Source organism: Schistocerca serialis, chromosome 4 (assembly GCF_023864345.2).
Source record: "Schistocerca serialis cubense isolate TAMUIC-IGC-003099 chromosome 4, iqSchSeri2.2, whole genome shotgun sequence".
Lineage (NCBI taxonomy): Eukaryota > Metazoa > Arthropoda > Insecta > Orthoptera > Acrididae > Schistocerca > Schistocerca serialis.
The window spans coordinates 249128906-249273084 of NC_064641.1; positions in this window are offsets into that span (position 1 = coordinate 249128906).

The window sequence follows — 144179 nt, forward strand, 5'->3', positions numbered from 1 at the left end:
TGTTTGACAGCCTTGCATTAATTTATTCTAACTATAATTGCTTGACATAGCTGTTTTCAAACTCGACTTATTTAGTTCTATCACTGATTGTTGAAATTAGCCTGTACGAAAGGCAAACAGAGGAGGAAAACGTAAGTCGATCAGCTACATCCCATTGATACGTGTTTCTTCATCTTTTCCATTTTTAATGTCTGAATATTTTATTTAGCTCACTGACAATAGTTCCGAAGATATGGGTTCATTCCATCTTACTCACCTTTCATTTTTTATTTCTCATCATTATCTTTAAATGTAATGGAAGCTGAGTAAAGATGTAATGATTATTCCGTACACTGCCATTATTTTAATCAGTCCTGAACCATGCGCCATTTCAGTGTAAACTTGAAAGTGTGGTATGATCTCTTAGCATGTGTAGCTAATCAGTGCCCCGCCTAGGTGCACCCGCGCTCTACACCGCGCCGCCTTAACGGCGTTCCACATAAGCTCGTTCTCAATCGTTTGCTATCGATAACTGCAAGATGGAAACCCAAGGAGAAGTGGTGTCAGTCATATAGCGCGGAGATCCTGTGATCTTTTTTCAGAGTTGAATATAACATAGAGTGCGTGTTTGATTCTCTTTACTATCAGTTTACGAGCCCGAAGAGTGCGCCGCCCAGATATGCAGGAAGACAACTTTGTAACTTTGTCTGCTACTTGTACTTACAGAATTCACGGGTAAAGTGGGCTTAGTGAGCCACAATCATCGGCAGTTGTTTCACTTATCTGCTAAGCGCCTTTGTGTGTGCCATAGGGTTCTTTAAGCTACACATTATATTGCTTTAGGTTTGAGTTAATTTTGATTTTGCTTAAAGAGTTTGCATCTTCCAACCTGGCTAACGTTCTGCGGGGTAGACTGTCTACTTCCTATCGGATTTCAGCCCTGTTGGTAGTTTATGAATATTATTTGCGCTTGCTATATGTAATGTATGTGGGACTCAGGATATATGGAAGTTCTGTTTTACTACCTACTGTTTTAATTACTTGCTTAGTTATTTTAACTAAATGTGTCGTAAATCTACACCTACACCTACATGGTTACTCTGCAATCCACATTTATGTGCCTGGAAGAGGGTTCATCGAACCATTTTCATACTACTTCTCTACCATTCCACTCTCGAATGGCGCGTGGGAAAAAGGAACAGCTAAATCTTTCCGTTCGAGCTCTGATTTCTCTTATTTTATTATGATGATCATTACTCCCTACATAGGTGGGTGTCAACAAAATATTTTCGCATTCGGAAGAGAACGTCGGTGATTGAAATTTCGTAAATAATCTCGCCGCAAAGAAAACCGCCTTTGTTTCAGTCAATGCCACCCCAACTCGAGTATCATATCAGTGACACTCTCATCCCTATTGTGCAATGACACGAAACGAGCTGCCCTTCTTTGCACTTTTTCGATGTCCTCCGTCAATTCTACCTGGTAAGGATCCCATACTGCGCAGCAGTATTCCAGCAGAGGACGGACAAGTGTAGCGTAGGCTTTCTCTTCAGTGGGTTTGTCGCATCTTCCAAGTGTTCTGCCAACAAAGTGCAGTCTTTGTTTCGCCTTCACCACAATATTATCTATGTGGTCTTTCCAATTTAAGTTGCTCGTAATTGTAATTTCTAGGTATTTAGTCGAATTGATAGCCCTTAGATTTGTACGATTTATCGTATGTCCAAAACCGATCGGATTTCTTTTAGTACCCATGTGGATGACCTCGCACTTTTCTTTCTTTGATGTCCCTTGCACCTCTTCTCGACTGTTATAAATGTTTGCCCCACGTACGACATGCCATATCTACATAGAATGCAGTAACACACTCGGCTTTCGGAGACTTTTGCCATTTTTAACATCAAAACTGAGATTTTTTATCTTTCTTGCAAGGAGTGGAATACACTGGATCTCGTGTTGTCGTACCGGTCTACGGATTTTTCCGGAGATTCTGCCCTTGTAAAACAAATAAGCGATTCTTACTTCTCGAAATGATGAGGCCAGTACGGTGGTGCAGACGACAAGCTTCTGGGTCAGCGTAATTAAAGCATCTATAGAAATAACGATGTCGGGTAATCCAATGCAACGGAACGGAGGTTTCAATTTCAACAGTGCTTTGGGTTCTGCGATCAATTTATTAAATTCTCAATTGCCATCTCATCCACCAGAGATGGAAAATAGTTAGAGAACGTGCGTTTCACGCATTTACAATGCGAGGTCTGAAAAACAAATGAACATCACGTCCACGAGATCCGGAAAGCAGTAAATACCAGCACCCATATGAATTTCAGTTTCCTTGACTTTCAGAAGGCGTTCAAAATGGTTAAAATGGCTCTGAGCACTATGGGACTTAACATCTGACATCATCAGCCCCCTAGAACTTAGAACTACTTAAACCTAGCTAACCTACGGACATCACACACAACTATGCCAGAGGCAGGATTCGAACCTGCGTCCGTAGCGGTCCAGACTGAAGAGCCCGGTCACAACGGCCGGCCACAGAAGGCGTAGAACAAATTTCTGCACTCCTGCCTAATGAATAAAATATGATAGTGACTGGATTGAAGAGTTACCAGCAGTCAGAACAGATCATGTCGTTCTTCAGACGTAAAAGTTATCATTAATTTTCGCAGTACATATAAATAAACTAGTGGACACAGTCGGAAGTGTCGCGAGGCTTTTCACAGATTACGCTATTGTATACGGAGAAGTGGCAACTGCAAAAAATTGTACCTAAATGCAGGAAAATCTGCAGGAGATCGACGCTTAATGCAGGCATTTTCAGTTGATCCTCAACATAAACAAATCTAACATATTGCAGGTAAATAGGCAGAAAGCCCCGATGTTATGTGATTGAACATTTGCACAACAGTTACTGGTAGCAGTCATATCCATCAGATATCTAGAAGCGTGCATGTGGAGCGATTGAAAATGGTGCGACCACATACACGTAAGCGCAGGTAACACTGATGTCTGTGTGAGATTCATCGGAAGGACCCTCAAAAAGTGTAGTCCATCCACAGAAGAGGTAGGTTAGAAAACCCTCGTTGTTCCAACGTTTCAAAATTGTTCTTTAGTCTGAGATCCGTTCTGTATAGGATTGATAGAGGGAACAGAGGAGATATAACGAAGAATAGCGTGTTTCGTTGCAGTTTCATATAGTAAGCGTGAAACCGTCACGGGACCGGTAAGTGGGCCGCGCCGGGTAGCCACGCGGCCTAAGGGCGCCTTACCACGGTTCGCGCTACTACCCCCGTCGGAGGTTCGAGTCCTCCCTCGGGCTTGGGTGTAAGCGTTGTCCTTAGCGTAAGTTAGTTTAAGGTATATTAGGTAGTGTGTAAGCCAAGAGACAGATAATCTCAGCAGTTTGGTCCCCTAGGAAATTACCACAAAAATGTTAAGTGAACTACAATGGCAGACGCTTCAAGAAAGGCGTTCTTTGTCACAGTGTGATTCACTGTTAAAAGTCAGAGAGCGTACGCTCCTAATGGAGACAGGTAGTAAATTTCATCCGTCTACTTATGTCTCATGAAAGGACCGTGTTATGAAATTCGAGTTCACACGGAGGCTTAGCAAAAATCGTTCTTTCCGGGGACCATTCGCGACTGGAACGGGAAACGGGGGAAGTGACAGTGGTACACAATTTACCCTCCGCCACATACCATAACATGGCATGTGGAAAACAGATGTAGATCTATATATAGAAATGGTGTAGGAGGTACTGGGAGGCGTACTGGGGTATCAACAGCCGCACGCCACCAACAATATTTCACATTCTCGTTGGAGTTCAGGTGGCGAGTACGCTTAACAAATGCAGCTATCACAACTTCAACAACCACATCTACATACATACTCCGTAAGTTACCGTATGGTGTATGGCGGATTGTACCCTGTATCATCACTGTTCATTTCGATTCCTGTTCCACTAGGAAAAAGGGTGTGGGAAAACCGCCTGTGTGTAAGCCTCTATACGAGGCCTCATTTCTCTTATCTCATTAGTCGTTACGAGAAATGTACACTGATGTGACAAAAGTCATGGGATACCTCCTAATACCGCGCCGGACCTCTTTTTGACCGCGTAGTACAGCAACTCAGCTTAGTATGCACTCAGCAAGTTGTTTGAAATCCCCTGAAGGAATAGCGAGTCATTCTACCTCTGTAGAGGTCCATAATTGCCGAAGTGTTGCCCGTGCAGGATTTTATGCACGAAATGACTTCTCAATAATGTCTCATAAATATTCGATGGGATTCATGTGGGGCGATCTGGGTGGACAAATTATTAGCTCGAACTGTCCAAAAAGTTCTTCAAACTAATCACGAGCAACTGAGGACCGGTGACATGACGCATTGTCATCCATTAAAATTCCATCGTTGTTTCGCAACATGAAGGCCGCGAATGGCTGTAAATGGCCTTCTAATAGCCGAATATAGCCATTTCCAGTGAATTATCGGTTCAGTTGGACCAGGGGACCCAGTCTATTCCATGTAAACACAGCCCACACCATAGTGGAGCCACCACCAGCTAGCACAGTACCTTGTTGACAACTTTGGTCCATTGCTTCGTGCATCAGTGCCACATTCGAACCCTATCATCAGCTCTTTCCTACTTCAATCCAGACTCATCTGACCATGCCAGGGTTTTTCAGTCATCTAGTGTCCAAGCCATATGGTCTCGATACCAGGAGAGGCCCTGAATACCGTGCTTTTAGCAGACGCACTCGTGTCGATGGTCTGTTACAACAGCCAATTAACTCCAAATTTCGCCGGACTGTTCTAAGGATACGTTCGTCGCACGTCCCACCATTGATTTACGCAGTTATTTCACTCAGTGTTGCTTGTCTCTCATCATTAACAACTCTACGCAGTCGCCGCTGCTCTGGGACGTTAAGTGAAGGCCATCAGCCACTGCGTTGTCCGTGGTGAGACATAATGCCTGGAATCTGGCATTCTTTGCATACTCTTGACACTGTGTATCTTGGAATATTGAATTCCTTAACGATTCTCGAAATGGAATGCCCCATGCGTATAGCTCCCACTACCAATCCGGGTTAAAAGTGTATTAATTGCCGGAGTGCGCTCGTAATCACGTCGGAAATCTTTTCACACGAATCACTCGAGTACAAAAGACAATTCCACAAATGCACCGCCGTTTTATACTTTATATAAGCGACACTACTCCATCCATATATGTGCACATCGCTATCCCATGACTTCTTTCATCCAAGTGTACGTTGGCGGCTGCAAATTCGTTCCTCCTTCAACTTCCCTTAACTTTCTCAATAGTATTACGCGAAAAGAACGTCGTCTTTTTTCTCGGGATTCCTATTTGAGATCACCAAGCATCTGAATTTGCTTCGACGTGTTCCTTTAATCCGACCTGATGGAGATCCCAAAAATTCGAGCAGTACTCAAGAATGCGTCGCACTAGTGTTATGTATGCGATTTCCTTTATAGATTAACGCTTTCTTAAAACTCTCCCAATAAACCGAAGTCAATCATTCGGCTTTCCTGCCATCATCCGTGTGTGATTGTTCCATTTCATATCGCTTTGCAACGTCACGCTAGATATGTAATCAACGTAATGTGTCAAGCGATACACTATTAATGCTCTATTCGAACTTGCGGGACTATTTCTCCTATTCACCCATATTAACTTACATTTTTCTACATTTAATGCAAATTGCCTTGAGGAAGACTTCCAGGTCGATCGTCGAAATACGAGGGTTGTCCAGAAAGTAAGTACCGATCGGTCGCGAAATGGAAACCACTGGGAAAATCCGGTAAAGGTTTGCACAGATGTGTTGGGCAGTGTCTCTAGTATGCCCGTCGATCGTGTCGCGTCGCACTTTCCAGTTTTGAGTGAACAGTGAACACTTAAAGATGCGTAGGGAATAGCGTCTCACGCCAAGTATGAGGGCCTGGTTAGAGATTTCGCCTGTGTCATGCAACCCACATAACACAACTATCGAGCAGTTCCTTCTGCATGCCAATTCTCGGCCACACACTGCAGGGGCAATGAAGACGTTCCTGCAGCGTTTCCGATGAGAAGTGTTTGATCACCCACAATACAGTCCGTTATTGGTTCCCCCTGAGTCTTATCTCTGCTCACAAGAACCTATATCTACATATATACTCCGCCAGCCACCAAGCGGCGTGTGGCGGAGGGCACAATTCGCGCCAAAGTCATATTACCCCCCCCCCCCCCCCCCCCTGTTCCACTCGCGGATCACGCGAGGGAATAACGACTGTCTGAACGCCTTAGTACGAGCTCTTATTTCCCTTATCTTTGAATGATGATCATTACGCGATTTGAAAGTTGGTGGTAATAATATATGCTCTAAATCCTCGGTGAAGATTGGATTTCGTTATTTAGTGAGCAGCCCCTTCTGTTTAGCGCGTCGTCTATCTGCAAGTGTGTCCAATTTCAAACTTTCTATGATATTTGTAACGCTCTCGCGACGGCTAAGTGCACCTGTCACGAATCTTGCCGCTCTTCTTTGGACTTTCTCAATCACTTGAATCAGACTCAACTGGTAAGGGTCCCATACAGACGAACAATACTCTAAGACTGGACGAACTAACGTATTGTAAACTATTTCCTTTGTTGAAGGACTGCATCGCTTCAGAATTCTACCAATAAACCGCATCTAGAGTTCGCCTTACCCGTTACTTGTGTAATCTGATCATTCCATTTGAGATCATTTCGAATAGTCACACCCAGATACTTGACTGATGTTGCTACTTCCAAAGACTGATCATTTATTTTGTACTCATACATTAATGGCGATTTTCGCCTTGTTATACGCAGTAGGTTACACTTACTAATATTGAGAGGTAACTGCCAGTCATTACGCCACGCATTTATTTTCTGCAAATCCTCATTGATTTGTTCACAACTTTCGTGTGATATTACTTTTCTGTAGACTATAACATCATCGGCAAACAGTCTAAGGCCGCTGTCAATACCATCAACCAGATCGTTCATGTAAATCGTAAAAAACAGAGGACCTATTACGCTGCCCTGGGGCACTCCTGAAGTTACTCTTGTTTCTGTTGAAGTTACCCCGTTCAGGACGACATACTGCTACCTGTCTGTTATAAAACTTTCTGTCCAACCGCATATGCAATTGGATAGACCGTAAGCGCGAACTTTTTGTAGCAAGCGACAGTGCGGAACTGAGTCGAACGCCTTTCGAAAGTAGGGAAATATGGCATCAAGCTGGGAGCCGGTTTCTAGAGCCTGTTGTATATCATGCACAAAGAGGGCCAGCTGTGTCTCGCATGACCGCTGTTTCCTAAAACCGTGCTGGTTTCTGTAGATGAGCTTTCAGAGTCTAGAAAGGTCATTATGTCTGAATGATTCTACAGCAAATCGATGTCAGTGAAATTGGCCAGTAATTATGTGCATCCGATTTTCTACCCTTTTTATATATTGCTATGACCTGGGCCTTCTTTCAGTCCCGTAGAACTTTCCACCGTTCCAATGTTCTCTGATAGATGATGGATAAGAATGGCGCTATATTTGTAGAATAGCCAACATAAAATCTTACCGCGATACCGTCTGGGCCAGATGCCTTTCTGGCGTCCAAGGATCTTAACTGTTTTACAATCCCAGATACACTAAACACTAAGTCAGCCATCCTTTCGTTTGTTCGATAATTGAAAGGGGGAATAGTGCTGCAGTCCTCTATCGTAAACGAGTTTTTGAAAGCTAGGTTTAGAATTTCGGCCTTCAGTTTATCATCATCAGTTACATTACCCGTACTGTCAGCAAGAGAAGGTATTGAATTATTTGTATCGTTCATAGATTTTACGTACGACCAAAATATTTTGGGATTATTTTTAGAATCAGCAGATAAAATATTGCTTTCAAATTCGTTAAAAGAGTCTCTCATTGTCCTTCAGACAGCTGCTTTCATATCGCATAATTTCTGTTTGTCAGCGGGGCAGTGACTACGTTTAAAACGACTGTGCAAAATTCTCTGCTTTCTCAGCAACTTACTAATATGTTGGTTGTACCAAGGTGGATCCTTTCCCTCCCCTATACTTTTGCTAGGCACATACTTCTCTAGCACATGGTGTACAATACCGCTGGGTATGAAGACAAAATTTTTCTACAGACAACGGGCTGCAGACCAGTGCAGATAACTGGCCGAAAGCACAATGGTTCCAATGGCTCTGAGGACAATGGGATTTAACTTCTGAGGTCATCAGTCCCCTAGAACTTAGAACTACTTAAACCTATCTAACCTAAGGACATCACACACATCCATGCCCGAGGCAGGATTCGAACCTGCGACCGTAGCCGAAAGCACAGGCGGCTGCTTTCTATGAAGAGGGTATTGGAAAGTTGATTCAACACTACGACAACACTCCAAGTTGGAGCGGCGACTATGTAGAGTAGTAGATGGAAGGTGTACCTAACTGTTGCAAGTAAAACGTTTCTGGTTTTCAGTGTGGTTTCCATTTCGCGATCGATCGGAACTTACTTTCTGGACAACCCTCCTATTGTGCACGAAAGTGGAGTCTGCAATTGGACCGAACATCGGAAAGCACACCATTAATAAATTACTCTAAGGTAATCGGCGGATAAGAAATGGAGGACCGCAGCAGTAGGTTAGGATCCTGCAGGGGTGAACGGGAGCCGTGTTTCACACTACGCACGCGGTGACGCAGAAGCTCGCACACACCTCCGTGGCGGCACTTTGCCAACGGCGTAGCGGGCAGCGGCGCCCGAGAACGCCCACCGCGAGTGGCAGCGTGAGCTCGCGCGTCCAGTCTGGAAGGACTGCTGTGGCGTGGGAGAGCGGGGCGGCGTGTCCTTGACTCTGAGGACTTTCCTGCCCCGCTCTGCGTTACGGCCGCCGCGCCGGCTTGTTACCGCCAAATTATAGGTCGGGCGACGTAATGGAGAGGCGTGCAGTCACAGGCCGTGCCGCTAATGAAAATGATAAGGCGCTTTCTGGACGAAACAGCGACGCCGTTTCCTAATCTGTGGTTGTAACAAAGTAATCTTGCTCCTGCTTTATGTCTCTGCTGCTCGTTCAAGGAAATTAACGTATCTTGCTCGTTCATTTATAGCTAGCTTCTGAAATTGTTACATTTTTTAGGGTCATTGCAAGCGGTTCACATTATTAACCAGATTGCAATCTTACCTACATCGTAGCTCCCTTGTGTAAGCATAATTCTATCTTTCACTGTCAATTTTTCACCTCTTACTTCAAGAATCTCTCTCGTAGCTTCCCCATTCTCTGAATCAATCTTACAGACTACTACGTATTCACCTTGGTAACTGAACTGCACTGCCGGTCATTACAACTGCAACACCATGTAGGAAAGACTACGCAGGGGGTTCCTTATTCAGAAATCGAATTTGAATTTTGTTCTATAATTCTATGGCCATTGTGCCGCAGCCGTGGTACACTTTTTCAGTAGGGGGAAACTCATTGTATATGATGGCCCTTTGGACGATATATGTTTGGTGAGAGACGACTTTCACATTTTGCATTCTAAAATGTCTTTTTCTTATAAAGTAATGGGAGCCGACAAGTGCTGAGTTATTTGGACGTAAAACTTCACTCGCCAATAATGCAATAAATTTCGATACTTTTCGTAAGCCAACCACCAGTGCGTCATACCGTCCCCATCAGATCACAATGAGCCATGAGAGACCACCTATGTGAGCTTCCTTCAACCCCAGCCGCTGTTGATCATGAACCACCCAATTTACAGTTCATTGCTAGTATTAATGCATATAATCCGAACACTGCTGAAAAGTAGTAAAAACAAAAAAACAGGGGAAAGTGGTACTTTAACTGACGTTAATTTTGTAGTTCCAAATGCAAAGTTCGTTATCCTGCCGATCTTGCGCTAGGCTGTTCAGGAGCTGTATTGTTAAAGTAGCTTACACCACTCTTGGCAAGATCAGTATGACTTTATACATAATGAGCACTCATGTAAAGACAAATTCTTTCATTCCGGTATTTATAAATTAATATGCGCTCAGTGTCCTATATTTTACGTAGGACAGACTGGTCATACATTCAGAACAAGGTTTCAGAAAAACATGATCACTAAAAGAGATGCAATTAAAAGAATTCTTGGTTCGCTGAGCAATTAAAAGCTAGCGTACACACAGAACCAATGCTAAAATCACTCCAGATTTTGCATCGTGAACCCAAGAGCAAAAAAATTAATTTGCTGGAGAAATTGGAGATTGTGGGGGTTGGGTTGTTTGGGGAAGGAGACCAGACAGCGAGGTCATCGGTCTCATCGGACGAGGGAAGGACGGGGAAGGAAGTCGGCCGTGCCCTTTGAAAGGAACCATCCCAGCATTTGCCTGGAGCGACGGAAAACCTAAATCAGGATGGCCGGACGCGGGATTAACCGTAGTCCTCCCGAATGCGAGTCCAGTGTCTAACCACTGCGCCACCTCGCTCGGTGGAGATTGTGAAACACTCTCATGAAGCTGAAGATGTTAGTCTTAATGATCAACCGATTACGAAGAATCAGACATTTTATGGTTCAATGATGAGAATTTTTCAAAGAGTGTAAGTGAGAAAGGACATAATTATCCTAATAAAGATGTCTGTTTATTTTTATATCCTACATTTCATCTTTGACTTATCTATCTTTTATATAGCTTGACTGTTTTGTAAAGAAGGCGTTATCGCAATCAATTCGTTACGGACTTCTTGTCCTTACTTCCGACCGTTAAGTCGTCAGAATCCTGCCTGCCAGTTTCACGTAGCGTGCGCACTTGCGGTCATGTATTCACTGCCACGGAATCTTACATACGAACATTCGTGTGGCCCTCTCTAAACACAACTATGTGCCTTAGCGGCGAGTAAGGATCGGCGCCTCTTCCACGTATCCACTACCAATTTGCAATTTGGCTCTTCGTTGCTAGTCTAGGACAACGTTTATTTTTTTTTAAATTCTTTTACTTGTGTACTCTAGATACACACCAAAACTTCTACTGTTTACGACTAATGCATTACCCGCGGTTCCTACACTCTGATGTTGCTTAGTACAGCATTAAAAAAAAAAAAAGATTTTACCTCCTCATTATGCTTGATATGACCGTACCCCTATTATGCCTTTATGTATTTTCCTCGTGTAGGATTTCTGAAGATGATGAAAAAGGCGAAGTGCGTTAACAAAACATACGGTATTTTTGCAGCCTAGACTGTTTTTACCAGCAAGTGTCGGCATTCGACAGTGACAGGGTCGTGGCCCATCGAGATTGTATTATGTCGTTGCGCAACATTGCTGCTCGCGTTGATCAGTCTCCCACTACTGCCATGCAAATATAGACTCTATGGGTTCAGCAGCGCCATACAAAACGGCATCCACGATCCCAACGGTCTCACCGACTAGCGCCGGAGAACGCAGACGTATTATTCGTTTCCCCGCGCAGGGTCGTCCTGCTGCGTCACGTACCTTCAGTCAGAAAATGGATTTGTTTGCAACTCACGAATATGTGACGACGTCTGGAGCACCATTATAGCGGCTTCCCCTGACGCAGCAGCAGAAACAACCGCACCAAAGTTTATGCTCTCAGCGACAACACTTGTCACCACCTTTTCAGAACAGACCCAGCCTCTGTGCACAGCATAACGAGGGACGGATCCGTGGGTGGAGGCTCTGAGGAAAAAGACCGTTGCTAGACTGCTTTCATCATCGTCATTCGGTCCAACTCCGGGCATGATGGAAATGGGTGCCCTTGGGGGTACACAGCATGATATCTGACAGTTCGTTTAAAATGCCTTTGACGCACGTTTCGATCTTATGCTTCTGGAATATTAAAGTTTTATTCTGCTAAACCTCCAACGTCTGAAGAGCAGTTTTAAAAGAAATAATATTTTTTCTGGATTTAGAAAACAGACCACTGGTATATGCCTGAGCTAAAACCTGTGCCAAAATAGACTTGAGGTGACATGCTCCCTCTTGCTCAAAGGTGAAGCTAAAATCTCTTTCAAGATGGATTTAGTGGTCTTCCGCTTCTTTACATCACATATCAGTCTCTCGGTTTTTGCATCCCAACGAACAACACTGCCACTGAGACACTTATGCAGACAATAATATCTGAAATACATAAACCGTGTCTTATTATGATACTTCTTGGCGGATTAAAACGTTGTGCTGGACCGGGACTCGAACCCGGAACCTTTTCCTTTCAAAGGCGAGTGCTTTACCAACTCTTTTACTCACCCCACTCCCAACCTCATATTTTTGCCTTCACCGCTTTTTTTCTTTTATAATAATCAAAATCATTTGATTCACTTTGGAAAAAATGCTACATTTGACGAGAATTTTTTTCAGTAGAAGAGTCCTACTGAGCAAGCCAAGCACGACTCATGATCCGTCTTCACAGCTTTACTTCCACCAGTACCTCATCTCCTGCTTTCCAAACTTCACAGAAGCTCACCTACGAAACTTGCGGGACTAGCACTTTCGGAAGAAAGGATATTGCGGAGACATGGCGTAGTCACAGCATGGGAGGTGTTTCCACAACGAATTCTTCACTTTGCAGCGGAGTGTGCGCTAATATGAAACTCCCTCCCAGGAAGTCTCCGCAGTATGCTTTCTTTCGGGAATGGTAATGTCGCAGGGCTCGCAGGAGAACTTCTGTGAAGTTTGGGAAGGTTGGAGATGAGGTACTGATGGAAGTAAAGCTGTGAAGACGGTTCCCGAGTCGTGCTTGGGTAGCTCGGCTGGTAAAGAATTTGCCCCCGTAAGTCAAAGGTCCCAGACCAGCACATTGTTTTAATCTGCCAGGAAGTTTCATAGCTGTAGAGTGAAAAATTAATTCTGGCATCTTTATTATGTTCACTAATCGTGTTATTTATCTTTAAGCAAATATCATTCTGCTGGGTTTATAGTGCATACTTTATACAGGAAGCCCTATGACTTGATACACGTTCCAAGACGTCACAATGCCATATTGTCATATTTTGATGATCCTGTAAGTAAATGACACTTTCTTACTTTATGTATCTCTTTTTTTCTACTTTATATTTTATTTCGTATTTTTTTCTAGCGTGAGCTACATTTTATTCCAATTAGATATTCATTTACTTCACTATAGTACAGTAGGTACTGTCTATTTTAGTTGCTCCAAGTTTTTGCCTAAAATTGATAAAAATGTTAAAAAATAATCTTCTCAGTAATCCTGGGCACAGTACTGTTTAATAATCCCTCCAAAATATTTCTCTCCTGTGTCCCTTTCTATCCTGCCATTCCTAATGTTCCAAAGCGGATCAGATATGTGTCAGCAACCATTCACCACCAACACTATATCACAAGTCTTCGTTTCGTACTCAATCTACTCATACAGTATTGGACAGCCTAGTTATTTATTCCACACAGTTTCAACAGTCACTGCTTCTTCTTCACCAGTAGCCAAGCTGCCAGCAATTATTTGCTAACAACGCTTTACTTCGAATATAGTGTGCAAAAATGCCATTATTAATTCAAGTACTTTCACATGAACTCTGCTGAAACAACCTTCCGTTGCCTTCACCACATCGCAACCTGGAAACTGGAAATTACGTTTCCCGTTTCATTAGTCTTCTGCACTATAATGAAGAATAATACAATTCCATAACATTCTGTTGCACTGAAGACTGGAGATATCAGGACATTGCTAACGGCGGCAGTGCCGTTTTAGCTCTGTACGTGTCACATCGAATACTTCTGATTTCATAACTTCCATCTTTATTATGTTCCACTTTCGTTCCTCTGTATTACGCTCAATTTAGCAGTCTCAACCAGAGTGAGTTTCACACGGTAACTGGTGACCGTTATTTCAGGGCTCGGAATGAACGTCTCAGCCTAAGACATAAACGTGGGATTCACACGTGGTTGCTGACGTCAGCAGACTGACCCACTCGGGTAGGTTTCCTCAGAACGCTCGTATGGCCGGCTGACTCAGCGTTTCGTTTCCACCTTGGCGCGACCTCATTTCGATCACGCGTCAGGTACTGCGTCATCTCGCGAAAATTGCACTTACTGCTGCCCCAATGGCGTCATGCCAATGTAGGCAGCGCAGAAGCATCCAAAATAGAGCGTCGAGTTGACAGAACTATTCAGTCAGGGGCAAGAAAATAAATGCATTATGACGATTGACGTAGAAAGTTTGTATCTGTAAAAACAATATCTACATCCATTATCCGCAAACTGCTGTTTCCGTTGTATCACGTATTAAGGTTGCTTGCCATTTCATTGGCATATAGAACGCGGGTAGAATGATTGCTTAAATGCCTCTCTGCGCGCCGTTGTCTTTTTCCTGTCTTCGCGGCCTCTACGAGAGCAAAACATTGGATGTTGTAATGAATTCCTAGACCCCTCACTTAAAATTTGTTCTAGAAACTTTGCAAGTAGCCTATCACGGGACAGCTAGCTGGCTTCTGCCTTCGAGTCTCAGTTAAGGTTTTCCTGACCGTGCGTCAAACAAACGTGCTTCTCCTGCTTTGTATACGTTGAACATCCCATTTTATATTATTCGCTATGGATCCCACACATTTGAGCAATATTTATTAAGCTTCGCCTTTGTAGAGGCATTGGATATCCCTAGTGTACTGTCAATTACTTGTCTGCCAACTGTATCTTTCTTCATTTGTGGTAAGATCCTATGGGATCAAACTGCTGAGGTCACCGGTCCCTAAGCTTACACACTAGTTAATCTAACTTAAACTAACTTAGTCTAAGGACAACACACACACCCATGCCCGAGGGAGGACTCGAACCTACGACGGGGTGAACCGCGCGGACCGTGACAAGGCGCCTCACACCGCGCAGCTACCCCGTGCGGCGGCTGTATGTGATCATTCGAATTCATATCGCTAAAAATGGTTACATTCAGGTATTTGTTTGTGTTGACTGAGTCCAGTTACAACAGTGACACTGTAGTCACAGGATACTATCCTTTGCGTCTTGTGAAGTCTACAATTTTACGTTATTGAACAATTAAAGCAAATACGGGGTGAACTAGAACTTCGTCGACAATCTTTCTGATGTAGTAGTACAGACCAAAACAAAAGAGGAGATGTGTTTCACAGTAGCGAAGATGAACAAGTGCTCATAGCTCTTAAGGTACGCACTTTAGAATTATGTTTACTGGTCTTTGTTGTTGTCTCACCTGTGAAAGTTCGTCGGTGAGGTTCTGGCTCATCCTGTATGTTGTTATTATCCTGTTCTTCCTCAATAACTTTAAACCCCCCCCCCCCCCCCCCCACACACACACTTCCCTCCAGTAATAAACTGCTGATACCTTAATGTCTCAGCGTCCGGCCATCCTGATTTAGGTTTTCCATGATTTCCCTAATTCGCTCCAGGCAAATGTCGGGATGGTTCCTTTGAAAGGGCACGGCCGACTTCCTTCCCCGTCCTTCCCTAATCCGATGAGACCGATGACCTTGCAGTTTCGTCTCTTCCCCCAAGCAACCAAACCCAACCCTTAATGTCTCAGAATGAGTACTACCAAGTGATCCCTTCTTTTAGTCAAGTTGTGCCATAAATTTATTGCCTCCTCAGTTCTATGCAGTACCTACTCATTAGTTACGAGAACTTGCCACCAATTTTCAGCATTCTTCTGTAGACTCACATTCCAAAAACCTCTATTCTCTTCTCGTCTAAACTGTTTAGCGTCCATGTTTCACTACCATACATGGCTACACTCTAGGCAAATAACTTCAGAAAATACTTCCTAACACTTAAATTTATATTCGATGTTAACAAATTTCCCTTCTTCAGAAACACTTTTCTTGTCCTTGGCAGTCAACATTTTATATCCTCGCTACTTCGGCCATCATCACTTAGTTTTCTATCCAAATAGCACAACTCAAGTACTACATTTAGGGTCTCGTTTCCTGATCTAAAACCCTCAGCATCACCTGATTTAATTCAAATACATTCCATTAACTTTGGTTTACTTTTGTTGATGTTCATCTTATATCTTCCTTTCGAGACGCTGTCAGTTCTCCTCAGTTGCTCTCCCAGTCCTTTGCTGCCTCTGACAGAACTGTAATGACATTGAAAAACCTCAAAGTTTTTGTTTCTTCTCCCTGAACTTTAACTCCTACTCCAAATTTTTCTTTGAGTCCTCAGTCTTCTGATTGGTTTGATGCGGCTCGCCACGAATTCCTCTCCTGAGCCAACATCCTCATCTCTAAGTAGCACTTGCAACCAACGTCCTCAGTTATCTGCTGGATGTATTCCAATCTCTGTCCTCCTTTACAGTGTTTACCCTCTACAGCTCCCTCTAGTGCCATGGAAGTTATTCCCTGATGTCTTAACAGATATCCCACAATCTTGTTGCTTCTTCTTGTCAGTGTTTTCCACACTCCTTAGCTTATCAGTCCACCTAATTTTCAACATTCTTCTGTAGCACCACATCTTAAATGCTTCGATTATCTTTTTTTCGGTTTTCCCACAGTTCACGTTTCACTGCCATATAATGCTGTGTTCCAGACGCCCATTGTCAGAATTTTTTTTCCACACATAAAGAACTATGTTTGGTATTAGTACACTTCTCTTTGCCAGGAATGCCCTTTTTGTCTGTGCTAGTCTGCTTTTGATGCCCTTCTTGCTCTGTCCGTCATGAGTTATTTTGCTGCCTAGGTAGAAGAATTCCTTAACTTTATGTACTTCGTGATCGCCAATTCTTATGTTAAGCTTCTCGCTGTTCTCTTTTCTGCTACTTCTAATGACTTTCGACTTTGGTAGATTTACTCTCAACCCATATCCCGTACTGTTTATACGAAACCAATAGCCAAAGCCGGCCGCTGTGACCGAGCGGTTCGACGCTCTTCAGTATGGAACCGCGCCGCAGGTTCGAATCCTGCCTCGGGCATGGATGTGTGTGATGTCCTTAGGTTAGTTAGGTTTAAGCAGTTCTAAGTCTATGGGACTGATGACCTCAGATGTTAAGTCCCATAGTGCTCAGAGCCATTTGAATCATTTGAACCAATAGCCAAAGGGGCGCTATACTGAGTTTTAGCTAATATGAGAGGAACCTTAGGGGAATGGATAGAGGAATTAACAAAAAGCGAAAAAGTTCAATAAATATATGGCCAGTTTTTTATTTTCTTGGTTAAAAACACTTTCTTGTCGTTACAGGTATGGTTCGTTTCTGTCATTTTGTTTTCAAATTTCCATGCTAGTTTTACAGGCGTTCTATATTTTCAAACGCTGCCTTTTGATGGCTAAATAAAATGCTCAAAATATCTGTCACTAGCTCTAAAACAAGCTTCTAAACGCCAAATCATGGGTTTTAGTACTCATTCTCATATTTCAGGAATGTAAACATTCGCAACAATTCTTGAAGACAATATGGCCTTTAAATGGTCCCAAATAGAAAAATACAATGGACTGAGATCAGGAGGTCGAGCAGGCCAAGGTGTTGAAGCCCCGCGACCTACAAATTTATTTTGGAAACGCCTATTTAAAATTGTTCTTACCTGTGGGGCAAAATTTTGTTGCGAGTGTTGAACTCTTCGCTAGAGTGTTTAATAAGGTTTCAGGAGATACAACAGACACCTGGATATGGCAGCGAATAACACAATGCGTGATGCAACGATTAAAAGTTCGTGTTAGAGATGATGGTAGACATTCTGAGCGTTTTCATTAAGCCATCAGAAGGCAATATTTGAAAAGAAAAGATACCTGTAAAGAAAGATGCCAATTTGGAAGCAAAAAGAATGAGGCAAAGTAAACATTTAATAAAAAAAATCTCTGTAACCAGGAAAATAAAAAATGGCCATATAGACATACAAATTTGGAGCTTCTTTTTAAGTCCTTTACCCATTCCCTAGAGGTTTCCTACATGTTAGTTCACCCTATACATCTCTCTGTAGGTTAAGGTGACGTTGTAGTGCGAGCAGGAGTCGTGTCCTAAGAAGAAGCGCCTCATGCATGATAAGGAAAAAACGCACGAGATGTGTACCTGCCACAGTGCTAGGGAAAGAGAAAAATAGGAAGTGTTACTATCAATAGTATATCAACTAATGTCATTACATAAATAAATGCTTCAAAGAGTAAGTGACGCCCGTGTTTTAGAGAGGGAACTGCGGGAAGACACAGCAGTGAATGAGCCGCAGCCGAACGACCTTTCCCACGTCCAGTCACCGGCTGGGTCCCAGCGGAACACGGCGCTTACCGGCGGATGCGCCTCGGGTGAGAGTGATTTCCCGGCAGTCCGCGTTCTAGCGTCGGTGATTCACTGTCAAAGCACCCTCATCGCCGCTGGTTGCTGGGTCCAAGGACGCTTGGACAGCCGTTTCAGGAAGTGAGCCACTGTCATGATTACCCACACAGGTTCGGAGAACGAAGTCGTCATGTCACACTGATCTTTCTTCAAAAGGAATTCGCCGCAAAGTCTGTTCTCTGTCTGCAGCCGAGAACGAATGTCTACATCTCGTTCTGAGACACCACAACGTGTAAAAGTAACTGTTTCTACGCGTGGTTCAAAATACGAATCATTGATGAAGTGATTAAGTGCGGTGTTCGAAACTGTTGACGGACTGTGCTCTTTAGTTTGCCATTAATCAGAGTCAGTAATTCCTACATCTAGCTGTCAGATGCTTGGTTCAAGCGTAAGACAGCATAGTGACTTCAGCACAGTAATCCATTACTGACAGCTAACTCAGTAGTTTTCTGCAAACGAAGCTCGGAGTCCACAGATATGTTTCAATTGCTAACAAAACAACATTTATGCATGTGCGCTATGCATATTGTAAAAATTTCTGTTTCATCGATAATACCTGAACACAACAGAAATTTACTAATTACGGAACCGAGCGAGGTGGCGCAGTGGTTAGACACTGGACTAATATTCAGGAGGACGACGGTTCAATCCCGCGTCCGGCCATCCTGATTTAGGTTTTCCGTGATTTCCCTAAATCGCTCCAGGCAAATGCCGGGATGGTTCCTTTGAAAGGTCACGGCCGACTTCCTTCCCTATCCTTCCCTAATCCGATGAGACCGATGACCTCGCTGTCTGGTCTCCTTCCCCAAACAACCCAACCAACTAATTACGGAAGGGAGGTTTCGCCTTTCGAGACGTGCTACAGTATAAATTTTTAGCACTGAAATATTAAATTATGTACAAACATTACGAACACAACCATGGACCATGGACGTTGCCTTGATGGGGCGGCTTGCATACCTCAGGGATACAGACAGCCGTACCTTAGGTCAACTACAACGAAAGGGTATCTGTTCAGAGGCCAGACATACGTGGGGTTCCTGAAGAAGGGCAGCAGCCTTTTTCAGTAGTTGCAGGGGCAACATTCTGGATGATTGACTAATCTGGCCTTTTAAAATCAGCCAAAACGGCCTTGCTGTGCTGGTCCTGCGAACGGCTGAAAGCAAGGGGAAACTACAGCCGTAATTTTTCCCGAAGGCATGCAGTTCTACTGTATGGTTAAAAGATGCTGGCATCCTCTTGAGTAAAATATTCCGGATGTACAATAGCCCCCATTCGCATCGCAGGGTGGGGACTACTCAGTAGGACGTCATTATCGGGAGAAAAAAAAACCGGTGTTCTATGGACCAGAGGATGGAATGTCAGATCCCTTAATCGGGCAGGTAGGTTAGAAAATGTAAAAAGGGAAATGGATAGGTTAAAGTTAGATATAGTGGGAATAAGTGAAGTTCAGTGGCAGGAGGAACAAGATTTCAGGTCAAATGAATACAGGAATATAAGCACAGAATCAAATAGAGGTAACGCAGGAGTGGGTTTAATAATCAGTAAGAAAATAGGTATGCAGGTACGCTACTGCGAACAGCATAGTTTACGCATTATTGTAGTTGCAGCCCAAACCCACCACAGTAGTACAAGTTTATAGGCCCATCAACTCTGCAGATGATGAAGAGATTCAAGAAACATATGACGAGATAATGGAAATTATTGAGATGTTAAGAGAGACGAAAATTTAAATGTGGTGGGGACTGGTATGGGACAGCAGGAAAAGGAAGAGAGGGAAAAATATTTGGTGAATATGGACTGGGGGAAAAGGAATGAATGAGGAACTTCCCTGGTAGAAGTTCGCACAGAGCAAAATTGAATCATCCCTAACGGTTTAAGAATTATGGAAGAAGGTTGTACACATGGAAGAGACCTTGGGAGACCGTAAGCTTTCAGATTTATTATATAATGGTAAAAGAGAGATTTCGAAACCTTATTTTATATTGCAAGACATTTCCAGGGGCAGATATGGCCTGACCATAATTTATTGGTTATGAAATGTAAATTACAACTGAATAAATTGCGAAAAGGAAGGAAATTAAGAAGATGGGAGCTAGATAAGACGAAAGAACCAGATGTTGTTGAAAATTTCAGACGGGGTTTTATGCAAAGATTGGCTGGAACATGGGAAAGAAATACTACGGTAGAAGAATGGTTACCTCTGAGAGATGAGATAGTGAAGGTAGCTGAGGATCAAATAGGTAAAAAGACAAGGGGTAGCAGAAATGCATGGGTAGTGCATTAGATACTGAATTTAACTGATGAAAGGAAAAAAATATAAAAATGCAATAAACGAAGCCGGTGAAAATGAGACTAACAGGAAGTGCAAAATGGCTAAGCAGGGACGACTAAAGAACAAATATCAGGATTTAGAAGTGTACATCACTAGGAGGAAGATAAAGAGGCCTTTGGAAGTAAGAGAAGCAGGTATATGACTGTCAAGAGCTCGGATGGAAAGCCAGTCCTAAGCAGAGAAGGAATCACTGAAATGTGGGTGGAGTATATAGAGGGTCAATACAGGGAGATGTACTTGATAGCAATACTATAGAAACGGAAGAGAACGTAGGTGAACGTGAGATGGAAGATACGAACTACGAGAAGAATTTGATAGAATGCTGAACGAGCTAAGTCGAAACAAGACAAGGGCCAGGGAGTAGACGACATTCCGTCAGAACTACTGATACCCTTGGGAGAGCCAGTCATGATAAAACTCTTCCATCTGGTGTGCAAGATGTATGAAACATGTGAAATACCTTCAAACTTCGAGAAGAATATAGTAATTCCAAGTCCGAAGAAAGCATGTGCTAATAGACAGTAATATTACCGAACTATCAGTTTAATAAGTCATGGCTGCAAAATGCTAAGACAAATTCTTTACAGAAGAATGGAAAAACTGACAGAGGCCGACCTTGGGGAAGATCAGTTTGGTTTCCGGAGAAATATATGAACACGCTAGGCAATACTGACCCTACGATTTCTCTTAACGATAGGTTAAGGAAATGCAAACCTGTTTTATAACATCTGTAGACCTAAAGAAAGCTCTTGTCAATGTCGACTGGAATACTCTCTTCGAAATTCTGAAGGCAGCAGGGGTAATATACAGGGACCGAAAGGCTTTTGCAGCTTGTACAGAAATTAGACAGCAGTTACAAAGAGTCGAGAGGACATGAAAGAAAAGCAGTGTTTGAGAAGGGAGTGAGACAGGGTAGTAGCCTAACGACGATTTTATTCAGTCTGTACATTGAGCAAGCATTAAAGGAAACCACAGAAAAAATTGAAGTCCAGAGAGAGGAAATAAAACCTTTGAGGTTTGCCGATGACGTAATTCCTTCACAGAGAGCAAAGGACTTGGAAGAGCAGTTGAACGAAATACACGTTGTCTTGAAAAGAAGATAGAAGATTCATCAACAAAATCAGAACAAGAATAATGGAATGTAGTCGAAATGAAAACCAGGTGATGCTGAGAGAATTAGATCAGGAAACGAGAATCTTAAAGTACTACATGAAGTTTGGTATTTGGGCAGCAAAGTAACTGGTGAAGGCCGAAGTAGAAAGTGTGTAAAGTGTAGACTGGCAATATCAAGAAAAGTATTTGAGAAGAAGGGAAATTTCATAACATGGAATGTAGATTTGTCAGAAAGACTTTTCTGAAAGTATTTGTATGGAGTATAGTCATGTATGGAAGTGTAACATGGATGACAAACAGTTAAGACAAGAAGAGAATGGACGCTAATGGAATGTGGTGCTACAGAAGAACGCTGAAAGTTAGAGGGGTAGATCGTGTAACGAAGATGGGATACTGAATAGAATTGGGGAGAAAAGAAATTTGAGGCACAAACTGACTAGAAGACAGGATCGATTGATATGACACTTTCTGAGACAGCAAGTACAGGAACAGCAACAGTAACAACATTGGAGACAAAATTATTCGCCCTCGGGAGACATCACGCTGATTCCGTGATACACCGCCTCAAGCTTTGACAGTGGCCTTAATTCGGAGAGGATGGGAGCCTAATAATTTCTTCAGGTGTGGTACGTTGTCTGAAGCCACTGATTGAGGATTAGATCCTATTGAGCCACCAAATTGCGGCTATGCTGATAGATGTTCGAAGTAGTAAAAGACTTTTTCTATGGGACAAAGATCGGATGATTTAGTGGGTTGGTGGAGGTGTGATAGGGTAGCTAAATCTTCGTAATACCAGGAACGTATGCGTGGAGCCCATCGAACACGGCTTTTGTCAGCTTGGGAAGCGCCCACAGCATATTTGTCATGCAGATGTAGAAGGAAGTAAAGGCAGTTTACTAGATTTTATTTCAAGTAATCCTGGGAGGTACCGGTCGCTGAAAACAGCTTATTTCTTTTTCGGACAACAGAGGTTGGTCAGAAACAGTCTCAGAAGCATGTAAAGTTGTGCTGAAAAGAATTATTAAGAAAAACATTCGAAACATTGCCTCGCTTTCAGGTTATTTAGCATCGAACTTAGGCAATGAGATAGTCGCGCCCGCAAATTCAAGCAGCCTGACAGAGACAGTGTCGCCAAACTTGTTCTTCGTTTGGTTTCCTCAAACCGAACGAACGTAACTTTTGCTCATGAAGCTTAAATTTATGAATTCTGAAAAATGTACATTTTAACTGTAGTGAGTATTAGAACAGGTGACAAATCACGGAGCCACTAATGACAGCAGTACCGCATTTTAGCGCGTGCAAATTCTCGAATTTTCACTATCAACATAATGCTAAATAACTCGGAAACGGCGCAACGTATCGAAGTTTCTTCTTAACACTTATTTCCCAGCACACCCTCCCGTGCAACAGCTTTACGAGCTTTTCAGACTGTTTCCAATCATCCTGTGTACTGCACCAGCTGCAATTGTCTAACTTGCCGTTACTTTTATAGACCCACCTTTTGCCCGATAACCGAGGACTTTTGGTTTTCCTGGACTCGAAAGGGTGGATGCTGGTAATTTATTTATTTCTTGCGTATCACTCTCGTCTACCGCGTGTGCCATGTCGTCCGTTCCAGGTAGCGTGCATTCTTTATTAAGCTCGGAATTTAGATTGTGCAATGGAGGAATGCTAAGGATATAGTGCGAACACACGGAAACGAATTACACATCTAGTAATCTGTTTTATTAACGGTAAGAAACATCTGATAATCTATTACTTTATCTCTTCAAAAGCTGTAGGTATTGGTCATTGCCGGCCGGTGTGGCCGTACGGTTCTAGGCGCTACAGACTGGAACCGCGCGACCGCTACGGTCGCAGGTTCGAATCCTGCCTCGGGCATGGATGTGTGTGATGTCCTTAGGTTAGTTAGGTTTAAGTAGTTCTAAGTTCTAGGGTACTGATGACCTTAGAAGTTAAGTCCCATAGTGCTTAGAGCCATTTGAATCATTTTTGAGAACGAACTCATACACGCAGCTCGGCAGCGGATCCTAGAGTAAATACGTTCATATGTGTGAATTCCGGAGGGACCAAAGTGCTGAGGTCATCGGTTATAAGTCTTACACATTACTTAAACTAACTTACGCTAAGGACAACAGACACACACCCATGCCCGAGGGAAGAGTTGAACCTCTGGCGAGAGGGGCCGCTCAATTCGTGACATGGCAACTCTAACCGCGGGGCCACTCCGCGCGGCGATCCTAGAGAAGTTATGGAAGTACCGACTAACAGCCGCGCTACAAGGAGCAGGATCTTTCAGCAGCGTGGGAGCTGTCCTCTAGCAAGTCGTATCGACGAAAAGAAAGGATAAACTCGGGATCGGTGGGTAATGACTTTGCCGGACATCTACAAAGTAGGAACAATTGTGCATGAGACCGAGCGAGGTGGCACAGTGGTTAGCACACTGGACTCGCATTCGGGAGGACGATGGTTCAATCCCGCGTCCGGCCATCCTGATTTAGGTTTTCCGTGATTTCCATAAATCACTCCAGGCAGGCAAATGTTGGGATGGTTCCTTTGAAAGGGCACGACCGACTTCCTTCCCCGTCCTTTCCTAATCCGATGAGACCGATGACCTCGCTGTTTGGTCTCTTTCCCCCCCAAACAATCCAATCCAAACTGTGCATGAGAGAAAACATACTCCCTGTTTCACAACCGACCTATTTCAAAGTCATTCACTCTCACGTTCACATTTACAGATGCTATTCAGTGACGAGGAGAGAATGCAAACAGTTTGCTGGTTATCAAAGTGAAAATTAATCTTGCTTGCTCCATAGGTATTCCCTTTCCAAGAACTTCATCAAGTAGCACAGAAGTTATTTATGGAACTCATAAACAAGGAAACATAAATGGAGACAAATAAACGACGGCTAAAATAGATCCCTTCCAGAACAACAATGCTTGGTCACCTATAATGTTGAAATAGAAATCCTAGTTGAAATTCACGTTAGTGTGAGTGTGGGGTAAAATCCTGACTTATTGGACTACAAAACGAGACTCCAGCTGCCACTGTCCAATTTCTGTGTTGTTTGACCCCATTGGAGACACGTTACTCCAAGTGCCGCTGTGAATAATGGCCTTTTGCGTAGTATCTGACTCCCAATGGCCGCTGCTTGCAGTTCCTTTCGTAATATTCGCTCGGAAACTGGTTGAGATGGGTCAGAATTTACTGACAGCAGCAGTTCCTATAGAGATTGAAACAGACGGTGAGTAACTGTGACAATTGTATCCAGTCGCTGTCAGTTATTATCTTTTTAGGACCACCGTTGTAATGCTGTGTTACATGGCTGCGAGTCGTACATCATTTTCTACAGACACGTTAGACCAGTGGTAGTCAACCAGGTCCCAACGGCCTACTAGCTTGCGTTCCATTTTTCGTTGTGGGCATTAGGCGGTTGGGGTTCTAAAATCAGTTTCATTCTACAGAACGACGCCTTGACTCCGATGATAAACCGATAAGTCTACATCATCAGTTTCATTAGTTTTCCATAAAATTTTGATGTAAAGTATATATTAAGTAATTATTATTATATGCCACAATTTTAAACTTGGCTGTCGCAGCAACAGCAAATAAATTATCAATAAATATGCAGCCAACAATTTGTATAAATTTACTCTAAAAATCCTTAACCAAGTTTCAATACTAAAATTAAATGGTCAAAATTGAAAAACGTATGTAATGAGCTAAGAAGCTCAAGTCAAACAGCAGAAAATATGAAATGAAGTCCTCCATGGAGGTCTTTTTTCGACATTGTCTGCTGTTTGACTTAAGCTTCTTAGCCCATCATGTATGTTTACGCTTTTAACGTCACGCAATTTATGTGACTCCCTTCTGAAGAAGATACATTTATTGGTTTTGAAACCTGTTTAAGGTTTTTACGATGAACTTATGCAACCGCTAGATCAGATACTTCCTTTATTGAGAATATTATTATACGTTTTAACGGTCTATAACTCTGATTTATAAATTTTATAAAAGTAGAGTTACTTCCCTATTTCATAAATTAGGATTAGTGTGGTACCGATGGACGGTTAGAAAATTTTACTTGTATCGGAGATTCACTGCCATCCCGTTGGCTATCAGCGCTGGTAAACCAACAAATCGCATAACTTCATTCATGGGCACTTACAAATACGATAACTCCGTCCTGCATTCTGCCAAGTCTTAACGTAGACCCATCTTACTGTGGTGATTCTGTACACGTGACACACGCACAACATTTCAGTGCCTTGATATCAGCAGTGGACGGTCACATGAGTCCCGTTATCAGTTTTAGATCATCTAAAGTGTCCCATAGCGAGTAGTGTGCTCTTTCAAAGGGGTGACTAATATCTTCCACGGTGAGCCATTTGCCATCAACTGTTAAGTAAAGGCGTTCTCCTTGAACCATCGTATCCAGCCGTACACATCCTCAATCATCCCGCAATTTTTCTTATTTCGTCTGTTCACTTTCTCTCGATGTTCCCTCACAATAATTACACATTCCTCTGCAGAACATGCCAGATAAACTTTTTTCATCTTTTTTTTATTTTCCGTTGTTAACGTCTCTCGTACTAAATACCCGCAGTATCTGCAAGGTTTTTAGAATATCCTCTGTTTCCACCGTAGGGATCCGAAACGACGCATTAAACTGCTGACAGTTTTTGTAGAGCACTATACCGGTTGGGTGTGGGTGGTGGGGGGGGGGGGGGGGGCTTGGAAGGGGTGCCAATATGCGGTTTCTCTGGAGAAGCGGTGCGGTAAGTGGCCGAGACGACAACTGCTACACACATCCGAAAGGACACACCGAAAGGAAGTCAACATGAAGTCAGAAGAGTCATCAATGGAGTACGACCAAAACTTGAACAACTGCGAGAATAACCTGGAACAAACGCCTCACTCAGTGCGAACAATAACGTCGGCGAGTGGAAAGCTTCAGGTACATAAACAGGTACATAAACCATGTGTCCAGAGAGTCCTGCCAGCAAATGTGTCGTCCACAGGCCTCGCTATAGGACGTGGAGCCCTCCAGCGCTGGTGTCTTCATCTCTCTATCGATGTCTGAATCCGGCGACGATGCTAAAAGAGTAACCAGGCATCTTTTATTAATCAAGCACTCAAAATTGTTTCTCACGTGACATTACTCTTCCTGAACAAATGATTCAAATGGCTCTGAGCACCAAGGGACTTAACATCTGAGGTCATCAGTCCCCTAGAACTTAGAACTACTTAAACCTAACTAACCTAAGAACAGCACATACACCTATGCCCGAGGCAGGATTCGAACCTGCCACCGTAGCGGTAGCGTGGTTCCAGGCTGAAGCGTCTAGAACCGCTCGGCCACATCAGCCGGCTCTTCCTGAATACAAAATGATCATTGTAGAGCAATGTTTCCATTTTTCTCCCTGCTAGTCTACTCCTGTGTATGGAAGAGCCGTTTTGGATATTCATATGCCCCAGTCTGAAGGTCGGAGGAAAGCTACGGAAACCCTCTAATAGGACCATGCCTACTAAAGCACTGGAAACCCTGTAATAGGACAATGCCTACTACAGCACTGAGATGCTCAAACGAACCTTCTGTCGATGGCACCTTTATCTTTAGATGACCGTTTGCTGGTATGTATCATTTTGGTTGGAATTTTTCGTAATTCTGTTCATTGCTGGATATTGCTGTACGGTGCTACAATTATTGCAGACATAAATTAATGTAACTGCTACAAGCTGTTATTATTTTCTTGGCTTATTTTGTTCTTCAGACCCTGGTAAATAATAACGTCGCAACGGTCGTTGAAATCATTATCATTAAGCACAAGAGACGCACGGAGTAGGCTGCCTGCGTCGAATGACGTCGCTTTTAAAGAGCTCTGTCCGAGATATCTTCTAGACACGGGACAATGCGGCCCACGGCCGGCGTGGCGCTGCAGTCCATTAAGTCGTGACCAGTCGGACTTGTTCCCTCGCGGCGCCGAGAGGCGTCGGCTCGGCTGATGCCATCTGCGCGCCTCGAATTTTCTCTTCCATTTAGCTCCGCATGTTTCTCGCCTTTGGTGGGCAGAGACAATAGATGCAAATAATAGATACTGGCTGTGTTCCCTGTGCTGTTTTGATTAAACTACCGTGAAACCTGTTCCACAGACTCTGAACGCCCAGTGCGGGTGGGAAAGGGCCTACCAGATGCCTCCCTTTGCAACTCCGCAGATCGTTTCAACGGCACCCGAATGATACACGTCCTTGCATTGTGAAGTACGCTACTGGTTAGCTATATTGCAACACCAAGAAGGATAAGTAGCGAAATTCTACGTATTGTGCATATACAGTACAGTAGGAAGATCACGTGATTAAATTTGATGGTGACTGGGCAGTTAAAAGATTAGGAAGGTATATGCCTATGACAGTGACAATGGCTCAAATCCGGTTGGCTATCGAGTCGAACTGAGCTTGTATGACAGATACGGTGCGTCGTTCCGTGCTGCTACTACTACGCAGAGTTCAGCAGTGGAAGTGCCTGGTGGAGGGCTAGTCTCTCAATGCATGGCCAGATGTTTTCAGTGTGTCAATGATCTGAAGAAAGTGCTGGCCAGGGCAACAGTCCAACACCCTCTATATCGAGGCAGGACAGCATGGGAAACATGGGGTCTTGCATTATCTTGCTGGACGACAATGTCACTGAGACTTCGGAAACAGCACATAGCCACTGGCCTTAACCGAAAAGTAACGGCTTTTTTCAGTGTAAAATGTAGTTGTTAGTTGCAATTTTTTTTTATTCTGCTACACCGGTTTCCAGAAATTAATTTGTCATCGTCAGAAGCCCACAAAATTCGAGATATTATAAGGCTTTAGACCTTGGCTAAACATTTATGTGAAGTAAAGAAGTATATTACAGAAACTTATTTTGCATTAGTTTAGTAGATGTCGATATCTTCTTAATACAAGCATAATGCCATGGCATGTCCAGAATTGTACACATTGTATGTGGTTGTTGTAAACACACATTGGCAATTTATAGTAACTGAATCACATCTACGTATATGTCAAGCTGTTGTGGTAGCAACAAGGAACATATATAAAAGCAAATAAAAAATATAAGGAAGCATATGAAGAAGTTAATGCAGTAGTGGAAACCAGTATAAAGGCAGGGATCCTATGACAGTAATGGTGCTTTTCAGTTCACATACTGCCTAAAATTGCCTTCCATTGTGATTAACACGCCTTGCAAGCATTCCTCGAGGGTTTTCCACGGGATTCAAATACGGCCTATGTGCAGGCAAGCGGAAGACGTCAAAGTCTTTATCTTCAGACCACTTTTTGGCTGTAGTAGAGACATACACAGATGCATTGTCATGTTGAAACATTAGTATTTTGTTCCCTATGTCTTCATATAAGCAATCACTTCTGTCTCTAGCACCTCAGTGTACATCTGAGAGGTCATTTTAGATTTCAGCCAAGCAATGTCTGACTGACGTTTAGTGCAGAAGGCTGCCCAAGTCATACAAATTCCACCATCAAAATTTATGCTCGATGTTACATGCTGCTCTGTTCTCAGATCTTGAAAATAATACTGAGTTCTATCCTGCCCATTTAAATTAAACTTCTTCTCATCACTGAAAATCACATTATTCCATTCTGGAGTCCATGACACATTTTTTTTCAGAAAATTCCAGTCTAGCATGTTTTATGTTAAGCTGTTAGGGCGGGTTTGTGCAGTCGTTATTTAAAGCAACAAGTCTGTCATGTGACAAAATTTGTCGCACATGCATGGCAGTTACTGGCAACTGTAAATAAGCAACAAGATGAGAAGAACAACGGCTTGTGGCCCTTCCTTTGATCGAAAGTAACCCTTCCTATGCCTCAGATAATTTTCTAATTTGATAATAATTTTCCGTTCTGTCCATATCGTGCACCCAGCGTGACAAAATTATCAATAACTGTACTTGAACACTTCAACTTCTTGACAATCTGACGATTAGAGTTATCCATTTCCTTGTACTTGTCCATTATTGCTTGTTCATCATATGATAACTGTTTTCCGTGTGGCATTCGCACAACCGTGATTGACGTACATAACACGCACTGTGACTAATGGTGTACCTGTCCTATCTGCAGTAAAGGCACCTACGCACGCACTAACCGACTGCCTTTATACAGAGTTCCACTCTCTAGCACGTGAACCGCTGAAGCCTTGTTATGTACTGTATTAGTCACATCAAATGCGATACCATTTGACTGCATTTGTCAGTATACTCAAGACCACCTACAATAAGTCGAACCTTAAGGCAGATATCGACAGTTGACAATATGGCGGCAATCGTGGGGGAAACAAACCAGCGTGCTTGTGTTTCCATAACATGTGTGTGTAACATTGTATACATGACGTTCAAGAGATTATTAAAAAATGGTTCAAATGGCTCTAAGCTCTATGGGACTTAACATCTGAGGTCATCAGTCCCCTAGAACTTAGAACTACTTAAATCTAACTAACCTAAGGACATCACACACATCCATGACCGAGGCACGATTCGAACCTGCGACCGCAGCAGGTGCGCTGTTCCAGACTGAAGCGCCAGTAACCGCTCGGCCATATCAGCCAGCAAGAGAGAGATTATTAGCGATAGCATTTATTACTGTCTATTATTTATGTTATATGCTGTGAATGTCGTCACAAGAGCTACGCTAATATTTATTTTCTAGATTCCCTAGTAGGTTCGTCTTAATTTAAAGTGTAAACTGTTCTTGCGATGGGTCGTAGCTGTTGTGTACCAGGATGTAAATACAATCACGGCAAAACATACGATACTTCAACATTTAAGTCTCCCAAAGAAACAGCGTTGAGGAACAAATGGATTAAAACTGTGGTACGCATTAAGCATTTTGAACCTAAGTTTGTGGTTTGGGAACACATTTTTCCTGTGGAAAATAGTGAACCATATGTGTGCCACGAAAAATACCAAAACTAACAAATGATGCAATTCCAACTATCTTTCCAAATCAACCTTCTTATCACACAGTACCAGTTCCTAAGGAAAGGAAGAATCCTGAAGATCGTGTTCAACAACTACTGGAACGTGAAGAATGTAGTTTCTGTAACTGGTGCGAAAATGACAATATACCTGACTTTCAGCATTTTAAAAGCGAAGTGCAGAAACGGAATGTGACTACGTGTCTTTTATTAAATTGAAGGATGATTCAGTCAGTGTGTGTCATTAGTTTCAGTGTGCTTCAAAATATCGAGTTCCTTGGGAGTAAAAGTCTTTAACAAAAATGTGTGTTTGCCTACAGAAATCTTGAAATGGATATTACAGTCAGGGGAGCAAAAGAACTTGAAATGTGACAAATGGACGAAATTTGACAATCTGTTGAGTCACCTAAATGGTTTCACGTATAGCTCTATTGGTACCATTGACAAGATGATAATTTTAGCCAATATTCTCAAACAAGCACTGAAAGCTGGTAGTGGTTTTGATGATGAAATAGCCCCTAAAATAGAATTTGTTTTGGAGCAATTACAACTTGTAATAACAAAGAAAAGTAAATATTCTCTAGAGCTTTTGATGTGGGCGGCAACCATTTGATTTTCATTTCCTGGTGCCTACCATCACTTGAGAAAAAGAAATGTGTTAACATCACCTCATCCTGTCTATTTAAGGCAGTTTCTATGCAAAATGGGTCCAAATAAACCGTGTACCACTGAAATACATGGCCTAAGACAGCCGCCATTTTGGTTTCTGCGTTGTGGTCTGATATATTGTTGGTGGTCTTGGTGTACTGGATCTCATACTACTGCGTATACACTGTGCACAACTATTCCAACGGACAACGTTAATTTTCCCGCAAGTGCCCATGTACCAATGTCTTTATACATATTTCCACTACCGTATAATATACTTGGAAAAACAAGGCACGTAGTTTTAATACGTACAAGGAATGGACTAATTTTCACGTTTTATAAGAACATTACAGTCATGAATAAAATAAAGTAACGGCTGTCCAAATTATCGGCTATGCAAATCACAGGTTAGCGTGCTGTGTACCCAACAGCACTACATGCCGCCAAGCCAAGTGCTAGGCCCGTATCACAGACGACCGCAGTTTGGCAAGGTTCGTCTCTACCTCTGGATACATTCATTTTGATCCTATACGCTGAGCGAGGAGTCGTCTGAAAAGACGGCGTGCCAGCAGTCTTATTTCCAGAACAGTCGTTGGGCGCACCGCTGTACCTCTCTCTGGTGCCGATTAAGAAACGACTGTGGAACACCAGCTGCCAATTCTCCACAAAGATTTAGAGGCCACGACAGGAAAATCTGGAACCAGGAGTAGCAGGAATCTAGAAGTAGGAGAAAGGCAGTTTTACAGATACGCTGTTTGCCGACGGAGTGTTACCGACATGATCTCTCAAGTTTTCTCGGTTTTAGATTAACAGTGTGCTTCTGGATGTTCTACCGAGTTGTTGTTCTCATTTTATGTAGTAACTCGACAGAGCACCCGCAAGCACACTAGTAATATTATCGACACGATAACGATAGGTTTCCACAATTATCGTCCTACATATGGGCAAAACCCACGGCTCTTCCTAATTCACAAGTACATAAAGTGACGGTAAATCAAAGAACGAACTCTAAGAGAATGTTCGGAATCGTTTTCCTGTTGTTGCAGTAGAAGAGACCCATAGTCTCCATTGGCACGTAATAAGACAATAATAAAAATTATGACTTATTACTCTGCTTTTGTGAAAATATCTTCACAGTGAAAAAAACGGTAACACGTAAACAACAAAGCCTACTTTGTAGAGCAAACACTGATGCAGCAACCTCCAGAGTGAAGTGGTTGCCGTCGCTGACGTAACAGCTGAGCGTAGGTCGTCGTGCAGCTCAACTATGCATTTTGTGAACTTACACACGAGGCGTATATCGGACAATTCTCCGTCAGTAAACCTATCCCCAGTGTTGTGTAAAACTGTTAACACTGCTAGGAAAGGAAAAAAAGAAAGAAAAGGACAGAACTGAGCAGTAAGGCTGTAAGCTTGAGGGCAAAATGTAAACTGCTGTTAACAGCAAAACCCGTGTGTGAATGGAATAATTTTGTAGCAAACCAGACACACAGCACATAACCTCGACATTCCCACTATTGTGCTGATATTTGCAGTGCAATCCAGACACAAAGGTAAGTGGGGGTAAGAACTCAACAAAAATAAATACTCTGTAAGGAGGCATCGAAGGCCACGGGTTCCTTACACCAAACGCTCAGGAAATGTGCCCAAACAGCCACCGAAATTATGTCGGTGGAGATCGGTTTCAGCCCACATAGGTCTTAAAGAGTACCCTCTGCATGTACGTGTTGAAAACATGAGCATCAATCGTACTTTAGTTTGGTATACAAACTGCTATGATTACCCAATCTTTAAAAGTAAGACCTAAAGTGTGTAACTGCATCTAGCTGACATCACTAACGTAGTTTTTGCAGGAGAAAATTACAAAAGGAATGGAAGTCTTTCTTTAACGTCTAAATGTCACTGATGTTTTTACAGGAGGAGTGTAGTCCGCCCCCGGTAGCTGAGTGGTCAGCGAGACAGATTGTCAATCCTAAGGGCCCGGGTTCGATTTCCGGCTGAGTCGGAGATTTTCTCCGCTCAGGGACTGGGTGTTGTGTTGTCCTCATCATCATCATTTCATCCCCATCGACGTGCAAGTCGCCGAAGTGACGTCAACTCGGAAGACTTGCACCCGGCGAACGGTCTACCCGACGGGAGGCCCTAGTCACACGATATTATTATTTAGGAGGAGTATAAACTTAGTTGGACAAGGAAAGAAATCGATTATGGCCCTAAATGAAACAACAAGTTTACTGTTATCACTCACTGTTTATTTATCTCCACGACGCGTTTCAAAGTTTAAACATCCATCATTAGGTGTATTTACATTTGTTAATATGACATTTGTGTCCCCTAGAACTTAGAACTACTTAAACCTAACTAACCTAAGAACAGCACATACACCTATGCCCGAGGCAGGATTCGAACCTGCCACCGTAGCGGTAGCGTGGTTCCAGGCTGAAGCGTCTAGAACCGCTCGGCCACATCAGCCGGCTCTTCCTGAATACAAAATGATCATTGTAGAGCAATGTTTCCATTTTTCTCCCTGCTAGTCTACTCCTGTGTATGGAAGAGCCGTTTTGGATATTCATATGCCCCAGTCTGAAGGTCGGAGGAAAGCTACGGAAACCCTCTAATAGGACCATGCCTACTAAAGCACTGGAAACCCTGTAATAGGACCATGCCTACTACAGCACTGAGATGCTCAAACGAACCTTCTGTCGATGGCACCTTTATCTTTAGATGACCGTTTGCTGGTATGTATCATTTTGGTTGGAATTTTTCGTAATTCTGTTCATTGCTGGATATTGCTGTACGGTGCTACAATTATTGCAGACATAAATTAATGTAACTGCTACAAGCTGTTATTATTTTCTTGGCTTATTTTGTTCTTCAGACCCTGGTAAATAATAACGTCGCAACGGTCGTTGAAATCATTATCATTAAGCACAAGAGACGCACGGAGTAGGCTGCCTGCGTCGAATGACGTCGCTTTTAAAGAGCTCTGTCCGAGATATCTTCTAGACACGGGACAATGCGGCCCACGGCCGGCGTGGCGCTGCAGTCCATTAAGTCGTGACCAGTCGGACTTGTTCCCTCGCGGCGCCGAGAGGCGTCGGCTCGGCTGATGCCATCTGCGCGCCTCGAATTTTCTCTTCCATTTAGCTCCGCATGTTTCTCGCCTTTGGTGGGCAGAGACAATAGATGCAAATAATAGATACTGGCTGTGTTCCCTGTGCTGTTTTGATTAAACTACCGTGAAACCTGTTCCACAGACTCTGAACGCCCAGTGCGGGTGGGAAAGGGCCTACCAGATGCCTCCCTTTGCAACTCCGCAGATCGTTTCAACGGCACCCGAATGATACACGTCCTTGCATTGTGAAGTACGCTACTGGTTAGCTATATTGCAACACCAAGAAGGATAAGTAGCGAAATTCTACGTATTGTGCATATACAGTACAGTAGGAAGATCACGTGATTAAATTTGATGGTGACTGGGCAGTTAAAAGATTAGGAAGGTATATGCCTATGACAGTGACAATGGCTCAAATCCGGTTGGCTATCGAGTCGAACTGAGCTTGTATGACAGATACGGTGCGTCGTTCCGTGCTGCTACTACTACGCAGAGTTCAGCAGTGGAAGTGCCTGGTGGAGGGCTAGTCTCTCAATGCATGGCCAGATGTTTTCAGTGTGTCAATGATCTGAAGAAAGTGCTGGCCAGGGCAACAGTCCAACACCCTCTATATCGAGGCAGGACAGCATGGGAAACATGGGGTCTTGCATTATCTTGCTGGACGACAATGTCACTGAGACTTCGGAAACAGCACATAGCCACTGGCCTTAACCGAAAAGTAACGGCTTTTTTCAGTGTAAAATGTAGTTGTTAGTTGCAATTTTTTTTTATTCTGCTACACCGGTTTCCAGAAATTAATTTGTCATCGTCAGAAGCCCACAAAATTCGAGATATTATAAGGCTTTAGACCTTGGCTAAACATTTATGTGAAGTAAAGAAGTATATTACAGAAACTTATTTTGCATTAGTTTAGTAGATGTCGATATCTTCTTAATACAAGCATAATGCCATGGCATGTCCAGAATTGTACACATTGTATGTGGTTGTTGTAAACACACATTGGCAATTTATAGTAACTGAATCACATCTACGTATATGTCAAGCTGTTGTGGTAGCAACAAGGAACATATATAAAAGCAAATAAAAAATATAAGGAAGCATATGAAGAAGTTAATGCAGTAGTGGAAACCAGTATAAAGGCAGGGATCCTATGACAGTAATGGTGCTTTTCAGTTCACATACTGCCTAAAATTGCCTTCCATTGTGATTAACACGCCTTGCAAGCATTCCTCGAGGGTTTTCCACGGGATTCAAATACGGCCTATGTGCAGGCAAGCGGAAGACGTCAAAGTCTTTATCTTCAGACCACTTTTTGGCTGTAGTAGAGACATACACAGATGCATTGTCATGTTGAAACATTAGTATTTTGTTCCCTATGTCTTCATATAAGCAATCACTTCTGTCTCTAGCACCTCAGTGTACATCTGAGAGGTCATTTTAGATTTCAGCCAAGCAATGTCTGACTGACGTTTAGTGCAGAAGGCTGCCCAAGTCATACAAATTCCACCATCAAAATTTATGCTCGATGTTACATGCTGCTCTGTTCTCAGATCTTGAAAATAATACTGAGTTCTATCCTGCCCATTTAAATTAAACTTCTTCTCATCACTGAAAATCACATTATTCCATTCTGGAGTCCATGACACATTTTTTTTCAGAAAATTCCAGTCTAGCATGTTTTATGTTAAGCTGTTAGGGCGGGTTTGTGCAGTCGTTATTTAAAGCAACAAGTCTGTCATGTGACAAAATTTGTCGCACATGCATGGCAGTTACTGGCAACTGTAAATAAGCAACAAGATGAGAAGAACAACGGCTTGTGGCCCTTCCTTTGATCGAAAGTAACCCTTCCTATGCCTCAGATAATTTTCTAATTTGATAATAATTTTCCGTTCTGTCCATATCGTGCACCCAGCGTGACAAAATTATCAATAACTGTACTTGAACACTTCAACTTCTTGACAATCTGACGATTAGAGTTATCCATTTCCTTGTACTTGTCCATTATTGCTTGTTCATCATATGATAACTGTTTTCCGTGTGGCATTCGCACAACCGTGATTGACGTACATAACACGCACTGTGACTAATGGTGTACCTGTCCTATCTGCAGTAAAGGCACCTACGCACGCACTAACCGACTGCCTTTATACAGAGTTCCACTCTCTAGCACGTGAACCGCTGAAGCCTTGTTATGTACTGTATTAGTCACATCAAATGCGATACCATTTGACTGCATTTGTCAGTATACTCAAGACCACCTACAATAAGTCGAACCTTAAGGCAGATATCGACAGTTGACAATATGGCGGCAATCGTGGGGGAAACAAACCAGCGTGCTTGTGTTTCCATAACATGTGTGTGTAACATTGTATACATGACGTTCAAGAGATTATTAAAAAATGGTTCAAATGGCTCTAAGCTCTATGGGACTTAACATCTGAGGTCATCAGTCCCCTAGACTTAGAACTACTTAAATCTAACTAACCTAAGGACATCACACACATCCATGACCGAGGCACGATTCGAACCTGCGACCGCAGCAGGTGCGCTGTTCCAGACTGAAGCGCCAGTAACCGCTCGGCCATATCAGCCAGCAAGAGAGAGATTATTAGCGATAGCATTTATTACTGTCTATTATTTATGTTATATGCTGTGAATGTCGTCACAAGAGCTACGCTAATATTTATTTTCTAGATTCCCTAGTAGGTTCGTCTTAATTTAAAGTGTAAACTGTTCTTGCGATGGGTCGTAGCTGTTGTGTACCAGGATGTAAATACAATCACGGCAAAACATACGATACTTCAACATTTAAGTCTCCCAAAGAAACAGCGTTGAGGAACAAATGGATTAAAACTGTGGTACGCATTAAGCATTTTGAACCTAAGTTTGTGGTTTGGGAACACATTTTTCCTGTGGAAAATAGTGAACCATATGTGTGCCACGAAAAATACCAAAACTAACAAATGATGCAATTCCAACTATCTTTCCAAATCAACCTTCTTATCACACAGTACCAGTTCCTAAGGAAAGGAAGAATCCTGAAGATCGTGTTCAACAACTACTGGAACGTGAAGAATGTAGTTTCTGTAACTGGTGCGAAAATGACAATATACCTGACTTTCAGCATTTTAAAAGCGAAGTGCAGAAACGGAATGTGACTACGTGTCTTTTATTAAATTGAAGGATGATTCAGTCAGTGTGTGTCATTAGTTTCAGTGTGCTTCAAAATATCGAGTTCCTTGGGAGTAAAAGTCTTTAACAAAAATGTGTGTTTGCCTACAGAAATCTTGAAATGGATATTACAGTCAGGGGAGCAAAAGAACTTGAAATGTGACAAATGGACGAAATTTGACAATCTGTTGAGTCACCTAAATGGTTTCACGTATAGCTCTATTGGTACCATTGACAAGATGATAATTTTAGCCAATATTCTCAAACAAGCACTGAAAGCTGGTAGTGGTTTTGATGATGAAATAGCCCCTAAAATAGAATTTGTTTTGGAGCAATTACAACTTGTAATAACAAAGAAAAGTAAATATTCTCTAGAGCTTTTGATGTGGGCGGCAACCATTTGATTTTCATTTCCTGGTGCCTACCATCACTTGAGAAAAAGAAATGTGTTAACATCACCTCATCCTGTCTATTTAAGGCAGTTTCTATGCAAAATGGGTCCAAATAAACCGTGTACCACTGAAATACATGGCCTAAGACAGCCGCCATTTTGGTTTCTGCGTTGTGGTCTGATATATTGTTGGTGGTCTTGGTGTACTGGATCTCATACTACTGCGTATACACTGTGCACAACTATTCCAACGGACAACGTTAATTTTCCCGCAAGTGCCCATGTACCAATGTCTTTATACATATTTCCACTACCGTATAATATACTTGGAAAAACAAGGCACGTAGTTTTAATACGTACAAGGAATGGACTAATTTTCACGTTTTATAAGAACATTACAGTCATGAATAAAATAAAGTAACGGCTGTCCAAATTATCGGCTATGCAAATCACAGGTTAGCGTGCTGTGTACCCAACAGCACTACATGCCGCCAAGCCAAGTGCTAGGCCCGTATCACAGACGACCGCAGTTTGGCAAGGTTCGTCTCTACCTCTGGATACATTCATTTTGATCCTATACGCTGAGCGAGGAGTCGTCTGAAAAGACGGCGTGCCAGCAGTCTTATTTCCAGAACAGTCGTTGGGCGCACCGCTGTACCTCTCTCTGGTGCCGATTAAGAAACGACTGTGGAACACCAGCTGCCAATTCTCCACAAAGATTTAGAGGCCACGACAGGAAAATCTGGAACCAGGAGTAGCAGGAATCTAGAAGTAGGAGAAAGGCAGTTTTACAGATACGCTGTTTGCCGATGGAGTGTTACCGACATGATCTCTCAAGTTTTCTCGGTTTTAGATTAACAGTGTGCTTCTGGATGTTCTACCGAGTTGTTGTTCTCATTTTATGTAGTAACTCGACAGAGCACCCGCAAGCACACTAGTAATATTATCGACACGATAACGATAGGTTTCCACAATTATCGTCCTACATATGGGCAAAACCCACGGCTCTTCCTAATTCACAAGTACATAAAGTGACGGTAAATCAAAGAACGAACTCTAAGAGAATGTTCGGAATCGTTTTCCTGTTGTTGCAGTAGAAGAGACCCATAGTCTCCATTGGCACGTAATAAGACAATAATAAAAATTATGACTTATTACTCTGCTTTTGTGAAAATATCTTCACAGTGAAAAAAACGGTAACACGTAAACAACAAAGCCTACTTTGTAGAGCAAACACTGATGCAGCAACCTCCAGAGTGAAGTGGTTGCCGTCGCTGACGTAACAGCTGAGCGTAGGTCGTCGTGCAGCTCAACTATGCATTTTGTGAACTTACACACGAGGCGTATATCGGACAATTCTCCGTCAGTAAACCTATCCCCAGTGTTGTGTAAAACTGTTAACACTGCTAGGAAAGGAAAAAAAGAAAGAAAAGGACAGAACTGAGCAGTAAGGCTGTAAGCTTGAGGGCAAAATGTAAACTGCTGTTAACAGCAAAACCCGTGTGTGAATGGAATAATTTTGTAGCAAACCAGACACACAGCACATAACCTCGACATTCCCACTATTGTGCTGATATTTGCAGTGCAATCCAGACACAAAGGTAAGTGGGGGTAAGAACTCAACAAAAATAAATACTCTGTAAGGAGGCATCGAAGGCCACGGGTTCCTTACACCAAACGCTCAGGAAATGTGCCCAAACAGCCACCGAAATTATGTCGGTGGAGATCGGTTTCAGCCCACATAGGTCTTAAAGAGTACCCTCTGCATGTACGTGTTGAAAACATGAGCATCAATCGTACTTTAGTTTGGTATACAAACTGCTATGATTACCCAATCTTTAAAAGTAAGACCTAAAGTGTGTAACTGCATCTAGCTGACATCACTAACGTAGTTTTTGCAGGAGAAAATTACAAAAGGAATGGAAGTCTTTCTTTAACGTCTAAATGTCACTGATGTTTTTACAGGAGGAGTGTAGTCCGCCCCCGGTAGCTGAGTGGTCAGCGAGACAGATTGTCAATCCTAAGGGCCCGGGTTCGAGTTCCGGCTGAGTCGGAGATTTTCTCCGCTCAGGGACTGGGTGTTGTGTTGTCCTCATCATCATCATTTCATCCCCATCGACGTGCAAGTCGCCGAAGTGACGTCAACTCGGAAGACTTGCACCCGGCGAACGGTCTACCCGACGGGAGGCCCTAGTCACACGATATTATTATTTAGGAGGAGTATAAACTTAGTTGGACAAGGAAAGAAATCGATTATGGCCCTAAATGAAACAACAAGTTTACTGTTATCACTCACTGTTTATTTATCTCCACGACGCGTTTCAAAGTTTAAACATCCATCATTAGGTGTATTTACATTTGTTAATATGACATTTGTGTGTGTGTTGCGTTACGATGTTTTGGAGGAACTTGTGGCACTGCCTAGTGTAGAAACAAGACACTATTTCAGAACACGGTTCTGGGTTTCTCCACTAGACAGTGCCACAAGTTCCTCCAAAAAATCGTAACACAACACACACACAAATGTCATGTTAACAAATGTATATCCACCTAATGACGGAGATTTAAACCTTAAACGCGTCGTGGAGATAAATAAACAATGACTGGTAACAGTAAATTTGTTTTTTTGGGGGGGGGGTTTAGGGTGCAAAACATCTAAGGTCATTAGCGCCCAGTATAGGACCATATGTCCATAGAATGCTGGGACCGCGAGGGTAAAAAACCGTTGCGAGTTCCAATAAAAAAAGGAGGAAAAAACAAACCTAAAACATCAAGACGTTACGGAAGAGTATCTAAAAGACGTCGACAAGACACCGGAGTCAGCAGGTAGAAATCAAATCTCCTTTGTCATCTTACTGCTTTTTAAAAAAAACTTAAAACGCGAGTCACAGGTCGCACGTCATCCGCTAAAATGTCCGGCAAAGCGGGCGGCAGCCCGACCCTGAGACGTAAGTAGCTAAAATAGGGGCAGAGGATCAGGAAATGTCTGACTGTTAATGGCTGGCTACAGAAAGGAGAGCTGGGTGCAGGGCCGCCACTCAACAAGTAGCGGTGACTAAAGCTGCAGTGCCCTATTCGCAACCGAGCTAACATTACTTCCTCACGGCGAAACGGCCGGAAGGAAGTCGACCAGGCTGTTGGGATAGGTTTGACGTCTCTGAGTTTGTTCCCATGAAGGGAGCACCAATGGTCATGCCAAAGTGACGTGTTAAGCCGATAGAGAAAGGTACAAATATCTTGCGAGAGAACAGAGTAAGAGGCGGGCCGACGGAGATGGACTGTGGCCTTGGCTGCAGCATCAGCAGCATCTTTCCCGGGCACACCAACATGGCCAGGAACCCACATGAACATCACTTGGGCTCCCCCATCCGGGAACAAATGGAGGTAGTCCTGGATGTTTCATTTAATGTCAATAACAGTCACGGTAAAGCCTAACCTAAAATGTACGCATTTAAGGAGTATGGCCTTCTCAGAGGAACTCACCCATCTAGAAATATTCCCGGAGACATACAGGGTGATTCAAAAAGAATACCACAACTTTACGAATTTAAAACTCTGCAACGACAAAAGGCAGAGCTAAGCACTATCTGTCGGCGAATTAAGTGAGCTATAAAGTTTCATTTAGTTGTACATTTGTTCGCTTGAGGCGCTGTTGACTAGACGTCAGCGTCAGTTGATGTTAAGATGGCGACCGCTCAACAGAAAGCTTTTTGTGTTATTGAGTATGGCAGAAGTGAATCGACTACAGTTGTTCAGCGTGCACTGAGAATCCGCGGGAAACAGTATGAACGTGACTCGCCTAAGGTGAACGTTTTCTGTGCCATTTCAGCCAATAAAGTTTTTGGTCCCTTTTTCTTCGAAGGTGCTACTGTAACCGGACTACAGTATCTGGAGATGTTAGAGAATTGGCTGTTCCCTCAGCTCGAACAAGAAGCACAACAATTCATACTTCAGCAGGATGGAGCGCCACCACATTGGCACTTATCTGTCCGTAACTACCTGAACGTCAACTACCCGAGGCGATGGATCGGCCGTCAGGCAGCCCGTGACAGAGCACTTCATCACTGGCCTCCAAGAAGCCCTGATCTTACCCCCTGCAATTTTTTCTTATGGGGGTATGTTAAGGATATGGTGTTTCGGCCACCTCTCCCAGCCACCATTGATGTTTTGAAACGAGAAATAACAGCAGCTATCCAAACTGTTACGCCTGATATGCTACAGAGAGTGTGGAACGAGTTGGAGTATCGGGTTGATATTGCTCGAGTGTCTGGAGGGGGCCATATTGAACATCTCTGAACTTGTTTTTGAGTGAAAAAAAACCTTTTTAAATACTCTTTGTAATGATGTATAACAGAAGGTTATATTATGTTTCTTTCATTAAATACACATTTTTAAAGTTGTGGTATTCTTTTTGAATCACCCTGTATATCTAGACGGGCTAATGTGGTTTTAATAGGAGGTTCTAGGGACAAGTTCTGCTCTTAAACAAAATTACGCCTTCTAGATCGGTGAAAGCCATAAGATGTACGAAGCTGTTACCCGTTCGTAGTGGAGGAGCAGCATTTGTCTTAATAGGGCAGTTATTTGAGAGAAGTTATGCATGATATTGTGATCTGTTTGAGATTTGTTCTAAGGGTAGAATGTACTAGTGACTGTATGTGATTACGGGTTTAAGATAGGACGAAGGTGACTGCTTATGTGAATCGTTGACTTTGTCACTTATTGCAACATATCATCGCCTGAATGTCCGCCCCCGATAACTGAATGGTCAGCGTGAGGGATTCTCAATCCTCTGGGCCCGGGTTCGATACCCGGCTGGGTCGGAGAATTTTCTCCACCCAGGGACTGGGTGTTGCGCTGTCTTCATCATCATCCTATCATCCTCATAGACTGCAGGTCGCCCACGTGCCGTCAGATTGAAAGACCGGCACCCGGCGAACGGTCTGCCCGACGGGGGGCCCTAGCCATACGATTAAATAAATCACCTCAATGTAAAAGACTTGATAAATTTAAAAAAATCCAGAACGGTTACAGATCTTGTTCCACACTGACTCAGATCTACATCTACGTAGTGCAGAGTACATACTGCAACTACATTCTATCAATACCATTAATATTCTTTCCTATTCCGTACGTGAAGTGAGCGACAGGAAAATGTCTCCTGTACATCTCTGCACGCCCCTTAATCTCTCTTATCTCATTCTCGCGATCCTTTCGCGATATGTACAATGCAGGCAGACAATAATAGTAGCAAGGTATTTTTTGGGTATAGATTCTCTAAGTTTATCCAAAAGGATTTCGCCTACGTTATCTTTCTTCCAGGGACTCCTACTTTAGTTCCAAGAGCATTATTTTCGCGTGGATTACTCCGACCTGTCGCGATCCTGGCGGCAAGTCTCTGAATTCGTGCGATGTCTGTTGCCTTCTTGATAAGGATTCCAAATGCTGCAACAGTACTCTAGAACTGTCCACACTAGCGTCTTTCATGCGATTTCCTTTATGCTTGCACACGGTTCTCGCAGTACGCTTCCAATAAATCTGTCTTCCAGTCACTTTCCCTGATACTAGTATTAAGTGATAATTCAATTTCTTTCGCTTCATGGTATTCACCCTAAATGCTTACACAAGGCGAAGTGCTCAAGATGTTCACCAATAGTCTTGTTATGAGATACTGTCGAGTTCGTTCTCTTCGTTATAATCACTGTGTTAGATTTATCGACATTTAAATAGAGCGGCCACACATTACATCAAGTTTAAATATTCTCCACATCTTTCTGCAATGTTTCTCGCGGTCGTGAAACTGTGATACTTTGCAACACAAAGTCTTGCACAACGCCATAAAGTGCACCCAGTTGCTGATGTTATTATCTGTTTGACAACTGCTGGCGCTGTGACAGTTTATGTTATTACAGTTGCCTCCCAATAGCCAGTGTTCTCGTTTCTGCTGCTAATTTTAAATTGTTTTTGTATAAATTGTACGCATTACTACTTCTCATAGCTTTTTGTATGCCCCCGATATGCCGGAGGCTGGACAGCTCGCTGGCTCATCCTCATGCACTACTACACTACTGGCGATTAAAATTGCTACACCAAGAAGAAATGCAAATGATAAACGGGTATTCATTGGACAAATATATTATACTATAATTGACATGTGATTACATTTTCACACAATTTGGGTGCATAGATCCTGAGAAATCAATACCCAGAACAACCACATCTGGCCGTTCAAATGGTTCAAATGGCTCTGAGCACTATGCGACTTAACTTCTGAGGTTATCAGTCGCCTAGAACTTAGAACTAATTAAACCTAACTAACCTAAGGACATCACACACATCCATGCCCGAGGCAGGATTCGAACCTGCGACCGTAGCGGTCATGCGGTTCCAGACTGAAGCGCCTTTAACCGCACGGCCACACCGGCCGGCCCTCTGGCCGTAATAACGCCCTTGATACGCCTGGGCATTGAGTCAAGCAGAGCTTGGATGGCGTGTACAGCTGTAACATGCGGTCGTGCATTATCCTGCTGAAATGTAGGGTTTTGCAGGGATCGAATGAAGGGCAGAGCCACGGGTCGTAAGACATCTGAGATGTAATGTCCACTGTTCAAAGTGCCATCAATGCGAACAAGAGATGACCGAGATGTGTAACCAATGGCACCCCATACCATCACGCTGAGTGATACGCCAGTATGGCGATGACGAATACACGCTTCCAATGTGCGTTCACCAAGATGTCGCCAAACACGGATGCGCCCATCATGATGCTGTAAACAGAACCTGGATTCATTCGAAAAAATGACGTTTTGCCATTCGTGCAACCAGGTTCGTCGTGGAGTACACCATCGCAGGCGCTCCTGTCTGTGATGCAGCGTCAAGGGTAACCGCAGCCATGGTCTCCGAGCTGATAGTCCCAGCTGCTGCAAACGTTGTCGAACTGTTCGTGCAGATGGTTGTTGTCTTGCAAACGTCCCCATCTGTTGACTCAGGCATCGAGACGTGGCTGCACGATCCGTTACATCCATGCGGATAAGATGCCTGTCACCTCGACTGCTAGTGATACGAGGCCGTTGGGATCCAGCACGGCGTTCCGTATTACCCTCCTGAACCCACCGATTTCATATTCTGCTAACAGTCATTGGATCTCGACTAACGCGGCAGCAATGTCGCGATACGATAAACCGCAATCGCGATGGGCTACAATCCGACCTTTATCAAAGTCGGAAACGTGATGGTACGCATTTCTCCTCCTTACACGAGGCATCACAACAACGTTTTACCAGGCAACGCCGGTCAACTGCTGTTTGTGTATGAGAAATCGGTTGAAAACTTTTCTCATGTCAGTACGTTGTAGGTGTCGCCACCGGCGCCAACCTTGTGTCAATGCTCTGAAAAGATAATCACTTGCATATCACAGCATCTTCTTCCTGTCGGTAAAATTTCGCGTCTGTAGTACGTCATCTTCGTGTTGTAGCAATTTTAATGGCCAGTAGTGTATATGAAACTGAGGACTCGATTTACGTCTGAGATGTGGCAGAGAAACGGCCTACTTCGCATACGTCTTCGTTCGTCTATGTGAGGGTACCGAAAAGGGTTTTCCATCGATGTACATGGTTCGTCACACATGAGTCGGAAGTCCTCTGATGACTGTGGTTTGGAGAGGTACGGTAGTACTACTGTCAGGACTCTGATCCGCTGACTGCGCTTACGCAGTGAATCATGATGGAAGCTGGTGGTAACCCCAGGGTGTGGCCGTCGGCTGCCGCTTGGCAGGCAGTGTCAGGCAGCTCCCGGAGCACGCGGTGTGTTTACAGCGACGCGACGCCTCACGGTGCGACGCAGTGCGCCAGCTGGGCTGCGCGCCTTTGCAACGTCAGCTGCCAGAAATGCGGACGCGGCCGACGCGGAAGCGGCGCCGCCGCCCACGCCGCCCTCGGCAGCGATTCTCGGAAGTAGCCGCGAAGGGCAGCGCGCATGCGCCGGCCGGGCAGGCTGTTGTGCAACCGGGTGGAGGCACGGGGCCACTGGGCCGGCGCGTGGCCCGGCTGGTATCTGGAGTCTCCTCTAGACCAGAGGACAGCCATGGGGTGGGGCAGGGTCAACGGCGGACACCGGCCGACCTCTGGCTCAGATGGCCCGATAAGCACGTGATGCAGTGCTGCAGATGCGAATCTCGGCCCACGTTGACACTGCCCCCGTGCAGCCCTGCTCCACATCTCTACACGCACGAGGACAATATCATTAACAATCTCGTCTCACTCTGGCGCAATGTCTCATTCGCAAGAATATTTAGTCACAGGGGCCAGTTCCGCTGCGTTAAACCGCACAGATATGAAAGCAACCTTGTAATCTACATAATTAAATTTTTTTAAAGACAACCGATAAAAATATACCTAAATGAAAATTACTTCCAGTGGTGCCACATACGTGGAGGCACCATCAACATCCGTACTCACAGCATCCAATACCGTGAAGAGGGAAAGTAGTCAAGAGACAATAACCTCCAGAACGCTGGGTTGAATAGTTCAGGGGATGAGCCAATATAGCGATAAGAGCCGTAGCTAACTGTAATAAATATGATTAAATCGTAATACAAGAAGCATAAAATAAGATACGATCAGTACAGCCGGCCGCGGTGGTCTAGCGGTTCAGGCGCTCAGTCCGGAACCGCGCGACTACTGCGTCTCAGGTTCGAATCCTGCCTCGGGCATGGATGTGTGTGATGTCCTTAGGTTAGTTAGGTTTAAGTAGTTCTAAGTTCTAGGGGACTGATGACCACACATGTTAAGTCCCATAGTGCTCAGAGCCATTTGAACCATCAGTACAGCGTCTGTCTGAGAAACGTAACCCATTAACAAGCCCTGTTGCTACAAGACAAATACCCTTACAAGAAAAAAGTTGCTGTGTGTTGTATGTTAACTGGGGTCCTAGAAACGACGGAGAGGCTCCGTCCCCTTTGCAGCCGCAGTGGTCCACAACCCCACGACGACTACCGCCGCCCCACACCGAACCCAGGGTTATTGTGCGGTTCGGCCCCCGGTGGACCCCCCAGGGAACGTCTGACACCAGACGAGTGTAACCCCTATGTTTGCGTGGTAGAGTATGGTGGTATACGCGTACGTGGAGAACTTGTTTGGGCAGCAATCGCCGACATAGTGTAGCTGAGGCAGAATAAGGGGAACCAGCCCGCATTCGCCGAGGTTGATGGAAAACCGCCTAAAAACCATCCACAGACTGGCCGGCTCACCGGACCTCGACACCAGTCCGCCGGGGACCAGGCGCTCCTTCCCACTCCAGAAACCCGTGCGTTAGACCGCACGGCTAACCAGGCGGGAGAAAAAAGTTACTTAAGATTAAGCTGGGTGTTCTTTCCGTGATGCTGCAGAAAGACTCAGCAGGACTGTAGCCGTTGTACATAATTGCGGGCAGCGGTCGTCACGAGACGTACAGTCGTAAGAAGACCGGACTCCGAACTGCCACGGGCCACTGCCGAGAGGATAGACCATCGTGTTCAGCGTATGGCTCTGGCGCATCCGCAGCAGTAATCTGAGCAGCAGTTGGCGCCACAGTGACACAACGAACTGTTGCAAATGCGTTATTTCAAAGTCAGCTCCGAGCCAGACGCCCTGTAGTGTGCCTTCCACTGACCCCAAACCACCACCATTTGCGACTTCAGAGGTGTCAAGCGAGACCTCATTGGACGGTACGACGGTGGTATGTTGTGCTTTTTGATGAAACCTTCGTTAGAAGGAAGCCAGTTGAGGGCGTGCAACCAAACTTGACCTACAGCTGGTGTTATGGCCTTTCGTATGTCAGCAGGAGCACTCTCGTGGTTATCCCACGCACTCTGACAGCTAATTGTACGTCAGTTTTGTGATCCGTATTGTTATGCTGTCATTCATGAACAATATTCCACGGGGTGTTGTCAAACTGGATAAAGGTCGCCAACATACGTCTGTTATAGGCCAGCATTCTCTACAGAGAACAGGTTGCCTTGGCATACCCGATCACCAGATCTGTCTCCAATCGAGCACATGTGCGATATAATTGGACGATAACTCCAGCGTCATCCACAACTGGCATTAACCGTCCCCGTAATGACGGACCAAGTGCAACAGTCATGTAACTTCATCCCACAAACTGACGATCGGACTTGTTCAACAGAATGCGTGCATGTTTGCATGCTTGTTTTCAACATTCTGGCGATTACATCGGCTACTAAAGTATCATCATTTCACATTTGCATTGGCTTATGTCGCCCTGACGTTAACCTCTCATCTTTTCATGTTAATCACTTAAATATGTTACTTAAATAAATGTATTGCCGAAATTTAATTACCTCTACATTAATTTCTATTTTGTGTTTCAATTTTTTTCCGACAGTGTAGAATCAGCAATTTCTGACAAGCTGTGCGAAGTTTACTCCTCCCCCCCCCCCCTTTCTATCACCTCCTCTCTCTCTCTCTCTCTCTCTCTCTCTCTCTCTCTCTCTCTCTCTCTCTTTCTCTCTCTCTCTGTCTCTGTCTCTGTCTCTCTGCCATACTTGTGTGAAGACGACGCGGGCCGATTACACTGCTGCAGTCTTTTATTCCACAGGGCAATGATAGGAAACGTAAGTGTGAATTAAAACTTCGCATTTTAAATATATTTCTGTGGGCCACAAATCCGGTGGAAAGTTCATCTACATAATGTGTCCCAGAAAACGCCAAAGCTACCTTCAACTCACCATGAAGGTGACTTACTGGCTCTTTAATTTCGCTAGTCTACAGCAGCTACAGAAAATCGTCGAAAATTGTGACTTTAACCATCAGCACTGTAGTATAAGTGCCTTTTGCCTGAGTCACAGACATTCTCATTGGTTATGTCCCTGTTCTACTAATTAAAACCCTCTGCTTTCAATATTATAGTTTGTTAGTAAAAGACTATAAAAGTTCTCCTTATCACAAGAAAATCTTACCATTTAGCTAAACCCAGAAATCATCCTTAACGCTCCGGAAACACGGGAAATCTCATACGTTGTACGAGAGGTAGTCACACACTTTTAACTATCGTCTCGAAAAAATAAAATTACATAATTAGTTTTTAGTTTGTTTGAGGTCTTCAGCACTGATTCACACTGAAATCCCCGCACCAAAATAACATAACGCACCACTAGAGCCAAAACAAGACGGTGCAGCGCGTTGATAAAGAGGCACTTGGTGCGGTAATTCCCTCTCTTTATTTGAAGGGGAATAACGCTGCAGCAATCCATTCTGAGTTGCTGGAAGTGCATGGCAACAATGTAACATCAAGTGGGATGGTAGTTATGTGGCACAGACGTTTCCAATGTGTTCAGACAAGTCTGAATGAGCAAGAACGAAATGGGAGACCATTTCTCTGTGAAGAACCAGGAATCGCAAAAGAAGAGGAGGGACTGATGCTGGAAGACTTGCTAATCGCGATCAAGGCGACGGTGAAAAAAATAAAAATCATTCAGGGAACTGTCTTCAACATTTTTCACGACATGAGAAACAACGCCGCCACGAAATCTAAGTTTCTTAAAAAGCTCCCTGAACTGAAGCAGCAGGAGAAATGTTGCAGCAGTTTCAGGCCAATCCAGACGACTTCTTTAGCCACCTAATCAGGATGAACAAATGCTGAATTTGTCAGTACGACCCTTGAGATATGGGAACAATGCAGGCATTGGAAATATGCGCCAGGGGCGTGCAATAAGTAATGCAACACATTTTTTCTGATTAGTAGGTTGCTTTTATTTAGGATTCGAATACACCACTTATTCCCAACTCTTTTGGCTACAAAAACCCCTGCATGCCCTCACGGTACCACTCGACCAGTCGACGCCGGAGCCAGCGTCTTGCTTCATCGGTAACCTCCCTATCATCAGTCGACGCCGGAGCCAGCGTCTTGCTTCATCGGTAACCTCCGTATCATCCTCTTACTGCTTCCCGCGGAGTGCATCCTTCACTGGACCAAGTAGATGGAAGTCGGAAGGTGCGAGATCCGGGCTGTAGGCTGGATGAGGAACAACAGTCCAGTGAAGTTGTGAGCGCTCCTCTCGGGTGCACAGAGTTGTGAGAGGCCTTGCACTGTCATGAAGAAGTTCATTCGCATTTTTGTGGCGGCGAACTTTCTGAAATTATTTATTCAATTTTCCGAGGGTCGCACGCAATACATTTCAGAGTTTATCGTTGCACCATGAGGGAGGTCATGAAACATAATAACTCCTACAGAGTCCCTGAAGACAGTCGTCATGTCTTTACCGGCTCAGGTGCGGCTTTGAGCTTTTTCTTTGGAGAAGAGGTGCTGTGGCGCAACTCCACGCACTGCCGTTTTGTTTCTCGTTTGAAGTAATGAACCTCATCACCGATGAGGATGTTCGACGAAAAAATGTCACAATCAACCTCGTAAGGTGCAAGCAATCCCGCACAGGTGGTCGTTCGTTGTTTCTTACCGTTAGGCGGCGAGAAACACATCTGGCACACACCTTTGAGTACCCCAACTGGTAGACGAGTGTGTCAGCACTACCAAAAGAGACGTCCAGTTGTTCAGCGAGGTGTCCGATTGTGAACCGTCGATCACGTAGAATGAGAGTGTCGCACGTTCCAATATTGCTGGGGCCAAAGTTGTGTGCGGCCGCCCTGCACGCCGGAGATCGAACAGGTTTGCGTGGCCTTGTTGCGACGATGACAGACCCCTCGCCCGATGACTCACCGTGCTTTTGTTTACTACCATTTTTCCGCAGCCATTGTACAGGATGGGGGAAATAAGTGGCCCGGACCGTTTTTGGCAGCATTAACGGAGGAGGAACCGACCTAGTTACTTCCAACATGATGGAGAAACTGCCCATACAGCCTGTCGAACCTTGGAGAACATTTCCACAATCTTCATGACTGACAGAGTTCTTAGCAGAGGCCCTAGCTGGCCATCCAGGTCACCTGATTTGTCGGTGTTCTATCACTTTGTGTGGGGAGCCATCAAGTATAAGGTGTATCTCAACCATCCTCATAGTATTCAAGAACTGCAGCAGAACATTTCGTATGAGACTGCAGCAATTCCACCTTCGATCCACCTTCAGCAACTTGCTGATCAGGGCCCAAAAGTGCCAAGATGTGAATGGTGGTCACTTTCAACGTCTGCTATAGTAAGTTTAGTACTGTATTTCCTTTCATCTACTGTGTTTCTTTGTACCCTGGAACTGTTCTCCGGGTCACTTTTATTTGCTCCACCCTGTACGAGCAGCTATGAATAACCGCGATGTTCTGGTTTTGCTCAATGACAGTTCTGTGCGTGTATCGCGTCTCCTTTACAGCCGCCATTTTGAAGGCTACGAATAGTGCCGCCATCTGTCGCAGCTTCCTGAAACTATAGGTGCTGAAGCGAGAGTATTTCAAGGTGTCCCACAACAAATTCCAAATTTTTTCAGATGAAACTGGCCTACAAAAAAAAAGATTTGCGTTACTTATTGAATACCACTTGCAAATTTTCGACTGCGGTTAATTTTAAGCTAAAATCATGAACGGGCAAGGTACTGCTGGATGTTTTCTGGGGCTGCCATGACACAGTGCTAACAAATTACGCTCGTAAGGGACAAATCGTCACAGCAAGATTCAACAAGATTCTACCAGGTAAAGTCCAGAGAATGCTTGCTGCTCACCTCAGTGGGACTATAATTCTGCCCGTGATTTGCCATTACCACGTACGACACTCCAATATCTCTGAAACAGCTCCTTAAATTAAAACCGGAATTTGACTATTTATTGCCATCTAAACCTGACCCTACACGACAGGGTAATTTTGCCACTTAAATTCTAAACAATAACGACAAGTCAACAAAGTGTTTCCCAGTGGCTGGAACGAGAAAGATAATGAGATACCGGAGTAATTCCTTAATTACTCAAGCTTTTACATATATGAAATGATAATTAAATGGACACCCTAGCTACAAACAGGCGTTGATGTACTTCATTGGGGACACGTTGAAAATGTGTGCCCCGACCGGGGCATATATACTGAGGTGACAAAAGACAGGGATACCGATATGCACATATACAGATGGCGGTAGTATCGCGTACACAAGGTAGAAATGGCAGTACATTGGCGAAATTATCATTTGTGCTTAGCTGATTCATGTGAAAAGATTTCCGATGCGATCATGGCCGCACGACGGCAACTAACAGACTCTGAACGCGGCATGGTGGTTGGAGCTAGATGCATGGGGCATTCCATTTCGAAAATAGTTAGAGAATTCAATATTTCGAGATCCAGAGTGTCAAAAATGTGCCGAGAAACGACATTTCAGACACTACCATCACAACATACAGCGCAGTGGCTGGCGGCCTTCACTTAACGACCGAGAGCAGCAGCGTTTGGTAAAGTTGCCAGTGTTAACAGCCAAGCAAAACTGCGTGAAACAACCGCCGATATCAATATGGGTCGTACAACGAACGTATGCGTTAGGTCACTGCAGATAAATATGGCGTTAATGGACCATGGCAGCAGACGACCTACGTGAATGCCTTTGCTAACAGCACGACATGGCGTCCTGCACCTCTCTTAGTCTAGTGACCATATCGGTTGGACCCCAGACGACTGCAAAACCGTGGCCTGGTCAGGTAAGTCCCGATTTCACTTGGTGAGATCTGATGGTAGAGTTCGAGTGTGGAGCAGACCCCACGAAACCATGGACCAATGTTGTCAATAAGGCACTATGCAAGCTGGTGGTGGCTACATACTGGTGTGAGCTATACTTATATGGAAATGATTATGCTCTGCTACTTGGAGACCATTTACAGCCATTCATGGACTTCATGTTCCCAAACAACTACGGAATTTTTATTAATGACAATGCGCCATATCACTGTGCTACAGTTTTTTGCGACTGGTTTGAAGAAGATCCTGAACAATTCGAGCAAGTGATCTGACAACCATGTTCGCCCGACATGAATCCCATTGAACATTTATGGGACATAATCGTGAGGTCAGTTCGTTCATAAAATCCTGCACTGGCAATACTTTGGTAATTATGGATGGCTATAGAGGCAGCATGGCTCAGTACTTGTCCAGGGGACTTCCAACGACTTGTTGAGTCACTGCCACGCTGAGCTGCTGCACTACGCCGAGCAAAGGGACGTCCGACACGATATTAGGAGGTATCCCACGACTTTTTCACCTCGGTCTACGTATTTACGTTCCTGCTATGGGTGAGGGTTGGCAGAGTGCAAGCTAGTTAAGGAATTAAACTGGTGGTTAACAACGAGTGCGAATAGACCATAGCCATATTTAACAATCAATCCCAGCATTCTCCTGAAATAATTTTAAAAACCCGAGAACAACTTCTCTTAGAATAGTGGGAATGCCGTATCGAATACCAGTCGACAGTCGTAAGTTTTGTACCATCTCACTTTGGAAGATAGGTAAAAGAAAGAAAAGAGAAAAAGAAGAAGAATAAGAGGAAGAGCGAATAATGTGCTATAAAAACCGAGAACGCTGTCAGACTGCTATCCCGGATTTCCCAGAAACAGTGGATCTGGAATAAGCAGGCTTTCTGGAACCTGACGTAGCCGCTTATCCGCCTACACAAGAGGAACAGGCGTCGGTTACGGTGTAGACTAGTCAATCGTAAATTCACTGGGGAAAAATAATATCCAACTGATGAAACTTCCTGGCAGATTAAAACTGTGTGCCGGACCGAGACTCGAACTCGGGACCTTTGCCTTTCGCGGGCAAGTGCTCTACCAACTGAGCTACCCAAGCACGACTCACGCCCCGTCCTCACAACTTTACTTCTGCCAGTACCTCGTCTCCTACCTTCCAAACTTTACAGAAGCTCTCCTGCGAAACTTGCAGAACTAGCACTCCTGAAAGAAAGGATATTGCGGAGACATGGCTTAGCCACAGCCTGGGGGATGTTTCCAGAATGAGATTTTCACTCTGCAGCGGAGTGTGCGCTCATATGAAACTTCCTGGCAGATTAAAACTGTGTGCCGGACCGAGACTCGAACTCGGGACCTTTGCCTTTCGCGGGCAAGTGCTCTACCAACTGAGCTACCCAAGCACGACTCACGCCCCGTCCTCACAACTTTACTTCTGCCAGTACCTCGTCTCCTACCTTCCAAACTTTACAGAAGCTCTCCTGCGAAACTTGCAGAACTAGCACTCCTGAAAGAAAGGATATTGCGGAGACATGGCTTAGCCACAGCCTGGGGGATGTTTCCAGAATGAGATTTTCACTCTGCAGCGGAGTGTGCGCTCATATGAAACTTCCTGGCAGATTAAAACTGTGTGCCGGACCGAGACTCGAACTCGGGACCTTTGCCTTTCGCGGGCAAGTGCTCTACCAACTGAGCTACCCAAGCACGACTCACGCCCCGTCCTCACAACTTTACTTCTGCCAGTACCCCGTCTCCTACCTTCCAAACTTTACAGAAGCTCTCCTGCGAAACTTGCAGAACTAGCACTCCTGAAAGAAAGGATATTGCGGAGACATGGCTTAGCCACAGCCTGGGGGATGTTTCCAGAATGAGATTTTCACTCTGCAGCGGAGTGTGCGCTCATATGAAACTTCCTGGCAGATTAAAACTGTGTGCCGGACCGAGACTCGAACTCGGGACCTTTGCCTTTCGCGGGCAAGTGCTCTACCAACTGAGCTACCCAAGCACGACTCACGCCCCGTCCTCACAACTTTACTTCTGCCAGTACCTTCCAAAGGTAGGAGACGAGGTACTGGCAGAAGTAAAGTTGTGAGGACGGGGCGTGAGTCGTGCTTGGGTAGCTCAGTTGGTAGAGCACTTGCCCGCGAAAGGCAAAGGTCCCGAGTTCGAGTCTCGGTCCGGCACACAGTTTTAATCTGCCAGGAAGTTTCATATCAGCGCACACTCCGCTGCAGAGTGAAAATCTCATTCTGGAATATCCAACTGATGTCAGGGTCCAAATACCAAGTTTTTCCATGAATGCATTTAATTCCATATAAACACAATTAACACTCACTTTTTCATGATACCGACTTTTAATACGGTCTTTCCGTAACGCGGCGTTTACTTTTGGACCGATTTATTTCATAACCACCCTTACAGTGTTTCCCACTGTAAAGGAAGATATACTATTGAAAATGACGTGCGGCTGGATCAGTACCGTCATAAACAGAGAAGGAGAGGTTGAACTGGCTTTTTTTTATTAACTTGTGCGCATTCAGTATCTATGTACAATAATTTGTACATTCTCATATTTTATTGTGTAAAACATGGCTTATGAAGTTATTATATCACAGACACTGTAAAATTATATTCTGGTGTTTCATATGTGTAAATGTTGTCTATCTTGCAGTTACAAAAATATGATGTGAAGAAATTGCTCAGTACACAGGGCAATGCGATGCCCCACTTAGGGATAGATTTTACGTATGTAAAATGTTGTCAAGCCTGAGGAGATTCTGTTGTTGAAACAAGAGTATTGTGAGTTGCTGTGTCGGGAGGTGGAGGTGGAGATCCTTGAATGTTGCAGACATGATATATGGACTTTGTAATTTACTACTAGATATTGTGGTAATGAATTGGAACTTAGAACGTGAGTAGCTTCGTAAGTGGTTCTGCAGAGATCCTTTTGGTTGTACTTGGTTAAGTAAAGACGACGTAGAAGCTACGGAATAGCAATTTTGTTTGCTACACTGTTTAACAAGTGAAGATTATTATGGATTTCTCTCGTGAATTTGGACTGTGTGAGAGATGGAAGTTCAATAAGTGAGAATTTATGAGAAAATCTGTTAACTGTGTTAATTAGATGCTGAAATGTATCGAACTTTGATTCATTCTTCAGGGCTATATTAAGAAAAAAATGGCTCTGAGCACTATGGGACTAACTTGTCAGGTCATCAGTCCCCCAGAACTTAGAACTACTTAATCCTAACTAACCTAAGTGTAACGCCGGAAATGCATATCCTCCTATTTCCATCTATTGTACTACTATTTTTTTTCCTTGTTTTGTTACCTGAATATATGACATTTCTGTCTCTTTATATATTGTAATTGTTTTACTGTTTGTATATATATATTTATGCACTTATGTCGATGTATAATTGGTTTGTTTCGTAAATATTATTTGTATTTTTACGCTGGGTCTTGCCTAGGGAAAACTGCTATCGAACGATTACATCGATGGGTCGTGTGAAGAATCAAAGTGTGTAGGATCTTTGGGAGTGTTAACTCTGCCGCGTGGGACACGGGCAGTGAGAGTCTGACGGGAGTAGCGAGTGGAGCAGGTGTTGTGTGACGCTCCCGCGAGTTGCCGCGCTTTCGGGGTTTGGCAGCATGTAATTGCGCTCGACTCGCGATGATAGTTTCTGACATGGTGTCGCGGACGGGAAGCATTAGCTGGCGCACATCAAGAGCCCATTTCGCCTGGTGACCGTGTCGAGAAGAAGGCGCGCCAACATCCAGCTTCTGCAACAGCGACGGCCGACAATGAGTGACTGTCGCCACCTCCTCGATCGACGGCTTCAAACCTTCAATCAACCGACAAGGAAGACTAAAAGCACGTAAAGTTTCAGAACTGTATGGCAGACCTCAGCTTTTCAAATTGTTCCATTTGCCTCGCAAAATTACAGCAACTTAGCATGAACCTTTGTTGCTCATTGTCCCAATTGCATTGCCAAGCAGGGTCCCTTCCTTTTCCGAAATGAACCCGAGTGTCGCTGAAATTCAAACGCCAGCATTAAAATAATATAATTAGATTTCACTGCTTTAATTTCAAAGTTCAGTAGCTGGCTACAATATTTAGGTTACACGAGCACAAATTTAGAGTGCGAGTTTTGTTAGCATATTTTAGCTTACCTGTGACTGCAACTCAGCTTGGTACGTACTAAATTTTACTATTGTTAATAGTTCAGAATCATTTAATTCAAGTTCAAAGTAAAATCTCTTGTTTCTAAATTGCGTAGAGTCAAGTTGCTTTTGAAATGATTGTTGAGGTAGTCCAAGACTAACCGTATTTTACTGGATTTCGATGTGCTTCAGAAAGAAAGCTCACTATTAACTTCAGTCACTAAATTAACTTTCGATTTTCCGGTTTTATTAATTCTTTTGCTAAATTAAGTCAGAGTGTAGCGAAATTTATTACTTCTGACAAACTTTCAGTTTTCACACTACACGTGTCAACCTTCAGTTGCCACGCTTCTAGTGTTAATTATATGTGTAATAACCTTTCTTTTTCAGTTACTATAGTAATTGTCCTTAGGACAGGCGACCGGGATGTCCCCCAAATCTCAAATATCTAATTACCGCTAGTTAATTGTTAACGTAACGGCTGCACATTTACTTTCTTTATTAACTTTACCCCTTTTCAAAATTAATTTCCACCAGTTTCATTTGCATTTTTCCTTTCATTTAGATGTAACCCTTTCCTCCCTCTTTACCGATAGATTAACTTCGGTGACGATTGCTTTTCCCAAATTTCCATTAGGTACACGCGGTTTAATTTTTCACTGTCATTAAGGTCGATAAGTGAGGGGGGAGGTTACATAAGGAGATCACACACATCCCTGCCCGAGGCAGGATTCGAACCTGCGACCGTAGCGGTCGCGCGGTTCCAGACTGTAGCGCCTAGAACCGCTCGTCCACTCCGGCCGGCTATATTAAGAAGATACCAAGATTTTAAGCAACATTCTGAAGGTTAAACAGACAGAAGCTAGTCATTTTCTTGGATCGTTCGCGCATTGTTCCTGTTGTGTGTATGGAATAAAGAAAATGTGAAGGCCCTGACAAAAACTTGCAACGGGTGTGTACTGCTGACTGTGTTAAACGTTATGTTGAACGTGTTTCACAATGACTGGACATCAAATTCTCATTCTTCCGCCCGTCCGTGATCGTTGAGCTTCTCAGCATGTCTTAAGTTGTCGAATTGTGGAGTTAGCGAACATCCAATGCAAAGTGCCATCACTCTGAGTTGTTATCTGCTGTTTACGAATTTTAATTGTTGGAGGTACATTACCAAGATCGTCCATTTTGCCTTGGTGTAGTGGCAGTTGCAGATTTTATTGCAGCATCAGCGAGGCTACGTCATCTCAAGATACTTGTTTTCTGACGTCTCACTCGTTTTTGACGGAAATCTAGAGTGACAAGAAAAGACGACCCAACTGTTATTTACAATAATTAACTTTACAGGTACTAAAATAAAATCAGAATTAAAAATAGTAAAAGAGTAATACGGTCATCTGTTTTGAGAAAGAACTCATTGTGATCAAACATAAAAAAATGTTATCTCATGTAGAAGGTTAGGAAAATAAGTCATCTCCTGTAAAAGATTACATAATGTAAGCAATGGACACACAGCAAGCGAAATAAGTTGTTTGATTGACAACTTGGCAACAACGTATGACAAACCATGTAAACTGAATAGCATTGCAATATTACTTTTTATTCCATACCCATATCTAAAAAATAACACAAAAAGTTAATATTTATCAAATTCTTTTGAAGTGCTAGATACTGAGTGTCATACAGAATTACTCCTCACAGTCGTTTGATGTCATGTGTCATTATACAAGCAAGAGTTACAGTTGCAATTTAGTTGCCACATAGATTGTGTCACTCCTAAGGTCAGTATTACCTCACGTGTTTCTACAGTTTCCAAAAACCAAACTAATATATAAATATAAATAACGTAAAATACTATGCACACTTGTAGTAACTACTTTCACTTTCTGACATATAAGTTATCACTGTTTTCTTTATAATACTACTCAAATCACATGCCACATATTCCTACAGTTCTCAAAAAACAAACTGATATACAAATATAAATAACGTAAAATACTAAGCACACCTGTAGTAACTACTTTCATTTTATGACATAAGTTCTCACTGGTTTCTTTATAATACTACTCAAATCACATGTAATATATTCAAGTTTCAATTAATTAGTAATATGAGAATCATGTACAGTAGATCTGTTATCCTTAAAGTTATATAATGAGGTTCCAACCAGAACGTGTAGAGTAAGATATCATATATAGGAGCAGGTAATAAATATTTAGTAGTAACTTCGCAACAGGAACAGAAGTCAGCAGTTTCCCAGTAGTAAAAAAATGGTGACTTTCAATAGTAACGGAAGATCGTAAATCCTCAATACTAAAAGTTGGCAGCTTTTCTGTGGTAACTGATGGAAGTAAGTTCCCACTAGTAACTGAAGATAATGCTTTGTCAGTGGCTACTGCATACAGTACGTTATAAGTAATAATAGAAGATGATAAATTGTCAGAAATAAAATAAGTTAGTAAATTCTCAGTAGTAGCCAGTTATGGTAACCTCTCAATAGTAACAGCACATGATACTTTCTCAGTACTAATAGAAAACAGATGGTATTAAATTCTCAGCGGTTACAGAAAATAACAGTTTGTCAGTAGTAAGTAAATACAGTAATTTATCTATAGAAACAGAAGATAGCGTCATACAATCTACCAAATCTGCATTATGATCAATTCTCTATTGCTATTCCATCTTCTGCTTTCTCCAATTGTGATTCCATTGCATTTGCAAATACCGTAAATGCATCTCCATTATTAGTTGTAACCTGTACTAAATTAACATTTGTCTCTATTAATTCGTTTTCTAAAACTTTTCTTTTTCTTACTGCAGTATCTTGTACGAATTTAATAGTACGTAAATTCACAACATTACTTCATAATAGAAAATAATATATTTTTCTTGTATCTTTATCGTTTACTAATTTACAAAGTTTCCTGAATAAGATTTCTGCTATAATTGAATTTTGTCTAACAAATCAACTTTGTAACTTTCTATCAACCTAATAAGTTCACTCTGTCGACTAACAACATCAACTGCACTTTAGAAATTACTCCACAGTAAATCGTATCTTTAGGGAACAGAACACACTAGGTTTTGATGCAGTGCACCCCACAGAAAGTTCGTACACATGGGTTCAGTTGCGTCAGCCTGTCGTGTGTCTTTGCTGGTTGTCATCTGCGCTGCCTGTCTGCGTTGTGCAGAGACTGCAGGCTGCCAGTCACTGTTGAACTGGACAGCACGCCTAGCGATACACTGTCATTGCTTTCTTAAAGTAATTATCTGGTAGATTGGGCTCATGGCTGATAAACTTGTAATGCATGTGAATCTTCTACTTTTTTTTTGACAGGCAACGTTTGGTTAACTTTTGTTGAAGGCCAATTTAAATTTACTTCAGTGTAATGAAAACTGTCTTTGTATTTGGTATTAGCTGCTAGATGTTGCTGGCAATGTTTATTGGCGATTTTATCTTCTTGTTGATTTTTTTAATAACAGTTTGCTTATTAATGTTGTCAAGAAAAATCCGCACTTGTTTCTTCTTTGAAGGCAATAATCAGTACTTTAAGATTGTTTCTAGTACAAAACATCCGTCACTTAATGATTTCTTCACGTAATAAACATGTATTTATGTCACTTTCAGTCAGTGTTAACTCCTTGGTGGTATAAATGTTATACAGATCTAACTCGCATCACTTAATCACAGTAGTGTCATATCAATTCAAAATAATTAATAATTCACACTAGTTCTATTTGCATTTGAAGGAACCTCAAAGCCTTTAGTTACTAAATTTTGTACAGGTCTCTAGCATTGCTCACTGTGCAGCAGCACTCACATCCGTAGCAATATTGTCTGGACTCATTAATTTGTGTCCATGGTGTTCTCTTGAAAGTAGAAAATTTGTCATAAATATATTCTTCTTCAATAAATCTTTTTTTCTTTTGTAAGCGTTTCATTCTTATTAATACCTCTCGTCTTCTCTGTTCATCTTCAAACTGAAACTCTTCACTCCAGATTCATGTTTCACACTCAGTTGTCACATGAGAGGGTCCCATACATTGGTAAAGGTTATATCCTATTATATTACTTGTCAGTTCTTCTCCAATTTCCTTTCTTGAAATGAACTTCAGCTGCTACATGTAAAGACGAACATTTATTATACATGCAGAAACAGACATCAGGTTTTAGTAGATTCTAAAACCCTACTTCATACTGAACTCAACTGCAGATTTTTTTTTTTTTTACAAAAGCTATTAAACATCAATTATTATCTTCTTCAGCGATCACTCTTGACGTCGCCTACTCTGAGGCTCCCCTTAAACACTCTTTGAGGTTTTGCAAGCTCCATTCCGTACCTTCTCTTATGTGAAGGCTGGCGAACTCCAAAGGCTACACGCCCCCCCCCCCCCCCCCCGCCCCCCAGAAGTACCTCAAACAAATAGTAGAACACAAAACAAATATTTGCATTAGCACGTAATATCGTGTGTAGAAAATGCACATCCCTGTATTGCTTAGAAAGTGTAACCTTTAATATCAAGTTAATTACCCACACGTTCAATCATTTATAGTCGACGAGGGTGCAGGAAACTTCACACCTCTAACTCTTAAGAAAAATCCCAAATTTAATTCCGAAAAAATTTTGTGCACTCACAATATACAACACTCGATGAAAAAACTACCTACAAATGGCTATTTCATAACGATCCATTGATAGATTAAGAAATAATAGAAAACAGAATGGCCTTATGAGGATTTTAATGCAGTTGCTACCACGTGCAGCTTCTTAGATACAGTGCCACCTTCTTGAACTCTGTATCTGACGAAATATTTTAAACGATGTGATACAAATTGACAGACTGACCATTGTCGAAATGAGAGGTATTTTCTCTCCTGGATTTACTGACGTTGACTACAGAAATCCTCCAATGCACGGTTAGGGTGACGCTAACATCGCGTATATAGCTGGTTTATTTTACCTGCAGAGATTTCTTTTCCACATCAAGAATAACCTGTGATTATCACCTCACTCATAGAATGGTGTCTAGGTTTTAGTCCTACAAAATTATCACAAACTAACTACTAACATTTCAAAAATAAGTTTTTAGTCAGTCCGGACAACAAAAATATGTACAAATGTGTAGTGAGCGTCGGGCTGCTCAGGAACAAATCTTCAGAATGCTCACTATGAGTGACAATAAGTAACGCAACACATTTTTTTTTCTAAAAGCAGACTGGTTTTATTCAAGATTCCAATACACCATACTTTCCATCGCTCTTTTGGTTACAATACACTATTTTTAAACGTAATCTCCGTTCAATGAGAGGGCCACTTTATTGAGCGGGCCTGTATGCCTGCATGGTACTCGTACTACTCTGCCAGTCAAAGTAGGAGCCAGCGTCTTGCTGCATCAGTAATGTTTCCATCACCCAAGTATTGCTTCCTGCCGAGTGCATCCTTTATTGGGTCAGAAAAATGGAAATCGGAAGGTGGGCTGTAGGGTGTATAATGCAAAACAGTCCAAAGAAGTTTTGTGAGCTCCTCTCAGGTGCGGAGGTTCGTGTAATGCCTTGCGGTGTCATTGAGAAAGAGAAGTTTGGTTTTTTGAGCCTACGAAACCTGAAGCCGTTTCTTCAGTTTCCTGATGGTAGCACAACACACTTCAGAGTTAATCGTTGCACTGTCAGGGAGGTCATCAGAGTCCCAGAAGACCGTCACCACGACTTTACGCCTCATGGTGCGTCTTTGTAGTTTTTCTTCGGAGGACAGATGGTGTGGCGCCACTCAATGGCTTGCTATTTTCTTTCCAGTTTGAAAGAGATGAATCTATGTTTCATCCCCTGTGACGATGTTTGACAGAAAATTGTCATGAGCAGCCTAGTAACGCAGAAGGAATTCCACACAGATGGTCCTTCGATGCTCTTTAGGGTCTTCTGTAAGGCGACAAAGAACCCAGTGGACACACGCCTTTGAATACTCCAACTGGTGGACTAGTGTGTCAGCACTACCTACAGAGACGACCAACTGAGGAGCGACGTGTTTGATTCTAATCTTTCAATCACCCCAAATGAGAGTGTCCCAGCACTAACAGTTGCTGCAGAGTGTAGTTGCTCTTCTACACAGCATACCATAAAAGGAAACCAGTTGCCTCCTTACTTGTAATTTAGGTACTATGGCTATGCATGGCTCTGTTGAAAAAAGAATAGCTCGATATAGTTATGGGTCGAGCACCACACGTCTGCTTTCGTGCCCTGCAGCTATCCATCACAAATAATAATCTGCAGCTGTGATCCTTCAGTCAAATAGCCTGGGCATTGGTAAGAATTTTGAGTTGATGAAATACACAGAAATACAAAATAACAGTTAAATGAATAATTTAATAACAAGGGTTCTATCCTAACGTCCGTATTGATGTAGAAAGCAGACAATTATGTTGAATAATGTTTATTCAAGAAAAGACATCTCGAATAAATGGATAGTGGTCCTCTGATATTCAGTTAAAATACAGACAGAAAATACCCTAATCAAATGCAATAAAGCTACGTTGATAGCGTCCTGAGAATGATACCAAAATCCCCAAGCTAAATAGTCATTAAAAATATGCGAAAACAAAGATCATTTCGTGGTCACAATACATGAAATAACCACCAAATCAAAACAATTCAGAGTTCAGCATGATGATTCGCAGCTTATTGCGCGCAATGCAATGAATGGTAACTCATATTCTGTCTATTCTCAGTTCCATAAATCAAGTGGTAAAAGTTAGAGTCCTATTCTGGAGCACTTACCTACCTCTCGAAATATAATGTACCTCGAAAAATTAAAGTATGGTAGCTGTTGATCACGACCCAAAATCCATCACCCACTGCATCTAAAACCACACGATGCCACAGGCATATCTGTCTTCTTCCGGCACAAATGTAAAAGTGCTGACAATAGCTCCCTTGAGCTCTTCTCTCGAAAAGTCCCTGTTTCTTCTTGACTCCAACAGTGTTCTGCTACTGTCTGCTTTTACATATCGGCTTAAGGCCGTCCCCATCAAAAATACATCGTTCTTAACTTTTTCAGACATGATTGGATTCAACATGACCACTTCCTGGTCTGAACTAATATATCACAACAATATTTAAATCAGGAAATGTCATAAACATTCGATTACACTCAGATCGTTTACAATAAGTATAAGTAATAGTTGGTCCATAAATAAAGAAGCCAGCATTCTCGTACAAGTGTGCTCACGATAAATGACAACAGACTTTCGTAACATGTTGTTTAAACAATTATTTACGACTTCTTGACAGAAGTGTCTTTTGGTTCTCTTTCCAATTGCTGTGTGTGCTAACACATGGGATCAACCACTTTTAAATTAGCATAGTTAGCAATAGCATTGCAGTCAACATCTAAGTAAAGTTACTGGCAACATAGTAAACTGTTCATTACAACAACATACAAACACAAGTATGACAGAATATGAGGTACTGATCCTGTGTTCATTTACTGCATAAATGTTGAGAATACGATGCTCTGGCAAACATATGTGTAATGCAAAGGTATAAAAGTTACAATAGATACCATATGTAGCCTTCGGAGATGACAGGGTAGGGGAATGCTATCATCTGAGCTATAGTATATTGAAATGGCTTGAAGCATTTAAAAGATGTTAATTCAGTAGTTAACCATGAAAATGTTTGTCCTCTGTGGAATATTATTATTTTGTAGTTTTGAAGACACTGAAATATTGTTCAGTCACTGGATATGCCTCATTTTTCTGAGACCGCAGATATATTCAGATTGGCTTTAATACGTAACTGTGATTTACTGTCGAAATTCAAAGAGCTGTTATCACGGTATAACTATATATGGGGCGGGAGGGAGATTATCACGGGATAATCATATAATTTTATTTTTATAATTATATTTTATGATTTTGGTTGGGGTGTCTTTAAATACTGTGGGCTAGCGTGAGACTTTTAATTAACATATACGGTGATAACACTCGTACAGAAATCCGCTGCCCCGAAGTACGTACGATATAATATTTTTTAAACACAACGTGCGACTCACCACCTTCTAATAAATAGTTTGCGTGAGCGCCGCTATGTAGAAAAAAAATATGCGTATTCCTACGCGAACTGTAATTATTAATATGGGTCACAGGGGCTACTGGTTATTTATGTACCAAATTTCACTAAGATTAACTGAGATATTGAGGAGCCTATTGAATGGAATGATTTTCCATATTTCTTGTTCATTATTTGCAAGGCAAAACTGGAGAGAATCTCATCTGCCGTTAGGCGGCCAAAATGAAACATACTGAACTCATTAAGTGCTGTGAATTTTGGTAACTGAAATCTATCACTACTCTTTTTAACTTTGAAATTAATGAAAGATCAAAATTGGGAAGTCTTTCGCATTTACATTTAATAACATGAATCGTCTGCGTAATGGCCGACCAAATGCTGCTAGGGAAGAAGAGTTCCCCGCAACTCGAACTTCTGAGAAAAACTTGGTTAATGATAATTAATGGTTGAGACCATGAGAGGTGACAAATAAGTCAATAAAACACACTTTCTAATAACAATTTCTATTATATTTTTCAAAAATACATATGAAACTTACATTAATTATCATCCAGCTATACAATGGCTGCCTACCTCTAGACGAAACAAAAACAGGAGAGAGATTCGATGAAACAATAGTCTCTGGTCATGTTCAGTTTCATTACACAGATAAAAAGAACGTTCTTTTCTTATATCACATCGCTCTCTGTGATTTTTGGTGGTATTATTTAGCTTTTTTAATCTTTTTTATACATCTCTCACACGTACGCAGTCTTGAAATAATTTATAATTCACATATGACATAAGCGAAAACCTTTTTTCTTTTACTAAAATGTCAATTTACGCAACTTACCGTAACACTGTGACTTAGCAATTCATTAAGATTGTCTGACGCTCCACCATTGCTTGGAGCATTGACTGTCCTCCCAAGCAACCGTTCGTCGCAAAAATTCCTCAAACTGTGATTTACCCACATCCGGCCCTTTGCTGACACACCTGGGCTTGGAGCGGCTTCAGAGTTCAGCCCAGCCACGACGCGCTCTAGGCCCTGGGGCCTCACAGCTTCTCAGACGAATTCAACTGACCTTGTACCAATTCTAGGCGGCCAATTAGCTATCTTAAATACGCATAACGGTAGAAGCTGTGGTCGACAGCCCTGCTCTCGGGAGTCGGGCAGGTTTGCGTGACCTTGCTGTGATGATGACAGATGCATTGCCCAACGACTCTCCGTGCTTTTGTTCACTGTCAGATCTCCATAGACTTTCTGCAAGCAACTATGCAAATCTATGATACTCTGTTTTTCTGCCAAAATACACTGAATGACAGCTCTCTGTTTGGTAAGCCTCTCCATTACAGACATTTTCCACACAATATTCCACGAAGCCCCACAGCAAATTGTCAACCGAAATTGGGCGACAAGAAAAGTGTCGCATTATTTATTAAACACTCCTCTTATTTTCCAACTGATTGATGACAGGCAGGTCATCTGGCATTCTCTACCACTAACACTGCAAAATCCATAACTTAATGTGCTGACCCCGTGTAGGCAAGGAATGAAAGTTAGGAAAAATAAGAAGAAAGATAAGTTGTTTGCTATCGTACATGCATCACTCAGAATGCTGAACTTTCCCACACGAGCAACGTAATTGTATTTCACATTTTTAACGTGTACATTTCGTTCATCTTTACTTTTTAAAGGCTTGCCACTGCAACAATTCTTCCTCACTTTGTGTTGTCCTTTTCATTTCTTGATATTTTGACAATTTGTTGCTTCCAATAGATGTCTGACTACTTCCATGGCCTCCCTCTGGTTTTTCTCTAACCAAACACTTTACTTTCAGTATGTCTGCTCAAAATTTATTGCGTGTCAATTAATGCCCAAATAGTTTTGCTTTGCTGTTTTAGATAGTTGCTATGAGATTTCTCTGCTCAGTGATCTATTACAGAACATACTTTGGTTTTCTTTCCGTCCAGCATGTTCGCGTCAGATTTCTCCAATGCTCAGCTTTCATCGAAGAACTATTAAATCTGCTACTGCTTTTATAAGCATCCTAAATACGGTTTCCTCCCAAACATACGAGAAAAAGATCACATTTGTTCATGACGCATAGCGCCCGCTCCAGATTTGTATTTTTTTTTTTTTTTTCACATCCAAAATTACATCGAAATGCAACAACCTCTTATTTCTCTCGCTGTATTGATAAAGCCTGCCTGGTGTAACAGACGCCGTGACAACAGTAAGAAGGCTAATTACGCGGCAGGTGTCTGGCTGTCTGGTTATCAGACATTGTCCCCATGGTGGACCCGCATACATCGACTTATCGTAGGCATAGCGGTCGTCTGCTACAGCAGATACTGCGCTTCCCGCACCAAAACCCACCGCAAAACTGTGCGCTGAAGGAACCCCTACTGAGCTGATCGAAATCAAAGTCCTGCACTTCTTTACTTGTGAAACACACTGACGTAATAAACATCATGGGAAGCTGTATGCACATATACAGATGGCAGCAGTGTCGCGCACACAAGATATAAAAGAGTAGTGCGTTCGCGGAGTTGTCATTTGTGCTCAGGGGATTCATGTGAAAAGATTGCCGAGTTGACTATGGCCGCACGGCAGTAATTAACATAGTGATGATTTTCACGGTTTCCAGCCGGGTTCCATCGTCCTGACGACAACACGATATTTCGGCGGACCATCTGGCTGCCATCTTTAGGTGAGATTGAGTGCACAATCACACCGGAACTGAAGAGACCTCAGATTCGGCGGCTCCTTTATACCGCGGATACTGGCCGTTGCGCGTGCACGAGCAACGGAAGAGCTGCCCTCTGTGAGGCGAAGAATTGCAGCGGCGCCAACGGTGAAAACTGTCAAAAGCGAGGAATCGCAAAATTAAAATGCAGCCGGTCGGGAACCAGACCGTTGTTGTTTTATCTGTGATAAAATAGGATTCCACGTCTTGCTTAAAGGAAAACCTTTATCTCTGTTAATAATATCATCAGACAGACGTATTTCAATTGATTCTTTCAATGCACAATCGCAGTAACGGGAAGCCGAGGCAATAATTTGCGTCTCTTTGAAGGACATATTGTGCCCTTCATTAAGACAATGTTCAGCAACTGCTGATTTTTCCGGCTGGAGCAGACGTGTATGCCGTTGATGTTCCACACATCGATCTTGAACTGTACGAATAGTCTGTCCAATGTAGGCCTTGCCGCAGTGACAGGAAATCTTGTATACCCCAGGCTTCTTCAGTCCCAAATCATCTTTAACCGATCCAAGAAGGGATCTAGTTTTGGTCAAAGGCATAAGGACGCTTTTAATATAAAATTTCATGGGGATTCTTGAAATTTTCGAAGAAATACTTCCCACGAAGGGTAAAAGAGCAACATATTTGGAAGTGTCCACCGTTGGTTCTCGTGGGGGTCCAAATTGAAAAGCACGAGTAATTTCCACCTGAAAACAACTTTAAGGTGATCCAACTCCTGTTTCAAGTTATCGGAATCCGAAACAACATAAGCCCTCTTGACAAGTGTGCGTAAAACTCCCAAGCGTTGATGTTGTGGATGGCAACTTGTTGCATGGAGGTAGCGGTCCGTATGCGTAGGTTTTCGGTATACACTGTGACCCAAAGTCCCATTTTCTTTCTTTTCAAGAATCCTCAGGAAACATGATATTAAAAGCGTCCTTATGCCATTGGCCAAAACTAGATCCCTTCTTGGATCGGTTAAAGATGATTTGGGACTGAGGAAGCCAGGGGTATACAACATTCCCTGTCACCGCAGCAAGGCCTACATTGGACAGATTATTCGTACAGTTCAAGATCGATGTGTGGAACATCAACGGCATACACGTCTGCTCTAGCCGGAAAAATCTGCCGTTGCTGAACACTGTCTTAATGAAGGGCACAATACGTCCTTCAAAGAGACGCAAATTATTGCCTCGGCTTCCCGTTACTGGGATTGTGTATTGAAAATCAATTGAAATATATCTGTCTAATGATATTATTAACAGAGATAAAGGTTTTCCTTTAAGCAAGACGCGGAATCCTATTTTATCACAGATAAAACAACAACGGTCTGGTTTCCGACCGGCTGCATTTTAATTTTGCGATTCCTCGCTTTTGACAGTTTTCACCGTTGGCGCCGCTGCAATTCTTTGCCTCACAGAGGGCAACTCTTCCGTTGGTCGCGCACGCGCAGTGGCCAGTACCCGCGGTATAAAGGAGCCGCCGAATCTGAGGTCTCTTACACCTCCCGCAAACTCGATCCTCCTCACCCGCTTGTCTCGCCCATCCTCTCCCACCCCCGCCCGCTGCCGCGCCTGTATTCCCACGTCCCACCCGGTCTCCATCTCTCCACCCTCCTTACCCTCTCCCAAAGTGGTTTCCGCCAGCTCCCCCTCCCTGATGATGTCCTCCTCCCCTCCATCTACCCCTCCTATCAACTTTGATCCTCCCCCCACTTCCTGTGTCCTTTCCTTTAGGCACCCTCCCTCCCTTCCCCTCCCTTCTCTTTCCTTTTCCCCCCATCCCCCTTCCTCCACCCCTCTTCAACAGGGCTTCCCTCCCCCTTCCTCCCTTCCCCATATCTCCTCTGCCCGTGGCATCTCTGCTCTCCCCTCTCCCTCCCCGCCCCCCCCCCCCTCCTCATCTCTTGGCAGGTCCCCAGACTCGTACACGCTCAGTGGACTTTCGCGCGGCTGAGATCATCGCCATCAGTGCCTTGTGTGTGTGTGCCTTCGTTTTGTGTTTAGTGTTCTTTCGCCGTCACGCCTCCACTGTTCACGTGTGCCATCGAAGTCTTCCGCGTTATGTGCGCTGTGTCAACGAGTGTTAGTGTTTTTCTCGTCCAGCGTGAACGGCTTCATGGTTATTGTTTTTTGCATCTACATTTTTTGTCCGCCGTTTTTATTGTATTGTCTGTGTCACCTATATGTCATATTATTGTACCACTTAAGGCTGAAGAGCAGCGTACAATGCTGCTGACAGCCCGCCTGTATGAGGTGATTAAAATTACAATAAAGAAAAAAAAAACAAATGAGGTCTCTTCAGTTCCGGCATGATTGTGCACTCAATCTCACCTGAAGATGGCGGCTAGATGGTCCGCCGAAATATCGTGTTGTCGTCAGGACGATGGAACCCGGCTGCAAGCCCGTGAAAATCATCAGTATTTGATTCGCCGGGAAAATCTACATTATCACAGGAATTAACATACATTGGACCGGTAATTGGAGCTACACACATGGGACATTCCGTTTCGGACTCGTTAGGGAATTCAAAATTTCCAGATCCACAGTGTCAAGAGAGTGCCGACAATGCCAAAATTCAGGCAGTACTTCTCACCAGGGACAACACTGTTGCCCTTCACTTAATGACGAGAGCAGAGGCGGTTGCATAGAGTTTTCGGAGCTAACAGCCAAGTTATACTGCATGAAATGATAGAGGAAATCGATGTAGGTCATACGACGAATGTATCCGTTAGGACAGCAGGGCGAAATTTGGCGTTCATGGGCTATGGCAGCAGGCGACCAACGTGAGTTCCTTTGCAAACAGCATGATATTGCCTGCAGTTTCTCTCCATGGGTCGTGACCATATCTGTTGGACCTAGACGAATGGAAAACCGTGGCTTGGCCAGACGAGTCACGATTTCAGTTAGTAAGATCTGATGAAAGTGTTCGAGTGTGGTGCAAACCCCATGACACATGGACCCACATTTTCAGTAAGACACTGTTAAAGCTGGTGTTGGCTAAATAATGGTGTGGGCTGTATGTACATGGAAACGATTCTGTTCGTTTGTATTGTGTTCTATGTTAACCAAGGACCTAGAAAGGATGGAAGTGCTCCGTCCCCACCGCAGCCGCAGTGGTCCATAACCCCACTTTGACTACCGCAGTCCACTTCACCCCTCCGCCGCCCCACACCGAACTCAGGGTTATTGTGCGGTTTGGCCCCTGGTGGACACCCCACCCCCCCCCCCCCCAGAGAACGTCTCACACCAGACGAGTGTAACCCCTACGTTTGCGTGCTAGAGTAATGGTGATGTACGCATACGTGTGGATAACTTGTTTGCACAGCAATCGCCAACATAGTGTAACTGAGGCGGAATAAGCGGGAAACCTCCTAAAAACCATCCATAGACTGGCCGGTTCACCAGACCTCGACACAAATCCGCTGGGCGGTTTCGTGCCAGGGACCAGGCGCTCATTCCCGCCCGGAAAGCCGTGCGTTATACCGCACGGCCAACCGGGCGGGCTATGTTCAGTTGCTTGAAGACTATTTACAGCCATTCATGGACTTCATGTTCCCAAACAACCATGAAATTTTTATGGATGACAATGCATTATGTCACCGGTCCACAATTGTTTAACATTGATCTGAAGAACGTTGTGGACAATTTGAGCGAATGATTCAGCGACTCAGATCGCCTGACTTGAATCCCATCGAAGATTTATGTAACATAATTGAGAGGTCAGTTTGTGCACAAATCCTGCACAGGCAATACTTCTGCTATTATGGACAGCTACAGAGGCAGCATGGTTCAGTATTTCTAAAGGGGACTTGCAAAGACTTCTTCAATCCATGCCACGATGGGTTGCTGCACTTCATCGGGAAAAAGGTCCAACACAATGTTAGGAGGTATCCCATGACTTTGTCACCTCTGTGTACTTGTATCAACGGTCGTTAGTTTCATTTAGATTTGTAGACAATGGGGAAAAGCAGTAACATTGTACTGAGGTCCCTGACCCAAACAATAAACCAGAAAGAGTAAAACGCTAAGAATATCAGCTAAACTTTTCAAATTATGCCTAGAGACGATGTCTGAAAATCACGAGATAAAAATCTCGAGATACCAGTTCAAAACAGTATCGAAATACTCACACCAAACCAAATACATCTGTCGCTATGGAAACAGTTTAACAGTACCCACCAGTGCTTTATTACACCAACTTGAATTATTTGTATTATCTGCATATCCCAACACAAAACATCTACACTATACGATCAAAAGTACGCGGACACCCCCAAAAACATACGTTTTTCGTATTAGGTGCATTGTGCTGCTACTTTCTGCCAGGTACTCCATATCAACGACCTAAGTAGTCATTAGACATGGGGAGAGACCAGAATGGGGCGCTCCGCGAACTCACGGACTTCGGACATGGTCAGGTGATTGGGTGTCACCTTGTGACATACGTCTGTACGCGAGATTTCCACACTCCTAAACATCCCTAGGTCCACTGTTTCCGATGTGATAGTGAAGTGGAAACGTGAAGGGACACGTACAGCACAAAAGCGTACCAGCCAACCTTGTCTCTTGATTGACAGAGACCGCCGACAGTTGAAGAGGGTCGTAATGTGTAATGGGCAGACATCTATCCAGACCATCACACAGGAATTCCAAACTGTATCAGGATCCACTGCAAGTTCTATGACTATAAGGCGGGAGGTGCGAAAACTTAGATTTCATGGTCGAGCGGCTGCTCATAAGCCACACGTTCCGCCGGTAAACGCCAAATGACGCCTCGCTTGGTGGAAGGAGGGTAAACACTGGACAATTGAACAGTGGAAAAACGTTGTGTGGAGAAAAGAATCACAGCACACAATGTGGCCATCCGGTGGTAGGATGTGGGGATAACGAATGCCCGGTGTACGTCATCTGACAGTGCGTGTAGTGCCAACAGGAAAATTCGGAGGCGGTGATGTTACAGTGTGGTCGTGTTTTTCATGGAGGGGGCTTGCACATCTTGTTGCTCTGCGTGGCACTATCACAACACAGGCTGAAGAATGGGCTGCCATTCCCGAAGAAACCTTCCAGCACCTGATTGAACGTATGCCTGCGAGAGTGGAAGCTGTCATCAAGGCTAAGGGTGGGCCAACACTATATTGAATTCCAGCATTACCGATGGAAGGCGCCACGAACTTGTAAGTCATTTTCAGCCAGGTGTCCCGATAGTTTTGATCACATAGTTCATTAATAACACCTGCCTGGAATATATATAACAATATGCTCGCCACTGGAAATCGGAAATGATTGTAAAAATGAGCACTAACAGCGATTTCAGGATAATTCTCTGCGCTTGATATGTAATTTCGCTCAGCCTGGGGATTACAACGCCTGAGCAGCCTGACTTTCAAAGATGGAACACCGCCAAAATCATCGCCATCTCTGATGACCCTCAAGACGCCTATAAACTTGAAGGATGCACACTCCCGACTCCAAATTTCGCAATTATCAAGTAATTCCCTTAGCTGTTTAGCATTGTGGTCGCAGCGTCAGTCTCAATGGCAGTTACAGATTAACTGACCTTTCCCCTGTGATGGGTGTTAGTATTGGTTCTGATTTTTCTTCCTGTAATTACAGTCTTCTACAAGGTGCTGCCTCCTGGCACTTCTTTGCTTACAATCTATAGTTCATCAACCGTGTAATCTCTGGCCACGTAAACCAGCCACGAATAGAGTTCAAATCCTACTTTGTGAACACAGGAAAAAGTAGCCGAAGGCATCTAATCGCATGTACGGAAATTTCAGGCATCAGCTGATTAGTGCACGTGTCTCTTTAAGGGACGCCCTGACGATTGCATGTAGCGCGAAACGTCAGCAGTAGAGTTAATTGCTCGTCTCGATGACAGGACAAATCACGTGCCAGCTATTGAGGCTTCATTTAAGTTTGTACCACCACTGCACAAATTTAAATCCTTTTACGGTGTTTTACTATTCCTTCCTAGAGACTGTGAAATCATAAGTTATACTTTGAGTTATCGTGATACCGAATATTTGATCATTCGTGGGGTTTTCGCGAAGATTTATGCGTTGTGTATAATGATATCTTTATAACTGTTCAGGAACAGCTGGAATGTGCAGCTGCCATGAGAAAAAGTTAGCTGTGATCGTCTGCTACATAGCAACAGGCAACTGTACCTTCAGTTATGAAATAAACTTTGCTGCTTCAGTCACTTTTTGCTAATATTCGTTAGCATGACGCGTTTCGGCAGCATGATGCCATCATCAGTCGCCTTCCAATTACACATGCATTAATCTGCAGTGTGATGAGGTTCATTTGCTCGGTGTGACATTGAGGTTATCTACGCAGATCGAACCCGTACAAAAGGGTCCATGGAGATAAATGGAACTCTCTGTTCGGGATTAAATTTCGGTAGGTCTACATAGCCTCATTGGCGCACTACGCAAACAAACCTCATCACACTTCAAGTTAAGGTATGTGTAACTGTAGTGCACCTGATGATGACAGCGTATTATTGAAAAGCGTAATTTATGTGAATGTTACTAAAAAGCCACGGAAGCAATAAAAATTATATCGTGAGCTTATAAAACAGTCGCTGACCTCAATTACTCCATACAAGATTAATAAATTTAAGTTGAAATTGTATTTCCATCTTTGCAGTGAGCTGTTTTGAAATGACATAAAGGTGTTGATTCTTGTTCGTTGGACTTTGTCCGGAATAAAACTTACTTTTCAGGACTCTCTTATCTACAGAAACCCTTTCTCTTGACGGAGTAAAATTAGGAGAGTAACGTTCACATGAAATGTGAAGATTGAGAGATACTTGTGGTCTTAGCTGTTGATACCATTCTAGGTAACAACTGGTGCCCATACAAAGGCACTGTGATTACTGTTGAGCAGGTTATAGAGTCGCAGTGGTGAAGAGTCAACTTCATAGTGCTTTTCACTACAAATTTCAGTTCAAAGAATCCCATAATAAAGCGCGGTAGTACCTAGCTACGATTTCGCCTTTTTGCAACCAGTTTGTCGTAGTTATGCAGTACGAATCCTGCAAAACAAAGTTCGAGTCGAAGAGTATGCTGTTCGCAATTTTGGGTGTAGCCTCACAAGCCTTAGTCTGGTGCATTGCTTGTTTTCTAGAATCTGGCAGCGCAAGGTAGCCGTTCGGTCTGAGGCGTCTTGTCACCGTTCGTGCGGCTCTCCCCGTCGGAGGTTCGAGTCCTCCCTCTGCCATGGGTGTGTGTGTTGTCGTTAGCGTAAGTTAGTTTTAAGTCAGTTTAATTAGTGTGTAAGCCTAGGGACCGATGACCTCAGCAGTTTGGTTCCATAGAACGTTACAACCAATTTCCAAAATTTCTAGAATCTGCGTGGGATGATAGAACCAGTCTTCATCCGTTGTAGCCAGTCAAGGTAAAAAGCTCTGCAATTCGTTCTACATTTGTGTTTGTCATATTCCAATACATAGCTTTTTGCGTGTTCAGCTGTTGGCCACCTAGACCTCTCTTATTACATCGAACTTTGCCGATGATTTCCTTACTGGAGAGCACTGGCACGTCAGTGTGCGTTTCAACTCCCGTGACCAGGTTGAAAATCATGTATCTAGATGCAGATATCCTTCAGTGCCAGTGTAGAGTCTGAGTTCCATCCAGATCCTCTTGGAAATGTTTGTACAGCTGATCAAACCTACAAATCTGTTTAGGAACATGAAACTCGTTTCCCCGAATATCAGCGAGTGTCACTGACCATTACATGTGATTACGAACGAATAACTGCAGGCCAACGAATTAAATAAAAGAAAGAAACACTACAGATGTTATGGTTGTGAAAATTACCGGTTTAGTGAAATTTTTTGCTCTTTAACAGAAATATGCTTTAATTAACAAACTACCTTAATGTTGCAAACTTTGTGCCTCGTACCGTTAACACATCGTCAGCGTGTTATTGAATTCTCATTGTTTTATATGTGGCACACGTTGTGAAGCTTCAGTTCACTGGTCCTGCTAATACAAATTTTGAAGGAAGAATTTTTTGAGGTAGTTCTGTGTGAATGTTTGCGTATCTGGGCTTCCCTCTCACTGACATGGCACTGTTCCATTGTTTACATTATCTATAAGAACTGTCCCAACTTACACCACAATACAGCTATGTTCCAAAATATTTAATATTTAAGGTTCTCATTCCACATTCTCATATCGTCGTTTAAGAACGGTATAATATGGCGTATGTAGTTAGAGAGATATTTACGAATGTATAGAATCAGTTCAACGTAACGGAACGAGCGCGAATGATTAATATTCGAGCATAACAAAAGAGTGGAGCGAAGCTATCGTCTGAAACTCGTAGCTCTGGGTATCAATAATCGGGGTTATGCAGCAATTGAAGAGACTGGATTCGTACTCAAGATCAACGAAACTGAAATGCTCGTCTCAGAGACCTGATTTCGGTTACACGTAGTTTTCCTCGCTCACGTGTTGGAGGACCGGTATGGAACCCCACAGAGCGGCACAGCCGATATTCGCCCGCATCTCCTCCCAGCCCGAGTTCGTGCTCGGATCGTCATGACCTCGACCTCTGCAGGACGTTAAACTCTAACCCTGCTTCCTTTTTTAGTTTTAGTAATCTGGCAAACAAACTCGGACGTTTGCATTCTTCAAGGCACGGGACTGCAATCAAACAAGAAGAGAAGCTTTGTACACGAAAGGGCGGCTGCGTCATTTGCCAGGTATGCCGAGGTCAAGGCTTGTGCCACAGCGGTCAGCCGTGGTCTTTGGGAGGCGTGGAGGGGGGAGGGGGGATGGCTGGCGCGGAGAATGACAGCCAACGCCCATGACTCTCATAAGCACAGCTGTTTCACGTTATCTAACAACTGTCGCACTTTTTAACTTACACTTTTCTGTAGTGGAGTATTTTTCACTCCTATTTTTAATTCTATTTTATATCAACATACAAAATGAAAAATCATATTCGTAGAAGGAAAGCCAGAGCCAGTGAATGTTAAGCAGACTATGTTGTTCCGTATCTAAAGACGTCATGGTGAACAGGGCGAGACGATCCTAATAAAAAAAAAAAAAAAATGTTCAAATGTGTGTGAAATCTTATGGGACTTAAGCTTCAGCCGGCCGGAGAGGCCGTGCGGTTCTAGGCGCTACAGTCTGGAGCCGAGCGACCGCTACGGTCGCAGGTTCGAATCCTACCTCGCGCGTGGATGTGTGTGATGTCCTTAGGTTAGTTAGGTTTAATTAGTTCTAAGTTCTAGGCGGCTGATGAGCTCAGAAGTTAAGTCTCATAGTGCTCAGATCCATTTGAACCCCAAGCTTACACACTACTTAACCTAAATTATCCTAAGGACAAACACACACACCCATGCCCGAGGGAGGACGCGAACCTCCGCCGGGACGATCCTAGTCGTCCAACCTTTCTTCCTCCCAGAAGCGTTTGCTTTCTGAGTCGTATTTCTAGTTCTTAACCGATCTTCAAGTAATAAATTGGAATTATATCCCATTGTAAGGAAATTTAATTTAATTTGGACAGCAGTTCCACGTGGTGTTCTATATGGCGCTTGTTTTCAAATGCTGATAATTGCTAGATACTGCCCTGAACAATGAGAAAGATTTCGTCGTCCGAGTACATGCGATAAATTTCAGAGGCATGCTATATTGCAATATCGTTGAAATATCTAAAGACAATACTACAGAGCGATATGAAATAGGATGAATTTATGATTTTAGAAGAAGGGAAGGAAAATAAGCACTAACATTTGTTGGAAGGATTCTGGGAAAGTTTGATACACACCTGTAAAGAAAAACCTATACAAGGTGCTAGCGCGGCAAATTCTTAAGTACTGCTCCAGTTTTTGAAACTTATCAAGCAGACATAACAGATGCTTTCAACAAATTAAGAGGCGCACTGATTGGATCGTAACAGATCAGTCGGACACATACGAAAGTATAACAGGCATGCTCAGCTCAAGTAAACAGCAATATTTGGAGGAAAGGCGACCTTGTTTAGTGAAAAAGTGCTGCGTAATCAATTATTATTGGTGTTTCCGTCTTACGCCTACGACAATTTTTCACCAAATGTATCCCGTTTTTATTTATAAATCATCTTCTGAGGTAATTCTGGAACTATGGTAAAAATAACATTTTGGTATTTATAAATTAAAAACTGTACTTCGGTATTTATAAATTAAAAACTGTACTTCTGTATACCCCCCCATGAACCATGGACCTTGCCGTTGGTGGGGAGGCTTGCGTGCCTCAGCGATACAGATAGCCGTACCGCAGGTGCAACCACAACGGAGGGGTATCTGTTGAGAGGCCAGACAAATATGTGGTTCCTGGAGAGAGGCAGCAGCCTTTTCAGTAGTTGCAAGGGCAACAGTCTGGATGATTGACTGATCTGGCCTTGTAACATTAACCAAAACGGCCTTGCTGTGCTGGTACTGCGAACGGCTGAAAGCAAGGGGAAACTACAGCCGTAAATTTTCCCGAGGACATGCAGCTTTACTGTATGATTAAATGATGATGGCATCCTCTTGGGTAAAATATTCCGGAGGTAAAACAAACCCCCATTCGGATCTCCGGGCGGGGACTACTCAAGAGGACGTCGTTATCAGGAGAAAGAAAACTGCCGTTCTACGGATCGGAGCGTGGAATGTCAGATCCCTTAATCGGGCAGGTAGGTTAGAAAATTTAAAAAGGGAAATGGATAGGTTAAAGTTAGATATAGTGGGAATTAGTGAAGTTCAGTGGCAGGAGGAACAAGACTCTTGGTCAGGTGATTACAGGGTTATTAATACAAAATCAAATAGGGGTAATGCAGGAGTAGGTTTAATAATGAATAAAAAAATAGGAGTGCGGGTTAGCTACTACAAACAGCATAGTGAACGCATTATTGTGGCCAAGATAGACACGAAGCCCACGCCTACTACAGTAGTACAAGTTTATATGCCAACTAGCTCTGCAGATGATGAAGAAATAGATGAAATGTATGACGAGATAAAAGAAATTATTCAGGTAGTGAAGGGAAACGAAAATTTAATAGTCATGGGTGACTGGAATTCGTCAGTAGGAAAAGGGAGAGAAGGAAACATAGTAGGTGAATATGGATTGGGGGGAAGAAATGAAAGAGGAAGCCGCCTCGTAGAATTTTGCACAGAGCTTAACTTAATCATAGCTAACACTTGGCTCAAGAATCATAAAAGAAGGTTGTATACCTGGAAAAATCCTGGAGATACTAAAAGGTATCAGATAGATTATATAATGGTAAGACAGAGAATTAGGAACCAGGTTTTAAATTGTAAGACATTTCCAGTGGCAGATGTGGACACTGACCACAATCTATCGGTTATGACCTGCAGATTGAAACTGAAGAAACTGCAAAAAGGTGGGAATTTAAGGAGATGGGACCTGGATAAACTGAAAAAACCAGAGGTTGTAGAGAGTTTCAGGAAGAGCATAAGGGGACAATTGACTGGAAATGGGGAAAGAAATACAGTAGAAGAAGAATGGGTAGCTCTGAGGGATGAAGTAGTGAAGGCAGCAGAGGATCAAGTAGGTAAAAAGACGAGGGCTAGTAGAAACCCTTGGGTAACAGAAGAAATATTGAATTTAATTGCCGGCCGAAGTGGCAGTGCGGTTCAAGGCGCTGCAGTCTGGAACCGCAAGACCGCTACGGTCGCAGGTTCGAGTCCTGCCTCGGGCATGGATGTTTGTGATGTCCTTAGGTTAGTTAGGTTTAACTAGTTCTAAGTTCTAGGGGACTAATGACCTCAGCAGTTGAGTCCCATAGTGCTCAGAGCCATTTGAACCATTTTTGAATTTAATTGATGAAAGGAGAAGATATCAAAATGCAGTAAATGAAGCAGACAAAAAGGAATACAAATTTCTCAAAAATGAGATCGACAGGAAGTGCAAAATGGCTAAGCAGGGATGGCTAGAGGACAAATGTAAGGATGTAGAGGCTTGTCTCACTAGGGGTAAGATAGATACTGCCTACAGGAAAATTAAAGAGACCTTTGGAGAGAAGAGATCCACTTGTATGAATGTCAAGAGCTCAGGTGGCAACCCAGTTCTAAGCAAACAAGGGAAGGCAGAAAGGTGGAAGGAGTATATAGAGGGTTTATACAAGGGCGATGTACTTGAGGCCAATATTATGGAAATGGAAGAGGATGTAGATGAAGATGAAATGGGAGATAAGATACTGCGTGAAGAGTTTGACAGAGCACTGAAAGTCCTGAGTCGAAACAAGGCCCCGGGAGTATACAACATTCCATTAGAACTACTGATGGCATTGGGAGAACCAGTCATGACAAAACTCTACCATCTGTTGAGCAAGATGTATGAGACAGGCGAAATACCCACAGACTTCAAGAAGAATATAATAATTCCAATCCCAAAGAAAGCAGGTGTTGACAGATGTGAAAATTACAGAACTATCAGTTTAATAAGTCATAGCTGCAAAATACTAACGCGAATTCTTTACAGACGAATGGAAAAACTGGTAGAAGCGGATCTCGGGGAAGATCAGTTTGGATTCCGTAGAAATGTTGGAACACGTGAGGCAATACTAACCTTACGACTTATCTTAGAAGAAAGATTAAGAAAAGGCAAACCTACGTTTCTAGCATTTGTAGACTTAGAGAAAGCTTTTGACAACGTTAACTGGAATACTCTCTTTCACATTCTGGGTGGCAGGGGTAAAATACAGGGAGCGAAAGGCTATTTACAATTTGTACAGAAACCAGATGGCAGTTCTAAGAGTCGAGGGGCATGAAAGGGAAGCAGTGGTTACGAAAGGAGTGAGACAGGGTTTCAGCCTATCCCCGATGTTGTTCAATCTGTATATTGAGCAAGCAGTAAAGGAAACAAAAGAAAAGTTCGGAGTAGGTATTAAAATTCATGGAGAAGAAGTAAAAACTTTGAGGTTCGCCGATGACATTGTAATTCTGTCAGAGACAGCAAAGGACTTGGAAGAGCAGTTGAACGGAATGGACAGTGTCATGAAAGGAGGATATAAGATGAACATCAACAAAAGCAAAACGAGGATAATGGAATGTAGTCAAATTAAATCGGGTGATGCTGAGGGGATTAGATTAGGAAATGAGACACTTAAAGTAGTAAAGGCGTTTTGCTATTTAGGGAGTAAAATAACTGATGATGGTCGAAGTAGAGAGGATATAAAATGTAGACTGGGAATGGCAAGGAAAGCGTTTCTGAAGAAGAGAAATTTGTTAACATCGAGTATAGATTTAAGTGTCAGGAAGTCGTTTCTGAAAGTATTTGTATGTAGTGTAGCCATGTATGGAAGTGAAACATGGACGATAACCAGTTTGGACAAGAAGAGAATAGAAGCTTTCGAAATGTGGTGCTACAGAAGAATGCTGAAGATAAGGTGGGTAGATCACGTAACTAATGAGGAGGTATTGAATAGGATTGGGGAGAAGAGAAGTTTGTGGCACAACTTGACTAGAAGAAGGGATGGGTTGGTAGGACATGTTTTGAGGTATCAATGGATCACAAATTTAGCATTGGAGGGCAGCGTGGAGGGTAAAAATCGTAGAGGGAGACCAAGAGATGAATACACTAAGCAGATTCAGAAGGATGTAGGTTGCAGTAGGTACTGGGAGATGAAGAAGCTTGCACAGGATAGAGTAGCATGGAGAGCTGCATCAAACCAGTCTCAGGACTGAAGACCACAACAACAACAACAACAACTTCAGTATGAAACTGGCGTGCAATTTGTTGACTGTGTCTGTGTCTCTTGTTTACTTGTTCTGCAATCCACTGCTTTTTCCTTCGATGTTAACGGAGAATGAAGGTGAAAAAAAAATGGCTGCACATTCACTTTTTGGCTTTTATGAAACCGCTTTTTCTTGCACAGCATTTCGTCTCACTTTTAGTACTGCACTTCCATGTGTTCCGCACTCAGCACAAAGCGTTTGTTTCCTCTGTTGATTGTGAATATTGCCAGCCTTAGGAAAGCAGAGAAGTGAGTGGACTTTGGGGAATGGGAAGGAGTGGATGAGTTGCCGTTAGAGATGAGGGGGAGGTGAGGGATCAGTGATCATAGAGAAGCGACTGAGAGGAGATGTTAGTGGGGAATGGCAATTGAGTGTTGGTGTTGAGAGGGGGGGGGGGGGGCGGGGGAGTGGTTGTAAAGAATGGGTGACAGAGATAGAGTTGTGGTCATATGTCTATGCAGTATGTAATATTGTACTAATTTAAAAAGTGTGCAGCTTGTCAGTTTGGCCTGACTTTTTTGAGATTTTTATCTTCTGTTGTGGTTCTCTGAATGTGGTAGTTTTGTCGTAGAGTGAGGAGGTATTTTTTATTGTTTGTTTGTTTAACCTTATGATTTCCATTATGAAACGTCCCCATAGAAAAATTTATGAATTACTATGCTGATAAACCTCTTACATTATTTGATTTTCAAACAGCTGAGCAAAACTGAACGTACTCAGACATTTCGCTCTTTACCTATTCTGATCAACACTAAACTGACACACAATATTTTTAGCGCAACGCAATCTGACTTTCAAAAATCCCTACAAAAGAATGGCACTGACTAACATTAACCTATACGTTTCACCAATCACTTACCTCACAAAAATCTTCGTTACTTGAACTATTGCAATACAGCGAGCGCCAATACTGCCAGCGAAATAAAAGATTCAAACTACTGAAGGCACTAACTACTGATAGGCATAGTTAGCAAATGAAAGATTTTGATAGAGAACAAACAATGTATTTACCTCAATAGTGTTCAAAAGTGATTATATATATATATATATATATATATATATATATATATATATATATCAGTCCATGATATACGAGGGTCGGTCAAAAAGTAATGCCTCCCATTTTTTTTCTACTTAAAGAAATTAAGTTAAGTGAAAAATTTGAATTTGGCGCCATTCCTCAAACCTTCTTCTGCAATCCACTGCAGTAGTAACTTTCTGTGTCAACAGGTGGCAGCACAGCAGAAGTTTGTAAGATGGCCGACATCGATGTTCGTTTGAGACAGCGTTGTGTGATTGAATTCTTGAATGCAGAAGGTGAAACGCCCATACGCATTCATGAAAGACTGAAGAAGGTGTATGGTGTTGTGACAGTGGATGTCAGCACTGTTAGACGATGGGTTCGTCGTTGTAAGGAAGCTGAAGGGCAAACACCGTTGACTGACGAAAAGCGGAGCGGCAGGCCGGTGAGTGCAGTGACTCCACACAACATTCAGCAAGTTGATGACATCATTCGTGGTGACCGTCGGGTGACTGCAGATGAAGTGTGTCGCATTATTTCTCTTAGTAAAGGCAGTGTGATCACGATTATTAAACAATTGGGGTACTCAAAAGTTTGTGCACGGTGGGTTCCAAGAATGTTAACCGATCAGAATAAAGAGGCAAGGAAAACAATAGCCTCCCAACACTTGCAGCGCTTCCGTTTGGAGGGAGATGAGTTTCTGAAAAAAATTGTGACCGGGGACGAAACATGGGTGCATTTTTTTGAACCCGAATCAAAGAGGCAGTCAATGGAGTGGCGTCACACAAGCTCGCCGAGGAAGAAAAATTCAAAACTGTGCGATCGGCAGGGAAAGTTATGGCAACAGTTTTCTGGGATACAGAGGGTGTGATTCTGGTTGATTTTTTGGAGCAGGGATGCACAATAAATTCTGTTCAATACGTCACAACCCTCAACAAACTTAAAGCACGTCTTCAGCGAGTTCGCCCAACAAAATCAATGGCAGATGTTCTTCTTTTGCATGACAATGCAAGACCACACACCAGTCGTCACACCTCTGACGAGATTGTCAAAATTGGATGGGAAGTTTTGCCTCATCCCCCATACAGCCCTGACCTGGCACCATCAGACTTCCATCTGTTCGGGCCACTAAAAGAAGCTCATCGTGGGATTCATTTTGAAGATGAGGAGGCCGTCAAAACATCCGTGCGTCAATGGCTTAGGAAGCAGAGCTGTGATTTTTACCGCGCTGGGATACATGCCCTTGTTCAAAGATGGACCAAAACTGTAGAGATGGGCGGAGATTACATTGAAAAATGACAAAATGATCCTCAATGTTGTGGTTTTCAACCTATGTAATTGCATTTAAATTTCCTGACAATTAAACGTAGAAAAAAAAATAGGAGGCATTACTTTTTGACTGACCCTCGTTCAATATTACAAATTTACTGTTTCTGATGGACACACGTCCAGATCGTCCGCTCTCAAAATTCCGCCATCTGTCTCCCCACATCCACCACTGCTGGCGGCTCATCACCAACTGCGCAACGATACGCGCTGTTAACAGCCAACTGCCCAACACTACAATAGCAAATATTACAACAATGCCACCCAGCCACAGACTGCACACAGCACAGCCAGTGATTTTCATACAGAGCGCTACATGGCGTTACCAATATAAAAACCTAAACGGCCTACTTACACCATGTCTGTGGCTTGGTGGTAATTTTATGTTGATGTTTCAGGTGAAAGCTGTATTATTTGTTCTGTGTTTCTATGGTCTGTGTATTTGGTGTCAAATATTCTGGTTTGGTGTATAGACCTCCTATCACAATTTTGACACCTCTGGACTATATAAAAGACAGAAATGATATCAGAGCTCTTATGGCACGTTTCGAGAGATGTAAACTAATTTTTCCTTAGCTCCATACGGGACTACAATACGACGCAACGTCCTTAATATTGATACGAGGCGCCCTCGGCCTTGTGTTGTACTTTGGCGTGCACGATACATACAGGGTGTTGGGAAATCCCATTACAGACTTCTATGATTTGTAGAGGAGAGTGAGTATATAATATTTCGAATACGAACCTATGTCCGCAAACGTACCAATTTCGTTTTACAACGGTTTCACTTCGACTGTGTAACGCGTCCACGTCAGATAAGGGAAAGAGAAAAGTCTTAGAACTGCTTGTCCTAGTACGCAACAGGATAGATAGGATGATAAATCCTATGGAGTACTATGGAGTACTGCATGATAAATCCTATGGAATACTTCTTGTGGGGTCGTATGTCGTATGCAAAGTTTAATTTACGAGATTCCTTTTGAGACAGAGGAAGATCTGTTGGCACGAGTTCTAGCCGCTGCACTGGAAACTGAAGTGACACAAGGTGGGGTGGAGGTGTACATCAGAATATCGCGTTGTAGGTACAATGTCTGTAACAACGTTGGTGGTCACCACATCGAGCCGCTGTTGTAATGCATGAGTACTGTTCTGTACGTACAGTATGCTGGTCTTTTTGTTATGGAATGATATAAACATGTACTCTTTAAGTGTTGATAAAATCAAATGTGCTTAAGTGATAAATAGATTTATCGTTACGTTTTTCTTTTTTTTTCGAATTGCTACCTAATATTTATACTGCGTCACGCCTAATTCAATTCCTCAAGCAGAGGTGGGTTTGTTAAACATCTGGATTGAATCCGTCGTGGAACGGAAACGGCACTTTGACAGACATTGGTTCGCATTCAAAATATTGTGAATTCAATCCCCTCTATAAATCCTAGAAGTTTGTAATTGCAATTTTCGAACACCCCGGACGTACAAGTAGATGTTTTGCATGAGAAAGGTTCACATCCCCTTCTTCTGATCCTGATTAAGATCTTTCATTACTAAATCGTCAGCAACTATGTTGCGATGTTACCTTGAGTAAGACCACGGGTTTGTTGCGTGGTGCTCTGGCTTCTAATGAACTCGGTGTACACGACGTGATAAGCGCTAGACAGTTTACTACTAGCACCACCATGGAGTTCCACTGAGTAGTGAACTGTGATGGATTGCGAAAATTGTGGCGCCATGAGACTGTCCTTTCTGAGAATCACAAAATAACCATCGATAAACACAGACATACTTCATGTTCAGATAACTTCAGTTTCATAATTATTTTGTACACTGATACATCATCTTTGAATGTGTGTTCAACTGGTCCGTGGATGTCACGGGTTTTAGAATAGACAGGATGTTATATTATTGGCGTGTTTTAGTGTGATCTTCCACTCTCAAATCGAAAACATCTGTGTTCTATGAATCGGTGGAAAAGGTATCACATTTTCTCCTGCACCACAGACTTACGCCTTTACCATGTCCATTCAAGAACGAAGCCGATCACTGGCTACAGGCATCTGTGTGATTGGTAAGGACCAGCATGAGAATTAGTTTCTAGATATCTCTGGGTACTGTGTCCGCCAGTTGAGGGTTTTCAGCATTTCTATTACTGTCGGCAGGACGAAATTTTTCATGTCTGGTAATATCCTATCAGGCAGATTGTTCTTGGAGCGCTGTCTATATACTGCATGTCTCCATTTTCCCTGGTCCGATAAGAAACCCACTTACTTGATCAGAGCACAGGTGTTTCATTGGAAACTCTTTCGTACACAAGTTGCAATTACTCAGTCCTCCTCTCACATTTGCTTTTCATTTATATCGATAGCCTGCAAGCTGCAGTGCAGTGTCTGGCAGAGGTTAGCTAGTGTACCCAGAATTATTTGTTAACCTCCTGTTCCACTCGTGGATCGTACACGGGAAGAATGGTTGTTGGCACCCTTCCGTAATGTCTGGATTTCTTAAATCTTATGGTCGTGATCATCACATCAGACATATCTAGGGGGCGATCAAGAAGTTTCCGTTTGAGGGCGTTGCTGCAGCGTTTATGTGACGTAGCGAGACTCCGATGCGGATATATACTGAAGCGCCAAAGAAACTGGTATAGTCACGCGTATTCAAATACAGAGATATGTAAACAGGCAGAATACGGCGATGCTGTCGACGGAGCAAATATCAGACAACAAAAGTCTGGCGCAGTTGTTAGATCGGTTACTGCTGCTACAATGGCATGTTTAAGTGAGTCTGAACGCACGAGCAATGGCACATAGCATCTCCGAGGTAGCGATGTAGTGGATATTTTCCAGTACGAACATTTCATGACCGAACGTAATATGCCTCTTGACGATTTCCGGAACGTGGAGTCAAATAATTTTGTGAGTAAGGCATTCTGCGACCTACATTATCTTTCTTTAAGCATATACTGTTACAGACAGATATCTCTGCTAAATGTAGTCCACTGTCGGGCATGGTCGCGTATCGTATGAGACACAAATAAAATTAAAATCAGTTACTTCTGACACTCTCTAGGGCCTAGGAAATGATGTGTTACAAATGACAAAAAAGCCTGATCTGTTTCAACAGCAGCTCAGTAACTTTTCTAACAGTAAAGGCAGCAGTTTTTCTTAGATTCACTGATTGCTTGTCAAAGTCTTGTCGCCATATCATTACATTTCAGAAAACGTACCTACCCTGTTAAAGGGTCGAGATTTTCAAATATCAGTGGTAGGCCGTTTGGCACAGAGCAGAGGGCACAGTAGTTTAGCCACTCGTATTGCGGTTCCCAGCCTGTTCCCGTACATTACTTCAGGTTAATGCACTGGGGTAACGAAAGGCGTGGGGTGCCCACAAACATCGTGCTGGACCTCTTTGTACCCGGCGTAGTGGAGCGACTCGACATGGCATGGATTCAACAAGTCGTTGGAAGTCCCCTCCAGAAATATTGAACCATGCTGCCTCCACAGCCGTCCATAATTACGGGAAGTGCTGTCGGTTCGGGATTTTGTGCACGAACTGACCTCTCGATCATGTCCCACAAATGTCGATGGGATTCATGTCGGACGATCTGGGTGGCCGAATCATTGGCTAGAACCTTCCAGAACGTTCTTCAAACCAGTCGTGAACAAGTGTGGCCCAGTGACAAGGCTCTTTGTTATCCATAAAAATTGCATCGTTATTTGGGAACATGAAGTCGATAAATGACCTTGTGGATGACATCACATAAATGACCTTGTGGATGACATCGGCTTTTTGCGGATGATGCTGTGGTATATCGAGAGGTTGTAACAATGGAAAATTGTACTGAAAGGCAGGATGATCTGCAGCGAATTGACGCGTGGTGCAGGGAATGGCAACTGAATCTCAATGTACACAAGTGTAATGTGCTGCGAATACACAGAAAGAAAGATCCTTTATCATTTAGCTACAATATAGCAGGTCAGCAACTGGAAGCAGTTAATTCCATAAATTATCTGGGAGTAGGCATTAGGAGTGATTTAAAATGGAATGACCATATAAAGTTGATCGTCGGTAAAGCAGTTCCCAGAGATTCACTGGAAGAATCCTAAGGAAATGCAATCCGAAAACAAAGGAAGTAGGTTACAGTATACTTCGTCGCCCACTGCTTGAATACCGCTCACCAGTGTGGGACCGTACCAGATAGGGTTGATAGAAGAGATAGAGAAGATCCAACGGAGAGCAGCGCGCTTCGTCACAGGATCATTTAGTAATCGCGAAAGCGTTACGGAGATGATAGATAAACTCCAGTGGAAGACTGCAGGAGAGACGCTCAGTAGCTCGGTACGGGGTTTTGTTGAAGTTTCGAGAACATAGCTTCACCGAGGAGTCAAGCAGTATATTGCTCCCTCCTACGTATATCTCGCGAAGAGACCATGAGGATAAAATCAGAGAGATTAGAACCCACACAGAGGCATACCGACAATCCTTCTTTCCACGAGCAGTACGAGACTGGAATAGAAGGGAGAACCGATAGAGGTACTCAAGGTACCCTCCCCACACACCGTCAGGTGGCTTGCGGAGTATGGATGTAGATGTAGATGTAGATGTAGATGTGGATGTAGATAAATGGCTGAAAATGGTGTCCAAGAAACCGAACATAATCGTTTATAGTCAATTATCGTTTCAGTTGGACCAGAGGATCCAGTCTATTCCATGTAAAGACAGCCCACACCGTTATGGCGCCACCACCAGCTTGCACAAAGTCTTGTTTACAACTTGTATCTATGGCTTCGTGGGGTTCGCGCCACACTCGCAACCTACCGTCAGTTCTTACCAACTGAAGTCGGGACTCATCTGACCAGACCACGGTTTTCTAATCGTCTATGGTCCAACCGACATGGTTACGAGCCCAGGAGAGGCGCTGCAGGCGATGTCGTGATGTTAGCAAAGGCACTCGCGTCGGTCATCTGGTGACATAACCTGTTAACGTCAAATTTCGCTACACTGTCCTAACGGATACGTTTGTCGCGTGCCCCACATTGATTTCTCCGTTTATTTCACGCATCGTTGCTTGTCTGTCGGTACTGATAATGCTAAACAAACGCCGTTGCTCTCGGTCGTTAAACGAAGGCTGTTGGCCACTGCTTTGTGCTTGGTCAAAGGTAGTGCCTGGAGTTTGGTGTTCTCGTCATACTCTTGACACTGTGCATCTCGGAATACTAAATTCCCTACCGACTTCGGAAATGCAATTTCCCATGCGTCTAGTTCAAAGTTTGTCCGTAGTTGGGCCATAATCACGCCGGACACCGTTTCGCATGAAGTACCTGAGTAGAAATGACACCACCTTTTGTACCTTGTGTACGAGAGCTACCGCCATCTGTATATGTTCATATTGCTATTCCATGATGTCTCCTAAGTGTAATTGTTCCTTGCAGAAAAAGCTTGGCGGGCTTCTCGCTTCTCCATTCTCCAGTATGAGCAAGTGCTTGTTTGGTAAAGACTCTAACACGTTCAGGACGTTGAACAGTATTTTCCTTCCTCTCTTCAGGGTGAAGCCTGATGACTAATAAACAGCGCCTGCAGCGCGTCTTACTGGTGCTAATCTCTTACGGCTCTCTGCAACTGACAGGCTGCCGCCATAACTCAACCAGTGCGGATTGGCTGCCGCATTCCACAGGCTCGCTGATAGCCAGTAGCTCGTGCGGCACCTTAGGAATGCGTAGAATGGCAATGGGCCCAGCCGGGGCCCTCGTAGGTGAGAACAGCAGTACCTACTGCAGCTGACCCCCAGCAACTGCAATCACGTGGACGCTATAAGCTCCCGTGTTTTAGTTTTAGTTTTAGTTATGTCATGTTCCGTAGATAGTTTTCCCGATTATTTTATCTATATGATGTGGAACAATTCAGATTACAAGATGTATATATATGAATAGTGCTAATATTAATATTACTGAAATTCCTAGTTCTACACATGCAACTTGCAACTACATTTAGAGGTACATTTTATTTATTTTTACCATTTCTGAAACAGAAACTCGCCCATGAAGTAGAAGGGGTTATCCAAAAGAAATGACTGTAAGCTAGATTTAAAACTTGATCTGCTACCTGCCAGTCACTTTATGTTGTTGGGTAAATGATCAAAGATATTTGTTGCTGAACAATGTACTCCTTCATGAGCAACTGACAGGTTCAATAACGGATACTCTGACGGTGCAGTTAAAATACCTAACTCTTTGAAAGGTGCCTACATGACGTCCTTGGGTGAACACCACTAATTTTTCTCACTACTCTCTTTTGTGCAATCAATGCTTTATGTCTAAGTGGTGAGTTACCGCTGGAAACTATTCCATAAGACATTATTGAGTGCAAATACGCAAAGTAAGTGAGGACGCTGATCTGTTTATTACCAAGACTAGCGATTGTACGAAGAGTGAAGCTGTACTTAGTTGTTTGAGAAGCTCAGTAATATGCTTCTTCCAGTTCAAGTTGTCATCAATGTGAACACCCAAAAATGTGGAGAAATCTATCCTGTTAACCGAGACCTGTTCATATGCGACATCAATTGTCGGTATGACTCTATTCGGTGTGCAGAACTGGATATTGTGAGTTTTTTTCAAAATTAAGGGAGAGTCCATTTCTGAGAACAACTTAATAATTCTTTGAAAGACATCCTTAACAATATCTTCTTCTGCTTTTTCTGGAATGGGATTTATTATAACACTCGTGTCATCTGCAAAAAGTACTAGTTCCGCTTGCTGAACGTTAAGTGGGAGGTCATTCACATGAATAAGGAACAGCAGGGGACCTAAAATTGAACCCTGTGGGACTCCCTTTGTGATAACTCCCCATTCACTAGAATTTGCCACCCTCCAAACATTATTTGTGCTATTCAGCGCAACTTTTGACTTTATATTCATTAAGTATGATTCAAACCAGCTGTGTGTATAGCCTTCAAATCCATAAAACCTGATTTTTTCTAAGAGTGTGACATGAAGCACACAGTCAAATGCCTTGGAGAGATCACAAAAAATACCTACTGGCGATAATTTGTTATTTAGGGCTTGTACTATTTGATGGGTAAATGTGTAGATAGCATTCTCAGTCGAGTAACCCTTCCGGAATCCGAACTGTGACATGCTGAGTAAATTATTTTCACTTAAATGTGAGACTACTCTTGAATACATAACTTTTTCAATATTCTAGAAAATGAAGTGAGCAATGACATTGGTCTATAATTATTTAAGTCACACTTGTCCCCTTTCTTATGAAGAGGTTTGACAATTGCGTATTTCAATCTCTCTGGAAAAATTCCCTGTGCCAGCGAAGCATTACATATATCGCTAAGGACTCCATTGAATTAGAGCAACACTTCAAAATTCTGTTAGACTCCATCAACAGCAGATGAGCTCTTGTTTTTCAGTATATTTAAAATTCTCTTAATTTCAGTGGGGTATGTTGGTGCTATTTCTAAAGGCCTAAAGTCCTGGGGAATGAAATTTTTAAAATATTTTTTTTGCTTTTTCAACTGAACCCTTTAAATCTAATTTTGCTGCTACATTCAGAAATTGATTGTTAAAAATACTTGCAACTTGTGAATTATCACTCACAAGATGAAAGGCGTCTCTTTACTTCTTGCTTGCCTAAGGAATAGGCGTACACCTCAAGAAACTGGCTAAATACGCTGCCTGACAGAAAAGTGAAGCACCGAGATGACATTATCGGATGTCAACGCAGATTCCTATGGGCGTTTATTAAGTTAGTGTTGCTGTATTTAGTGTTGTTATCAGGCTTGACAGTCTATAAAAGGGGTTTGAACAGCGTCAGATACTGAGTGATCGCTGTTAAGGACACGGAGATACCGCGTAATATGGCGAGACAGCGTTATCAGCATCTTGCAGAGCTTGAAAGGGGCCTCATTGTCAGTCTCCACGTGGCCAACTGGTCGAACCTGGCAATACCTATATTTGTGGAGCATTCGGATCTGGCATTGGCTTGATGTTGAACTGCTTTGGGACGAGAGGAATGCAGGCATACTCATCGTCTATGTTCTGATCGACCACGCCTGACCATAACAAGGGACGATCTCTGTTTTGTGCACCAGGCACACTAAACCGCTTCGCATCTGGGCCTGCCACCCCAGAATAAGTAATGGACCCCCTGTAACACACTGTGTCATCACACACCATTTGTCGAAAACAAAAAGCTGCCGGAATAGGGAATGACCCTTCCAAGCGTAGGCTGCTATTAACATCAACACAGACGGCTGTGTTTGGAGTAGTGCCATGACCGGGAAGCATGGACTGCTAATGTATGGTGTCGCACTGTGTTCAGCGATGAATCGCTGTTCTACCCTACCCCGGATGTCCATCTTCTGCGAGTCACTATTTTGGAGAGGCTCAGCGGTGTTAGTCCTGGCGCCATGGTGTGAGCAACCATCGGGCGTGGCATAGTAGTACATCACGGACTCCCTGCGTCCCCATGTACTATCTCTCATGCGACAGGATCGAGGAGACATTTTTAAATAGGACAATCCTCCTCCACACATGACACTTGTCTTTATGAAGTGTGTACGTGATGTTGACACACTCCTGTGCCCAGCAAGATCCGCAGATCTGCCCCGAATAGATGTTTGGGACCAGCTCGGACTTTAATTCCGTCCCAGTGTCAGTATCCAAGACATCAAGGGCTAGTTTAGTTGCAGGCGACCATGCTTCAGGAAAGGATACAATGATTTTATCATAGCCTTTCCAACTTAATCAGTGCATGCATCCACACCAGATTGGGTACAATGTCATACTGATAACTGGACTCATACAACCACGTCGTTTCTAAATCCGACTAAGTTTTGTAGTCATCGAAATAACACCACGTATCCACTCATCCGTGAAGTTTCATTTCGTTTCCTCCTCTGTTTCTGGATGTATCGCTGCGCTTCTTTTTTATATATATATTCATTTTTCGTGTAACTGTAATAGAACCGTTGATGCTAAGTATTGCACCAACCAGCCGCTACTAATGCTTTGGAATGCAGTTTGAAATATTTTTGTATCTTTCTTCGAGAAGTGCACATATTTTCAAAACAAATAACAAATTCAGATCAATATATAGCTTGGTCTACTGTCGACTACTGATACTGCAAAGTTTTCATATGTTTTCTGCTAGTCTACAGACTAGCAGAAAACATATGAGAACTATTCGCCTTTACAGTACTGGGACAAAGATAAATGAGTGCACTGCTTGAGTAGTGAATAAAATCCTTGACTCTGGGTTTAGTTTTATCTGCGGTTGATCTGGTAGTCAGTCAGTTATGCAGCTCTGAGACATTCTTGTTTGAGGCATAGCAGCGTGCAGTTGAGTTTTTCAAATGGTTCAAATGGCTCTGACCTCTATGGGACTTAACTTCTGAGGTCATCAGTCCCCTATAACTTAGAACTACTTAAACCTAACTAACCTAATGACATCACACACATCCATACCCGAGACAGGATTCGAACCTGCGACCGTTGCAGTCGCGCGGTTCCAGACTGAAGCGCCTAGAACAGCTAGGCCAATCCGGCCGGCTGAGTTTTTCAGAGAAATAGACCTGTTATTTGTGAATCTGGGAGAAATTATCTGGAATACTTAATCATCGAGATAAAAACATATTTATAATACTTCTTTGTTCTTTATACTGATGGAGAAGATTTTGGAGGAATTTTAAAGGTATGTTTGTAATTTTTATAATGACATAATTTTGTAATTGTTCGAGCCTTCTTATGTTGTGCTGTCTTTTTCTCAATAATCGGAGTCCGATTTCTCAAAAACGATTTTCTTTAAAGTAAAACCTACCTCCATAATCCGTAGTAAAGTCCTGCATTTTTGTCGTGTGCGGATTGAACCTTACGCCACACGAAGCAACATTTTGTTTCTGACCAAAAAAATTTAGGGTAGATTATTTATCTTTAGCTACTGTGTCTTCTGATTTGTATGTGTCCCGTACACACACACAAAAAAAAAAAATGGTTCAAATGGCTCTGTGCACTATGGGACTTAACTTCTGAGGTCATCAGTCCCCTGTAACTTAGAACTACTTAAACCTAACTAACCTAAGGACATCACACACATCCATGCCCTAGGCAGGATTCGAACCTGCGACCGTAGCGGTCTCGCGGCTCCAGACTGCAGCGCCTAGAACCGCTCGGCCACTCCGGCCGGCCGTACACAAAAAACAGCCTGCTGAACAACAGGTAACTCACTTTTACTTCAGGGCAGATCTTACCTTGCATTCTTGTGGAAAAAATGTTTAGTCAGGATTGTCAGGTCTCGTGCTAGCTACTGTATTAATTTTCAGTGCATAGTGTTGGTAATTTCAGACAGTTATTTTCTTCAGAGTAGAGTAGTCATATATTCTTTGTGGATTTTCCAATTCTAACAATGCACTTTGTATCATGCAATGTTCTTAATGTACTTCGTTGCTGAGTTTTAGTTATATAGTTGTCACTCTGAAAGCCTGCCGAGTGAGATGCAACATTTGAAGACAGTCTTCCGTCAAAACTGCATTATTGTGTTTTGGAGTAACTAGTAACGGTACTATTGCAGTCAAAACACAAGCTGCTTCCATGATAACAACAAATCAGGAACCGTGACCAACATGACGTTTTTGTTTGGTTCTAAAATTACATCATAGCACTCGTGACCACTATATTTGTTTCATCAAAACTTAGGACTCCTATTTTCGCTAGAGGTTTGAATGTTTCTGTCTCAGCTTTCATCAGATCCAGCACTTCTTTCGGAATTCCAGGTCTGCAAGTGAATTGTTTGGCACAACTTAAACGTGTTGATCGGCAAAGATGAGGACAGTTCTTTCTCCGCAAGTCAATGTACTCTATGGGTGAGAGAGCTCTTAAGATGAAAGCAACAGTAATATCTTTCGGGCCCCATCTCACTCCCTTTTTGTTACTGAGTAACGATCGAGTCTGGCCTGGTGTGAAACACTGAGACAAACTGCTATTTACATTATCTCTAATTTGTTGTTTTATTGAAGAAGCAGCACATCTATTTTCTTCCACAACGTACTGTGAACATTTGATTTTCAAGACCTTATTACTTCATTCCAAACCGTAGTATTCTTTCCTCAGCAGATGGGTTCGATTAGGTTAAGAATTACCTCTGTGCTAACCGACTGATCAAATGTTTCTTTTCTTTGGAAATGAAGTTAATAAAGCAGACAGCGCTCTCTTTCAAATTCTTTTCCTTCACATTTGCGACCTCTTGCTGGTGTTATCTATTAATACAACAAATTTATTTTAGAATATTATTATTATTATTGTGTTATTGGTTTAGAAATAATTCGTTTCCAATTGATATAAGCAACAATGCACAAATAATTCCAAAACCGGTGTGAATATCTTCCAGTTACTTGTACGTTGTCCTTGCTGGTGCACGTACATGCAAATTTGGAATGTTTTTGTGACGTCACAACGTCACTCTTTAATTTTCTCCTGCAAAGCAACCGCAGCTGCTCATTGTTAAGTCTCGCTCACAATCTTCGGGGAAAAACTGATCCGAACTAATCTTTGCATTATTCACATCAACAGTTTCAGCTCTTTTAACAGTAGACACCCATTTGCGCTGTAGTTCTCCACTTTTTGGAAATCAATGCTAAACGACATCCGCGGTCTTATATGAAGCATTTTTGCATTCAGCAGTAGCATCATGATGTCTGGTTTTGCTCGTAGTACTACGAGAATAGCCAACAAGCAACTGCATTCTATTTATTTCAACAGAGGGATTTTGGAATGTTTATCTGCTGCATCTGCTGATTTATATTTGCTTTCGAGAACGCCAGTACTACAGACACAAAACAGCATGCTGAGCAGGAAGCAAGTCACTCATATTTCAGGGCAGATCTCACCTTGCGTTCTTGTGCAATCACTGTGTAATCAGAATTGCCGTGCTAGCTAATACAGTAACTTTCCGTGAACAGTGTTAGTTAATATCAAACAGTTATTTTCTTCCTCGTAGAGCATTAATTTATTTTTTGTCGGTTTTACAAGTCTAACATTGCACTTTGCGTCATCAACGTTCTACATGTACTTGGTTACTAAATTTTAGTTTTATAGTTTTCACTGAGAACACAGTTGTTTTTCTTTGGTATTTAATTACACTTATTTTCTTTATTTCAAATTTCGCATTTCATGAAGTTTAAAGGTTTTTTTTTTTCAGGACACTGTTCACATGCGCCATACGGGGCCAACCAAGTCAGTTTTGCTCCGTAATTGAATACGTTGTCTAAAGTATATATTACATGAGGAGAAAATGTTCGAAATCAGTGTATGCAGTTCTCTCACATACAAACAAATTAAATAAAAACTTAATACGAAACATTAAAGGGAGAACTGACAATTAATAGCCTTGTCTGAATTTGTGTTAATAGAATTCTGTGTAAGAAACCAGTAGTCTCTGTTACAGCGGGCTTCTGCAGGCAGTTTAAATGTTTACGTACATGTTTCAAATTTCCTCTTCCAAACCATGAAACTTTCTCAGTTTTGTGCAGTATATCTCCTTTTTCACTGATTCCGTATGAAGAACTTGCAATGGAATAAGTCCTCGTTTGCCATCTGAGGACCAGAGACACAAGAAATTACCGGAGAAATGGGCATCAGACGAAAATTGAGCCCCATCTTATATGAAAATTGTCATTTAGATTTTCTCACGCGTATCATCATCATCATCAGCTGTTTAATATTAGCTGCTCGAGAAAGACCCGCTACATACTTCATAGATTACAATCTTCAGTTATACGCATCGATTTTGCTCTTGTAAAACATCCAACGTGATTTACAATCTTCCCATTATGTCTTCATCTTTTCTCACCTTTCGTAATTCAGCAATGAACCTTGATTCCTCTGCTATCCATTCGTATAGCTGTATGATTGCATATTTCGCCCACCGCTATATCATTTTCCTTCCTGCCATAATTACGTCATCCGTTCCACGCTACTTCCTGATTCATTTGTTTTATTGTCTCTGCTAGTAATTTTTAACATTTCTCTCGCTGAGTAGCCTTCAGTTTTTGTTAGTTGTTCAAATTACCAGTAAGTGTCTCACTGCCATACATCAAAGCTGACAATAGCCTCTACATTGATTCCTCAAAATATCACAGAAATTAAATTCGTAATGGATCACCTCCCATCGCAATAGCCATCTCCCCACATTCAGTGCAGCTCACTCTTGTCAGTCCCCCTCCACCATAGTTCTCTGTTTATATTCTGTTCTTGCCCAACAACCTCTGACATTGCTATTTCAGTCTTCTATTCTTCCTTTACTGATTCTACTTCTAATAACACTAAACATGGTTTCAAATGTGCTCAGCGTCTATATCATTCTAAATGTCCTTTACCATTAGTACTACTATTGTTAGTGTCAGTTATTATTATTAATATATTTATTATTACTATTATTATTATTGGAAATGTTTTTGTAATGTCTTTGGTATGTGCTGTTCCTGGTCAAAGGTAAGAGAGGGCCTTAGGGCTCTAATCTGTTGAGGCTAAATAAGGAATCAATATATAAATAAACATCTTGTTGCAAGACATACTGGAAGCCTTACCTGAAAGAGCTGTATAGTTTCCCTTATCCGTTCAATGCATGTCTTCATTGCTCAGTGAGCAGTCGCCAGCTTTTGAATAGCTTTTGCACTCACAATTCATTTATAAAGGCCATCGATAGTGACTGCAAATTTTTCATATCAGACCAATTAAAAAGTTAGTTTTCAGAAACCTAAAGTTTACCAAAAATATTCCGGGCCCTTTTTGTTCTTCTGTTTATTTCTTTTCCCAGCCATGTGGTCATCGCGTTTAACTGTCCTAAATAGAAAAACTTATCCACAGGTTCTACAACGCCATTCTTAGTCTGCATTAATTTCTGTTCGACATGTCGCTTGCATATTATTTTAGTAGTTTTGTAACTGATTTTTAATCTTGGTTTCAACCCTGCTCTGTTAAGTTCTCCCATTCGTTACTGAATTAATCTTCATTGGGGCAGACAGTAGAGTATTATCAGCAAAACGAAGTTGATATGTTCTCACATGGATACAGTACCACAAAATCGGTGGTGACCGCTACTTTCGTGGGCCTTGTGACAAATCAGAATGGATTGTATCTGAGAAAATCCAAGCAATAACAACTTCTAGAGTAATGACCCACACCCTCTCCCTTCAACATAGAATACATCTATATTCAACCAAGCCAGGAAAAACCTCTCGTTTAAAACGCAGATTGCTTTATTTATACATGGTATCTTGCAAACGGTAAATGCAGGGGAGCAGGCAAATTCTATCTTCTTAGATATCCGAAAGGTATTCGGCGCTGGCCAAGATATGATCAGACATAGTGTCTTTAATGTGACTGCCTCGATGACTGTGTGTCTAATAGAATACTGGGCTCTAATGTTGTACAAGAATAAGCTCAACATCAGGTGTGCCCAACAGAAGCGTAATAAGACCTCTAATGTTCCCACCATATGTAAACAATTTATCTGGCCGGATCAGCATCACTGTAAATTTGTTTGCTGACGATTCTATTTCGTATAGGAAATTTTTGTTCTTCGACAATTTGAGGAAATGAGAAAAAACTTTGACGAAAATTTTCACTTGTCAGAATGAATGGCAGCTCTCTTTAAATCGACATAAATGCAAAATTAATGACTGTAACTACGGGAAAGACGCCCAAATTATTCGAGTACAGTATTTTAGTGAACCTTCTGAAAGTATAGGATCGTACAAGTATTTAGAGACAGCACTCAGAATCAATAGAAATGGGACGAACGCGCAAAATCAGTTTTAGGAAGGACAAATGAAAGACTGTTTCAACACTTGCTGATTCCTATGCAGCACGTCAAAACATGAGTTTGCTGTCTCACGTCTATTGTGTGTACAGCTCTGCATTCATAACAGGGTGATTACTCACACATGTGTCACGAGTTCAGTGCATCGTGCTAACCTGCTCATTTCCGTTTATTCCTAACCTAGTTCGCTGCTATATAAGAGCAACTGCACACTGTTTGATCAGTGATTATTTATGTATTCACTCTGATGACTGTTTCATAAACTTACCTTATGGACAGCGCTGTGTGAAAGCATTACAGACACATTCTAATTTTTCGCAGTCTTGCATAAGTAGGGGGACAAATCGGGGTCTGGTGGATTTTGTTAGTGTGGGTTACGTAAATTCAGGGGCAAACTTGATGACCCTTCCCCTTCCCTCTTAACCTATTGTTCTGTTAATTGACTTTGGTCCCCCTGGGTGTTGATTTATGACTTTCTGGGGAAAATACGTCAATCTGAGAAACACCCACCCCTCCCTATGTGCTCCTCCTCCCCCACTCCTCTGGGAAAGCCATCTAGCCATGACAGCTACTAAGACTGTGGGTTGCTGCTTCTCAGTATACTGCAGTGCACTCTGCCCTGTAGTGGTATTTGTTGCTATCCTGTCACATGGTAGACCCTTTCCCCCACCTTCCTCCTGGTGCAGCTGAGAGAACAAACTTAGAAATTCTACAGTCTTTACAAAATAAACTTAGCAGACCTGTAGTGGTCGAGAATTCCACAACAGTGACAGTATAAATTCACGCTGATGTCTGAAGTTCCAACTATCATTTTATATAGCACTGCTTCCAATTGAGATATAAAATCTCTTATTAGTCAGTTTATTGTTTCCAATAGTGGGACTGAGAGCATACACATCAATCCAACCCCTCTGCAGATTGTTTAAGGACATAGCATACAACTGAGCTGAAATCTGAAATTCTCAGCTACCCCAACATTACGGACCTCCTGCCAAATGACCTAACTGTGCCATGATGCGCCAACAGGAGGCAAGGGGGGGAAAATCTGGATGGCTTAGGAAATCAGGCAGTTGCTGGATAGAATCCCACCATACATACCAGCCCCAGTATCCACCAATAGGATGCAAGAAGAAACTGCCAGCACGCAAATGGTATCGTTTTAATTAACTAATTAGTCAATCACTCTGACAGAGTCAGGGAATATTTCCAAGACAGCCACAGCTGGGGATTTACCAGGTATCCACTACTTAGTTCAGGATAAATCACTTTAGTGAGGCACATGACAGACACTCACTGCATGTGAAGTAGCCACCTGAGAGAGAGAGAGAGAGAGAGAGAGAGAGAGAGAGAGAGAGCATATGGTTTGATTGCTGCCATCTGAGACGAGGGAATTGGAGGGAGGAAAGGTGGGAGGAGGGGGGGCGGGGGGGTTGTTTCTCCCAGTGTTCTCTGACAGTGGTATTGTGATCTAAGACAGTCCATATCTGCACAACAGGGCAAGCACATGGAGCAGCTGCTTCCACTGACATGGTATGGAAGTTGTCTGTTTGAGAGCAGATTGTGCAGGTACTGCAGCGAGAAGTAACCACTTGATATGGTAAAGGACACTGCTATGAATAAAGGGGACTGTGGTTGTGGGGGTGACCTGGCTGCCGGAAAGTCACAAAAGATGAGCGCAGTATTCTGAGACACTACCTTCTGCAGGTTTGGACAAGTTGGTCGGAATTTCCCGAGCAATGTCATGTGACAAGATATGAGAGAGAAATAAAGAGAGAGAGAGAGAAAGAGAAAGAGACGGAGGGAGAGGGAGATCATGTGTTTCTACAGGAATTTCTCAGGTATCAATGTCAAAGGGTTGCTGCCACCTAACACTTTGTCTCAGGGAAACCAATCGCACTGAGTCGACATAGATGTGACTCATTTCCGAAACTCAGTCTATGTGGTGATACAGATGATGGAGTTTGTGCTTCGAAATCAGTCATGTATGTTGTATGAATAACAATCAACATCAATAAAGTGCAACCTGAGGAGTCTGTAATCTTTCACACAGTCAAAAAGATATATTCCCTCTGAAACGTAGAGTTGTGTGAGCAACATGAAGGGCTGGCCAGTGTGGCTGAGCGGTTCTAGATTTCAGTCTGGACACGCGCGACCGCTATGGTCGCAGGTTCGAATCCTGCCTCGGGCATGGATGTGTGTGATGTCCTTAGGTTAGTTAGGTTTAAGTAGTTCTAAGTTCTAGGGGACTGATGACCTTATTTGTTAAGTCCCATAGCGCTGAGAGCCGTTTGAACCATTTAGCAACATCAAGGAATGACAACGAATATTCATTGATTTGCACGGTCGCTCATTCTTTTCGCGTAACATTTCAACAAGACTCAATACTTAGCAAATCATAGCATAATAAAATTATTCCAGAGCTCTGTGTATTTTATACAGCCGTAGATAACAACTATTCAACGTTTTCCTTAATCAGGTCAACGCTTTCCACCATAGAATCCATTTTATAACACAGAAAAGGAAAATTCATGGGGTACATAATTTCACAGGCCGATTTCGAGAACTAGACAATACTTTGTAAGGCGGCTATAATTTCGCACCTTACAAGCACACATCTACATACTATGCCGTACCGAGCGAAGTGATACAGTGGCTAGCACACTGGACTCGCATTCGGGAGGACGACGGTTCAATCCCGCGTTCGGCTATCCTGATATAGGTTTTCCATGATTTCCCTAAATCGCTTCAGGCAAATACCAGGATGGTTCCTTTGATAGGGCACGGCCGACTTCCTTCCCCATTCTTCCCTAATCTGTCTGGTCTCCTCCCCCAAACAACCCAACCCAACACAATTGGAATTAGGTATCATTTGATAGGCTGTACATTGTATATATGAATATTTAAAGAAGACTGACATTGTCATGTACACCTTGTAAATCGTTGTTAATGCTAATTGCATGAAAGGTAATGGAGTGCAAAACGGCATAATGAATGATTGCCTATACTAGTAGAGGTTGGAATGCCAGTGGAAATGAAACAGCTGGCGTAACTCAAGCCCTGGGTGGAAAAGCCCGCACAAGTGTATTGGTCCTGCTTAACACAGGAAGTTGACAAGACAGAGGACGTTCAGGGCACCTGAGTGCTGAAGCACAATACAGCGGCGGCCAGCCGGTTTTGTAGCGGGACCAAAAGGATAACCGGATAATACTTCGGAAACTCTGAAAATCTTGGACGCAGCAGAGAGAAACGAGGAAGCGTCACCTCGAAAATCACTCAGCCTGGGTTATTTCCGAAGATTTTTTTCTCTGAGAAGTGTATCATTGTATGAGTATAGGCATTTCCTCGCAAACTTTCCATGCTGGATGACAAAAGACTAAATATGGTTTGTCAGAGTTCGGAAGAATCTAGAGAGAGGGAGAATATTCTATGGTTTCGATAGTATGTTTCGCCTTCTGCAGTTATGAGGGAGGGGGGCCGAGTTTAGCTGGGAAGCCAGCGGTGGAGAGAAGAGGTTTTCTGTTTTGAGCGCTTGCGTTTGACAGTCGCTCAGTATCAGCTTTTGATGGCACAGACGGACTTTCTGTCTTTGCTCTCAGGTGATTTTATAATTAGAACGGTTTGGCACTGTACTGTTGCGAACTTATACGATTCTGGACTTTGCCTCGGGGGAAGGAGTCGTCGTTGAGTGAGCAGTGTTTAGTGATTGAGAGCACATCTTCTGTCCATACTCACGTAGACACGTGATCTGAATTCCGTCCTTGTGGCTGGGAGTTCGCCTTTCTTGTCTTTAGAACACACAGAGGAGAAGACAGTATTAGATTATAATTGTCAGAGGACCGCCTTCTGCCATCCTAGTGTTTGAAAGACTTTTATTTCGTGGCTGGGGTCCTTCCATAGTCGCAGACGGTACGACAACTATCACTCCGACGCACCGGATGCAGTACGTATGGTGATATTGCTAATTGCTTCAGCTTATTAGGGGTATAAAGCTAAACAGCTGTGGTCACGTAAATTTTATTTCCACTGAGGTTGCACACCACTGTAGATCATCTTTGAAAGTAGTGTCTTCTAGTGCTTGGTACGTAGATGTCAGTCGTCTCGCGTTATTTATATTAGATCGCGTAGGCATAAAAAGGGGCAGAGTTGAGCAGTTGATCAATCGTATTAGTTAGGAAATTCATTTGCATCTCTTTATGTCCAATGTACATTTATATATAAACATTTGTGATATAAAGGGGTTTTAATCTAAAATAAATGTATAAGGGGAAACAGCATTTATCATTTGGCATTTACTAGTTCCCTTAATTATTCATTTATGTTTATGTTGTAATTTATATATTAAAGAACAAGAAGTAGATAATCACCATTAACAGATCCTAAGATCTGCTTCAGGGATAGTCAAACAGGGCCCAATCTTCATTTTCGCTTTCAGTATTTCCGTTGCGCATATTCATTTTACACCCGCCTGGAGTAGCATCATGGAACTTGAGCCACATAGTTTTCAGGTACATCAACAAATCAACCAATTGTTTAAACCCGTGCAGAAATTTTCGTGTGAACCATGGTTCGAATCCTTGCTTACAGCACACACTGTAAAGATTCCTACGAATAGGACACAGCAAATTTACATTTCCACCCCCGCCCTAATATGAAATTATACCTCATATCCAATGATATTTAGCAGTCATCAATTCCTCCAGAACTTTCCATAGGTCATTGTCTACAATTGTTAGACATTTTTAAAAATGCCTATTTGTGTCATCAGCTGTGCAATTTTATATTTATTCTCTACCCATTTTGATTATTAAAGTCATCTTCATAGGATAAAAACAGTATACATCAATGAAAATAATCATTATTTCTGTTATAGCCACAAGAGACTTCGTGACCGGTCCAGAAAAATACTCATTACAGAGCGCCAAGACAAAAAAATGGCTCTGAGCACTATGGGACTTAAATACTGAGGTCATCAGTCCCCTAGAACTTAGAACTACTTAAACCTAACTAACCTAAGGACATCACACACATCCGTGCCCGAGGCAGGATTCGAATCTGCAACCATAGCGGTCGCGCAGTTCCAGACTGAAGCGCCTAGAACCGCTCGGCCAAGCGCCAAGACAACAACGCTAATTGCAGATAGCTATAGGTACTGAACTGCAGCTTCACAGTCGTAGGCAACAAGTCAAAAGTCCGCAGGTATCGTTAGGCATTGTGATAGATTTATGCTGCAACTTTTTTAACAAAAAAATGTGCTTCCTAGTATGGTTTCTGCTCAAAGGGACTGTGTGGATTTGTATAAGATGATTAAAAACTATTATAAGATTATGTACAGCTATATTTTCATCTAAACTGAAAATAAGAAAAGGATCTCACAACAATGACAGACATGGAAATTTGAAATTTTTACATTGACCATGAATGCATTCGACGCTACACCCCATGTGTTAACTCGGCAGACAGTTTAGTGGCACCTCCGTTTTCAACTTGACCTTCCATGTGGGCGCGAGGCTTTTCTCAGTGGCTATGGTAGCTTGTCTTAATCCTCATAATCTCATAGGAAACAGAAGGGTGTAAAGATTGTCTTTGACAAAGAAGCCACTCAAGACCAAGACACGCACTAAGAAGTACAATGGGGACGTCATGTGCAGAAAGTGTCTGTCGCTGATCCGTGACGAATCCGACGACCCGGCGGGTGTCGACCTGGCTAGGGTCGGCGCAGGATACGGTGACGCAGGCACAGTGACCAGCTTTCGTCCAAAACGCTGGGCGAGTTCATTTCTTTGTTCAGAAGGGGAGGCCGACAGTTTCTGCCTCCTTTTGGCCGACTGACGATGACAGAATCGAAGGGCACGCCCTATAATCTTTCCGAAACGATTTTACAGAAACTATTCGGTAAAAAAAAATTTTTTTTGATTTACAGAATTTTAAAAAACACAGCCCTCAGTCGCGAACACAATTAATTTGTGATCTAGGTTTCGGTGTCACAGGGGACACCTTCTTCGTACAAAATTAACTAAATGTTACAGCATAACGTACCACAAAATACGAAAGCTGTGGTCATACCTGACAGTGTCATATAGAATTAAAATAAAATGCAGCAGAGGTGCAACCCACTAGGGGCTGCCATGTGTCCTCTGCTACAGTTTTGTGTTGACTGTAGCAGAGGACACGTGGCAGCCCCTAGTGGCTTGCACCTCTGTTGCATTTTATTTTAATTCTGACTATCTGATGCTGTCAGGTACGACCGCAGCTTTCGTATTTTGTGGTACGTTATGCTGTAACATTTAGTTTTAATTTTGTACGAAGAAGGTGTCCCTCGTGACACCGAAACTTAGATCACAAATTAATTGCGTTCGTGACTGAGGGCTGCGTTTTTAAAAATTTTGTATTAAACAACTGCCGCTGATTGACAGCCATGTTAAAAACTTTAATTTTTGATTTACTTGTAGCTTTATATGTTAGGTTCCCGATGATGTGCCCAAAATTTAGTTAGTGGTCACAGTTATTGTGACATTCAGATGGAGGTAACTTTGGTGTGTATTACGTAATACACTCCTGGAAATGGAAAAAAGAACACATTGACACCGGTGTGTCAGACCCACCATACTTGCTCCGGACACTGCGAGAGGGCTGTACAAGCAATGATCACACGCACGGCACAGCGGACACACCAGGAACCGCGGTGTTGGCCGTCGAATGGCGCTAGCTGCGCAGCATTTGTGCACCGCCGCCGTCAGTGTCAGCCAGTTTGCCGTGGCATACGGAGCTCCATCGCAGTCTTTAACACTGGTAGCATGCCGCGACAGCGTGGACGTGAACCGTATGTGCAGCTGACGGACTTTGAGCGAGGGCGTATAGTGGGCATGCGGGAGGCCGGGTGGACGTACCGCCGAATTGCTCAACACGTGGGGCGTGAGGTCTCCACAGTACATCGATGTTGTCGCCAGTGGTCGGTGGAAGGTGCACGTGCCCGTCGACCTGGGACCGGACCGCAGCGACGCACGGATGCACGCCAAGACCGTAGGATCCTACGCAGTGCCGTAGGGGACCGCACCGCCACTTCCCAGCAAATTAGGGACACTGTTGCTCCTGGGGTATCGGCGAGGACCATTCGCAACCGTCTCCATGAAGCTGGGCTACGGTCCCGCACACCGTTAGGCCGTCTTCCGCTCACGCCCCAACATCGTGCAGTCCGCCTCCAGTGGTGTCGCGACAGGCGTGAATGGAGGGACGAATGGAGACGTGTCGTCTTCAGCGATGAGAGTCGCTTCTGCCTTGGTGCCAATGATGGTCGTATGCGTGTTTGGCGCCGTGCAGGTGAGCGCCACAATCAGGACTGCATACGACCGAGGCACACAGGGCCAACACCCGGCATCATGGTGTGGGGAGCGATCTCCTACACTGGCCGTACACCACTGGTGATCGTCGAGGGGACACTGAATAGTGCACGGTACATCCAAACCGTCATCGAACCCATCGTTCTACCATTCCTAGACCGGCAAGGGCACTTGCTGTTCCAACAGGACAATGCACGTCCGCATGTATCCCGTGCCACCCAACGTGCTCTAGAAGGTGTAAGTCAACTACCCTGGCCAGCAAGATCTCCGGATCTGTCCCCCATTGAGCATGTTTGGGACTGGATGAAGCGTCGTCTCACGCGGTCTGCACGTCCAGCACGAACGCTGGTCCAACTGAGGCGCCAGGTGGAAATGGCATGGCAAGCCGTTCCACAGGACTACATCCAGCATCTCTACGATCGTCTCCATGGGAGAATAGCAGCCTGCATTGCTGCGAAAGGTGGATATACACTGTACTAGTGCCGACATTGTGCATGCTCTGTTGCCTGTGTCTATGTGCCTGTGGTTCTGTCAGTGTGATCATGTGATGTATCTGACCCCAGGAATGTGTCAATAAAGTTTCCCCTTCCTGGGACAATGAATTCACGGTGTTCTTTTTTCAATTTCCAGGAGCGTATGTTGCTGTGAATCAAATTCAGCTGTTGTCGTTGTTGTTGTTGTTGTTGTTGTGGTCTTCAGTCCTGAGACTGGTTTGATGCAACTCTCCATGCTACTCTATCCTGTGCAAGCTTCTTCATCTCCCAGTACCTACTGCAGCCTACATCCTTCTGAATCTGCTTAGACTATTCATCTCTTGGACTCCCTCTACGATTTTTACCCTCCACGCTGCCCTCTAATACTAAATTGGTGATCCCTCGATGTCTCAGAACATGTCCTATCAACCGATCCCTTCTAGTCAAGTTGGGCCACAAGCTCCTCTTCTCCCCAATTCTATTCAATACCTTCTCATTAGTTATGTGATCTACCTATCTAATCTTCAGCATTCTTCTGTAGCACCACATTTCGAAAGCTTCTATTCTCTTCTTGTCTAAACTATTTTCGTCCACGTTTCACTTCCGTACATGGCTACACTACATACAAATACTTTCAGAAAAGACTTCGTGACATTTAAAGCTATACTCGATGTTAACAAATTTTTCTTCTTCAGAAACGCTTTCCTTGCCATTGCAAGTCTACGTTTTATATCCTCTCTACTTCGACCATCATCAGTTATTTTGCTCCCCAAATAGCAAAACTCCTTTACTACTTTAAGTGTCTCATTTCCTAATCTAATTCCCTTAGCATCACCCACTAAATTCGACTATATTCCATTATCCTCGTTTTGCTTTTGTTGATGTCCATGTTATATTCTCCCTTCAAGACACTGTCCATTCCGTTCAACTGCCCTTCCAAGTCCTTTGCTGTCTCTGACACAATTACAATGTCATCGGCGAACCTCAAAGTTTTTATTTCTTCTCCATGGATTTTAATACCTACTCCGAACTTTTCTTTTGTTTCCTTTATTGCTTGCTCAATATACAGATCGAATAACATCGGGGAGAGGCTACAACCCTGTCTCACACCCTTCCCAACCACTGCTTCCCTTTCATACCTTTCGACTCTTATAACTGCCATCTGCTTTCTGTACAAATTGTAAATAGTCTTTCGTTCCCTGTATTTTACCCCTGGCACCTTCACAATTTGAAAGAGAGTATTCCAATCAACATTGTCAAAAGCTTTCTCTAAGACTACAAATGCTAGAAACGTAGGTTTGCCTTTCCTTAATCTTTCTTCTAAGAAAAGTCGTAGGGTCAGTATTGCCTCACGTGTTCAAACATTTCTACGGAATCCAAACTGATCTCCCCCCAGGTCGTCTTCTTTCAGTTTTCCCATTCGTCTGTAAAGAATTCGCGTTAGTATTTTGCAGCTGTGACTTATTAAACTGATAGTTCGGTAATTTTCACATCTGTCAACACCTGCTTTCTTTGGGATTGGAATTATTTATTCTTCTTAAAGTGTGAGGGTATTTCGCCTGTCTCATACATCTTGCTCACCAGATGGTAGAGTTTTGTCAGGACTGGCTCTCCCAAGGCCGTCAGTAGTTCCAATGAAATGTTGTCTACTCCGGGGGCCTTGTTTCGACTCGGGTCTTTCAGTGCTCTGTCAAACTCTTCACGCAGTATTGTATCTCCCATTTCATCTTCATCTACATCCTCTTCCATTTCCATAGTATTGTCCTCAAGTACATCGCCCTTGTGTAGACCCTGTATATACTCCTTCCACCTTTCTGCTTTCCCTTCTTTGCTTAGAACTGGGCTTCCATCAAAGCTTTTGATATTCATGCAAGTGGTTCTCCTTTCTCCAAAGGTCTCTTTAATTTTCCTGTAGGCAGTATCTATCTTACCCCTAGTGAGATAAGCCTCTACATCCTTACATTTGTCCTCTAGCCATCCCTGCTTAGCCATTTTACACTTCCTATCGATCTCATTTTTGAGACCTTTGTATTCCTTTTTGCCTGCTTCATTTACTGCATTTTTATATTTTCTCCTTTCATCAATTAAATTCAATATTTCTTCTTTTACCCAAGAATTTCTACTAGCCCTCGTCTTTTTACCTATTTGATCCTCTGCTGCCTTCACTATTTTATCCCTCAAAGCTACCCATTCTTCTTCTACTGTATTTCTTTCCCCCATTCCTGTCAATTGTTCCCTTATGCTCTCCCTGAAACTCTGTGCAACCTCTGGTTCTTTCAGTTTATCCAGGTCCCATCTCCTTAAATTCCCACCTTTTTGCAATTTCTTCAGTTTTAATCTACAGCTCATAACCAATAGATTGTGGTCAGAGTCCACATCTGCCCCTGGAAATGTCTTACAATTTAAAACCTGGTTCCTAAATCTCTGTCTTACCATTATGTAATCTGTCTGATACCTTTGTGTATCTCCAGGGTTCTTCCATGTATACAACCTTCTTTTATGATCCTTGAACCAAGTGTTAGCTACGATTAAGGTATGCTCTGCACAAAATTCTACCAGGCGGCTTCCTCTTTCATTTCTTAGCCCCAATCCATATTCACCTACTATGTTTCCTTCTCTCCTTTTTCCTACTCTCGAATGCCAGTCACCCATGACTATTAAATTTTCGTCTCCCTTCACTATCTGAATAATTTCTTTTATCTCATACATTTCATCAATTTCTTCATCATCTGCAGAGCTAGTTGGCATATAAACTTGTACTACTGTAGCAGGCGTGGGCTTCGTGTCTATCTTGGCCACAATAATGCGTTCACTATGCTGTTTGTAGTAGTTTACCCGTACTCCTATTTTTTATTCATTATTAAACCTACTCCTGCATTACCCCTATTTGATTTTGTATTTATAACCCTGTTTTCACCTGACCAAAAGTCTTGTTCCTCCTGCCACCGAACTTCACTAATTCCCACTATGTCTAACTTTAACCTATCCATTTCCCTTTTTAAATTTTCTAACCTACCTGCCCGATTAAGGGATCTGACATTCCACGCTCCGATCCGTAGAACGCCAGTTTTCTTTCTCCTGATAACGACGTCCTCTTGAGTAGTCCCCGCCCGGAGATCCGAATGGGGGACTATTTTACCTCCGGAATATTTTACCCAAGAGTACGCCATCATCATTTAATCATACAGTAAAGCTGCATGCCCTCAGGAAAAATCACGGCAGTAGTTTCCCCTTGCTTTCAGCCGTTCGCAGTACGAGAACAGCAAGGCCATTTTGGTTAGTGTTACAAGGCCAGATCAGTTAATCTCCAGACTGTTGCCCCTGCCACTACTGAAAAGGCTGCGGCCCCTCTTCAGGAACCACACGTTTGTCTGGCCCCTCAACAGATACCCCTCCGTTGTGGTTGCACCTACGGTACGGCTATCTGTATCGCTGAGGCGCGCAAGCCTCCCCACCAACGGCAAGGTCCATGGTTCATCGGGGGGCAAATTCAGCTAGTATACCGTATTTCTCTTTAGACTTGTGTAGAGGTCTACCTGTCACCGATCTCGACAAAGTTGATCTGACGTAGCACACTCATTTGCGATCGCACCGCGCCAGGGACAAGGCCAGAGTGAAATATTTACATTCCTCATAATTCATAAACTGTATGAGATATCGAAATGAGATTTTGGCAAATGGTAGCACGCAAAGAGAAGAGTATTTGCCATATGGTTATTATGCAAAACTTCATTATCCACTTGTTATTCCACTATCTACAGACTTTTTGGATGAAGGAATGTAATTTTTACAGGCCATCGATAGCTGGTGAATCGATAAATCTATGGGTTTTCGGGCAACATAAGTGAAGATATTACGCACTTGTTTTGTACCAAGGATGTGCTTTTTCATAATTTGATCTGTCGTAATTGTGTCCACACAACATATTAGTGACGTGAGACTGTCTAAATTCCGCCGTGTTTTGCTAAAAAAGAGAGCAAATTTTACCTCGACAGCAAGAGAAATGTGTAGGCCCATGATGCATCTCTAAAAGTGTTAAATGGTTAACAAATCAGGCGAATATAATTCGCTGAATTTTCGGCGGAATTCGTTTTAGATACTAACCAAAGCAGAAGTGACGCATCTTTTGAATGGTCACCATACAAGCGTGGGCGTGGAGGAGCCCCATTTCAGTTTAGAACGTCACAGCCTGTCCAGCGCTCAGCAATTTCCCTTCAGTGCCTTCCTGCAACCCCACAGCTACAGCTCTCCCCAAGTGGGAGAGCGCATCTGCCGGCTACGGTATTCTGCGCGTGCTCTAACTCTGCACCTTGACAGGGCGTCTTGGCAGGAGAAATATGACACCAATTGCCGCCTAAATGACAAACCGCAACGTCACTGTCTCTCCGTTCTTATTCACGCACACACCAGCGATGATCGCTCGGCAAAGTCACTGCTCCAATAATGATATTATATAGAGCCATTTTTTATTCAACGATGTTCAACACTGTGCGCATTTATCTCTAAATAGAACATTCAGTCAAAGTTATAATATCAAACTACCTTCTTTGAGTGCACTTAGTTTCAGCCTTGCACAAAATGTAGCCTCCTAGAATCGTCCAGCAATTTATTATCGCTCGTGAGCAATTACATTGGAGATAGTAGCACGTGGGTGAGAGAATAATCCTTTCTGCACAGAAAATGGAACACCTCAGTGAGCCACGTGACTGGTTTGTAAAGAATGGAATTTCGCTGTTAGGGAATGTCATTAGCTGAATAGTTAACATTTTCTTTTCTTTTGACACAATAAGAAAATGATTCAAATCGTTGACTGGTATCAGCCTACACTGCCCATCATTAAAACAGTAAAAGAAGGCAACAAATGGTGATCAGAATGGAAAGTAATGTTGCCCAGGACGAATTTTGATTCTGCAGCGGAATTTTCTGAGTTCTCTCGGATACCGTGCGGAACTAGAACTCGTGGAAGAAAGCAGCCTTTGCCAGCGAAAATTTAATCTTGCAGGCTGGAGTCCTGGACCGACACACAGTTTGATAGTCATGCAAGTTTCATGTAATACTTTGTTTGGTGAAGCACGATGTGCCCTTATGATAATCATTTGCTGCTTTAATTTAACGATTCTGATGCTGTCCAGCGTAGGCCGATACCGCTAGCGCTTTGAAGCGTTTAGTGATTGTTTCATAATGTTAATGGCCGCCAGTGAGACAAGCGAGCCCAGAATGCATTTTATCGAGAACAAATTGAGAGTGCCGAAGCGTAGGACTCATCTCGGAGGACAGGCAGACAGTAGGATTTCCATGTGTTCTCATATCAAGGATGTAGCGGGAAAACTTCATACCAGAATCAACTGCTATGGACAAAAAAAGGGGAAAAAATGATTCAAATAGTTCTGAGCACTATGGGACTTAACATCTGAGGTCATCAGTCCCCTAGAACTTAGAACTACTTAAACCTAATTAACTTAAGGACATCACACACATCCATGCCCGAGGCAGGATTCGAACCTGCGACCGTAGCGGTCGCGCGGTTGCAGACTGAAGCGCCTAGAACCTCTCGGCCACACCGGCCAGCAAAGGAAAAAGAAAAAAAAGGAAGAGAAATGTTAACGTAAGGGGCGTGGACGACTATCTCGAATATTTTGGATTGTAAAAGGGTACAGTCAATTTGATGTAGGGCAGTAATAATACACTCCTGGAAATGGAAAAAAGAACACATTGACACCGGTGTGTCAGACCCACCATACTTGCTCCGGACACTGCGAGAGGGCTGTACAAGCAATGATCACACGCACGGCACAGCGGACACACCAGGAACCGCGGTGTTGGCCGTCGAATGGCGCTAGCTGCGCAGCATTTGTGCACCGCCGCCGTCAGTGTCAGCCAGTTTGCCGTGGCATACGGAGCTCCATCGCAGTCTTTAACACTGGTAGCATGCCGCGACAGCGTGGACGTGAACTGTATGTGCAGTTGACGGACTTTGAGCGAGGGCGTATAGTGAGCATGCGGGAGGCCGGGTGGACGTACCGCCGAATTGCTCAACACGTGGGGCGTGAGGTCTCCACAGTACATCGATGTTGTCGCCAGTGGTCGGCGGAAGGTGCACGTGCCCGTCGACCTGGCACCGGACCGCAGCGACGCACGGATGCACGCCAAGACCGTAGGATCCTACGCAGTGCCGTAGGGGACCGCACCGCCACTTCCCAGCAAATTAGGGACACTGTTGCTCCTGGGGTATCGGCGAGGACCATTCGCAACCGTCTCCATGAAGCTGGGCTACCGTCCCGCACACCGTTAGGCCGTCTTCCGCTCACGCCCCAACATCGTGCAGCCCGCCTCCAGTGGTGTCGCGACAGGCGTGAATGGAGGGACGAATGGAGACGTGTCGTCTTCAGCGATGAGAGTCGCTTCTGCCTTGTTGCCAATGATGGTCGTATGCGTGTTTATCGCCGTGCAGGTGAGCGCCACAATCAGGACTGCATACGACCGAGCCACATAGGGCCAACATCCGGCATCATGGTGTGGGGAGCGATCTCCTACACTGGCCGTACACCACTGGTGATCGTCGAGGGGACACTGAATAGTGCACGGTACATCCAAACCGTCATCGAACCCATCGTTCTACCATTCCTAGACCGGCAAGGGAACTTGCTGTTCCAACAGGACAATGCACGTCCGCATGTATCCCGTGCCACCCAACGTGCTCTAGAAGGTGTAAGTCAACTACCCTGGCCAGCAAGATCTCCGGATCTGTCCCCCATTGAGCATGTTTGGGACTGGATGAAGCGTCGTCTCACGCGGTCTGCACGTCCAGCACGAACGCTGGTCCAGCTGAGGCGCCAGGTGGAAATGGCATGGCAAGCCGTTCCACAGGACTACATCCAGCATCTCTATGATCGTCTCCATGGGAGAATAGCAGCCTGCATTGCTGTGAAAGGTGGATATACACTGTACTAGTGCCGACATTGTGCATGCTATGTTGTCTGTGTCTATGTGCCTGTGGTTCTGTCAGTGTGATCATGTGATGTATCTGACCTCAGGAATGTGTCAATAAAGTTTCCCCTTCCTGTGACAATGAATTCACGGTGTTCTTATTTCAATTTCCAGGAGTGTACTTCCGTGTGGCTCAATGGCAGGGTACAAGTCTTTCAATGGACGCTACTTCGGCCATGTCCCTGATTTACCTCAGTTATTCACTTGGGGAAAGGGAATCTACAGTCTAACGTGGAATCTGAACCAGTTGTCGTCCTTGGCGATCATTCACATCACTGAGAGGTGAAGATCAGATTAAATGTAAACTGTATACTGACAATTTCCACACTCCAGCCGGGAATCGGTGCCACGACCTCTCGGTTTGCAGCTCCGCCACCGCCTCTTTCTTCATTTTTTTCTCTAAACCTTCGCGGCGCCCAAAGGGTAGAGTGGGAGCAATGTGGGCAGTGGTCGCAGTGCGAAGCTTGACCGTCACGTCCCGTTCCTCCAGGAGACCACTGGACCACCAGGCCCGACAGTTGGACAATAACAAATGATGATCAACTGTTTTCTCCAGAAGCCTCACCCCTCCCGCGCCCTCCCATACCTCCCCCCCCCTCCCCACTCTCTGCGATGAGTAGAGAAGGCACACACCACAGGTGTACCTCTGTGCTCCGTACCTCACAAGTAAGTATGGACTCAAGAAAACCACCATTACAGGTCTAAAACATGGAAAAAGATCCCCTGAACTGATGACTCACAGTAAACATCGGTACACCCTAATATTTCAGTACGCTCCAGCAACACTGACAGAAACTTCGCGACAATGTCATGCTCGAATTAGCGACAAGACATTATGTGCATCATCTGTCTTATACATGTATTGCCTTCTTGTAACACGATCTCTCTTTCTAGGAGATGATATTCGTCACAGGTAACCCTTACTTACGCGCAACAGCTTTGCATTGTAGGATTGTTTTAAATTGATGTTTAACACACCTGCCAACAGAATCAAACTGTGTTCATCGTTCTTTAGATGCACAAATAAATATCATATCACTCGTACATGTGTAATTAACAAGTCTTACCGAATTCAGTTCCATGTGATCTTGAGATCTATTGCAATAGCTGTAAAATGGATTCACTTTTACAGAGAGGAATATCGAAACCAGTAAGTCACTTTTTGCCAAAGACTAAGCACACTGAAGTAACATTTAACCACTAATATCACTGCAGTCACACCATTAGAAAATACAACTTACAGACTCATCATGCACTTTTTGAGAGATTGTGATTTGTATATAACTGAGTGTCTGTTACCATGGAGAGCTTCTGTAGCATACCATGGTTTATTTCGCAGGTGACGGTATCATATCTGCAAACAGTTTAGTCGTTATCTTGTGGAAGGCCATGTAGCAAATTTGTTTTAGGACAAACTATTTATTTGTGCTGTTCTTTACCTTGTTTTCCCTCGATATTCTAAAACAATTGTATTTCTCGCCCGTTACTATGTTATTAAAATCAGTTATTAACTATTTTGTACTGCGTATGTTGTCACGTTCTTATTAATCGTAAGAACCCCCCCCCCCCCATGTGTAAGAGTCTAATGCTGAAGGATACATACAACAAACGTTAACAAATAATATAGAAAAAGGAACCTACACAATAATATTATATACACTGATGTACATACTTTCTGCTTCCAAAGATTTGCGCATTTTTTACTCTTTCGCCTTCGACCAGCGTCTTTCCGCCAAAGGCTTGAAGACATTCACTACAAACTGTTTGTTTTTCAAGTGCATAGACATTCCAGAGATTACCGACGCCCTGTTTCCTGGTGCGAATCTGTTAAATATGTCGCGTAGCTTCATTTGAATTTTTATTAAATATCTCTGAGTAGGAAGAAAAATTTTATTTGCATATTGCGTGAGCGAAACCTTAATTTGTTGCTGGGACGTGGGTGACGGCGTGGGCAGCGACTAGGCTACGTACCCTTCACCTGTAGCCAACCGACTGGACGCCACTTGCCCGAATTAGCCGATTGAAAGGTCCAGAACAATGCAGCAGTAACAAAGTTATTTCAGTTATTCTAAGAATCACGTTTCTTTATCTGACAAACAATAAGATAAAGGATAGCATTAAATAATTACTCCTGCAAAAGCTTTCGGATTCAAAGTTAATCCATTTAAACGTGTGTCATTTGGGATTCCAACCCAAGTATTCCTGTTTTAACGCTCTCCCTACTACCCTTTAAACGGTGTTACATTTTGTTATTCATCTTAGATTGAGATTGTGACGTGGACTGGAACTCGATCCTGTACACTTGCCTTTCAATGATGACGCTGAACCTTCTGAACTGTCCGGGAACTCCTCATTAATGCGACAATGTTTCTGTCCGGCAATGACCCTCTCGTACTTGAGCCACGAGGAGAGCTCGGTCTGCTCAGGCGACGGGATGATTCGCGGGAAAGAAAACACTGGACTTCGAGTGTATACCCCTGTGCCAAACACAGTTTCAGTCTTTCTGATCAGTTACATAGTTTTTAGTTTTCTCTCTTTTAGTGTCTATGTTTGGTACATGGAGATCTGCCTCCTGCTAAGTACAATGCCTTTATTACATGTGAGGATACACAAGGATCACATTCGCTGTAGTCCTTGGATCTGCGTTTGATACTGTGCTTACAAGACGTACAATCGAAACCCACGTAGTTCACGCCAAAACGTAACCGAAACATAAACAGATCTTTACAGCGCAGCCACTGTTTGCGGTAAGGTTCTTTAATTTGTCGCTTTTCCTATGCCTGGGGTCGCTTAATAAACCTGAGCCCATTCAGAATAGCTCCAGTACTCCACAAACCCAGTTTGTGAATTTCGTCAATGAAATGTGATAATTTTGATGGCTGCAGTTGATTTCAGGTCTCTGGCTCGAAGTTCACTTGTTCTATCAGGTTTTATAGCTATGTGAAAGGTAAATATTGATAACTAAAATACTTTTTCACAATTCAGCATGTAGTTTCTAAACAACTGTTTGAACTCGCACATTACAGTCATCCAGCATGTATACACACGGTTGCCAACTTACTTTTGATTGGATTACACAATAACAAAAGCATTCTAGATGCATGTTAGTCACTATAAGAGCAGTTCATCGTCAAGTGACACTTGGTGTCTACACAAAATGTATTTAAAGACATCACTCTCCCCGCCAATTTAAGGACTGTGCTGCCACAAAAGTAAGAAGGCATCGCGCAGTTCTGTTGTATTTTCGCCAGGCGGAGTGGCCGCGCGGTTTAGGGCGCCATGTCACGGACTGCGCGGCCCCTACCGCCGGAGGTTCGAGTCCTCCCTCGGGCATGGGTGGGTGTGTTGTCCTTAGCATATGTTAGTTTAAGTTAAAGTAATGTGTAACTCTAGGGACCGACGAGCTCAGCAGTTTGGTCACTTACAAATTCACACTCATTTTAACATTTTTGGTGTATTTTCCTAGAGGTATGTACAGGTCGTAATTTCTAGGTAGTGGTCGTCAACTGGTTTCGTTGTCCTTGGCGAACCACCACGAGACAAATCTTTAATGATTTGTGTCACACGATAGGGGTTGAATGTTCGAATGAAGTTGCTGTGGTGTTTGATTTGAGATGAGCTTTCGATGATTGTTCGCAGCCTTTTTATTTCACTACGCAGGTGGCTACATCTAGTTATTTCATATGCTCAAAATCATCCCTATCGACGCGCAAGTCGCCGAAGTGGCGTCTTGCACCAGGCGTACGGTCTACCTGCCGGGAGGCCGTAGTCACACGACATTTATATGCTCAAAAGAGTATTGGCTAGGATATTTCCAACAATAAGACAAATATAGTCTTTGCAAATCATACAGGTGGTGTAAAATATTTTTTTGAGCTGCTCATGTTCGCCTTAGTCTCTTCCCTGTATTAGGGAGTCGCATGTGCAGGGATGAAGTCCGCGTCGCTACACAGAGACGCAGTACGTTCTAACAGTCGATTTTAGAGTCTGATTACTTGACTGCGTCACTGGGTTAGTTTGTTAGATTCATGTTCCAAGGATCAATTGGACGAATATTTCTAACTACGTGGAACACGTCAGTTTACATTCACATTACGCTTTCTTATGTAGTGAATAGTATTAGTGGACTATAGATGGCCGTGCAGTCTCTCGGAAACTCATGTTTTAAGTGGTTGTGAGATCTGGTGAACCTCCTGGCCAGGATAATATTCCCACACCATCTAGACCGACGTAAGTTAGAACAGCCTGTGTTATCTTGTTGAAAGATAACGCGACGGAGACGCCGAAGATAGGGCACAGTCACCGGCATTAAACGTGTAATAAAGGTAGCGGTTGCTGCCCAAAGTATGGACTATGCTCTCCAGAGATGGTCGTGTTGTACACTCCTGGAAATTGAAATAAGAACACCGTGAATTCATTGTCCCAGGAAGGGGAGACTTTATTGACACATTCCTGGGGTCAGATACATCACATGATCACACTGACAGAACCACAGGCACATAGACACAGGCAACAGAGCATGCACAATGTCGGCACTAGTACAGTGTATATCCACCTTTCGCAGCAATGCAGGCTGCTATTCTCCCATGGAGACGATCGTAGAGATGCTGGATGTAGTCCTGTGGAACGGCTTGCCATGCCATTTCCACCTGGCGCCTCAGTTGGACCAGCGTTCGTGCTGGACGTGCAGATCGCGTGAGACGACGCTTCATCCAGTCCCAAACATGCTCGATGGGGGACAGATCCGGAGATCTTGCTGGCCAGGGTAGTTGACTTACACCTTCTAGAGCACGTTGGGTGGCACGGGATACATGCGGACGTGCATTGTCCTGTTGGAACAGCAAGTTCCCTTGCCGGTCTAGGAATGGTAGAACGATGGGTTCGATGACGGTTTGGATGTACCGTGCACTATTCAGTGTCCCCTCGACGATCACCAGTGGTGTACGGCCAGTGTAGGAGATCGCTCCCCACACCATGATGCCGGGTGTTGGCCCTGTGTGCCTCGGTCGTATGCAGTCCTGATTGTGGCGCTCACCTGCACGGCGCCAAACACGCATACGACCATCATTGGCACCAAGGCAGAAGCGACTCTCATCGCTGAAGACGACACGTCTCCATTCGTCCCTCCATTACGCCTGTCGCGACACCACTGGAGGCGGGCTGCACGATGTTGGGGCGTGAGCGGAAGACGGCCTAACGGTGTGCGGGACCGTAGCCCAGCTTCATGGAGACGGTTGCGAATGGTCCTCGCCGATACCCCAGGAGCAACAGTGTCCCTAATTTGCTGGGAAGTGGCGGTGCGGTCCTCTACGGCACTGCGTAGGATCCTACGGTCTTGGCGTGCATCCGTGCGTCGCTGCGGTCCGGTCCCAGGTCGACGGGCACGTGCACCTTCCGCCGACCACTGGCGACAACATCGATGTACTGTGGAGACCTAACGCCCCACGTGTTGAGCAATTCGGCGGTACGTCCACCCGGCCTCCCGCATGCCCACTATACGCCCTCGCTCAAAGTCCGTCAACTGCACATACGATTCACGTCCACGCTGTCGCGGCATGCTACCAGTGTTAAAGACTGCGATGGAGCTCCGTATGCCACGGCAAACTGGCTGACACTGACGGCGGCGGTGCACAAATGCTGCGCAGCTAGCGCCATTCGACGGCCAACACCGCGGTTCCTGGTGTGTCCGCTGTGCCGTGCGTGTGATCATTGCTTGTACAGCCCTCTCGCAGTGTCCGGAGCAAGTATGGTGGGTCTGACACACCGGTGTCAATGTGTTCTTTTTTCCATTTCCAGGAGTGTATATCCAATGGCACTGCATATAATGGCCGCAGGTGCTGCGTCCGTGCGAAGATGCAATCTGGCAGCGTTACTTTCTCCTCGGAGCCTCCAGTCACGGATACGGCCACCGTATTGTTGTACGCAGGACCGGGGCTCGTACGAAAAGACGACCTGGTGGCACACCAGTTGTCGTTGGCGCACATTAGCGGCGCGCCTCACTTTCTTTCCATCTCAACGAAAGCTGCAACAATAGACGCAGTACTGGCAGTCCGTGCTGCTCCAGACGTCGTCACACTATCCGTGCGGGTACATGCCACACTGCAAAGAAGTACAATCCCTGACAATATGTAGGTGACGTGGTTCTACGACCCTGCACGACTCAGCGAACAATATGTCTGTCCTTTCGGGAACTAGTCATGTGGGTCCATTGAGATCATGCATGCAGTTAAAGAGCCAGAGCAACGTGAGCAGCAATTTCGCCGAACAACAATCCGCACTCTCGATTGGCCAGGAAGGAAAAGCAGATGCCAGACTGAGATTCATAGGAATAATCTTAAGGAATCGTAGCTCATCCGCGCAGGAATTGGCTTATAGGGCTCTTCTTCGAGCGACTACTGAGTATTGTTCATCAATATGGGATTCTTAACAAGGAGGCCTGAGAGCAGAGACAAAGAAGATACAACGAAGAGCGGAGCATCTCGTCACGGGACCGTTTAGCCGGAGCGAGACTATTACCGAGATCCTCAATAAACTCCGTGGGCAGACGTTACAAGAGAGGCTTTGCGCATCACGGAGATGTTTACTATTGAAGTTTCGAGAGATCACTTTCCGGGAAGAGTCGGATAACGTATTACTTCACGCCACATACGTGTCGCGCACTTCTTGCGACGAGAAAATTCGAGAAATAGAGCGAATATAGAGGCTTATCGACAATCGTTCTTCCCACGCGCCATTCACGGGTGGATCTTGGTAGGGAGGATCAGTCAGTGGTACCAGAAATACCCTTCACCACACAGTATTAGGTGGTTTGCGGAGTATAACGTAATAATGACGTATATCCTGCCGCTATCGAATACCGACATTTGTTAGCTGACGTCACTCCTCCTTACACGATGCGTAGCACCATCTGCGCACAAACAATCAACATTCAAATACTATTTCTGAATTGGGGAGCCACTGCGTAGTATTTCCTTATGTACAGAATGCAAACGGTTCATTTCTACTACAGTTGTGCGCTGAAATGTGAAACATTTGCATATCCAAGCACGTAGTACATTCGATGCCTATCTGATGTTTGTTGCTTGTCGCCTTCATTGTTTTGCAGTTTCAATGGCCTGCACTGTGTAGACAAGTAGTTGGAACTCGCCCACTGGACAGCAGTCAGTGCCTGGGGGGGGACACACTATCTCTCCGTGACGTGCCACCTTAGCTGGCCTCGGACGCGCTGACACCGTTGCTGTTAATTCTGCCGGTGCTAAGTGGACGTTAATTTCGTGGCGACAGTTAGCGAGTGTCGCCGCAGAACGGTCCGTGACGCGCGGACTTCAAGGGCGCCGACCGGCCACCGCCCCCACCTCCACCTTAACAAGGACGCCATTTCCGGCCCTTCATTACTTGAACTGCACGCCTTCGAGCTTACTGGGAGTTTCCATAATGGTGATACAACTTTTATGGCATGATGAAGATGGGTGAAACTATCAGTGCGAACAGGGCAACTTATTTCAGAAACAATTGGGTTCAAATGGTTCAAATGGCTCTGAGCACTATGGGACTTAACATCTATGGTCATCAGTCCCCTAGAACTTAGAACTACTTAAACCTAACTAACATAAGGACATCACACAACACCCAGCCATCACGAGACAGAGAAAATCCCTGACCCCGCCGGGAATCGAACCCGGGAACCCGGGCGTGGGAAGCGAGAACGCTACCGCACGACCACGAGATGCGGGCAACAATTGAGTCTAAAGTTACAAGCGGAAGTGAGAAGTTTACAGATTTTCCTTTAGTAGGCTGACGATGAGAACATTCTACGTAATAATTCTATCCGTGTTCAAAATTTTCGGAGGATGCAATATTCAAAAGAGGTTTTTTGAGTGACGCCTCCAATTTCCATTAAGGCATAATGTTATTGCAAAAAATTCTGTCGTAACCACTCGAACAACCTCAGTCTTGTTCCAGCAATGTTAAGGTAAGTACACACTTGTATACAATATCGCGCGTTTGTTTATAGAGATTGTAGAGGGACTGCCCCTAGACATGTGGGCAGACAATGTATATTCACAGTCTAGAGACTTTGTCACGTGTACACTCTTGAATAGCTTTTTACTCGATATTTGCTAAATATGTCTGACCTCTTTCGGATCACGGTTTCTGTAGTGATTATAAAGTATACCAAGTAAATGGGAAGCGGAAGCGTTGGCGGAAGTGTGAACTGCGGAAGGGCTTCATTTCGACTTTAATTTCCTTTGGAGTTTGTTACTAGTAGACAACATGGGTTTCCGTAATTTCACCAGTTTGACTCCAAGTGACTCTGAAAACTGCTTCAGCTTTTAGGAGGAAAAATTAAGAAAAAAATTATAGATTTAGAGACTCATTCCACCTTCTGTCCGCCCCCGGTAGTTGAATGGTCAGCGTGACGGATTATCAATCCTCTGGGCCCGGGCTCGATTCCCGGCTGGGTCGGGGAATTTTCTCCGCCCAGGGATTGGATGTTGTGCTGTCCTCATCATCCTCCTATCATCCTCATCGACTGCAGGTCGCCTAAGTGGCGTCAGATTGAAAGACTGGCACCTGGTGAACGATCTGCCCGACGGGGGGCCCTAGCCATACGAATAAATAGAAAATTCCACCTTCTCAGAGAGTGGTCGTGACACTGCGTTATCTGGCTAATGGAGTATCGGTCATCAGGCTCAAGTACATGTTTATGTTCACGAAGCAGGCTATATCACCGAATCTCCGTGAAGACTGTGAAGTCATGATACACTCTCTGAAGGGATTCGTGATGGTATGATTAAAAAATCATTAAATAATTACAAGTGAACATTTATATTTATGAAATAATACATAAATAATGTATGAAAAACATAGTGAAGAAAACTGATATTTACTTATCCTATCAAAAATTGGTAGTTAATTACTGATTCATCAAGTGAAGAAATGCTTACAAATAATTTAAGAGTAGTGGAAGTCAGACAGAGTGTTTAGACAGGTATGACTATTCTAAGAGACACTATGATCGCTGTTTTCATGATTTCTTTCAGATGAAGGTGAGGAACCACAGCTCCAAAAACTTTCTGAACTGTTGGACTCGCTAGTCGTGGAAGAAGAGGAGATTGCTGTAAAAAAATACGCTTCGAACTTGTTCAGCATGCAATCACATTTCCAAACGGAGTATAGCATTGTGTATGTTGCGCTGAGCGATAGATACCTCAAATTATGGTCGGTTGCAGTTCCTTAGTTCCATTGCTATTAGTTCACCTAACAACGTGTATTCGTCACTGTCTTCAAACTCCTTACTGCTTACTGGATAGAAGAGACATCTTTTTCTAAACGTTTTTGGTGTTAAACTGGGATGCACCGCTGGGAATTGATTATGGCTCCTAGCTTTCAGGGTTTTCATGCTCTGTGCTACAATTGTCCCGGAAAGAGAAGTGGTTATCAGTATTTACTGTCCTCGTGCGCTAATCTAATGCCAACATCAGATGCACACACACTGAACAGACGATTCACACTACCTCCGTAATATTACCTACTTGTACTAACTAAAATTTTTGTTCTTTGATACAGCTGCCAAAAACAGCAACTGACTGGAGAGCTATTCAAATCAAATGGCTCTGAGCACTATGGGACTTAACAGCTATGGTCATCAGTCGCCTAGAACTTAGAACTACTTAAACCTAACTAACCTAAGGACAGCACACAACACCCAGCCATCACGAGGCAGAGAAAATCCCTGACCCCGCCGGGAATCGAACCCGGGAACCCGGGCGTGGGAAGCGAGAACGCTACCGCACGACCACGAGATGCGGGCTGGAGAGCTATTGTTCCCCTGTTTAGTACTAGATGTAATTTTCCTCATTGCTTAGGAAGTGTCAATGGAAAACACGAATATTGGCTCCAGAATATAGTGGGAGCTTGTTTATAACTAAAAAGGCACATCTAGCAATGTGATGCTTGGATTTGCAAACATTAACTACTTTTTCATTTACGCTGGCGTTGGATGCCACGGGCGAATTTCCGATAGTGTTGTATGCAACCACACCTCATTCAACAAAAAGCTAGACGAACAGTCGCTAAATATGCCAGCCTGTGAAGCGTTACCCTGAAGAACACGCCCAGTCCTATTGGTTGTAATGGCAGTTGACGCACTGGCGTTATCTAGTTACACGATGAAGCCATGACCAGAAGTCAGGATCATCGGCATAATAAAGAGTTCACAAGACTGTGTGGCGAAAAAAAGGAATAACTGAAAATCTTTTATGGGTCATGTCATCAAAATTTATGGTGTTACTAAAACCGATACTTCTAGCTTCAGAAAAAGCAGATGCCATTTTTTATCTTGCGTTTAGTGTGTACAATTTTTTGCGCAGAAACAGTTTATCCGGAAGCAACTACACTCGAGCTAGTATTTCTGATTCGTTGATACAGGTGAAAATTTGATTGAGGTATCCTGGAAGAAGGATCTGGATGGGAGTAGTCTTTGATCGATGTGAAAAACCCACCTCGAAAGTCAACAAAAAAACTTTCATGCAATTCAGAACGCATTCAGAGGTTATTTACTTAATCCTGAGAGAGAGGTTCCATGGCAGTATGACATTTACTAAATTATGAGTCCAGATAGCCTACAATATTTAAAACAATCAATCATTTCGAAAACTTTTTACAGACACCCTAATAATATTTGTAGCTGTAAGGTGTATTTTAAACATTGGTTTCTACTCTATATTCGAGTACACGTTGTCTGTTGGAAAGATCTTGAGCAAACAAGACGACCATAAAATGTCTAGCGTTCGCAGATGACCTGGCAATACCCAACAACAACAGACAAGAAGCACAATAAGCATTGGCATACTTCCACGAAGTCTCTGCCAAAAAACGAGAGAAAACGCTGTGCATGGAAAGAAAGAACGAGACAAAATACAGAAAGGTTTTCAGAATGAGGAAATTCCAATATCTTGGGGAATATATACTTAGGACGATCAATCAAAGCACCCAACATAGTAAGAACAGAGAAACTTCGGAAAGCATAAAAACTGACGTGGACGCACTACAGTAAAAGAAATATTTCAAGACAGGCCAAATTTAGCCACTACTCAGGCACTACGGCACAATTGCACTACCAGAAGCACTCCACGCACCAGAAACGACCACAACGGAGCATCAGGTATAACAGAGACAGAAAAAATAGAACGTATAATAGTCAGAAAAATTTTTGGAGCAGTACACAAAGATAGTATTAGAATGAAGAGGCCAACCAAATTATTACATGAACGCACATGCAGAAACACACATGATCAGAAAACGCTGACTAACATGCTATGGAAATATACACAGAATGAACAAAAACAGACCAGTAAAAAGCATTTCTGATGTAGAGAACAGCTCAACAAACAAATGGTTTCAAGAAATAGAAGAAGACTTAAAATAAGCAGGGAACAGTATTTAAATGAAAATGAGAGAGAAACATTCAGAAAAAAATATTATGAACACAAAATTTGAAGTAAAAGAAAGGGAGAAAACAGGATAAATATGGACAGAGCAAAAGAAACAGGAACACAACCAAAGAATGAAGAGGTTTTAGGAAGAGAAAAAGATGAAGGAAACAAGAAAAGAATGGATGATCCTGTAACATTCAGGTTAATCACTGTCCTTGAGACAAAAACATGTAATAATAAAATTACATTTTCTGCAGTAATTTTTGATTCATTGTTTCTTTCCTTATCATAGTCAGTGTTTCTGCTGCCTCTTAATTCTGAACCTTGCAGTGGCAGTAACAAGGGTTCGTTTGGATGCCGAACATGGTTTATAGGAGACGCTCCACTCTTGCCGGCCGCTGTGGCCGAGCGATTCTAGGCGCTTCAGTCCGGAAACGCGCTGCTGCTACGGTCGCAGGTTCGAATCCTGCCTCGGGCATGGATGTGTGTGATGTCCTTAGGCTAGTAAGATTTGTGAAGTTTTATGTCTAGGGGACTGATGATCTCAGATGTTAAGTCCCATAGTGCTTAGAGCCATTTGAACCATTTGAGCTCCATCCTTCTTCACAAGTTTAATTTCTTATCCCCCCAATGAAAAGCTGTTTTCATATATCGGATTTTTCTTTAAACATCACTCATTGATACTTCATATTTGTTGGGCAGCCCTTCGATAACCAATTTCTTCTTGCGGCTATCCTTGTATTCGAAATTACTAACTTCCTACAAACATGATGCTGCGTGAAAATCTTCAATCAGCTGCAGCACTTTCCCCGTTGGCCACGTCATGTTTAACAATAAGAAAAACAAAAATAACAAAAAACGATGAAGCGTTTTCCACTGTGCAGAGAGAATAACTGGAGGCCATGTCTACCAACAAATCTACACTACGAGAAGTTGCGCAATGTTGTCTAAGAACCATATCACGTGTCCCCTTTCAAACGGTATTCAAAAGTTCTGCGATTTTGTAGCAAAAACATGTCTATGGACAAGACAAGAGTGCGTCTCTCAGCTGTTTATATATAAAATCGCTTGACTGGCTTTAAGGGGTAGGACGTCAAACGGGCCGACTTGGAGCAGGAGAGGCACCACAGGACATTTTATTTTCTACTGTCTATATTTTTACAAATAAATTCATAAAACTTTGTCAGCATGACCAGGAAGGGTTCAGGATTCACACTCGTTGCAGGGAAATGTAAACCAAACATCACCATCACCATCATACCCGTAACATCAGTCGACACTGTGTGGAGATGTGATGCTACAGAAGACTGTTGAAATGTAGTTGGGCTGATAAGGTAAGGCATGAGTAGATTCTCCGCAGAATCAGCAAGGGAAGGAATATACAGAAAAGATTGACGAGAAGGAGGGACAGGATGGTAGTATATGTGTTAACACATCAGGCAATACCTTCCATGGTACTAGAGGGAGCTAAAGAGGGTGAAAACTGTAGAGGAAGACAGAGAGTGGGATACATAAAGCAAATAACTGAGGACGTGGGTTGCAAGTGCAACTCTCAGATGAAAAGGTTGTCACAGGAGAGGAATTCGAGTCAGGCATAACAGACCAGTCAGATGACATGAAAAAACAAAAAGAGCCCCCAGTCACCTACTTGTCCCATCCTAGTCCAACCAGACCTCTAAATATGTACGTGCCTGGCTGTATTGTGTTTTTCTTCCTCTTTAAACTTTAATCCCATGTCACAACCAACATCCGTGTAAAAGTGATATACGGATGCGCAAAATTACTACTACTACATACGCGTGACCTTCTCTTGTCCCTGGCCATGCCGCCTGCTCGGTTGCCTTGCTCTGGGTCCCAGGAAATGAACTGGCTGACCGTTTGGCTAGAGAGATAGATGCTTACCCCCCATCCCCTTTCATGTGGTCCAAGTGCAGATATGCGGATACACATCAAATCTCTCTTTCACCAAGGCCGGCCGTTATGGCCGAGCGGTTCTAGGAGCTTCAGTCCGGAACCGCGCTGCTGCTACGGTCGCAGGTTCGAATCCTGCCTCGGACATGGATGTGTGTGATGTACTTAGGTTAGTTAGGTTTAAGTAGTTCTAAGTCTAGGGGACTGATGACTTCAAATGTTAAGGTTCAAATGGCTCTGAGCACTATGGGACTCAACTGCTGTGGTCATAAGTCCCCTAGAACTTAGAACTACTTAAACCTAACTAACCTAAGGACATCACACACATCCATGCCCGAGGCAGGATTCGAACCTGCGACCGTAGCGGTCGCGCGGTTCCAGACTGTAGCGCCCAGAACCGCTCGGCCACTCCGGCCGGCAAATGTTAAGGCCCATACTGCTTAGAGCCACTTGAGTCTCTTTCACCGAAAGTGGAATGACATCTGATGCGTTACTGCTCTCAGAAATAAACTCCGCATAATCAAGGAGACTACTGCAGTTTGGCGCTCTTCCTTCCGCCTATCTCTGAAGCAGTCCACTATCTCATGCCGTCTACGCATGGGTCATACTAGGTTCACCCATTGGTTTCTCTTGTGTAACCAGCCAGTACACAACGTGGCTATGGAGCTAGACTGACGGTATCACATATATTGGTGGAATTCCCCTTCTTTTCGCCCTTCGTGCTAATTATAGCCTTCCAGATTCCTTGTCTTTAATATTAGCAGACGATTCACGGATCGTTGAATTGGTCCTCACTTTTATACGTGAAAGTGGCTTTTATTTCCAGTTATAATGTTTTGCTTTACTTCTGAAGCAGGGGCAGAGTGGTTGTGGATGGAGCCTCTCTTCGTGTTTTCTAGGTCTGGGACCCATGACCACTCCCCGTGCAAAGATTTGACCTACCCTTTTAGGCCTCCTACTGTGTGTGTGTTTTAACTTACCCACTTTATGGTTTGACCCCTCTGACTAGACCCGCCCACTTTTAGTGAACCCTCTGTCTTACACAAGAAACTTTTGAATCGTCGGATTGATGAACTCGTCGTTTAGTCCCATAGCCCCTCAATCAAAAGTCAATCAATCAACTACTACATACGAGTATTAAATCAAGTGAGATTTCCTCTAACAACGTGTGGTGTTTCCTACCTCCACCCCTTAAGAGGTACGCCTACTTGTCGGTGGACTTTGTTTACCTTTCATTGTTAGCAACTACACACACACACACAGACACACACACACACACACACACACACACACACACACACACACACACACACTCACACAAATTCAGCAAATAGCACACATAACTTTAGCACGTTCACGTTGTCCACTGCCAGATTTATCCCTCAAAACGTTTAACTTACAATTCGTAACTTTCCAATCAGTTGTTTCCAGACCTGAATTCCTTAGCTAACACTGACACGTTTCCCTTTTTCATCATCGTTGGAAGTCTGTATCGTCAACACGGGAAGACCCGGTATTCTAGGAAGTCAATCGGGCGAGGGAATGCAACGCTAAGACACAGAACTCGTATTCTGAAGGGTTGCAGTTCAAGTCTTCGTTCGGTCATACGGATTTACCTTTTACGTGGTTACCCTAAATCGCTTACGTCAAATACTGAAATACTTGGATTATTACTTTGAAGAGGGCTCTGCCTATTTCCCTCACCATCTTTCATAAAAGCACGTTGTGCTGTCTCTCTTATGATCTAGTCGATGGGACGTTAAACTCTGATCTTTCTTTCTTCTTAGGAAACAGATTCCCTGCTGAGATGTAATTGTTTTCTTGAAGGAAACTGGATTTCAAAAATAAGAATTTAGTTCCACAGAGACGTGCTACATCTTAAAGAAAGAGGTACACAAATCCATTATTATTCGTAAATATAGAAGGCAGACATGATAGTGCGTCAAACCCTTGTACATAAACTGTTTCAATCCTGTTCATGTAAATGCTGCCTCGGTAGTTGTGGTTGCTAATGCGCGATAGTGCTTTGGCGTTCACTATAGTGGTAGTCACTTCGAATCGTGTGATGGAAGCAATTTTCATCATCATTACTTGGGCACTAAACGCTAGTCGAATTTGTAGGCCACGTAGGTTTCACCGTGATTCTACTTTCAGTTCCACAGTCATCCATAACAAGACAAATACGACAGCACACTCCTCAAGTCATCGTCACTGCTGAACAGACATTCAACGCTTCAAAGGTAACGAAGCAACCAACCCACTAAGACTTTGCCCGAAATAGCAGTACAGAATTCCCGCGTTCTCTCCAACGCTTACTGATTGAGTATCGGACGGACTTCGAAATAAGTACAGAATAAAATGTCATCGTGCGAAAACTCGCGCTCATGAGGATAACAAAGATCAACTAACCACAGTTTCCCATCACATACATTTTTGACACAATGTGAATCCATTGTAAACTAGAAAACTGGCAAAAACACATGTTAGTGGAACGAACAGTAATTTAATTTTTCAACATGAATAAAAATTTGAATATAAAAACAGATTTTGGAGGTGATATCCATGCATAGGATTCTCTCCCTGCTCATGCTACACCGCATTTGAGGAGAAACGCGCGATTTCTTCGATTTGCAACTTGCATTTCTACCTCTTAGATGGACAAAGCTAGAGTTGCGTCACCAAAGGGGTGGGATGATGGGAAGAGGGAGGGGGGGAGAAGGATATCAGCATGCGCAAATGCAGGAAATCGCCTTCCCCTCCGGAGCATTCAATTGACATTAAATTTTTAGCTATTGTTCGCTGTAGCTTTGAGGTTCGAGAGCCGCTTCCTGTTACCACTAAGATTGTACCCAAACACTCCGTGAAAAATACTGGTGCACATGCAAAACGTTCTACCGCTACTTTTGTTGCAGAATCCAAGTGAGAGGAAGGTTGGATTAGAATCCTGCTGTCTTCATACTATTGCGTAATTCTGTGAACTATTACGTTTCAGTTTTATGCGTTGCAGCACTTGATGTGCCGTGCAGTGCAGCTCTCGGGCACAATACGGATTGCTCTCCCCTGTTAACTTTAGCCACATTCACAGAATCAAGGTCCTCTCCCGCACGCGTCTAATTCTGGGATTTTCTAGTTAAGGAAGTCGTAGGTACTCCCATGTCTACTACTACATTTCAAAGAGAGAGTGCATGCAATCCCAATGGACATAAGGGTATCATCAAAGAAGTTGGAAAACTATTGAAGTAAAAGAAAGAATCAAAAGTACAGAAACACTAATAGGAATAAGGAGATTCCGGGCCGGCCAGAGTGGCCAAGCGGTTCTCGGCGCTTCAGTCTGGAACCCCGCGACCGCTACGGTCGCAGGTTCGAATCCTGCCTCTGGCATGGATGTGTGTGTTGTCCTTAGGTTAGCCGGCCGGTGTGGCCGTGCGGTTAAAGGCGCTTCAGTCTGGAACCGCGTGACCGCTACGGTCGCAGGTTCGAATCCTGCCTCGGGCATGGATGTGTGTGTTGTCCTTAGGTTAGTTAGGTTTAATTATTTCTAAGTTCTAGGCGACTGATGACCTCAGAAGTTAAGTCGCATAGTGCTCAGAGCCATTTGAACCATTTTTTGTCCTTAGGTTAGTTGGGTTTAAGTAGTTCTAAGTTCTAAGGGACTGATGACCTCAGATGTTAAGTCCCATAGTGCTCAGAGCCATTTGAACCATTTTTTGAGATTTCGGGTATTCAGCAGAGTTGTTGTTTCCCTTTCCTGCACAATATTTTGACGACCGACCCAGCCGTCTCCTTGAGCTGCTGCGAATTTTGCTGTTGTATGTACTCGCAGCCTGGACTGCAACCAGAATGTGAGGTTTTGTTGGTCTCACGCCGCTTTTTATAGCTGATTTCGATTTCCGAACTCCAATGCTCCCTTTGATGATCTTTTGTTTTACAGAGCACGCCTTGGTACTCCGTGAAAAGCAAATTCCCTCGGCGTTTTCCAACTCTGATGGATGTGATGATCTACAAAATTTTAATAAAGTGACTGCCGGACGTCAACCACCATCCCTGTTTGTTAGGTTTCCTGACATCTTTATTTCGATAGACTCGGTAATTATGCTGTCCCAGAAACTTGGCGTTTGCACCACGCTATCGGACTCACTGTATTTCATTTCATGATTATACTCGTAGCAGTGCTTGGCGACAGCTGATTTTCTTGAGTCTTTTAGTCGGGTGTCTCGCTTATAACCTCACATCTGTCCTCGACTGTCGTGCGCAACGTAAGATATGCCACACGCGTTCGGAGACATAGATCGTCCATGCAGATAATGGAAACAACAACTCGGCTGAGTACCCGAAAACTCACTATTAATCAATCACGCCGAGAAAGAAATGAATGAGTAAAAAAATAAAGTCTAAAATTCTACTGACGACAAATGGACAAGTAAAGTAAAATCTGCCATCGTGAGACGCTACTACGAGGACCAGTTTTTCGCAGGAATATGCTGTCTACGTGACATGTTTTCGGAGCTTCTGCAGGTCGTCGAATTCCGCCTGCAGCATAGGCCGTCTAAATATAGCTGTAGCGCCGTGCCATTAACGTCACAAACACGTCTGCTTTCACGAGCAGAGCTAACGGGTATTGCTGTCATACTACACGAGCGATGGTGTTGCCAATAAACCTTACAAGGGGTCAGAGGCGTGCGGGCAGATGGCCACTGCGGAAAACATTACATTCACAATATACATTAAGAACTATTCACAACAAGTCGAAGGGTCACACTGTGTGCTGGCACTACTGTTATACGGGGCAACTCTGAATGAAAAACCGCTATAACTGTTTAATAAGTCGAGAGGAATCACAGAAAATGGAAAGGAAAGTTCAGAATTTCTATCGTTCAGCAAACGCAGTGAATCGGAAGCCGGCACATGCATCGTGATGCATAAGTGAAACTCTCTGTGATTCTTGTTTATGTATCGCTACTCATTACAGAATCACAGCCGCCTGTGAGAACTATATTCATTTTGTATTCCCCTATAAATCAAATTATTTTGCTGCCGAAATGTAGAGAAAAAAATCTTCCTTGCTTGTTACGAACAACTGGTCAAATATAACATAATGTAACCAAACAAGAGTAAGAGTCCATTAGTTTTGCTTTGACAATGAGCCTGAAATCTCATGTTGTTGTTGTTGTTGTTGTTGTGGTCTTCAGTCCTGACACTGGTGTGATGCAGCTCTCCATGCTACTGTATCCTGTGCAAGCTTCTTCATCTCGCAGTACCTACTGCAGCCTACATCTTTCTGAATCTGCTTAGTGTATTCATCTCTTGGTCTCCCTCTACGATTTTTACCCTCCACGCTGCCCTCCAGTACTAAATTGGTGATCCCTTGATGCCTCAGAACATGTCCTACCAATCGATCCCTTCTTCTAGTCGAGTTGTGCCACAAGCTCCTCTTCTCGCCAATTCTGTTCAATACCTCATCATTAGTTATGTGATCTACCCATCTAATCTTCAACATTCTTCTGTAGCACCACATTTCGCAAGCTTCTATTCTCTTATTGTCTAAAATATTTATCATCCATGTTTCACTTCCATACATGGCCACACTCCATACAAACACTTTCAGAAACGACTTTCTGACACTTAAATCAATACTCGATGTTAACAAACTTCTCTTCTTCAGAAACGCTTTCCTTGCCATTACCAGTCTACATTTTATATCCTCTCTACTTCGACCATCATCAGTTATCTTACTCTCCAAATAGCAAAACTCCTTTCCTACTTCAAGTGTCTCATTTCCTAATCTAATTCCCTCAGCATCACCCGACTTAATTCGACTACATTCCATTATCCTCGTTTTGCTTCTGTTGATGTTCATCGTATACCATCCTTTCAAGACTCTGTCCATTCCAATCAACTGCTCTTCCAGGTCCTTTGCTGTCTCTGAGAGAATTACAATGTCATCGGCGAACCTCGAAGTTTTTATTTCTTCTCCATGGATTTTAATACCTACTCCGAACTTTTCTTTTGTTTCCTATACTGCTTGCTCAATATACAGATTGAATAGCGTCGGGGACAGGCTACAACCCTGTCTGACTCCCTTCCCAACCACTGCTTCCCTTTCATGTCCCTCGACTTTTATAACTGTCATCTGATTTCTGTACAAATTGTAAATAGCCTTTCGCTCCCTGTATTTTACCACTGCCACCTGAAACCTCATAGCATGCGCTAATGTCGTTCTAGGCGCTACAGTCTGGAACCGCGGTTCGAATCCTGCCTCGGGCATGGATGTGTGTGACGTCCTTAGATTGGTTAGGTTTAAGTAGTTCTAAGTTCTAGGGGACTGATGACCTCAGATGTTTAGTCCCGTAGTGCTCAGAGCCTTTTTTCGAACTAATGTCGTAAACATTTAGAGGTCGCGTTGGGAAATGATACAGAGTGCATTCCGAAAGGTTTAGCGAACTTGCTACACCGTTGAAAGATCAGTTCTTGAAGTCAGTTACATTATTCAGTTTCCCTTTCGTCGACCTGAACGAAGATTTATATCTGATACACAGATAAGCTTGTGCGTTTCTGAATGGTTAGAGCAGCGTGCACAGAAGGGAACGCAGCGTAGTTAAGTGATCACATTTATTGTTATTTCGATTTCATGTTTTCCAGTTGGTAATTTAGAGGAGATATTAAAGATAACAGTAAATACTTATTCAAGAATGAAATTTAGGTATGTAACTTTTGTAAGTTTCTAAACTGAGAGACTGACATACGATAAGCCACGAGTTTTAGATTTTCAGATAGTTTTGTAGTACAGGTTTATTTTAGTATCCGAAAGTTCATCAAATGAATAAAGTAGTAATAAGTCAAATAATGATATGAGTGACCAAAGAGAGATGAAACGAATACAGCTCCATCCAGATATTACAGGCTTGTTGAAGATGAATTCAAACAACCCAATAACCACTTGTTTATTTTTTCAGCACACAGAATCTGCCGTAAGAAATGATCGGCAGCCCTTTCCCGAGAAACCAACGGTAGTGATTCTTTTTCACGTACGCTTACAGCATTCATCTACCTCTTTGTCTTTAAGAATGTGTATTTCTAGTAGTGACCACTGAGTTTCATGCAATTTATGTGATCTCTGTTACGCGATTATTTATAAATTTTCACATCCATTTTTTACAAAACACCTACACCGGACTTAACAAAAATTTCACAGAGTATGGTTCCTGAGTTGAGTATCGTCGCTCGTGTTCAGAAGGCAGTGAGGGCGTTTCAGACAGCCGACTTCCATTTCCACGGAGCAGCGTCGCTTTCTCGCATCGCACATACGCTGTCTGATCAAAAGTATCCGGACTTCTCTATGTAACACTAAATTAACCGCTAGATATCACAAGACGCGCATCCGCAAGTATAACAGGAGGCAGGGTGTTTTGTGTTGCCAGTAGAAAAGCATAACAGCAGGATGGGTTGGTCAGGAGAGCTCAGTAACTTCGTACCTGGACTATAATCCGTTCGCCATAAGAATAAACCTGATGTAAACATTGCATTATGTATTCTTGCGTGTTTGCTGGAACCTCACTGGATTTCCGTTTCACGTGGGACTGCAGCCAAGTCGTCTCGAGTATTGTCAGGTACGATAGTAAGAGTACGTTTTGTGCTCTGTGTGGTGTCACCGCCAGACACCACACTTGCTAGGTGGTAGCTTAAATCGGCCGCGGTCCATTTAGTACATGTCGGACCCGCGTGTCGCCACTGTGTAATCGCAGACCTAGCGCCACCACCAAGGCAGGTCTCGTGATACGAGAGAGCACTCGCCCCAGTTGTACGAGAACCTAGCTACCGACCAGATGTACGAAGCCTTTCTCTCTCATTAGCCGAGAGACAGAATAGCCATCAGCTAAGTTAATGGCTACGAACTAGCAAGGCGCCATTTGTATCAGTGCCTATAGCTTACGAGTATTCAAGAGAGATGTATTCCAAGGACTAATAAAAGATAAGTAATAAGCATCTACATACTTTTCTTCTTATTCATTTATAAGTTCTCATGTTCCAGACTTCACGCCCGTCTGCGTTAGCCTTGCGTGCCCTATCGGCTACAGCGTTAGTCTAGCGTGCATTTTCAGCCATCTCAACTTCACGGTGTCGGCCCAGCTACCGACACAACACTCTGCTTTATTTGCACATCGAGTTAGTGATAATAGGCCTACGGGACAACAGTTTTACCGGTGCATTTTACTTGGACAGCACTGGCTGTTCAGCTGGTACAGCTAGCCTGCAGTGGCGTGGCCAGCTGCAGTTCACACGTAAAAGGAGACTACCAGAGGAACAATACAGATTCGAATGTCATTTAATTTTTAAGCAGAATGAAATATTACAGTGCAAATCTCGTGTTCAGAGACGACTAGACTAGACGAAAACCGCAAAACATTGATTTTAGCTAACGTACTATTGTAATTAGCCGGCCGATGTGGCCGTGCGGTTCATGGCGCTTCAGTCTGGAACCGCGTGACCTCGACGGTCGCAGGTTCGAATCCTGCCTCGGGCATGGATGTGTGTGATGTCCTTAGGTTAGTTAGGTTTAAGTAGTTCTAAGTTCTAGGGGACTGATGACCACAGATGTTAAGTCCCATAGTGCTCGGAGCCATTTGAGCCATATTGTAATTAAAAACAAGAATGATGAATTCCTGACATAACCGCAGAGTAATTTTTCTGCATAAGGCTGTGTGTAACATAAGAGAGTACTGAAGGATTTCACCGTATAGTTAAATATTGAAGCCACTGAAGGTATTACTTACAGTCAGTCGTCTGGTAATCTCTTAGCTCCTTCCTTATCCGAAACAGAGAAATACATTTCAGTTCTGAAAGTGTCACCTGATACATTGTTAACAAGCCTATCAACAACAGAATCCACAAAGCAAACCAGGCGCAGCATTTTCTGTTCTTCTTTTATGACGACCGTTCTATGTCCCGCCAGCGTTCGGCAGTGACGTGTGAAAAAGCAGTTCCAGTACGTCTGGCAGCTTAACAGTCTTGCTGCTTCTCGGGCCAGATGTCGCAGCTTGGCTCCAGATCAGTTCTGTTGGGTTCGTATTGTAATCGTACACTATCAAATGGAAAAATGCAGCGTTTCTACGATGTGTTCGATGCTGTGAAAATGATTGTTTTTCATGTTTCTACGATACGTATCTACCTCTGTGGTATGAAACGAAGGACATAGTCCAAATAAAGAGGATTCGGTTTTTCATTTTTGCTTTAAAAAATTAAATTGTTATGTATTCTTAATTTAAAAAACTTTTATCAACAGTCTTTCATAAATCATCGATAATTAAGAATTTGTATTGGAAATGGAAACAGGAATTTCGCGTCCAATATGTAATTGGAAACAAGAAGTCGTGCATTATTCATAAAAAAATGGTGATTAGTTTTATAATTACAAGATGTAGGTATTTCAAATTGAAACGAGAAAAAGATAATGATACCGTGGGATTTTCAACCACAACACGAACAACCGCATCTGTTTCACCATCCATTATGCTACTTTTTTTTTTTTGGTTCATCTCATTTTGTTCTATATTGTTCGTGGAATTTGTTCGGGGCGGACGTCCGATGACACCCGTTTAGGTTCTTCGTTGATCCGTTCACTCAGTTTTTTTTATCACAGTGAGTAACTAATCCTCTGACCGAACACGCTTTTTTTTTTTTTAGTCTCATTTTGTTCGTTTCCGTTCGTTACATCTGCTCGGTGCGGACGTCGCAAGACACTCGTTTCAGTTCGTCGTTGATCCATTGACTCAGTTTTTTTATTCCAGAGGGCAGCTAATCCTGTGACCGAACACGCTGAGCTACCGTGCCGGCAGCTACCGAATGCGCCACAATTTCAATCCAAATTTGTGAACTGCACTACTTACAACACTGAGAATACTTCAAAGCCGATTAACTTCGTAAATTGATGAAAAACATTAAGAACAGCCTATTTCTCGGCACTTTTTAACCGTGTTCAAAGCGCGTTTCACTACGGAACAGAAAGCAGCCTCAGCCATTTTCATACTGCGCATTAACAGCGCTGCAATCAGAGCACAATGCTGAAGAGGCTGTGGCTGTACACGACTTTTGAAATAAAAACTACGTAGTTAAAGCGTAATTAAGAAAAACGTTGATGGCTGTTAATACATTTGAATATCTTAAAGTTTTATTTAACGTAAATTAGTAATAAGATATCTAAAATGTAAGTAGGACCTACTTCCAAGAGCGTAACAACACCAGTGTACGTGTGCTACGGCTTCTGACCTATCATTGCGTCTGTGTTTGTTTACATCAGGTTCAGTCTTATGCTGAATGGATTATAGTCGTTCGATGTCACCTGAGTAACAGATTGATCAGGGACATTTCAACCCTTCAAAATTTGAGCAAGTCGACTTCTGGTGATGTAACTGCGAACTGGAAACGCAGAGGAACAGGCAAAGCTAAACCAAGACTGGGGAACACCTCGTGAACTGGCGGACAGCGACGGTCGAGTATTGCCGTAGAAGAATGTCACTCGTGGGTTCCAAAGTACTGCCAGCAGCCCAGTTAGTACAGTGACTGTGCATGGGGAGTTAAAAAGGATGGGATACAGTGGTCGAGCGGCTCCTCATAAGCCAAACATTTCTGTGGTCAGTGCTAATCGACGCTTGAAGTGGTGCAAAAAAGTGGCGCCACTAGGCAGTGGATGGCTGGAAGCGAATAATTTGGAGGGATGAATCACGCTGTATCCTTTGAAACCCGGTGGAAGTGCTTGGGTTTGGGGAATACCCGGAGAAAGTTTCCTACTATCATGTGCAGTGCCAACAGTGAGTGGGGGTGCTTTTCGTAGTTAAGCTGTGGTCCCCTCATTGCGCTTAAAAAAACGCTAATTGCGAAAAAAATGTGAAAACGTTTTACAGCATTACGTAGGCGTAAAGTGGAGGTGTAATGCTGCACGAGCATATTGCAGCAAGTGTCCTTACTACTCGGAAGGAACACTGGGTTTAACATCCTGTTGACATCGAGGTCATTAGAGAAGGAGCACAAGCTGGGATCGTATCGAGGATGGGGTAGGAAATCGGCCGTGCCATTTCAAAGAAACCATTCTGGCATTTGTCTGGAGTGATTTAGGGAAATCACGGAAAACCTAAATCTAATGAGGTTGTTGATGTCAAGACGACACTGCACCCTACATAACGCAGCATCTGCGAGAACAATAACATTCCTGAAACGGGCTGGCTTGCCCAAAGTCCCGACCTGAGCCCAATGGAACACCTTCGGGATGAGCTGACGACTTCACTCCAGACTCCAGTATCTGAGATCACTACCGTCTCTGGTTTCAACTGTTGATGAAGGATGTGCTGGGGTTCCTCCACACACATTCTGATACCTCACTGCAAGTCTCCGCAGCAGAGTTCAAGCAGTTATAAAGGCGGAGGGTGGACACACTCCAAATTAAAGTTCATTAATATGTGTCCGAATGCTTTTGAACACACAGTGTGTGTGGTATCTGCTCTACTTCAGATGCTTTTTATATCGATAATCTATTTTAGCTATGACTAATAGTCACAATAGTCTTATAAAGTAGCAAACAGCACATTTATAATACAATAATAAGCAACCACCTACATAAAAGAAATTTAATTTCTTTACCGGTTTCGGCCACTTAGTGTCCTTCTGCGGAAGGTAATTCCAGTCGCATATTAAACTAGTTGAAGACAACAAATTAGGTTTTTTTATGACTTTATTCAATTTTTAGATCCATTTAGTTGCTTTAGAGCGTTCTGCTGCTCTTTATGTATTCTCTGTAAGTTAGTACACGTTAAGGAAAGTTTTTGTTACTAAAAGATCATTATGCATCTAAATGGTTCAAACGGCTCTAAGCACTATGGGACTTAACATCTGAGGTCATCAGTCCCCTAGACTTAGAACTGCTTAAACCTAACTAACGTAAGGACATCACACACATCCATGCCCGAGGGAGGATTCGAACCTGCGACCGTAGCAGCAGCGCGGTTCCGGACTAGAACCGCTCGGTCACAGCGGCCGGCTATACATCTAAAAAACAAATGCAAATTGACAGTGCTTTAACATTTACTATTTTCAGAGTAACATAAATTAAATTAAATTAAATCCCAATACGTCTGATCTAAACTCTGATTCCACTCTATTCCATTCAAAGATTCACTTCGAGTACCGAATATCACTTTAATTAAGGCACTGTTGTTGTTGTTGTCTTCAGTCCAAAGACTCTTCACGCTAATCTATCATGTGTAAAGTCTCTTCATCTGTGCATAGGCGCTACAGTCAGGAACCGCGCGACCGCTACGGTCGCAGGTTCGAATCCTGCCTCGGGCATGGGTGTGTGTGATGTCCTTAGGTTAGTTAGGTTTAAGTAGTTCTACGTTCTAGGGGACTGATGACATCAGAAGTTAAGTCCCATAGTGCTCAGAGCCATTTGAGCCATCTCTGCATAACAACCGACACCCTACATCCATTTCAATCTGCTTACTGTACTTAAGTCTTGGTCTCTTTCCACAAGTTTTCCCCCACACTTCCTTCCATTTCGAGATTTACAATTTCTTGATGCCTCTTAATTTGTCCTCTCAACCGATCCCTTCTTTTAGCCAAGTTGTGCCACATTTTTTTCTGTTCAGTGGGATGCAGTACCTCCTCATTTGTTATTCGATATACGCATCTAATCTTCAGCATTCTTCTATAGCACCACATTTCAGAAGCTTCTATTACCTCTTTGTCTGAACGGTTTGTCGTCCTCGTTTCACTTTCATACAAACTTACACTGGAGACTAATACCTTCAAAAAAGACTTTCGAACACTTAAAATAATATGAAATGTTAACAAATTTCTCTTTTACTTTTCATGTTATTGCTTGTCTCGTTTTTATATCCGCTCTACTTCGGTCATCATTAGTTATTTTGCTACTCAAATAGATAAACTCATCTATTACTTTTAGAGTCTCATCTCCTAGTCTCCTTCCCTCTTGACTACTTGCTTTACTGTCGTTGATGTTCATCTTATAATCTCTTTTCAGGACACCATTCGTTCCATTCAACTGCTCATTCAAGTCAAGGGCAGATCACTCAGTGATGCTGACTGTTGCCCCGGCAACTACTGAAGAGGCCGCTACCCCCTTCAGTAACCACAGGTTAGTCTGACCTCTCCACAGACGCTCTAATTTTTTTCCCGTTGCGGACGTCACATGACATCCGTTCAAGTTCGTTGTTGATCCTTTCACTCGTCCTTTTTTTTTTTTATATATATAGATGCCAACCAGCTCTCTGACCGAACACGCTGAGCTACCGTGCCGGCTAAATCCATCTGAGCCGCCGAGGACACAGAGGAAAGTGCGACTGCAGGGACTCATCTCTGGCACGCCCCCCGTGAGATCCACATTCCCAACTTATTGTCCTGCACTATATTCGTAGTGCCCCTGCCAATTACACTCATTACTCGTGGCTTTACCGATTCCCGTAAGAGTTTTGGCAATGTGTGTGCATCCGCACAGAAGATGTTCAAATGTCCGGTGAGCCTTAACTATATATATGAAAATGGTACCTGTTCTTTCAGACAATGCCCGAAAGAACAGATACCATCTTCATATATGTCGTGCAGATTAACTTAGAGTGGTATATGCTCAAAATGATCACTTTCGACAGCAGTGCACCGTCGACAACAACTTAGAACATAGCAAGTTACGAATTGCATTGTTTTAATTTACTCTCTCAGATCATACAGTGTTTGTGATTTTGGGCCGTACACTGCGTTCTTGATAGAAGACTAAAGGGGTAAAATCAAGTGTTGGATCTCGATTCTCTACACTTTCTCTTCGTCCTATTCGCCTTGAAGCGAATGTGCGACTAAGAAATTCTCTGTCATCAAGTTTTAAGTGAGCTGGAACCCCATCTTGTATAAAGTGATCAAACTTCATTCTGAAAACTTCCGCTGAGACCTGGAGTTATCGTTAGCAACATTTATACATAAGAGTAACCTGTGAGAGTCTCTTCAAAGAAGTACTGCCCGATTAACGCTTTAGTAAACAGACCACACTGGACTGATATTCTTGGTAGATTAACAGGACTTTTTCAGTTAGATACAGATTTTCCTTAGCCCAGTACGCGCAATTACGGCGATTAGTTATTCCGTAAAATTTAAAGGTCTCTTCATCCAACCAAGGAATAAGACTCTGCACACGTTCATCTTCCTCACAAATGTTGATGAAGCGTTTCAGAACAAGCAGAAGTGTCAGAATGAAAAGCTTCCATCTCTGGGTCCGCAAAATTCTGTGAACACTTCTTTTGTTGATCCCATTCTCACGAGGGCATTGCCTCGCAAAATTTTTCGGGGATTGTTTGTATGCATGAATCACTGAATCAACTGTTTCGTCGTCTGTTGAAAGTCTCTTTCTTCCGCCACGTCCCTTCTTTACATCACACAGCGTTCCATTAACTTCATACTTGCCTTGGATTCCTGTAATTGTTGATTGTTGAAGTGGTGGGGTTTCAAATTCAACCCTTCAGCGTCGTCGAACCTCAGGCAAATTGTCTGTTTTTCAGTAACATTTTAGCACCCTGTTCCGTTCTTCAAATTTCCTAAGTTTCTCGCTGCCTTCGGAATTATTACCCACAAAAATTATTTCTGTCTGCTTTAATTAAAGAGAGATTCGGTTTCAATGACTGTATACATTACTTTGAGACGCTCAGTAAATATCCTCGGAGTCTTCATATGTGCGTATTGTCCTCTCGGGCATCAGTCGCGTGGGGCCGTAGGAATTCTGCATGGCATTAGGTGTGGACTTCCCGCACCCACCGGTTCCCCCTCTGTATGTCACTCGTGGGACCCGGGCTAACGCAAAAGCAATATCACGTGACCATAAAACGCTTTGTCGTAAGGCCGCCATGTTGCCTGCCGGTGGCGAATCCCGACACTTACTGATAGAGGTTTCTCCTTTTTACATTTGATCAGGCAGCTGACAGACCACACCATATATATCCAGAAGCAGTACATATATGAAGGAGTAATTTTCGTTAACCTATAGCGGACAACGAGGTAAGATTTAAAGTGTAATTTCAAATATCTTTCGAAGAGCAATTCAACGACATAACATGTGTGGAACTCACTCAAATAGTAACAAGATAATAGCGCTGCAAACCAGTGTCCTGAAGTCAAGAGAAAAGATCCCAGTAGTCGCTGATCCAGCATCTACAGCAAACCGATGGTTTTCAGCTTAAAGGCTGTCAATACAGGTATGTTAAGCATTTCGTAAACAAAAGACACATGCAGGCAGATAAAAACTAAGCACGTCTGCATCACAATATACAGTTTGATCAAAGAGAGTCTGAAAAGCTTGTGAGGATATTGCAGAGTAGGATGCGATGAGAAATCATTCTTACGAAAAAAATTCGATACGTCGCGTTTTTTCCAAGTTAAATACCATTGAAGTTAGCCAATCGGGAAGCTGCGCGCGCAAAATCAAGCGGCCCGCCAGGAACGGTATCACCAAACGTGTCCTTCGTTTGGTTTCCTAAAACTGAAGAAGAGACTGATACAGGAATTGAACATGGGACGGTAATAACGATAGAATCCGAACCAAAGGCCGAGCTATCTCGTGCGCTATCATTTATGCTAAGAGAACAGTTGGCACTAACTGTATCTGGCGCGCCGCTTGAATTTGCGCACAGCATCTTCATTGGTTAACTTTAATGCTAAGTAACTCGGAAACAGCGTAATGTATCGAATTTTTTCTTAAAAATTATTTCTGAGCACAACCTACCGTGAAACAGCCTTACAGACTTTTCATACTGTTTTTGACCACCGTGTACACATAAACTTTTCAGACACTGACCTCTTTCGGCAGAATCTGTTCACATATGGAAACGTAGACTGCCCTAACATAATATTATATACAGAAAGATATGACATATCCAACTGATGCCCGGTCATAGGGACATCTTTCGCCTACACTAAAATGTATGTATTAATCCGGGGACCTAGAACGACGGAGAGGCTTCGTTCCGGCGTAGCCCTCAGTGGCTCACAACCCCACAACAGGCTACAGCAGTCCACCAACCCCACCGCCGCCCCTCCGAACCCAGGGTTATTGTGATTGTGCGGCGGTTCGGCCTCCGGTGGGACCCCCCCGAGAACGTCTCATACCAGACGAGAGTATCCCCAAATGTTTGCGTGGTAGAATAATTATGGTGTTCGCGTATGTGGAAACGGTGTTTGCGCAGCAATCGCCGACATAGTCAAACTGAGGCGGAATAAGGGTAAACAGCCCACATTCGCCGAGGCAGATGGAATATCGCCTTAAAAGCTACCCACAGGCTGGCCGGCACACCGGACCTCGACACTAATCCGCCGAGCGGATTCGTGCCGGGGACCGGCACGCCTTCCCGCTCGGGAAGCAGCGCGTTAGAATGCGCGGCTAGCCGGGCGGGCCATACACTACGATACTGGCAAAACAAAGTTAATTCAAAATTAGTTCAATGCATCTCTCAATTATGTGACGAGCAGCCATCAGTTTTCGCTTTCAAATGTCGTGTCTAGCTGCTGTAAGTTATAAATGGTTATATACAGTGACTGTAAGCTTTCCGTCTCAGACGAATTAATAAATTTGTCGAGGTCTGTGTAGTATAGTTTGTGTGTGTATTTAATATACAATATTTTGTGTTTGTTAGAATGGTAAAATAACCATCGGAAGAATCGAATTCTGCACTAAAGCTTCTCCATTATCCGCAATAACTCTATAACTCGATTATCACATGTAAGCTTACGAGCGATCCACGATGGTATGACATCAACTTAGAGTTTTTGGACGAGGAGTCGTTCTTAAGCTTCCGAAAATGGTCTGCATGTTACTCTTCATTCTGGTAAAGTAAATAATGTCGTGTGAGTACAGCCTCCGGCCGGGTAGACCGTTCGCTGGGTGCAAGTCTTTCGATTTGACGCCACTTCGGCGACTCGCGGGTCGATAGGGATGAAATGATGATGATTAGAACAACACAACACCCAGTCCCTCAGCGGAGAAAATCTCCAACCCAGGCGGGAATCGAACCTGGGCCCTTAGGATTGACATTCTGTCACGCTGATTTCTCAGCTACCGGGAGCGGGCTTCATTCCGGTAAGTTGCTTATAGCAGGCGATATTCTTTAAAGCTATAAAGGAGCAAACTAGAAGAAAATTAGTCATCTCCAGGATACATCACGCTAATACCATGTTAACACTTCATGTAGCTTTGATAGTGACCTTATGCCGGCCGGAGTGGCTGAGCGGTTCTAGGCGCTACAGTCTGGAACCGCGCGACCGCTACGATCGCAGGTTCAAATCCTGCCTCGGGCATGGATGTGTGTGATGTCCTTAGGTTAGTTAGGCTTAAGTAGTTCTAAGTTCTGGGGGACTGATGACTTCAGAAGTTAAGTCCCATAGTGCTCAGAGCCATTTTTGATAGTGGCCTTATTTCAGCAAGAGAGAGAGAATCCAAAATTTACTTCCGGTATTCCAAGTCCAACTAAAGCCGTTCATTGATGGTTAGATTCCGTACACCTACCAAGTAGACAGGATGA